The 116,008-nt window shown below is 39.9% G+C and overlaps 6 protein-coding genes across 8 annotated transcripts; 2 read left to right on the top strand and 4 right to left on the bottom strand.

Annotated features, from left to right (window-relative positions):
* The first annotated feature begins 1,673 nt into the window (after positions 1 to 1,673).
* On the top strand, positions 1,674 to 8,892 carry LOC108664415 (putative pre-mRNA-splicing factor ATP-dependent RNA helicase PRP1). The gene is made up of 12 exons (XM_018150990.2): positions 1,674 to 1,837; positions 2,334 to 2,553; positions 2,840 to 2,983; positions 3,397 to 3,654; positions 3,971 to 4,282; positions 4,521 to 4,670; positions 5,060 to 5,231; positions 5,684 to 5,812; positions 6,595 to 6,717; positions 7,618 to 7,808; positions 8,027 to 8,189; positions 8,344 to 8,892. The coding sequence occupies exons 1-12, from the start codon at positions 1,674 to 1,676 to the stop codon at positions 8,469 to 8,471; spliced, it is 2,154 nt and encodes a 717-aa protein (XP_018006479.2). The 3' UTR covers positions 8,472 to 8,892.
* Positions 8,872 to 18,520, bottom strand: LOC108664419 (actin-related protein 2/3 complex subunit 1A). 2 transcript variants are annotated; one of them, XM_018150996.2, is made up of 11 exons: positions 18,343 to 18,520; positions 17,261 to 17,369; positions 15,158 to 15,315; positions 14,607 to 14,715; positions 14,202 to 14,374; positions 13,756 to 13,873; positions 13,295 to 13,473; positions 12,777 to 12,880; positions 10,323 to 10,503; positions 9,775 to 9,849; positions 8,872 to 9,033 (listed from the first exon to the last, which is right to left on the bottom strand). In XM_018150996.2, the coding sequence occupies exons 2-11, from the start codon at positions 17,325 to 17,327 to the stop codon at positions 8,995 to 8,997; spliced, it is 1,203 nt and encodes a 400-aa protein (XP_018006485.1). In that variant the 5' UTR covers positions 17,328 to 17,369; positions 18,343 to 18,520; the 3' UTR covers positions 8,872 to 8,994. The 2 variants fall into 2 exon arrangements, with proteins under 2 accessions (XP_018006485.1, XP_018006486.1); XM_018150997.2 differs by lacking the exon at positions 9,775 to 9,849 and having other exon boundaries at positions 18,343 to 18,517.
* Positions 18,521 to 24,125: 5,605 nt separating this feature from the next.
* On the bottom strand, positions 24,126 to 26,341 carry LOC108664416 (carbohydrate sulfotransferase 3). Its single transcript, XM_018150991.2, has 3 exons — positions 26,172 to 26,341; positions 25,433 to 25,612; positions 24,126 to 25,104 (listed from the first exon to the last, which is right to left on the bottom strand). The coding sequence occupies exons 2-3, from the start codon at positions 25,596 to 25,598 to the stop codon at positions 24,137 to 24,139; spliced, it is 1,134 nt and encodes a 377-aa protein (XP_018006480.1). The 5' UTR covers positions 25,599 to 25,612; positions 26,172 to 26,341; the 3' UTR covers positions 24,126 to 24,136.
* Positions 26,342 to 26,746: 405 nt separating this feature from the next.
* Positions 26,747 to 33,738, bottom strand: LOC108664420. 2 transcript variants are annotated; one of them, XM_018150999.2, is made up of 4 exons: positions 33,668 to 33,738; positions 31,583 to 32,056; positions 30,070 to 30,172; positions 26,747 to 29,533 (listed from the first exon to the last, which is right to left on the bottom strand). In XM_018150999.2, the coding sequence occupies exons 2-4, from the start codon at positions 31,869 to 31,871 to the stop codon at positions 28,687 to 28,689; spliced, it is 1,239 nt and encodes a 412-aa protein (XP_018006488.1). In that variant the 5' UTR covers positions 31,872 to 32,056; positions 33,668 to 33,738; the 3' UTR covers positions 26,747 to 28,686. The 2 variants fall into 2 exon arrangements, with proteins under 2 accessions (XP_018006488.1, XP_018006487.1); XM_018150998.2 differs by having other exon boundaries at positions 26,747 to 29,536.
* A 1,859-nt stretch (positions 33,739 to 35,597) lies between these two features.
* Positions 35,598 to 78,832, top strand: LOC108664417 (tight junction protein ZO-2). Its single transcript, XM_047882432.1, has 24 exons — positions 35,598 to 35,789; positions 38,368 to 38,480; positions 38,836 to 38,964; positions 39,243 to 40,053; positions 40,656 to 40,752; positions 50,185 to 50,357; positions 51,499 to 51,683; positions 52,615 to 52,737; positions 53,408 to 53,527; positions 54,017 to 54,149; positions 54,884 to 55,081; positions 55,733 to 55,883; positions 56,409 to 56,560; positions 57,203 to 57,311; positions 57,475 to 57,657; positions 58,393 to 58,564; positions 58,953 to 59,160; positions 60,023 to 60,194; positions 63,732 to 64,103; positions 65,424 to 66,338; positions 66,946 to 67,154; positions 68,209 to 68,440; positions 69,018 to 69,232; positions 74,462 to 78,832. The coding sequence occupies exons 2-24, from the start codon at positions 38,390 to 38,392 to the stop codon at positions 74,463 to 74,465; spliced, it is 5,154 nt and encodes a 1,717-aa protein (XP_047738388.1). The 5' UTR covers positions 35,598 to 35,789; positions 38,368 to 38,389; the 3' UTR covers positions 74,466 to 78,832.
* A 17,443-nt stretch (positions 78,833 to 96,275) lies between these two features.
* On the bottom strand, positions 96,276 to 98,956 carry LOC108664418. The gene is made up of 2 exons (XM_018150995.2): positions 98,681 to 98,956; positions 96,276 to 97,840 (listed from the first exon to the last, which is right to left on the bottom strand). The coding sequence occupies exon 2, from the start codon at positions 97,698 to 97,700 to the stop codon at positions 96,960 to 96,962; it is 741 nt and encodes a 246-aa protein (XP_018006484.2). The 5' UTR covers positions 97,701 to 97,840; positions 98,681 to 98,956; the 3' UTR covers positions 96,276 to 96,959.
* Between the last annotated feature and the right edge of the window lie 17,052 nt (positions 98,957 to 116,008).

Raw genomic sequence — 116,008 nt, forward strand, 5'->3', positions numbered from 1 at the left:
GCGGACGATACAAGAGTGTTGATGAAGATCACAGATGGCCTAGACTGCGAGAGGTTACAGTATGAGTTGTGGGCAATACTAACTGGAGAGGAAGAGAGAGAGTTATATCATACCATGTACACTTTGAAGATGATAACCGGACTGGCTCCCAACTTTGAGAGTGAGACCTCCAAAAAAGTGACATATTACGAAGAGAAGTCCCAAACTCATCATAAGGTCATAAGTAAGGTACTGCACTCACTATGTGAGTGTTGCTGTGGGTGGTACTGCATTCACAATGTTAAAAGTACTTCACCCATTTCCCTAAGCAAAACTTCTGTTTGAAATTCCTCTCCGAGTCACAAGTCCTTTACAAAACTTACTGATCAATGGGCGGTAGAGTGCTACTGCCGCGAACAGATTGTTAACATGAAGAAAATAGAAATATAATATAAGGAAAAATATCTTAATTCCGACATTGACTGTCGAAAAGAAAACGTATGTTCCTAAGTCGCTGCTACCGAGCGAAATTTAGCTGAGGAATTCTTCACAAATAAATCTGCCAGAAATTATATGATTTAATTTTAAAACATCGATTTATTAACAAAAAGAATTTACAATGAATTTCTCTATTCCAATTTATCCTGTTACTGTCGTCTGTACCAAACGAGATTATGAGACGATAAGTAAATGAGTTGCAGAAATATGAGAATATGAATATTCTAGCTATATAGAGAATAAGAGACGATCATAAATTACGCCAGCAAACGGAGTAGTAGACGATATGTTCTCGTATTCAAGGCAACGAGAAATCACACAACTAAAATACAAGCAAACAAATCGAAGTAGGAAATGACGAATATGGGTTTTGAGGACAGGGAGGAGGGCTGAGACCATTAAAATTTATGTTCATATTTTATATTTAAATAGATATTGACTGGTTCTTTGATTGATCATTTGAACATATATTAAGGAATCCTTTTTTTGTATTTTCTGTTTTACTTTTGCCAAAAATAAATATGGTGTATATGAATGAACAAATAATTATTTAGATGCTTCGGAATAATTTAGAAAGCTGAAGCCTCCTTAACTAGGCCTAATGATGCCACTGGGTGCCAATAAATGTCAGTTCAGCATCACCTCAAGAAATTACTATGAATCCTTGTATTTACGGGACATAATTCGCCCGTTTGCACCCGTTTTACCGTTTTACTTGCAAAGGAGATGAGGTAAAAAAAATATAAAAAAATCGTCGCGACTGCTCAATAAGCATGTTAAACCACGTGTTAAATTTTGTAATTATTAATTACGAATTGAAGGAATAAAACGTGGCTAAAGGGAGAGCATGTGTAGGGCAGGCTCAGGGCCGGGCTGACACACGCTGTAACCCACGCTAACGCTCAAGCGCTTTTGTCCGACCGCTCCCGTATCGCCATATAACTCTCGAATGAAGGTGAATTTTAAGANCTGTTAAACTATGTTCACCATGCCTTCTGTTAAACTATGTTCACCATGCCTCCTGTTAAACTATGTTCACCATGCCTCCTGTTGAACTATGTTCACCATGCCTTCTGTTAAACTATGTTCACCATGCCTTCTGTTAAACTATGTTCACCATGCCTCCTGTTAAACTATGTTCACCATGCCTTCTGTTGAACTATGTTCACCATGCCTCCTGTTAAACTATGTTCACCATGCCTTCTGTTAAACTATGTTCACCAAGCCTCCTTTTTTTCAGTCGGCAGCATGAAGATGATAAGCACAGCAGCTCATCGTCTTCATCATCCAAAAGTGCTGCCCTTCCATTCAATCCATTCACCAACCTCCCCTACACTCCAAAATATTATGAACTTTACAGGTAATTCTAAATTTAAAGTTTTGATTGTCTCACATCAAGAACGAATAGAGATGTATTCTAAGATTTATTGCTCAAGTGCAGTTGATCTTATTTACATAATTGTATGACATGGCTTCCAGACTCAACATAAAATTAAATTTTAAAAGTTAACTCTCCTAATATTCTTTTACAGGAATAATCTATTGAAATGATATAGATATGCTTATTTACTTTTTGATATTCAACCATATTTTTGTACAATTATGCAAAGGCTCGTGCTCTAGAATCTTATAAATATAAGACAAAATTCATTTATATTTTTCTATTTTGTCTTATTTTTATTTGTGAATTTTTTTAATTCTATCAAGAAACTACTGAAATCTTAGTTTACTTTTGTAGAATATTGTTTGTATTTGATTTTTTAAGTTCCATTCACTTTGATTTTACTTCTCTACTTTTAATTTCTTTGTATTGTATGCGCTTGATGAAATTGGCATCTGTGTAATTTTTTTTGCAGAAAGCGTATTGGTCTGCCAGTGTGGGAGTATCGTCCAAAGTTTTTTGAGTTGATGGAGAACCACCAGGCTATTGTTCTTGTTGGAGAGACTGGCTCTGGAAAGACGACTCAAATGCCTCAGTGGTGTGTTGAGTTTGCCCGCAAGAAAGGCAAGAAAGGAGTTGCCTGCACCCAACCTCGACGTGTGGCAGCAATGTCTGTTGCTCAAAGAGTAGCTGAGGTTCGTTCTTCATTGTTAATAACCATTTTTTAATCATTGGTGAGGGTGGAAACAAATTCTAGACAAGTAAACTTTGCAAATCTTGGCACTCACAAATGTTTGCTATATCTTTTGCCAGATGTTATCAGTGGCAAGAATATTAATATTGTCTGCCTGACACAAATTAATGTTGTGTTTCAACTTGCTTGAACCTCTCTTGCTTGATGTATGTATCTGAAAAGAATTGCGAGGAAATGCTGTTTGGTATTTTTGTACTCCAGCCCTGTTGAATTTTTATCATGTGCAGGAAATGGATGTATCTCTGGGACAAGAAGTTGGCTACTCAATTCGTTTTGAGGACTGCTCATCTCAACGCACGCTCCTCAAGTACATGACTGATGGTATGTTGCTCAGGGAGGCCATGAGTGACCCCATGCTCGAAAATTATCAGGTAAGTTAATAGCCGCAAGACGTTGTAATTCTGTGTGTTTAAATATTTTGATTTTTTAATGAATTCCTCAGTATACTTTAAAACATATTAACCTCATGCCAAGCTGGATTTCTAAAGAAGTTCGTTTATAAGCTCTGTTCTCTACTATTTATCAAGGCCTAATATGTTCTCTCAATGCTGATGAAGTAATCAATAGTGCTCGTTTATTTGATAAGTATCTAAATTATTGTTTGACAAATTTAAGATGTATTCAATTTGAATTGCTAATCTATTTTTCCTGACATTGATTTTTTCATCATCTAACTTCTATTGATGAGGTTATTTAGGAATAAATGTATATGTTCATGTTAGACACAGCTACTCTGCAATATTTGTTTTAGTTTGTCCTGCTTAATATGCTATATTTGTACCAGGTTATTCTGCTTGACGAAGCTCACGAACGCACGCTGGCGACAGACATCCTCATGGGCGTTCTCAAGGAGGTGCTCAAGCAGAGAGCTGATCTGAAGCTTGTCGTCATGTCTGCTACCCTCGATGCTGGCAAGTTCCAGACTTACTTTGACGGCGCTCCCCTCCTGAATGTGCCAGGCCGCACTCACCCTGTTGAGATCTTCTTCACCCCAGAGCCTGAGAGAGACTACCTTGAGGCAGCCATCCGGACTGTTATGCAAGTGAGAAAATTGTTTCTTTCACCTCTCCTTTGTGACAATCTGGACAATCTTGTGACACCTGAAATTCAAAGGGTGTGAGCGCCAGAATTTTGCAAGCACCTATTGCTAAATTTCATCCTACAGTTGAATAAATTGGATAAATGTACTGATATCATCGATGTATATATACTCTTTAGTGCATAACTTCTTTAATTGTAATCTGTTTGGATGTCACATGTTTTTATCTTATGCCAATCCCTTTTTAATTATTTGTGAATGATTATTTGTCAAATCTGATTATTCTTAAATCCCTTCATAAGCAACCTTTACGTTTCAGATTCACATGTGTGAGAAAGTGCCAGGCGATGTTTTGCTCTTTCTGACGGGCCAGGAAGAAATTGAGGAAGCATGTAAGCGCATCAAGCGTGAGGTGGAAGCCCTTGGTACTGAAGTGGGTGACCTCATGTGCATTCCTCTGTACTCTACGCTGCCTCCTAACCTGCAGCAGAGGATCTTTGAGCCTGCACCACCCAACAAACCCAATGGAGCGTTTGGCCGTAAAGTCGTTGTGTCAACCAACATCGCCGAGACTTCCCTCACAATTGATGGCGTTGTTTTTGTCATTGATCCTGGTTTTGCCAAGCAAAAGGTTACTCAAAGTTTCTAATACATATTTAATGTCTTTGTGTAAATTTATTTCTTCTAAGTTAGAAACAAATAAGAGGTTCTCTTGATGCAAATAAACACATTAAAACGTCAAATGATTCTTCTTCAAACGTCTAAAGTTACACTTCTATGTCTGATGATATCAATGAATGAAGGTAATTTTGGAAATTTCAATATTAATTTTGTCTAAATAGTGTATAATTTTCATGAACGTTTTGCAGGTGTACAATCCTCGCATTCGTGTGGAGTCGCTGCTCGTGTCGCCCATCAGCAAGGCGTCTGCTCAGCAGAGAGCTGGCCGTGCAGGGCGCACGCGTCCTGGCAAATGCTTCAGGCTCTATACTGGCAAAGCTTTCAAGAATGAAATGCAGGTTCGTTTCTAATGGCAGAGAAAACTTAAAAATTTCAGCAATTCATTTGATAACATTGAAATGATCGTGCATTTTCTCATTAATAATCTGATGTCTATTATGTGGTTAATAAAATTGTGGTGTTTTCAGATGCTTTGAACTTAGCATAAGGTTTGAGTTAAGTAGACTTTTGCCTATAAATTTCTATTCGCTTCTAAATTTATAATTTTCGCTTGGTATTCTAATCTTATGCATCAGCCAAATGTTAATTTTTGTAGTAAATTTTTATTCGGGTTGATTAGGGACTGAATTGTTTGACATAGGGATTTCAGGTAACTAATTGAATGATTATTTTCCCTGTAATCATGAATCAAATTATTATGTCCGATTATTTTACTCGTAAATTTCAGGACAACACATATCCTGAGATCCTGCGTTCAAACCTCGGCTCCGTGGTGCTGCAGCTCAAGAAGCTCGGCATCGATGATCTCGTGCATTTTGATTTCATGGATCCGCCCGCGCCCGAGACGCTGATGCGCGCGCTGGAGCTCCTCAACTACCTCGCTGCTCTCGACGACGAAGGTCTCTTTTTATCTATAGTTTTTTGTGCTGGAGTGACCTTGCTAGCCGTTTGCCATACAATGAAGGGCTCAGTAAGAGTATGTTGTTTCTTCTATTTTTGGAAGCTTCAAATTGTGCTAATCAATTGCTCTTTCATTGTTTGAAACACAGCTATGACGTAGTTAACTCGGTTCCTTGTGCTCGTCTTTCTGATGCTGCTTGTATTGTTGATCGAAATTGTAAATACAGCGTTGTCTGAAGTTTAGAAAATTATTTAGTACCTATGTGCAAAGCGTCTTGTTTAACAATTTTGATATGATCACTCTTAGCGACACGAGTTGCAGGATGAGTATGGTGGCTTGGCGTTAATCAATGTGTTATAGGATATGGATAGCATGGGATTTATTTTAATATGAAACCATTTATATTTACAATTGCCATATTGATACATTGATATCAAATTTTTTTCTCAGGAACTCTTACGGAGCTGGGCGCGGTTATGGCCGAGTTTCCACTCGACCCTCAGCTGGCTAAGATGGTGATTGCCTCCTGCGAGTTTAACTGCTCCAACGAAATCCTCTCAATTACGGCCATGTTATCAGGTGAGAACCTTCTTTGCCACTCCAACTTACTGCTGCTGCTGCATCTCTATACCTCGAGGCTATTCTGAACGGGACAGAGACAGTAGCTGAAGTTACACATTCAGAGATGAAGCAAATGCGTATTTTCGCTTTTGACGCCGTTTCTCAGGAAAACTAACTAAAGAATAAAATTGTGTTCTCCTATTGAGATACGTACGAAGTTATTGTATTGTTCGTGAAAAAAAAATTTACCAATTGTTATGGAATTTGTATCTTAAATACTAGCTTATTAAGAATTTGTGTTGCTGGTTCATTTTTTTCCTCGCTTTGTATTAATTTTGATTCCAGAGTTTATAATAATTTAAAATTAACTTTTTTCCATGTGGGAGGTTCATCCCGAGCTTATTGCGCTCTAATAGCATTCGAGACGATTAGGTTTACTACACAAGTTCAATTGCCTGCAATGAAAATGAGAGATTTTTTTAGAAACCTTAAGTCGTTAATAAACACAGTATCTAGTATGTTCAAACGGGCGACACCATAGCCTATTGACCGACCAGTTGAGTTTAGTAAGGTGTAGGGATTTGATGTTACCGCTTGCATAGGTTAACACTTGTAAGTGTTTTAGGTTGTTATCGGTGATGTGTTTGGGGGCGACCAGCAGCCGCCTTGAAGATGCCCGCTAAATGTTGTGTGCCGTACGCCCTCGCCCGCCCCCTCCGCTGTGTCGTCCTCCCCCCTCGTGGGGGAGGCGCCAGCCTGGGGGTCGAGTGGGAGGCGTTGGTGTCTTTGTTCTGCTTCAGTTCAACAATGCTTCGTTAGACCAAATGAAGCTAAGAAGGCCGCCGATGACGCCAAAATGAGGTTCGCGCACATCGATGGCGATCACCTGACGCTTCTCAACGTCTACCACGCCTTCAAACAAAGTAAGACTTGAGAGTCCTCGTCTTGTTTGTTGTCTTGCGTATCTTTTCTTAACTAACCTTCACGCTTCACCTCTAGTTAATTGAATTCCAAATAACTTTGATTGTCTTCCCATTGATTTAGCAAAGTGAAATTTTATTATTATCTGAAAGATTTTGTTAGAATTATTTTCAAGTTCATCAGTATTGAACGAACTACTTTTTCCTGAGGAACCGTGTAAGTAGATCAGCTTGACCTCCGCAGATCAATTCAATTTATCGAATATTTTTGCTACACTAAACTCGGCATCGCCCTTCATTGTTTCTTAATGAAATCTTCTGTTGCTCATCCCTTGTTTAGTGACCAATAATTTCTGTTTTCTGAGCGTCTGCAGTCTCATTTTTACGAGACAGGTAATCTTAAAAGCCGATTACCAATAAAAATTTGACAATTCGCATTGTAGAAATCCGGGAGGAAACTGAGACGTCACGGACTAAATTGGTGCTTTATCCGGGACGAAAGTGAGACTTCACGGACTAAATAGGTGCTTTATCCGGGACGAAACTGAGACGAGACGTCACGGATTAAATAGGTGCTCACTTAATCCGGGACGAAACTGAGACTAGACGTCACGGACTAAATAGGTGCTTTATCCGGGACGAAACTTAGACGAGACGTCACGGACTAAATAGGTGCTTACTTAATCCGCGACTTGACGTCACGGACTACGGACTAAATAGGTGCTTACTTAATCCGCGACTTGACGTCACGGACTAGAAGAGATATGTCATCATTTAGAAAGTACCAAACGTTGAATCACGGCCCGATGGTGTATCATTTCAGCCCTGGGCTGTCTGCGCTCGATATCGGAACTAATATCTCTGAATTGCTTGAATCTTATTTATTGCAATGTAAATATACAGATATGGAAGACGTGCAGTGGTGCTATGACAACTTCATCAACTACCGCTCGCTCAAGTCTGCTGACAACGTTCGCCAGCAGCTCTCGCGTATCATGGAGAGGTTCAGCCTCAAGCGCACCTCCACCGATTTTAACTCGCGCGACTACTACATCAACATCCGCAAGGCGCTCGTCTCCGGCTTCTTCATGCAGGTAGCTCACTGGCTCAATCTTGTAGCTTCTCGTCTATTATAATTGGGTAATTCCGTCAAGTTCTGTAGCTTGGAATTGATTTCTTGCAGTCTTTGGAGTGGAATACCTTATTGTTAACGGTAAATTTTATGCATATAAATTATTGGTAGCAGCAGATTTTAAGACAAGAAAATTTCATCAAAAATTTATTCAAATGGTTTTTTAATTTTTCTGGAAAGGTCGCACATCTTGAGCGGACGGGGCAGTATCTGACGATCAAAGATAATCAAATGGTGCAGCTGCATCCTTCTACTTGTCTTGACCACAAGCCTGAGTGGGTGCTGTACAACGAATTTGTGCTCACCACCAAGAACTACATCCGCACCGTCACCGATATCAAACGTAAGCAATATTTGACAAAACTATTTCCTTTCATAAAGATGCTTCTAATATAGGTGAAAAACGGTTTGCAGGCATCGCACAAAACCTTTATTGGTCCGTTTTGTCAGATGCATTCGACGCGTGTTAGAAACCTTACGACTTTTTCTGTTTGCAGCCGAGTGGCTGATTAAGGTGGCCCCTGCGTACTACGACATGGGCAACTTCCCGCAGTGCGAGGCGCGGCGTCAACTCGAAGCCATCATCACTAAGCTGGAGTCGAAGCAATTCAGGGAAGGCTTTTAAGAACGAACAAGCTCGAGGGAACGTGGGAAACAAGATACTTTCCTCGCCCCTCCAGGTTGCATAAATTCCACAAAATTTGAGTCATTACAGTTGAAACTTGACAGGCACTTGCTTAACACCCAACGCGATTTACAAAAATCATAATTTATGTAAATCATTCTTTACTTATAGACGGCGTGTTATTTGTCACTAAAAACAACTAAAATTTATCTATATTTATGTTATTGAAAACATTAAGTTTGCAAGACAATCCAACTCGACATGCTTGTTTAAACTAAGTAAAATTTTGTGAGTTCGCGGATATAACACGATTATTTGCATGTCGCTAACGGTGGCTAACATTTGCTAAGTAGCAGATTTTACTATGTTCATAATGTAGGCTTAAGATAACGAAATGCGGTGTTTGCCGAATGATTACATTTTGGGAATCAATTTTATTTCACTCAATATTACAAAGAATAAGTTTTCATGGCAAATGTTACGTTGTTCCAAAGTGTTAGTGCATCGAAAGTTGCTGATAAGTTTAGGCGAGTTTCAGCTCAGCGATGCTCTCCTCCAGACTCTGAAAATATATGAAGGAAAATGATATGGATTTGCATTGCAGATTTGTGCTGCTTATTAATATTATGCAACTGAAAACTTGGTTTCATATTCCACCAATCTGCACATTTCTTCAAATAAGTATTTCATCACACTTAGGGAAAGTTTGTTAATTCGTTACAAAATAATTTAGATCATGGAAAGAACGAATTTTTAAATTTGACGAGTGCAAACGATTCATCATGGTTGTTAAAAAAAACGGGTACATGGTTATGTCTTAGGACAGAAAGTGTTACATACGCCTTTAGGAGAAAGTTAGTCGGTTATTAGAAATGAAGCAAGTCGGTGCTATCATAATAACAATGAGCTTAGCAGACGAACAAGCGGCGACCCAAATGAAATTCCAAGAAAAAAAAAAGACATATGCACGACGAAAAGTTTTACCGAGATTTCGCGACGACCTCTGCTGTATCCAGAGCTTTTTATATACCTAGTTCATTTTCGGGATGGCCTTTTGATCGTTTTGCATTTCAGGTTGTTCGATTTTCCATAATAAAAGCGAAAACCTACTTAACTTTAATTTGAAAGGAGATAACAATACAAATTCAACGAACCTGCTTTGAACATAAGTTCAGAGTTCGTTTCGCTAGGTGCCGCCTGCTTGCTGATGTTAAAAAAAAATTAAAGACAACACCAAGCCGAATAATAACTGAAATCCACACATGGAAACGAGCACAAGTTCACACATCCTTTATTCAGAAACCTGAGTACGGGGTTCAGCCATCCAAGCCGTTATAGGATGACACAGCAGTTCGTCCGCTATCGTGTCGGGGAGATCCTGGATAGTAAATTAAGTGTTTCTGAGTTAACTCGCGAGTAGCGATCAACTTGGAAATGCAATAGCTCTTTCTTGGGCGCCTAGCGGAATTGAAGATTTCTTCCGGTATAACAATTTTGTCTGACTTATGTCGTTTACTTGCAGTATAATATGTGACAGGAACAGTCACCTTGACAAGATGGATGGCACGAGTGTATCGTGTCGAGTGGGGGCAGCGGATATTACTGAATTATCTGGCTCTACAAACAAGTCACCGAAAATAAAAATCACTCATTGCTAACACGCGGCTAGCGTAAAGAAGCTGGTAAGCTAGAAGCAGCGTCAGAATCTTGGCAGACGAAGTGGAAACCAATAGAAAGGAAGATACTCATACAAGAGGTCATATCGTGATTCCGAAGTAATAGCAATGTGTGCAATCGTCGTGAAGTGTGCAGGACTAACTTCAAAATATAAAAAAAATATTTAATTCGTACCTTGAAGTTCCAGAGGATGAGGTAGGAGTCGGAGCCGCAAGTGGAGACAGAAGTGGCGCCAGCTTTATCTCCCTTGAGTATCTGGATGCCGGTGATGGTGTTCTGATGCAGCGTGGCGAGTGTCGTGTCGCTGCTGTCCGTGCGAGCTGTGCGGTCTAGCGACTTGAACTTGCGCATGGCGCTGCACGAAGCAGGAAGTTACTCACCACCGCTCAACTAAGTAGAACATGGCAAACGACAACTCAAGTCTACGGAGATATTCTGCTTTAATACTATTCTAATCAGATTTCAGGTACTAGTTGGTGTCACTGAGCATTAAACTAACGGCTGAACAGATTTTTTAACTTGTCAAAACTACGGCTCAACTCTAGAATGTGTAATTTAACTGGTGAGGGCAACAATCCCTGCTAACAGAATACACTCTAACCTATACAGTGAAGTGTATAAACAATAACGTTGCAATTGAGGCGAAAAACCACACTCCTCTTGGAGGGCTCTCAATGCATAAATAAAAATAAATGGACTGGCGGTGTCGTCTGCTTCTAAAAACCTCCGTCTCAACTACTTCAAGTCAGCTTCGCGCTAGCTTCATAACGTGTGAAATAAAAACTCAAAGCTTTCTACTATCTATTGGACTGTTTAAACTCCGATGTACTAGCATTTTAACCGCCGATAATTATGTAGAATTATTTCAACATGGAATTAGGTACCAGGCAAAACCTCACAATAAGGGACGATTTACATGCAAACGAGATGGAACGTATGAACAAAACGAGTTCAAATAAGTCTCTAAAATTTTTAATTTAAACATTCTCATTGTAATCACAACACCGACTAACGATGAGGTGGCGGTGAGTTTGAAATTAAAATCACCAAAATGGTAAGAGTTGCGGTTTTGATTCTAGCTAGTTGTGAAAATTCTGCTATGTCTAGAATAGTCGTATTCTCGAATTCACTTATAAAATTAGAATTAGGCCACATTTAGCCTAATCTATTCCGATAATCAAAAGTAATGTTTTTATTCAAGAGGAGGTTCGAGCAATTTGTTTCTACGGTGCATTCTGTAACGTGACAAAAAAAATCCCCCAGTGTTCATTTAAGTTATTATCATGCATAGATTTTCCAAGCGTTAACTGAATGCAACTAATTTTTAACTTCAGGTAAAATACCGATTTAAGAAGAAAAATTAATTCATTGTTTATAAATTGTTCAATAATGAGCTTTCCTTGTTACGAAAATACAAAATCGAACTACAGGCGTCAACATTAAAAGTTGGTGGTCTAAGCCTACAGTCTATAGCTTAAAAAAACTGCATAGAAAAATAAACTGATGATGGAAATACCCTAAAACTGCAGCTCAATATCCTATTAACAAATTTTTTAAAAAAGGAATTTGAAACGCGCGCATACAGGACCACGGAACTTGGAGGGCATGACATTTCGCCAAAAACGAGCATCTTTTTCCCGATATAAATAGACGCATGTTTTCCTAATCCAAGGCTCATCTAGGGAGACAACAAGTACATACAAGATATTCTGGAGAGGATAAAGTTGATTCAAAGGTATACAGGGAAACACATTACACTACAAAAAGTATTTAAGCATGATTCATTTTGAAGGTTAAAGACGATGAATAACAGACCGGCATACCTGTCAGGCGTGTCGTCGGAACTATGGGGCAAAATAAAGAAGGGAACTCGGGGTTAATAATAACAGGGGTAATAATAACTCTGAATAATTAATTTCAGAGGGAGAATTGGAAAATGTGGGTTCTGAGGGCACGGAACCACAATAATGGAAATCAGAGAGACGAATAACAGCGTAGTAAACTACCTACATTACGAACAGGTGGGAAGTTAACTTTGTACAACGCAGCAGATGCGAGTTTCGGAAAATTTCACACATAGTAACATAAATGAGAAAATGCGCTAAAAAGTGGCATCAGGAAGGCTTGACCATAATAACTTAAGGAGAGGATTAAATTTTACAGCTCATCTTGAAGAATCTGATGGTACTTTCAATCGGATGATGGCATTTTCTTTTTAAAAATTGAAAACTTTATGCCTAAGATTTATCCCAGGCAACTTCCAGTAATATCCTACTTAAAAAAAGTATATTTTCCTTAACAGGTTTTGTCGGCAAATCTCAAGTGGCGATTAAAGAAGATACTAAACAAACTCATCATTGTGTACATGGAGTTACTCAAGCAGTGGAATTGATAGCTGAGCATTATCAGGATGGGAGTATTTTCATTTGCTGGGACGAATTTTGTATATATTTTCAGTTTATGAAGAAATATAACCAGAAGTGATACTCTTATAGTTCAGACCAATACATATACTTTCAGTGCCACTATTGGAGATAATTGCCGAGTTATTTGTGCGTCAGGGTTTTTTTTTGTAAATTAGCATTGAGAGAAATATGCTAGTAAAGTTGACCCATTGCTTGCACTCACCTGAGGCTGGAAGCTTCTTTCTTCTGAGCAACGTCAAGCTTCGAGACAAACGTGAGCTTGCCTGAGTCCTCCACAGCGTACACCATAGGGCAACAGCCATGACCCTGAGTAACGCACGCTCTTAGTTTTGCGGCTTAAAATAATCAGGGGAATAATCTATCCTGCATGCAAACGATCTTAATTCTCTTAATGAATACCTGAATATGCTACAATAATTTACAATCACTTGAAAGTTACGCTACCATACACATTGATATTTTAATAGTTTAGTCTTCAAAATAAATCATTACAATTGAAATTTGCAACTCAGTTCGTTGGCAGGCAAATCGGCTTTGGACTGCGACAGTCAGAAATATACATCTCAATTTTAAATTGATTGTCGCGCCTTTTCACAGAGTTGTAATGGCTCATGGTAACATTAGACTGGCAAAGACTAAACTTCTTACATTTCAAGACTGAAAAAGGTTTATATCAATGACTTCAGCCTTAAAAAATACTTAATTGGAAAAATTCTTTACAGCAGCAAGCAAAGTGTTCTTGCTGATCCAAGTGACTGCAGTGAAAGGCAGATGCGGCGTCTTGAGCTGAGTCTTGGCCATCTCGCGACTCGCGTCAGCCACGCTCACGCTTGAGTCGTGCCCCACCCAGCACACGCGGTTGCCATCACAGCTGAAGCTCACGCCGTGCACCCAACCACCTGAGATAAAGCAGGTTTCCAGGAATATATTCATTGAAATTCCGACTAGTTTTAGCTACATTTAGAGAAATTGCATCAAATCATCTACACTAGATCTGTTATCCGAGCAACTGCGGGTGATGGCTTTCATGAGTGCCGTAAGCGACATGACGTCATTGTGAGTGTTTTAGAGTCCAATACACAGTGCAGACAAGGAAAACGAATAACTCGTGTCACTGATGATACTTCAACTGCCAAACAAAATCAAGATAAATAATCATGATATCCCATCTTTGTTTCAACCTCCGCCAGTCGAGTTGGAGAACTCGGTCATGAGCTGACCAAGCGGCATCTTGGCTCCCCAAGACGTGGCCGAGGGCTTCGGTTCAATATCCTTGATCCAGGCAGAGAAAATTCGCACCTAAAAAATAAAAGGTAACTTAAGAACTTCAAAACCTTAAATTAAAGTTGACATGCCGAATTTCAGATCTCTAGAACAATTAGAAGTGGGCTAATTTTCGTTGTCAATGTTAACAACAAACAAACAAACAAACAAATAAACAAACAAACAAACAAACAAACGCGAAGCTAAGCTAAGAAAAACGTGTTAAAAATCACATGCATTGGACTTGGAACTTCTACTTTAACCCAAACTATCCCAGGTGAATCCTGAAACTGCTGAGTAAATAGTTTGGATTGGATTTTTTAGTGAATCCGAACATCATTGATGAAAACAACTTTCAACTTGCTTTAAAATCAGAAGAGCCAGCAGCAAGAAGGATGTTGTTTGGGTGCCAGTCGAGCGTGGTGATGGTGGAGCGGATGGGTTTCTTGATGTGCTTACTCACCCACCAGTTGTTCTCTTGCTCAAAATAACAAACCGATATCAGGCGAGCTCCTGAGCCAACAGCAAACTTGTTCTCTGCAATCAATAATAAATATCTGTAATGCATAAGAAACGAATTCCAAAAACGAAATAAGTAACACTGTTTTAAGTTATAACTGTGCATAATTGTTTACTCTAATGAAAACAAAGAAATACAAAATAGATATCTGAAGATCCTAACTCTCATGTAAGCCATCTCCTTATCAATCCTAATTTATGAGGTTCCAAGGATGCGCAATAGAAGTAATCTGTAAATAAATGAAACAACCTTGTGGCGACCAGCGCACGCAGGTAGCAGCTCGGTTGATCCTCAGCAGCACCAGAGTGGGGCTCCACTTGCCACTCTCATCTTGACACCACACATACGCATTGCGATCCTGGAATTGGTTAAAATTGTTCTCACATAATTATAATAAAATTGATCAATTTATGTATATATAAATATTAAAATTGCAGGTATATATATATTTATTCATTTTAAAATTGTTCCGACCAGTCTACAAAATCTATACAACAACGAAATTATAATTTTACAGGATAAATAACACAAAAGGATACCATACTTTAAATTTCCAAATGCACTTAAGCCTAGGAAAGTACTGCAGAGTGGATGAAGTAGTAATAATAGCAGTTATAAGAGAAATAATATTTGAACATTAAAGTGAGAAAGCATTTCATGAGCTAATTCCCAGGCTTTCAACTTGTTATAAAACTTAGAGTATTTCCAATTAATACAAAGTGATTGAAAATATGGTAAATACTATGCAGTAAAGAAGACGATTCGTTTGCATCTTTATTGCAAAGTTCTTCAAGACTCACAGCTGAGCAGGTGACAATCCTGTTGGTGTTTGGTGCCCAATCAACTCCAGTCACGCGGAGGTCATGGCCGCTCAAAGTGTGCTCCAGCACCCAGTCTCCGGTGCCTGGTTGCCTTGAGTAGATGTTCACTTCGTTATCATTGAGGCTCAGGGCAAGTTCTGTAAAAATAATGAGTTTGAGGTAAAGGTAAGGCACAAGAGCAAGCTTTCGTTCAGCATTTCATATTTCAAAATTTGGCTCCTAAAAATACTTATAAAAATTGAGAAATAACTCTTCCAGTGTCTATGACAGAATTGTTTAACCAAGGCAATCAAGTGCAATTAAAAAAAATTGCATCACAGGAAATATTCTGGGATTTTCCCTGCCAAAACATGGATAAAATGCATATTAATTTAGGTTACATGGACTTCAACCACTTGGCAAAATTAGTGATGTATTCCAAAAGTATTTAGCTATCCACACTCAAAATATTGTAGAGTTGAAAGTGACACACAATGTTGACAAGAATGAATCTCAAGAGCAATACATACAAAGCATAAATGAACAATTAATTTCAATTTAAATTGCACTCAAGCTATTATTATATACAGACCTACAAAATCACTTGCATTATATGGTGATTCAATGCAACATAGAAATGGTATAATATAATGATTAAATCAAGTAATTTAAGGTAGTACAGTAGACATAATTAAGGCCATGAAAACTGGACATTAAAGGTATGATTGACTTTAAAAAGGTTAATTTTATGCAGATTTTTGCAGATGAATTTTCTTTGGTTAAGGTGTAAAATTAAAGCACTGAATCCCAAATATGATGAATTCTCATTGAGGCACGCGTATTAATTCTGGAGGATGATGGAGCAGTGACTTATCTTTGATGTTTCAGTGCAGCTATCTTATCTTTGGTGTTTTAATGCAGCTATTATATATATCTCAATGTTGAAACATTTGTGAAATAAGGAGCATGCATTTTGTGACTAGCTAGAAGACACAAAATTAAACCATGGGATAGTAAAGAAAGTATAGAACTGAGACAGGAAAACCCATTTTTCACTGAAATTTTACAGCTCCTAAGCCATATTTTGAATAGATGTAAAACTGCACCACTTCAAACTCACATTGAGGTTAAGTATGAAATTTAGCAGCCATAGAACACATTGGTATGTAGGTACTTATTTCACACTGCATGCTTTAGTCTATTTTTTCAACTGTTCTTAAAACAGCAGACCAACATTGTCCTGACTTCAAGGTTTTTGTTATGGCTGATTGCATGCATTTTTTAGCATCCTGAAAACTTTAAAGTAACTAACCCCTCCAAAAAATGATAATAATAGCAAAATAAATAAATATTCCCTTGCTTCAAAATATATAGAATTGAATTAAAAAATCCAGTTGTTGCTATATAAACCATAACATTGTGATGGTTAAAACGAACCTGAAAATGATCCTTTTACCTTAAAGTCAAATCATAACAACTGTTCAAACCATTTAAAGCACTATTCAGAAGCATTTTACAATATTTTTTCATCCCACCAGGATTGAAAAATTCCTACTTATTACAGAAATATAGCAGCTCCAATGTGACATATTAATAATGAATTTTAAATCTTGCGCCTTAGTCAACAACTTTTGTTAACAATTAGATAGGAGATAATTTGTCAGGAAAAAATCTTGCGGCTCCATAAATGGCAGGAAGGCCATATTTGTGGCTCACTGAGTAGATTTATTCCACACCTGCATCCCATAATGATAAAAACAAAATTAATGCACCTTTTAAAACAACTCTGCGTGTGCATGATGTTGACACTGCTAAGGCTAAGATCAACTTTAATGTTTATGGAAGAGAATAATTTAAACAAATATAATATTGTTTGAGCATTAACATTTAGAATTATTTAAAAATAAGAAATTAAGTTTAGAATTAACTTGTCCCATGGAATATTTTTCTGTGTGGAGTGTGAAATTTAATGAAAATGAAATCTATGGTTAAAATTGAATTATTTGTTAATCTTGTGCACCTGATTTTATGATGTTCAATTAGTTAATATATTATGTCCTGGCAATGTAAGTCAATCTACAAGTTTTACTTCATCAAACTCACTTGTGCGCTCCTTGTTCCAAGCATGGCATGTTATTGGCTCAACACCAAACTGAAACACCTCAGTCATCTTGTAGCTAGAAGTAGCTAAGGCTGCGGCTGGAGAGGAAATCTGTCAAAAATATTGAGTCATTTTAGTTCATTCAAGCAGATTGCACTACCATTAGGATTACATCATTACAGTGCAGTCAAGTAAGCCTACGGGTTTACAGGATTGCAGACATTATTTGCAGTAAGCTGAATAACTAAAAATCAATCAAAGGACTAAAAAATCATTACTATCAAATTAAATGTTATTGAAGTTTCAAGTTGACTATACAAAAAATAGAGAAATAAAAGAGAAAAAATTTTTCTTTCTAGCCTACAAATTGTGTAGTTGACTTCTAGAGAGGCAGAAAAATGCAAAACTTAAATTTACAATAAGGAGTCAGACTGTCAGACGTCTCACGTCAGTATCATTTGGATTTTGGATTATAAAGCAAAGGGTGGATAGCCTTGTAGCCTGTAGGTAATGATACTAACGTCTTAAGTTTGCCAATTGCCATTGGCTACCAGTAGCCTGGTAAGTTGAATTAGTTGAATTACCTAGTCTGGCCAGTGGCCAACTCGATCTTAATAGTAGGCTTAATTCAGCATCAAAAGGAAATTACAGGGCACATCACAATCAATCAGAATTCAGAATTAGGTAGTTGTTACTGCAGTAGCAAATCAAAAAATATTATTCTTTCATAGTAACATACAATTTATGATGAATTTAGCTTATGATTTTTAGCATTAAATTATGAAAGCTTAGCCTAAATTAAAAAAATTCAAGTTCCAAACTTCCAATATGTTGCCGTTTTGATACAAGTCTTGGCAAGCAATATTTATTTAGCAGAATTTAAACCATGTTACGACTCTACCTTCAGATTGAAGTTTGAACCTTGACTCATATTTTTTGGCGAGTGCCTTACTCTTAAGTTATCATTTTTGGGCGTGCCTCAGAGGCTCAGCCCGTCATTCCTGTCGTTGTCGCATGACTTAAATGTAAGGAACTTAGGTATCAGAGAGAAACATTAATACGAAATTTTACATTTAATACTTACTGAATCACGAGATTATCAGGTGCAGTTAGTGGACTCTGGTCAGTCAACACCAACTAATTCAATCCAAGGTTTCAGGGCATACAAATCTCACAACGACAGCGTGCAGTAACTGCCTCACTCCAAGAGTTCTTATCGTAGACTGATACGATCCGGCGGATACGCAATACTTGGTATTGCGTACAGTATTTGGTATTGGTCAGCTGATAACTTTTTGTAGCAACAGACAGCCCCTGTTGGGCAAAACTCAAAACAGATCGTAGCTCAATTTTATCAGACGTCAATTAGAAACTGATCTGTGGTAACAAATCAAACAAAAACGACACTTTTTCGAACTTGACCACAAACACGATACCGAACTCCAGCTCATAAGTCCCTCAATTTCGAACTGATCTGCATAAATTCAGAACATAGCAAATTATTAACAATAGGCCCATGTATATTTTTACTTCATTCCGTTTTCATTAAAAATTTTGCGCAACTGAACAAATCACAAGTCCCTCAATTCTGATTTCATTTGCAGGTAATTCAGAAAGTAACTCATTATTCATTTATTAGCAATGTGCCGCTGGAGAAATTATTTCATATTTTAACGTCAATTCATTTCGATTAAAACAAATAAACGCAATTGATCGGCTGTTAATTACTTATAAGTAAAGAAATTAAAATAAAATATAAATTTCATGCAAATTCGTTCAGAACTGAGAGTTCAGTGGCGCCAAAATAGCGTTTTTAATTAAATAATTAAATGCCTATTGAATTTCAGGCAGATTCGTTCAGAATTGAAAGACTTATAAACTGTTTGGTTTCGCATAAGGTGTGGTTTTTTTTCCTTTTAATCCAAAAAGAAGAGACATAAAAAAATTCAGAATCCATATCGCGGCGTCTTGCTAACATGTACTGAATTTCAAGAAATTTAAAAGCAAAGAAAATTCCACAGAAATTTATAGTATCTCTATAGAAAACGTTTCGGAGTCCAGCTTCATCGTCACTTCGAAGATTTGTATATTTTGCTTAATTGATTTCGGTTCCTTGAATTTCAATCGTGATAACTTCTCATTTTATGGGCATTTTAGAATCTTCGGACGACCATGGAGCGGACTCCGAAACGTTTTCTATAAAGATACTATGAATCTGTGGAATTTTCTTTCCTTCTAAATTTTTTGTTAATATGCGATTCAAGCAAACGAGTGACTCTAGTACTGAATTTCATGAAGATCCTTTTAAAATTGTGGAAATTATGAGTGGTTCAGTTGCGCCTGAGTTGCGTTTAGTCCGTTGGCGATTTCGCGGGAATGCGCAGATACGTATAGATTAAGTATAATTTAGGTTTTTTCGTTGTAATCGAAAACTCTATCAATTTGATACAGATATTATCCTAATGAAGAATAGGCATTTAAATTTGCATGAAGTGGCGCGACAGTAGCCAATACCTACGTACATTAATTTTGTACTTTATGTGGCATTGTCTTTCCAGTACAAACCTAATTCACTCCTTGCATAAATTCAATTAAATGATTACTATATTTAATTCGATTTCGCTAAAAGTTACCCCATTACTGGTGTAGGGCCAAAATTTCTGTTAAATTCTTATTTGTTGCGTCAGGGTCAAGCTAATTATTGCCGGTAAAATTGCAATTGACGGTAATACCTATTAAATATTCACACACTTGTTTTTAGTGTTCTCAATAGCCGAGGTGGGCAAGATTTTTGTGATTCTGCCGTCTAGATCCACTTAACGATGAATGAAGTACTCTGTATTGCATCAATTTATGAATTTAGTGTTTAGGATATTCGAGCTACACCAAACCCTACATGGACAAAGCTGGCCTTACCTGGGGTCAGAAAATAGAAAATTAAAAACTCGGATCGACCCACGTCGGCCATGCCCGGGCCTACGTAGGCAATACCAGCCAGCAGGACTACGGAGGCAATACCTATACGTAGACACGTCGTGCATGACCAAAAAAGCACGACAGGTTTGATTTTTTTCGAGCAGTACTTCATGTATCATCAATGCCAAACCATCACGCAGAAATACAAGCACAAGATCTTTGCAGCCATTTTCTTCGGGCAGCATCTAACTTCTTGCGACTCTGTATCCTCTCTTCTCGCCGGCATGGCTCTGGGCAGAGATTAACGAAACTTCGCTAAGTTCACGTAACTTTTCGTACTTACGTTCAAAAAGTTACGTATGGCGTAAGTCAGTCAAAATTTGGCATTAACAAAACTGCCTTACGCATGACTCATCTGAAAAGGTATTATCGAAACCATCCAACTAACTGACCAGTCAGAGGCTTTGGATTTGCTGTTCCTAGCTCCTGTCGACTCAGTGCGCAGAGCGCGTAAATGGAAGGAGGTTGTATCGTGTCAGCGGCATCAGCATAGACTGACTAGGGTGCATATGGAGAAATAAGTGTGACGTTATCCAAATAGCAATGCACTTGTTGTGGTCATTCATCAAAATTTCTTGCAATCAGGGCAAAAAAATTGCACTATTCCCATTCAAAACTAGAAGACTTTTTAGAGAGACCTAGAATTTAGAAAATTTTATGAGTTGGAGTTGTGACTGTCAGAGAAAAAAAGAAATATGTGTACGGAGCTAAAAAAATGGTTGGCTTGTCAACCTCCACATAATTTTGAATCAAAAAGGCATGAAGATATTTTGAATCAAAAGGCATAAAACTCTTGANCAAAACGATCCGTTTGTAAACAAAAAAGTTTTGTTGGAGGGTAGCCGGTCCCCTTAAGTAAAATCTAAAGGCTTTATCTATAAATGTAGCGGTAGCGCTGTAGCGGCAAAACCTTGTATCGCTACTTAAATATGTAGCGGGCGCTACCGCTACCGCTACATTGCCTTAAATGTAGAGCCGCTACCGCTACCGCTATATATACTGAAAATGTAGCGGCCGCTAGTAGCGGCCGCTACATGTAGCGCGCTACTGCCCACCTCTGCGTGTGTGATAAACTAACTTTGCTACGGCTGAAAGTTTAGGAACTCCAATTTAATTTATGCACAAAGAGCCGACTACAGATTCGATACTTAATGATCACTCCTCATATTCGGGTGCCAACGGACTTCGATTTACAATCAAAGCATAGGCTGTCGCTCCCCGATCTCCTATAAAACATGAAATTTCATCCGAGTTTCCTTATTTACATGCCCCACATCCTACATGAGAATTAAACTGCAATAACCACTACTACCGCACTGTTGTGTAGCTTGTATTTTCAATACATACAAGTAGAACGGAAAACTGAAAGAAATTTATTTGCCGCCATGCGCTCTTGCCATCAATTACGCCTCCAAAATTTCCCCTTTGCCAAATCAGGGTAAAAATGACTATTCTAACGTGTATCAGGTTCTAGAAAGAATTAACGCGGCGTTTCTACAATCGAAGGTGCTTCGTAGGTAATTTCGGAGAGGATCAACGAAAATGCTCATCAACTCCCCTCCCCCCCCCCCGTAAATATATGGGTCATTGTCGTTGGTCAGGGAGCTTTATCCTAAACGATATATCTTTTGTTTCTGTCAAATTCATCGTCTTCACTAGTGTTACTTCTTTACACGAGAAATGCACATAAAATGCAAGTTAGTCTCATCTCCTGAAGCCTTGGACTGGTCGAAACAGGTGGAAAAATTACAGGAATTAAGCTGTTATGTCGGAAGTTACGCGCGTGAACATAATGAACACGAAATAAGAACGAAAGCTAATGGAGCACGTCTTCTAAAATGTGCTTCTTCTTCGTGGCTAGTCATTAAGCATACAAGATACTTGATATGCTACAGAAGCCACTTTCAGAAATGGCTGAAAATTTATAATTCAAATCTCATAAAACGCAGGTGTTGAGATCAGCGGTCAAGCGTTAAATTAATTTAAGTATTGAAGGAATTATGAGCGTCCCAGTTGCTTAAAAATACGTTTATTGGTTTTAATTAAAAAATAATTCATGTAAAATTCTGTAATAATTCCTGCGGCAGCGTATCGATAATTAATACTCACATTCCAGAATTCATGCTCATCCGTTAAGTATTGAAGGAATTATGAGCGGCCCAGTTGCGCGAGTCCGCAGGCGAGTCCGTAAAATTGTCGATTGAGTGTTTTCTTTGTTCGTGCTTCAGAGATTATGGATAAGGAGTTAAAAGTTTTGTTCTCTATATACCTCCCAAATGTAAATCTTCATATATTACTGGTGAATAATTGTAAAATTAGTTAATTTTTCATGTATAAACGATACACTCTCTGTTCTGATGCAATCGTCCTTAGTTTATCAATATAGTTGTGCACTGTGCGCATCTGCGTATGTCGGTATGACATCTCGCAACTTTTATACTAGGCTGGCGGAGCACAAAGGAAGGAGTTATTGAACAAAAAACCTGCTCGCGCATCCTCTCATTCAGCAGGACGAGTTCGTGTCGAGAAGTGAAATGTCCCGGTTTCCGATAGTGATTTTAGAGTTTTAGCCTCCACAAAGGGTTTTCTCTGACTTGCAAATTGTATATTTGTATAATTTTTATTTAGGTCACATCTAAGCGCCATCTTAAGTTGGATCACCGAGTGTAAATTTGATACATATTGTATATATACATCCAAGCACCTTGTATATTTTTAAACAAAAACCTAGTCTAAATATGCCGATAACAGTTCATCTCCCTTCGAAACTTTAAATTTAAATAGATAGGTTTGTCTGCTAATTTTTTACCGCATTCTTATTTCTTTTCATTTGATTAATTTATGTTTTAATAGCTTCAATGTGAATTTTAGTTTGCTAATTGTTTGTACTTGTATTTTAGGTTATATGTAGAATTAACTATATGGAGCTGGGTTCCGAAGCGTTTTATCGCATAAGAAATGGTAAATTTTCTGGCCGGTTCTTTGCTTTTAAATTCTTTATAAACCCATCCTAAACTTTATTAACATATTCGAAACTTTACGAACATTTCCGAAACTTTTTAGACTTGTCCGAATGTTTATAAACTTATTAGAATTTTTATAAACTTATAAACTTTACAAACTTGTCCGAAGCTTTTCAAACTTGTCCAAAGCTTTATAAACTTATCCGAAACTTTATAAACTTATCCCAAACTCTATGAATTTATCCGAAACTTTATAAACTTGTCTGAAACTTTATAAACTTATCCTAAACTTTATAAACCAATCCGAAAGTTTATAAACTTATCCGAAACTTTACGAACTTATTCAAAATTTTGCAAACATATCCGATAGTTTATAAAATTATCCGAAACTTCATAAACTTGTCCGAAACTTTATTGATAAAGAATTTTCTAAACTTAACATAGTTATCCGAAACTTTATGAAATTATCCGAAACTTTATACATTTATCCAAAAGTTTATAAACTTGTCCTAAACAGGTTATCTCATGCATTGCAGACTTCGATAGGTGAAATGTGGGCTGGGGAATTGATCGGCTGATTTAGGTAATTATACTTATATTATTTGTTAGGTTTTCATTTTTCACGGGTTTTTAAATTGATTAAATTATTAATTATTATATATTAGTGTTTTCACACCATTTTTTATACTTTTTTCTGAAAAACCTACCTTTGCACCTTCCCAGAAACCCGCAAACCAAGTAAAGATCTACCAATGATTTTCTCCTAATAATATATTGGAAACCTGACATCCGCCAATTTTAGCTTTCACCCATTTTCCGGTCTCAAATTCGAATCATACTTCGTACTTGAATGCAAAATTTTGTGGCCAAAGAACTAAGCTGCCAATGCCAATTTTGTAGCCGGGAAAGTAAAACACAGAACAGTTCAGACTGCGACGTTTAGACTTTATGTAGTTCCAAAGGAATGTTTCTATTCCTTGCATTTTCGATTGAGTTAAAAATTGTGTGATTCATGAGGCGTACGGCCTGTCGGCACTGCAAGTCGTGTTCAACATCTCCCAAAGTTTTAATACTAATTGTATTTCTCCAAGCCTCGGCTGCAGCTCCTGAGTTCTTTAACGTAGTCATCGGACCATTGCTGTCAAATTTTGTATGACTTTCTAAATACGACAGCGTGGGAGCTTCTAACGTAGCATTTCCATATACAAAATTGAACAATTTTTTAGTGCCTTCAGTCGGATCATTAGAAAAATTTTCGTAAGCTATTTGAATCATTTGCTGCGGATGTTTTTCTGATAGGATTCTGAAGTCTAGCAAATCATTGTTCAAATTTTCGCAGTATTTGGAACTGTTATGATTCCAGTTGGTAAATTTATTTATAGAATTCATAAATCCTCGCGGGTCTCTGTACAGATGAACGACTTTGATATGAGGTAATGAATTAAGTAATGGAACGATATGATGAATACGAGACCTGATCACCTTAATCAGCCTTACATCAGCTTGTAGACACTCATTGATCATATCAATTTTAGAAAAGCAAGACTTTATCTCACTATTGCTACTTTTATCACCGCAACTTTTGCTTGTCTGACTGAAAAATTGAAAAAAGACAGATTTGGAGCGCAACCATTGCTGGAACGCGTTATCTAAATCACAAGAAAATATGTTACCCAAGTAATTTGAGACGCAAGAATTGTCCAGCATACAAGGTAATTCCTGAATTTTGTGTAGGGGCTCAAAGAAATACACGGCAGTCGGTTTGTACGTAGCAAGCAGTTCTCCGATGAAGGAAGAGCCGCTCCTCGGCGTAGAGCTCAGCAGCAGCACCAGCTTCGGCCCTGAGGCTGAGGGTGTCCCGGGCTGCTGCTGTGCCGCGGACTTGGGCATGGAAGCGGCTTCGTGCTCTGCCCAGTGCCAAGATAATTAGAAGCAAATTACTTTAACGATATCTGTATCTCTACAAAATTAGAACCCGACCCGAAAATAGATTATTTTTAATTACGGTTGCATATTAGTATGTAGTTTTAGGTTCACTTGTAAGGATATTCTTGCTCCGAGTTTTATGAAGAGTGAGATGCAAAGGTTACTTAATTTTGAATCAGACAGTTACTCCGATAAGTGCGCTGATGTCACTTCGTTGGCGCACTACCTACTTCTTACACGTAAATAAATTAAATTTGTTTGACATTATCATAGTGGAAGGCTTATAACTACGCCGTTCTGGTGTCTGACCATGCATGACAGTCTCTGCTTCATGCAGGTTGCTGATGGAAAGCTTGGCTGGTTTAGGTTTCGGGATGAAGGCGTAAGGTCCATATGGAGTCCAAACAATTGCTGCCATGACGAGCATTCCAGCAACTCCGAGGCTCAACATGACTTTGGCTCTTAAAATGCCCATCGCGACCACGAAGTCTGCAGGAAATATCGATAACTTAATTAATACGCAAAGCTGTGTTATAAATTAGTTTTCCCTTTCAACTAGAGTCATTTGTCGCCGCTCGATCGGAAACATTGCTGCCTAGAATATGAAGTCACTCTTATTTTTGCATCCCATAAATATCAAACACGGCGTTAATTGCATTATCTTCGTACGTGCGTGATATGAAGCGCACATCATTACAAGCTATGCCAGCGGTGCATGGGTGCAGGTAGCGAGCATGTCTCTCTCAGACACAACCATCTCTCAACTTATTTTTGAATCATTTTAAATATCATTGTAATATCATACTGATACTGAAATACTGATGATGTGTGAAGTTGAAAACTGGAAAAAACAACAATTCTTCACAAGTTTGGTACATTTTTTCTTTATGGATTTGATAAACCTAGCTCATCATTGAATAGTCCCTCAAGGTTACTGATTGATCGTGCAATTCAATAGATATATCATTCATGGTGCTGCCCGGTACCGATATGAATGGATCATTTCACTGGGAAGGGCAATTGTCGGCTCAAACCACTTTAGACTCACCTTATTTTAATGAATTCTTTCTTGATTGTACGCCCATCACCGTTTATCCTCACAAGGCGGAATATAAAGCAAATTACTGAGCTTTAATGAAACTACAGCACTTCTTAGTAGGCGACGGAGAAGAAACCACCTACTCGTTAGCTAGTGACCGGCGCTGTGTCCAGGTCGTGAGCTTGTGAACCTCGTCTCTGCCGTGGGAGGTAAACTCAGTATCCCGTGGTGCGCTCAGGCGTCAGCATTGCAGCATCCTGATTAGATAGCGTGGACTGCAGCGCATGTTAGTGAGTGACTAATCTCGTTCACGGAGCTCCGTGATTGCCACATTAGTTTGCATATCGATACATTTTAATGAAGGTCGTCTTTATTGAGACGACGAAGCGATACATAAGATTTCAATAACTTTTTCCAATGACAATAGAAAATGATGGGAGATCTTGCACGTGGATTATTTAAATGACTTTGATTATGAATGAAATTTCATTCATATTCGGTGTAACTCTCATAATTCAAATGAAAAGCGATTTCAAAACTCCTCACATTCTACCGGCGTCCCGAAGGTAAAAGAAACGCATTCACAATAAGATCATATCTCACTAATCTTTGGTTCATGTAACACAGTTTAATGACACGTGAGAAAAAAGAACAAACAGAGCTATTGGAACAATCGAGTGCATAATGCACTAGCCTGCAGAAATATAGCATATTGGCCATGATAAAATACGAGTACACACAAATAGAAAAGAGTAGACATAAAAAATGACAACTTATGAGTCGTTCGTTTCATGCCGCACTTCATCTGCATAGTAGGTTAATTTATTCCCATTGTGGTAGTGTGATAAAGACCACGTCAGAGGCAGGATTTACAGCCCAAATTTTCCATGTTACTGAAGATAAAATTCCATTTTCCTGCATTGGCGTCCGCACAATCTTAGATAAAACAACAATATTCCGGATCAAAGTTCAGCTTTTAAAGCGGCTATCTTTCAGCTGCTGTTGCAACTATTACGACATTCGCACATAATTCACTTGATGGCCCAATAAAAATTTTGGACTAAACCTTCGCTCGACGCCTATATAGTTTATTGTCGGTCGCAGTGGCAGAGGCTGCAGTAGGTATTCATTCCCATGACTATTAGACGAACTGCAACTGAATGTATATGCTGAGTCAGTCAAATCTGCCATGTGATTCAGTATTGCGTTTTTAGTGGTTAGTTATACATGCAAAATTACGCGGCAAGCACAAAGCTGATACACATTAGAAGACGTATTTGGGTACATAGAACAATGGGAGAACTTAGAGCTTGTTAGTAAGTTGATAAAATCGATCCTGGAGAATGAATACCTCTTAAAACAATTGATCTTTTATGTTCACACTTCGTGTGCTTGAGATTTTGTTCGTTTTCGGCGCAGAGATGGGGACGCTTCAACACATTATATCATTTAATATAGAGACACAAGATAATTATGATGCTAACTACACAAATATTTACTCAGATGACATGGTATGACATGGCAGATAAATGGTAAGTTCGTGCAGTGTTTCATCGCGTATGATCTCATTTTGGGTTCTGATGCAGAGGAATTATAAGTGAAGAAATGAAGGGAACTTTAAAATGAACTTTGCACACTTTATGCTTGAAGTGAAAATGGACGCGAGATCCTACGACGGAATAGTTTTTATGACAGACGGAACCATTTCTGCGAGCGGATACGAAAATGTTGCTAAAATCAACATCTATACACTCACTGTACACACAGTCTTAACGTACATCATTACGATTAACTTATGTATACGAATAATTTACGGGAACTTCTACACTAATAACTTAATATTTGCTGACTAGAAGATAGAAATGAACTGAGAGTTTCCTATCTGCTCAGAAGCACGTGTTCGCGAGGGCGCGCTCTTTCAAAGTTTTTAGTCATTACCCTCCAGAAAAATGACGAGTGGAAAACGTTGATTATGAGTTGATTACGTTGAAACAACGTGTAATCAACGTCATTTCAATATAAGATGCCTACTGGATAGCAAGTTGCATCCGCGCTTATGCACTCACAAATTTAGGCGTACAAACGCTGTTGTTTGTTCATGTATCAGGTTTAGAGGTCGTTTTTTTTAATACCGGCCAAACATTAAAATGTAAAATCACTAATTATCTTCAAACTAAACAAAAACCATAATTTTCTTAAAGTAATATTGCACATAACACACAGAAAAAACTAATAATGACCTTAGTTAATCACCTATATGGGATGAAGAATGCCATTCTGTCCTGTATTAAAGCTAGAAACAGCAAATGCCGTAGAGATGTTGGAGGTCGATGAGTCATTGAAATTTTGCTCCTAGCACACGTTTTGAATGCAGCGAATTGATTTAATCTGATTTTTTTCATTTTTTATCCCTTATTATAGTGAAAAACGTCAAGTTTCACTCGGTGATCCAACTTGAGATGGCCTCTTGTATGTGACCTAAATAAATTAATCCTGAGAAGACGCCGCTGCTCGCTGTGTGAGTTTATATGACGGGGGAAGTGATGGGGGATGCGTAGACGTGGTCGGTGGGTGATACCGTGGCCAGAGTAGTCATGGGTGCTCCTGACCTGTCCAGTGCGACCTGTGAGCACCGCACGCGGTCCTCGTGGTTGCGCAAGAGGCTGTGCTCGCCGTTTGCGAACGCCGTGAGCGCGTACCGCCCTGGTCGGCTGTTGAGCGGAGGCAGGCGCACCAGCGGCACGTTTGTTGGGGCGCTGATGATCAGCGGATGCTGGCCGTTGCCTGCACGGCTGTTGCGACCCAGGGACATGTGGCGCTTGTTGCTGGCCGGAGAGCTGCGAGGGGACACCATTTCGTAGTGGTGTCCGGGCTGAGACAGGCTCGAGGGCGGCCGGGACAGAGTGGTACGTCGGCTCAGCAGCAACGCCGCTCTCGACACGCCGCACTTACGACGCAGCATTTCGTCGTCGCCCTCGTCGCCGGGCACGAAGCCAACGTTCTCAAAAATGCCAGGCTTCATACAGCCGTTCACGATGGACTTGTTTCCTTCAGTTGAAGTGTACGTTGGAGCCAGGGTCGAGTAGTTGGCGGGCGCGTAGTGCTTGTAGTCATACTTGTCTTCCATAGCCTGGATTATTTCCATGTGAGCCTGCTTCTGATTCATAGGTTGGCAGTGGTCGACTGTGTAGAACTTGTCGTTGAGGGGCTTCAGCCCCGCCCAAAGGGCTTTGCTTGAATAATGGGGATCTGACGGAGGCAGAGGAGGGGCCCTAGCAGGAGGGTTGGGGTAGAGGACGGCCTCACAGCGGTCCAGCCCTAACGCCTTCTCCTTCTTCGCCAGCACCACGTCACTCAAGGGCTTCAGTTTACTGCTGGAAATACAGAAAAAATTCAAATATTATACGCACACATATCATAGGAAAAACTTTCTGGAATCAAGATGCATTACTTACAAAGCAGAAAAAGTGGGTTTGAAACCAAGATTTTAGTTTTGAAAATAATGTTTGTTAAAAAATGCAATTTCAAATTCCTTCCAAATTTCGAAGTGGGAGTTGAATAAATTTCTACATTTACTGTGAGCTTGGACGTGTTTATAATATTATTACTTCAGTTTAATAATTATTCACATATTCTTAGATATGAGGCGAAACGCCAGGGAGCGCGTATCTATCCCGCGCAACGCTGCGTTAAGATACAAATTTGTAACAAAGGTGGTTTTTTGCCAGCCATACGAATCATACTTTCCCAGCTGGAATTACCAACAAATTACTTAAGACTGTTGGCTAAACGGTTCCAAGTTTTGTGAGTTGGAACGTGTGTGCACATGTAGTAAAAAAAGTCACATGTGAACGTGTGCACATGCGGCATTCTAATTAATGCATTCAGCTAAGTTAATGTTACTCACTCTCTGTATTTGAGGTACGCGATGATGAGTACAATGGCCAAAAGCGCAGCAGCGACGCAGCTCGAAATGATGATGAAGAACCAAGTGTCGTCGATCACTGGGCCTGTAAATACACGAAGAGATTATGGTAAAATAATCCTAAATTCATGGAAGACGATTTTAATTTATATGTTTATGGTCTGCATGTGAGAGCAGAACGAAGGATAACTATTCTCAAACGTGACACTGAGCGCAGTTGGTTACATTTACAGCATCTAATTAGGCGCTGGGGGGAATTATTTCTTTCTTACCATTCGGCTTCTTATGTGCACGTAGAGAAATTAAAGTAGTTAATCAACCAAAGACAAATTCATTCTTCAATGGTTCTTCCGTGAAGAAAAATCATGGGTCAGCCGGATTTCCAAAAAATAGCGCCCCAGATCATTACAGATCACCCGCCATGTTTTACGGTTAGAAGGAGGCAGTCAGGATAAATTTTGGCTGACTCCAAACGTAAACTCGGCCAGAGGTCAGAAATAAGGAAAACGATGATATGTCACAGATACCACACTTTTTCCACTGCTCTAGGGACCAATTCTGGAGTTTTTTATACCACTCTAAACGCTTTGAAGCATTTGTATTTGAAATCAGAGGTTTTCTAATTGCAGCACTTCCAAAAAATCTAGATCTGTGCAGCTCTCGGTGGACAGTCTTTATGGAAACTGGGTTTTGTAGGTGTCCATTGAGGTCTGTAGTAATTTTAATAGCCGCTATTTTTCGTTTGCCCCCACAATTCGATTTAGGTGCCGACTGTCTCTCAGACATCGACTTTCGGCAGACCTGTGCTTTGCAGAGGACGTTTTTCCTTCTCTTTCAAAAGCAGTCATAACTTCTGAAACATTAGGGTACGCACACAGTGAAAGCAGGTTGCCAGCGTGCTGGTTACCTGCTCAGGCTGGAGCCTGAAACCATAGAATACAGAAGCCTATTTGCACAGGTTTTCACTGTGAACACATACATTATTATCTTATGTTCATTCTTGTGGTAGGTTAGAGCAGGTTGTCCGCGCGGGCAAACCTGCTTTCACTGTGTGCGTACCCTTACGTCTAGAAACGTCAAGCATTCCGGAAGTTTCTATCACAGTCGCATCTGCCATACGGGCAACAACAATTTGGCCTCTTTGCAAGTCAGAGAGGTTTGCCATTTATAGGTTAGGTTATGACACAAAAAATTACTAAACATATCTGTACAAGGAGAAAGCATAAATTAGCTGCAACAATAAACAATAAAACACAAAAATAAGTCACGTTTTCTTTCTTTATAACATGTTCAAAAATTACGATATTAAAATGTCAGGTGTTACTCTTCTTTTGTCCAACCCCTGCAGATGTTTTTAGATTTAAATGACCCTCTTCGTCAACCTCTTTATCAAAAAGTGTGTACAATTATATTATAATTGATTTATCATGGATGTTTTATAGACTGAATTGTGAGCTACATTCTTAATTATTTACTTTAAGATAAGGTTGATTACCTTTTTGTGCGCGCTCTACAACGCCCACGCTGCTGCCGCGCGCCCAGGTGCAGAGGTGACATGGAGCGTCCTCATGGGCAGCAGCTCCTGCTTGAGGATCAGCTTCTGCAGCGAGCCTCACCACGAGCTTCTCAATGGAAGGCGGCACGGGAGGAGGAGGAAGGCTCAGGATCATGTCAGGTGGGGGGCCAAGCTCCCTGAGAATATCGCACTCCATCCTACCTCCGCTGCACGACAAGTTCGTGAGCGCGGCGGTCTCCCACAACATCAGGTCAGGGAAGAGAGACATGACTGCAACGACTTCTCTAGCTGCCACTATCTAACTCCTGCAGGGGCAGTGTACGTTTCACTGTTGCATGGGTCGCTGCTTACACACGCAACACCGAGGCAAATATCCGTGTCATTCTGCAGCAGAAGTCGTCGTTGGCGATCAGCAGGAGCCTGGTCTCAATTCAGCAGAAAATTGACACAAGCCTGAAAAGTTGAAAATTTGATTAGCTGATATTGTTGTATAAATTCGAATAAAATTCTCAGAGTGCTACGGTTATCTACGTAATGCCGTGTAGCACGGTTTTAGTTTCGTACACCTTCAACCGATCATCCATTTTCCGACTGGCAGTCATATTACGACCGTGAATTAAGCAATGATGTATGCTATCAGCAGTACCAACATCAGGCTAGTGATTAAACTGATGGATTTATTTGGTCGCAGCGATGTTTGGGTGCGCGGCTGACTGGGCACTCGACGCTATCGTGCGACTACGTACAATGATAAAACGTTGCAGTGAATACGCCTGCGGCAGCGCAAAAGCCACACGAGTTACTTCCCTATAACGACATTGATGTTTATAGTTATGTGTTTTGATAATCATCGGCAATTTTAATCTCAATCATAATTTGATTTTGCACATTGATGCAATCCGAAGCATGATATCGCTGAGTAAAATTCCGACTAAATAAGCCCCGTTCTGTATGTATGTACAGATCGAATTAGCTTCGATACCACGGCTAAGCTTATGCAATTGAGGAACTGAATGCCAATGAATCAGCAGTATTTCTGTTTTAGAGAGCGTACTAACTACCAGTATTGAGCGAAAATCTTTCAATGTGAGCAATTTCTCATCCCAATTGTAACGCCGATCGAGGTGACGTGCGTCTGGAAGGGTCGGGCGTTGCGCGATATCCAACATGGCGGTGCCGCCCCCTCCCTCCCACGAGCTAATCAATACTAGACCCTGGCGCGCAGCGAATGCCTCACCTAACATTTGCACACACCAGGTAAATAATCAATGTAAGTAAAATAGAATTTTAGCTATGACGACTGATATTTATGATAATAAATTTTAAGTATGTGGACCAGCTATGTATTGAATTAACATTGTGAATTTATGCTTCACCAAATCTGGTCTTGGCGCGTATGATACAAAAAAGTACAGTTCGTAGTTATAATTTATTAATGTGAAGTTTGACCGCATAAAAAAATCTGTAATGTATATTTCTCTTCAAAATATAATAAAAATACAGACCATATATCTTCAAAATCAATCGATGGAAGCAAATCGGTTAGGTCAGAAAATTGATTTGCAGAAGCAGGATAGCACTCCAAAATCATTCAATTACCTTTTCTTAACAGGCATCAATTTAGCTGAATCTGATTAGAATACAAAAGTAGGTTTGAAACGTCAAGTGTTCGTTCACTTTGTTCGTTAGTAAGCTGCATAGGTTATTGTACTGGATGATTTCTCTGAGAATTGAGGGTGACGCCACGGCCACAACGACTCGTACCTACGGCTACGGTACTCAAATTACATCTGTGATACAGAATCTGACAAAGAATTGCATTATTCTAATATCAGCACTGAGTGTTCAAGAGTTTTGAGATAAGAGAGAAGACACAATCATTCACTAATTTCTCACTCTAAAACATTTTAGAGGCCGTCTCAACTAAATTCAATCCCAAACTAATCCAATTTTAGGTACATAGGTATTGATCTATTGATGTCTGATAAGCTTTTCTATTTAGTAACTGCATAATTTTAAAAAAATAACACGAAGAGAATTTTATATCTTAAAAATGAAACTTACTTTATGCAGAAAATCCTGTCAAACATAAATTGATCAGCTATAGTGTCAGTCTAACCTCTTCCCAACAACGGTCATCGGTAACTGGCATCTTCGTACCTCCTCAACTCCTCAGTGCTACCGCGTTCCAGCGAACTGCCAAGCCTTCCAGGCAACGACAACAGAAATGAATCAATCACCTGAAGATTCTAACAGAACTTGCAATCAAGTTAAATACTAGAAATATGAGATATGTCGTAAAATTTTCGTCTAAGCTCTCAGATTAAAGGGAGCAAAGATTTTAAGTAGAATGAACTTTCTGTATCATCGTAATGCCGTCTGACAAATGTACAGTATGTTAGATCAAGTACTGCATGATAGGTAATGCTTCATGATCAGGCAGCACAAAAATGTCAAGACCTGCTCATTAAATTAACCAAATAAACATTGAAAGAATCATGAGACATAAAAGATACAAACCCCGAGGACGAAGATGAAAATCTGTAGGAAATTCCAGCAATCGGTGCGCGAATGAACGCTACGTAGCTACTATTTGTGCGCTAAGAAAAAACAATGAAGAAAGTAATGGCCATCCGAGGCACGATTTCCGTTTTATCGTTTTTTTTTGTGTGTATCGACATGTATTGCAGAGCAATTGCTGAAATATTAAATTAATTTCATCAAAAGGTCTTAATGAAGGCATATAGCCTTCTCAGCAGTTTCTTCATCGCTTCCGATTATACTTTGTTGCGTCCGTTCTCAAAAAAATTTGAAGCCATCACATCAGTGTCCATGTCTAGGATTTTTCATGCATTCAATTTTAACCATCGGTGAGCCATTGCCCGCTTAACTCCAAATTGAAAATACCTTTCAACACCTATCAAAATAAGTTACGATGGGTTTGTGTTTAAAAGCTTTTGTTCGTGAACCTTTTTTTGGCCATTATATTGTGCTTGAGTCGTTCGTTATTCCTTGTTTTTTTTTATCTCCTCGGCAAAATCTTCATTTCTTCTTTCTTTTCCCATCATATTTGGAGCATTTTTCTCCTTTTATATTTTGACTGTCATTATCATATGAATATGATGAATTGAATTCGTAAAGGTGTCGTTGTTATTCGAGTGTACCTACACAGCCAGATTAATTTTTTTTGTCTGCTTTGTTCTCACGTATTGTGTCAAACGTCAAGTTTTAGCGTCTGAGCAGCCTAATAAACTACGTGAAAACGAAGCGGACGGAAAAAATTCTGTCAACGCTTGCAGGCGCGTAGTCCATAAATAGCTTTATTGTTGATTGGGTCAAGATCGGTTTCGATTTGGCAAACTAATGCGCGGAAACCTGCTTTGGAAATTCGTTCCAAAAAGGTCGATTCTGTTAAGCCTTCCAGTAACATATCCAGAACTTAATTTTTATTAATCTATTCAAGATTCTCAGGTTAAAGAGAGCAGGTAAATTTTTGTGAAAAATTTTCTGTATGATCGTTATGTCGTTTGATATATGATACGGAGATGGCATACAGCTACACGTTTATAATGCCAAATAATATGTAAGCCTGTAAAAATAATTCAGTATTCACAGTAAGCCTTTAAAAATTAACAGATATAAAATGTCATTGCTTGAGATACAACGCGTAGAGCTAGAAACCTACGTCATCATGGGTGAATGATCATTCTTCACTTAGAAATGTTGATTTTTTTGTGAGACAGCGAAAAACACAGCATATGTTATGTATACAAATCGTGATGAATTTAATAATTAATGAATGAGTAAACAGTTAATCATACTGTTAGTATTAGCTCTAAATTTATGTTATTGTCCTCAAATACCTTATTCTCAATTTATACATTCAATGCACGCCGTTCTTCATAATTATTATTATTCTTCATAATTATCGGAAATGCTTTCTTCGTTTCAGCAGCTGAGTTTAACAGCGGACAGGATCTGCATCGATAACAAATACACTCCTCGGGGCTCGGTCCTCAGTCCTCTGCTCGTAGTTGAGATTTTGACAGTTCAATGAGTGAATGAGCTAATGAAATTGTTAATTTACTCTATAAAATGAGTTAGGATTTAAGGGAGAGTAAATTTATGTAACGAATAAGAATATATCTTGCTAGCCGAGTATGAAGTAACATCGGTATGCTTAACTTAACTGGTGAGTAATGAACGTCCATTTCGCATTTTCGCTAAATACCTTGATAGATGATGCTGTGAGTCTGTGACTGCCTGACTCGGACAGTCTGACTGTCAGTCTGCCACTGTCATACTTCACAGAGCCTGCTGGCTGCATGCTGCAGGCATTGGCAATTTTGGCATCCTCCGCCTACATCAGATGATCAGACTGGCAATCTTGGCATTGCTGCCTTGCTGGCGGGTGAGGATGGCTACTCCTCTGTTTTGCCATATTAGGCCTATTAGAGAACTTACTACCTAGCTATAGGTAATTGAGAGTTGAGAAACTTGTTTAAACTACAAAAAACAAGCAATTTGAATACATATTTTGCACCATTTTTTGCTGGTAGGTATTCCACCTAGCCTATTTTTTAATGTTGAGCAGTAGTTTCCTGAAATTGCAGGTACAAACAATCATTACATTGTGATTACAAGGGTGATTTCTAAAAATTATTGGTAAAAGTAGGTAATTTTTTTAGTTTTCAGTACTATAGATTTTCCAAATTGAGAAAACTCACAAAGCTGCTGAAAAAGGTGAAATTTGCCAGATAATGCCTAAAATCCCCAGATTTCTGGGGGACTCCTGACCAAGCGTGGAAAACATCTACCTTTAGGGCCGCAACAAGAGCTTTCCCGCAAATTTAGAGAATCGCAAGATTTCTGCCAGATGAATTACCTCCTATCTAATTAACAAAAGTGGACAATCGTTCTGCAAGATTCCACATGTATTAAAAATTTGTCATGGTGGAGCGACAATGATTTCAGAAACAAGTGGGAAAATTGCAAACCTGCTCCTGTCACAGTATCTCTTAGGTTACTAGGCACCATTCCACTTAATTTAAAGTGCAAAATGAAAGCTGATATGTATTAATAATTAATTCTGGCAAACTTGTCAGTATTGCAAATTCAGAAATTGTGATTTGCAATATTTTTATCATAATTTCTATGTTTAAATTAGGCAAGAGCCAAAGCTGGTTTGGAAGAAGCATAGAATACAATTATATAATAATATTATTATGTTTATATCTCTTTCAAGCAGCACCCAAAGCTTTATTGCCATTTTTAAACTGCTAGAATCCAGCTAGATTCCTGGTGATTTCCTGCTAGATGAATTACCTCCTATCTAATTGTTGACAATAGTGCGTAATTTGGCTGCGAGATTCCCAGGGTGCAGAAAGTGAGTAAATATTCAAGATCTTTAACAACCAATTTGGAATATCAGATTGAAAGTTCTTAAATTGAAGCTAAAAAAAATTGTTAAACCGGTGATTTTCAAATATTCAAATTTTTCTTATTTTTTTTTTCAAATATTAGGAAACGGTCATAAAAATGAATGAAATTAGCCACATTTACCCCAATTTGCCATTTTGATATGGCCATGCACCAACAGCATAATTTGCATCTGCTGAAGATATTGCTGATACATTTACCTTGGGAATATTGATTTTTAAAAACTCACAAATCTTCTAATGGTTGCCCAGTGATAAGCTCAGAGTATGCACATTACAATTTATACTGGTGCCATCTATAAAAATTTCTACAGGCAATGTCACCTGTATGATTGCTACAGGTGATAAAACAAGCATGAGATGCACATAGTGGCAGCATAGCATGTGGCAATAGCATTGAATGCAATGATATTTGATAGCTTAATACTGCAGGCAAAGCCGCAACAAATCCTGAATTCCAGTAATGATGTTTTAAGTATAAAACAATATTTTGGCAACAAATTTGCCTGTTAGTCTAAATGAACTCACCATTCAAAAATTTATCAACTCATGGCTCCAAAAATTTTATTATGGTTTGGTAAGTAGGTGTTTTTCACACTTGAGTGTAGATACATTTGAACATTTTTTTTAGAGAATAACTATAATGTTTACACAACTTATATGGAAATAAATCTAAAAATATAATATAAATATTTTGGAATATGAAAAAACTAAAATACCTATAACTTTTCATCTTTTATCAAAGTTGATTCAGAAAGTTGTCCAAGATTTTGTCATTCTAGATCTAGTGGCTCATCAAAAAGGAAAAATTGCTAAAAAAATTATTTTTTAAACAGTTGAGATCACTCCAAGTGAACTGTAGTTAGGTTTTATTCTCTATTAATTGGACTGTAGCAGCATGGCACTTTCTTGTTGATTTTGGCATTACCACTTTTGGCTTAATTTATTAAATAATTGGCGCCTTCTCAATTGGTGAAAGGGCATCATCTTAGTATGGTATTTGGTTTATTGTCATTGCATTTGTGACATCATTCAGTTTTAATTGCTGAACAATTTGCTATATATGATGGATTATTAGTATGCTTTTATATCTGATTAAATTTTACAAGAAGGGATTACCTTGCACAGAGTAAATGTCAAAAAATTGGAGCAATTAACTTAATGTCCCTGTAGGATAACTTAATGTCACTTTCAGATGATTTAGTTGAAAATTATGGCAAATCCTCAGGTTATGTGTTATGTTGAAATCATTATTTCATAAATAACCATCTTCCCTATTTTTCTGGCTATTTTAATCTTATTTATTTGTTATTATTCTTGGCTATAGGTGCTGTATTGATAAAGCAGTATGAGTGAAGACATTGGGATGAGTTCTTGCAGCACATCCCCTGATGATGGCAAAGCTGCAGGAGGACTTCCAGCTACAGAAGCATCATCAGGTCATTATATATTATATTTATCTTTATATATATTATATAAACATAAAGATTGATATATTTATTGTATATATTTATCGTATATATTTATCTTTCCTTACTTAGCTTTGTCTTAGAATTTCCTTACTATTTATAACAGTTTTAACTTGGAAATAAACTTGCTCTTCTATTTCTTCAATGATCTTTTTGATAACACATTGCATGTTTTCAATTAATTGGTGTTGCATTCAATTATTTAGGAGTGTTCAAGTGATAGGATCATACTTTAAGTTTAAACAGAATGCTTCTTGTGTCTCTGAATTTGTTGTATTGGGCAAGTAAATCACATGGCATTTGTATCGTAAGTTATGTGCTGCAGGCGGAGGTAGAACGAGTGCTGCCCCACATGACAGCGAACCTTCTCCTCGGGAGGCCACACCTGCCAGCTTCAGCTCAGGCAGCCGTGAGTTCAGCTTGAAGGATGGGGCCACAGGTGTCACCTCTTCAGGTAGCTGGCTAAATAGTGGCCTTCAATCCTGAACATTATTCCTAGCATTCATTTACATTCTATTTAGTCTATGTAATGAACTTCTACTCATTCAAACTAAAGGAAAAGTGACCTATAAATTCTGATTATAATCATTTGTTTCCATTTCAAATGCAGTAATTTTTTTTCATTTCATGCTGCCCAGCCTACATATTTTACAGACATTTAATTCTGCTAATAATCTTAGATGCTCCTGAATTTTTGTTTTCTTTTGTTGCATATATGTTTTGTGGGCTCAGGCACTCCTGGAACGGCTCCCCCGAGTGGCCGGCACTCCTCCCTGAGTCACGGCACGCGGAGCAGCTCGTACGCCGCCCTGGCCCACACACCTCCTCTGGAGGCCGAGCTCACCAGCCACACGCCGCGGCCAGACACTCCCTTGAGCGCCACAGTCCCGGCATCCTATCTCTCCCACACACCTCCACATGACCGACCACAGCCCTACGCCATGTCGGCTCTACACGCTGCTCTCCCCATGGGAACTGTTGTGCCGCCATTCCCGACTGGTCCCACATTCGGTGGATCATCTACGTCGCTCACTATGATGAACAATCCTCTTGCAAACCCTGGAGTTTCTTATTCACGCTACTCGGGCGGGGGAGCAGTGATGTCTATGGAGTCCGTTGGTTACGATGCAAGCAATGAACCGAGTTTATATTCAGCAGGGGACAACTATGGATATTCTAGGATTGATTCAAAATTGACAGACGACGACTTCGCTTACATGGATGCAGATGATGCAGGCAGTAGGAAAGGACGGTCGTCGAGTTTGAACTATTCAGGTCTGTACGGACACGCGAGGGTGCCCCTGGCATCTTCAGTAATGTACAGCTGCGAGTCACTCGACAATGCCAACGAGTGTTTGGATAACCAGCCTGATCGAGCGATATATGAAGACGAGTCCATATTTGATCAGCCACCTCCTCCCGCCCCTTCTTCGAAGCCTATAGACAAGTCTGTAGGCGCAAATGAACTCTCCTATTACAAAAATTACTACGACGCCACGTCATTTAATCAAATGATTGCTTCCTCAGCCAAAGCATCGAACAGGTTAGTTGATTCTTGTTTCTAATCTTTTGTTTTATATTAGGAATGTTGTTCGTTTATATGTGGGCATCTGAAGTGTGCATGGTTACTGGGTGTAATCGTCATCATGAAACACATTTAACTCCCCGCTGCCCCAATACGTTATTCATGAGTTTGCTCTTGACACCAACGATGTCTTCGCAGTTGCAATGCAGATTGACAAGGGTAAAGTCCTGGGCAATGACAGGCATTTTAGTGCGTTTTGTTTTGTCGCTCATGACGCTTGAAAAATCCCATTGTTTCTCATTCCTTTACGATTACGAATGAAGAAGCTCGATTTGTTCCGACTTGTGTGACGTCATTCAGCGTGTGGTGTGTTTAATTTGAGGCCTTCGAAGTATCAAATATGTCGTTTCAATAAATGTTGTCGTTTCAAATAAATGAAAAATTCATCTTTTCCGAAATTTCTTGAAATCACGACCGAATATTCTAACTTTAATCGTTGATGGAGTTTTTAGCAATTTTTCGCACATTCGTTTTTCCTCGTTGGATTTTTGTGGTTGCTTCATTTCTTGGTTGATTCTAAGAATAAATGTTTTAATACTGTCTAACTGTATTCATTGCAGGGAAATCTCGCTGAATAGGCTGGTGAACGCCTACAGTGACGGCTTCACGCCCGTAGGTCTCACGGAGATGCTGGAGGATCCCGTCGAGGAGGAGGAGGTCAGGATTCAATCAATTAATAATGATTTATTTGTATCGTTAAGTTCTTATTTCAGGTTATCGGCGAGTGTAGATGTTCTGTGTTATAGGATCCTGTTAGGTATTTTTATACCTAATTCAGGTATTTGTATTAAAGATCAATGAGACCGCGCTAAGAAAATGCTTAAACGTCAACTTTTGAAAAAGACCAAGAAATCTCCCTTTTATAGTTCCAGTCAAGCGTACAAATTATCACTACACTTGCAGTTTGTCGTGCTAAGCATCAGTGCACATGTTCAACATACATCCACTACACTGGTAGTTTGCGGTGCATCAGTTTAGGCATTTTCATGGCTTCAAGCTACAAAGTTGTATATTGAAAAAATCGACCTCGCCATTGGATCTCGACTTTACCACCGAGTCTACGGCCATTAAACAATTTTAGCGCAGATTATACTTCTCAATGTTCATCATGTCGCTAATAATTTGTACAGTATTTAGAATTTAGTGTCGCAATACAACAAGTTGCGATGCTTGGCTGCGTACAGTTTCTGCTCTTATTACAAGTGATTAGCTCCGATGTCTTGCGCAATATAAGGGTAATGTGTCGTCTCGAAATTACAACAACAGTTTCCATGTTGTTTATTAAAGCTGATTTTTTTTTCTAAAATTGGTACTTGAAATGTATAATGCTCTGCAATGTTTCATTGATGTTCGAAACAAAACTAGATCGACATACGCTAGTTAATGACCGCGTTCTTCACTGTTCTCTCAGTAAATTATAACATTAAATTAAAAATGTGAGAATTATTCTAAAGGAGTCCTTCATTCGCCGCCATGGAATGTACGGGTTAGCCATATTGTTGTCCTTCATTCGCCGCCATGGAATGTATGGGTTAGCCATATTTTTGTCCCTCATTCGCCGCCATGGAATGTATGGTATAGCCGCACAGTCCGGTAGGTGCGAGGAGACAGAGCCGCTAATCACGCGGTGTCCGCCCCCGTGCCCGGCATCACGTTACCGGCGCCCCTGCGCTCTGGCGGGCATCTGCTGTGCCGCTCGTCTGTGTGCCGCGCGCGCTCGCTCCATGCGCACTCACGCTACCATGTACTAAAACCTTGTAGCATTAAACTTAAGTGTAGACAAGGAGCAGCAGTGTCATATAAGTCGTGATACGAAAAGCGTCCTCTAACGTCAATTTTGAATTAACATTTTGTCATTTTCTGAAGAAGAAAATAGTAATTTTGATCGCAAGCGAGTGCATCCATTATGTATTAAACAATTTGCACAGCGTAAACCGTTCCTAGAATGATTCTTTTGCGCGAACCGAACGTGAAAGTTTGACGGTTATTATACAGAAGCAAAAACGGTCAAGGAGTGAAGTAGCATAACTAAGAGAGTGCGAGTTGGACAATAAGGGATCGTAAAATTGGCTGGCACTATGGGCGAGCGGCCTTCATCTCGCCACAGCCGCCGCCGCTCCAGCCATCATCGACTCAGCCGCAGATATGGCCGCTCCTCATCGAGGCAGCGTGTGAGTCTTGCACATTTATTAAGCTTGATTTTTTCCAGTAAAACTTTTGATTACTGTAGAAGTTTTTGAGTGAGTATGATCGTAGTGCCATTTATGCTATGAATTGATTCCCTACACGACGCAAAATATTAAGACATCTCTAGAATAACTTTCGTTAAAGGAACCAAAAATTCCATTTTGATTGTCCATGCGGTCTAAATAATATTTATTAGTAGTGATTACAGTGACTGTTACTGTTTGCTTGTGGATTATTTTCACTGCTAGCTATTGTTGTTTAGTTTAAATAATTTGGTCGTATGTATATTCTCTATGATAGTTTCGAAGAGTATAACGCATATATTTTGCTTTAGTCGGAGCAACCATTTGGATCGAGCAGAAATATACAGTAACCGGATAACGCCTGTACAAAATGATCGTATTCACTGTACTAATTTCAAGCCATCATCTGATAATACAAACTCAGTTTATCGGTTCCTAGCAAAATTCCATTCCAAAAATATTGTTTGTGTGCGCCTCTACAGCTTCACTTCTCGCTCCTCTGCCGCTCATTAGTGATCATTTACTTGCCTTCACTGTGTGAACTGCATAAAGTTTGACCCGACCTACTCTGACCTGAGCTGCGTGGAAGCAGTGAATGGAATGTCGCAATGCACATCGCGGCCTGGACAGTTAAGGTGCAGTCCACCGCTGTTGATTTTTTAACTGCCTTTCTAGTTAGCCGACACCTGGTGATCGTCTTGAGGTGCATTTGTATCATCGGCAGTTGCCCCAATACTACACAAGTCCGTTGTGTTCTATCGAATTTATTCTTCGAGGCCTTAGGTGCTCACGATCTTTCAAGGGATCACCAATGTTAAAATGCTTCATCTTGATTATGGTTATTATTTTGATGAACAACATTTTTGCACGGAACGCTGTGAGGTTTTCAATACGTTGATGCTCATGAGTTAAAACCTATTCGTACGACTCGCCTTCTTATACGATGGTATACCCTGTTTCATCTCGTCTTATGTTGCTTAACTGCATATTATTATCACTGTCTTCATTTGCTTCAATCCTTCATTTTTTGTATTTGTATTACAAATAAATTTACTATTCATATTGCTATTGATATTCATCATTAAACGCGCGTCACCTTTACGATGATGGAAGTCCTCATCACGGGCCAGCGGCAAACCTCAATGTTTACAGACTCTACGAATGCAGCTGACAAGCTCGATATTTTTTAGGAGTATGTGGTGAGGCGGTACGAATTGGAGGTTCTTTTTTATTGTGATGTGAGAAGTGGGAGGGAAGGGGAGGCAGGTATAAGCTGCCCCTGGCTACCTGTTAACTGGTGTAGAGTCGTGCGTGGATCTCGTCCTTCCCTCCCCACCATTGGTACCGCCTTATTCAATGTATCTTCGGAAAATCTTGAAATTCTCAAGATTTGTGCTATAAATTATTTTTTTGGTACGTGCATTCTCTCCTAAATATTCGATAATCTGACTGTTCGTAGAAAATTAATGGCATTTGCGTGCCATGCTTGAGAGATAATTTCTACCGCTATTGAAATGCTGGTAAAAAAATGTTTAAGTAATGACAGAAGGGTTTGCTGGAGGGTCATATAACCAGGTTCTTGTTCTGTTGCCATTGCGTTGAGACTAACTTCGATTAAACTGAATATATATTTTTTTTAACGTTGAGACTAATCGATTAAACTGAACTGAAAAATATGTTGTTTTAGTTATAAGAAATACATATAAATTCATTTAATAATTTAATTTAAAAAATAATGTAGTAATATAATAATACATTTATTTAAAGTAATCAAGTAGAATATCTTGATTACTTCTCATTTCATTATCAGGCCACGTTTATATGTTCTCAAATAGACTGGTATTTAGCAAGGTTAGTTGAGATAGTGTGCATATTAGTGAAGCGCTATAGACTAGCCAAACCTTGCCTCGCTGCTCGCTGTAACATGGCTTGTGTCGCCTCGTTCCTCGCACTCCACGCCTTCATTTTCGTGACAGTCGAAGCTTGTCTCCGTATTGCCACGCAATTCTTCCGTGATGTTACAGCTCATATGGTACGCGCATTGAGAATTGTTTACATATTGTTGATTTTGCCATGTCTAGGAAAGTCAAAATGATATATTTAAATAGTTATGCGGCCATTTGTTAAATCTGTTTATGTATTTTTTCCTAGATACTTGGTTAAAACTACCCGACTGGTTACTTTCGGTTCTCTTTAGGCGAATAACTCCTCCAAGTGGATTGCTGATTTCAAACCCAACATACGAAGCCCCCCTGGCTGTTTGATTGCTGGTGCGTTCCAAGTTTCCAGGACTGGAGACTGGATAAAGATCTAGATCCTGTTTACGTGCTCACGTTTTAGCCTTGTAGGAAATTAAATTAATTGCATCCAATTTGAAGCAATATTATAAAAATATATTTTTGAAAGCATTCAATTGTATCGTGTTGATTAATATAGAAGGTATTATCGCCTGAGATGTAAATTTTGTTTAAAAAACGTTTATTTTGTAAGTTCAAGCTTCTTCCTACATGAGTGATTTTGCGTGGTGAACGATATATGTGCTCAATTTATTATTTGTTTGAATTATTTTATCAAAGAGAACCGGCATGCTAAGTGTTAAATTGATACTCTGAGATGCAACATAATTGGTAGAAGCAAAGTGAAGTGATGCTGGGATCGGCGACTGCGCAACTAAGTCAGATTATCAGGATTAACTGCCATGGAGACTTCCAAGTGAGGTAGTGGATGGAAGGTTATGGTGAAGGAAGGTGATACAAGTGATGGTGTTCATTGAGTGCGGTTGAGAGCCTTCGTCCAGCAGAGCCTTGCCTGGCAGGCTGAGAGTCTGAGACGACAGGTTAGTGGGTCTGGAAACATTGTCAAGTGAGGGTGTCGCGCCTCCCGCTCCTCACACGAGCCCTTTATATGTATCATTGCCGAGCGTGTGCTTCGCTATATGTTGTGTCCCGTGTGTCTGTCACTTACCATTTATAGGATCTCTTGGTTTATCGGTGTCTATGGATCGCCATACCGTCCAAATATTCTCGAAGTGTGTTAGCTCTTGTGCAACATTTGAATTCTGTTTGTCTGGTCGTACACTCGGCTAAAATTCCAAGGACGTTCTTCTCCGATCTGTTGGGTCGGTCCATCGCCGGGCTCGCATCGTAGGCTCGAGCGTGTCACTAAATTCTAACATCATTCATGCTGCTTGGTGATGATTCTTTGCGACTGGGCTATAGTCGTACAAATGATTGCTTTGTAAAGCGAACAGAAGACACATTTTTCTATTTATCCAACGTTTCGTCTTAGCCATATTAAACTCGAAAATTTTCACGGAAACTGTGACTGTCATTCCATTGCGTGGTCGGACATGCCGCAAACTGCTTACTGCTTTGCTTTTTCCTTCGTGTTTTGATTTGAGGTGACGTCGCGCGTCATTGCGGTGTCCTGTGCTGGACGTGATCTCGTTGTCTGTAGGCATTATTACGGCTTAATGGCTTATTATCTGATCACGCCTAATGGCTTACGGTGCAAGCATTGAACTAGTCGTTTGACTATTTAATAGAAAGTGCTAATATTTTGAATATTTCTGCAATTTCGTGTGAAATATTTCAGGCAGGAGAAGTTAGCGGTGTACATGCATTCCTTGGACGTGATGCACATCCGTCGCGAGAGGAAGCGACACTCATTACAGGTGTTGGACACTTCAGGGCGCTGCCTCTACTCGTGAGCGCCTCTATCTTCCCTCATTTGCTTTCTTGCTGCCGCTTAACAATGCAAACATCCCTCTATGTTTGGCGCACACTTCTTAATTTACCTTTCTCGTCACAAGTCATCTTTTATTGGAATTTTAAAATTTTCTCACCTGGGAGAGATGTTCTTAACTTCAAAGAACAAACGTGAAATATATTCACTGCAATTATTTCAGTATGTTTCGTGTTCCCCATCGAACAGCATACGTTGGTAAGGCTAGCGTTCACTTGACGTCATAGCAACAAGTCCCCCAAAGTTCGGTAAAGAAAATGACGCCCGCATGTTGTCACATAAGCAATGCTCACATCACGGCCTGTCTCATCGCATTCAACTCGCCTCGCCACTTGATTCTCGGAGACCCAGTATGTTATATTATACGGTAATGTTAATATAATATATACGGTATAATATAATATGTTATACGGTATATGTTATACGCAGCTGAACATCCTTCATCACTCACGTTCTCGCTTAGTGCTCTGCATTTTCATACTACAAACATTTCACGTGTATCTGAAAATAGTTATTTTCCGTCATGTCCTCAACTATATGGCACTCCACAGATGCCGACGGAGGGAATTGAGTGGCGTGCGAATTGAGTGCGACATGATAGACCGCTCTGCGAGTATTTGTTATGCGGGTGCCATTTTATTTACCGAGCTTTGGGGTCTAATTGCTGTGACGTCACGTAGATCTTAACCTTATAAACGTGTGATGTTCCTAATTCAAGTAGAATGTGTAGACAATAACAATAGGGATTGCGGTTACGCTATGGGAACGCAATTAGGATGCATTTGTCGAAACTAGGAATACATTCACTAAAATATTTGTTGATCACTAATTACAAAAATTGTATATGTTTATTTGGATTTCGTTTGTAATTCTATCAGATCCGCAGTACAAATCTCGAGGCCGCTTATTTCTTTAGAAAGATTAACCAAAAGATTCTGTAAAGTATTTGGTCCACAGCGACGAGAATGCTTCTAAATTCATATTTCAAGTCTTCGATGCATCATTTACCCCGCATTAACTAGAATGGATTGCTTACGTTTGAGCATGCAGCTTTCCGTATTCTACTCCTAAATTGAAAAAATTAAACCATATTTATTTACTCTGAAATTGAAAAGTTTGAAGATCTTTTATGGCAGCATTTTCGCACAAGATTGAGTTGTGATATTTTTTGCGCATTTTTTCATTTATGGAAAAATAATGGCTTATTATCTGATCACGCCTAATGGCTTACGGTGCAAGCATTGAACTAGTCGTTTGACTATTTAATAGAAAGTGCTAATATTTTGAATATTTCTGCAATTTCGTGTGAAATATTTCAGGCAGGAGAAGTTAGCGGTGTACATGCATTCCTTGGACGTGATGCACATCCGTCGCGAGAGGAAGCGACACTCATTACAGGTGTTGGACACTTCAGGGCGCTGCCTCTACTCGTGAGCGCCTCTATCTTCCCTCATTTGCTTTCTTGCTGCCGCTTAACAATGCAAACATCCCTCTATGTTTGGCGCACACTTCTTAATTTACCTTTCTCGTCACAAGTCATCTTTTATTGGAATTTTAAAATTTTCTCACCTGGGAGAGATGTTCTTAACTTCAAAGAACAAACGTGAAATATATTCACTGCAATTATTTCAGTATGTTTCGTGTTCCCCATCGAACAGCATACGTTGGTAAGGCTAGCGTTCACTTGACGTCATAGCAACAAGTCCCCCAAAGTTCGGTAAAGAAAATGACGCCCGCATGTTGTCACATAAGCAATGCTCACATCACGGCCTGTCTCATCGCATTCAACTCGCCTCGCCACTTGATTCTCGGAGACCCAGTATGTTATATTATACGGTAATGTTAATATAATATATACGGTATAATATAATATGTTATACGGTATATGTTATACGCAGCTGAACATCCTTCATCACTCACGTTCTCGCTTAGTGCTCTGCATTTTCATACTACAAACATTTCACGTGTATCTGAAAATAGTTATTTTCCGTCATGTCCTCAACTATATGGCACTCCACAGATGCCGACGGAGGGAATTGAGTGGCGTGCGAATTGAGTGCGACATGATAGACCGCTCTGCGAGTATTTGTTATGCGGGTGCCATTTTATTTACCGAGCTTTGGGGTCTAATTGCTGTGACGTCACGTAGATCTTAACCTTATAAACGTGTGATGTTCCTAATTCAAGTAGAATGTGTAGACAATAACAATAGGGATTGCGGTTACGCTATGGGAACGCAATTAGGATGCATTTGTCGAAACTAGGAATACATTCACTAAAATATTTGTTGATCACTAATTACAAAAATTGTATATGTTTATTTGGATTTCGTTTGTAATTCTATCAGATCCGCAGTACAAATCTCGAGGCCGCTTATTTCTTTAGAAAGATTAACCAAAAGATTCTGTAAAGTATTTGGTCCACAGCGACGAGAATGCTTCTAAATTCATATTTCAAGTCTTCGATGCATCATTTACCCCGCATTAACTAGAATGGATTGCTTACGTTTGAGCATGCAGCTTTCCGTATTCTACACCTAAATTGAAAAAAATAAACCATATTTATTTACTCTGAAATTGAAAAGTTTGAAGATCTTTTATGGCAGCATTTTCGCACAAGATTGAGTTGTGACATTTTTTGCGCATTTTCTCATTTATGGAAAAAAATGCACTATTGTGCTCGCCATGTCCGTCCGTCTGTCTGTCCGTTCGTGACTTCGCGTTTTCGTCGACGAGAAAATGCCCTCTCTGTCACTCACTGCAGTGAGTACTGAGTTATATTTTTCAGTACAGCCCTTGTCAGACATTCTGTGTGATAATCCAGTCGCACGAACAATGTCTATAGAAGCAATTAGATCTAAGTTAATTGTCAAGGAACCCCACTGCTATCAACGTTTCTGCTCACCTTGTTCGCTAATTGAGACCAAATTTTGAGATTCAATGTGTATTGCTCTGAGTGATGACTTATTTTACGCTCGCTCAGATCATCTGAATAATCACATATATCCTTGTGTAATATGCTCAGTTAATGTATATAGTTTGTATTCTATGCTCGGAGATTCGTTGATTTTTCGCCTCTGAATTGCTGAAGCTCTTATGAGCAAACATGAAAATGGACAGCAACGCTGAGGCTGGAGGTGACGCTCAGGTAAGATATCTTACGTTGCTGGGTCATGATTTTGATGATCAACAGAGGTTAAGGGACTTATACGAGTATAGTGCACTGATTATGATTCATTCAAAGCATTCGTGAAATTTTCGGCTATTCGTTAGAGATAATTCAAATTCTATTCCAACCAGTACATGTCAGAATAGCACGGAGACAACCTTCCATGAGCGTGGTTCGACTTACTTTGACTTTTAATTTTTGTTAGTAACCATATACGATCTTTCAGTCTAGTATTTGTTATAGTTTATAAATTTTTTACCCTCTTTGCTCATATCGGCTGTATCCGCGTAATCGCTCCAATTAATTCCTCAACTACTTGTGCTCACCTTTAAATTTTAAGAATTTCAGACGAACATGTATACATGCCTTGCCTTGACATTAAACAATACGCGTCCCCCTCGAGCTTCACTATTGCCCCCTAGTCTAAATAATGAACATTTAACCAGCTGCCTTGAAGCCCCCCACGAGGAAGCATACTTGTGAACTATTCTCTGTCAATCTTTGATTATCAGATAAATTCCACGAAATGTGGAAATCATTATACAATACGCGTCCCCCTCGAGCTTCACTATTGCCCCCCAGTCTAAATCATGAACATTTAACCAGCTGCCTTGAAGTTCTCCACGAGGAAGCATACTTGTGAACTATTTCTCTGTCAATCATTTAATATCAGATAAATTCTAGGAAATGTCATGTGATTATCCACATTGCAGAACATTTAACCAGCTGCCTTGAAGCCCTCCACGAGTAAGCATACTTGTGAACTACTTCTCTGTCAATCATTGATTATCACATAAATTCTACGAAATGGCTTGTGATTATCTCGTGTATCCTGGTTTGCAGAACATTTAACCAGCTATCTTGAAGCCACCCACGAGGAAGAGTACTTGCGAACTCTGTCAATCACTGATTATCAAATAAATTCCACGAAATGGCTTGTGATTATGTAGTGTATCCTGGTTTGCAGGGAGGAGAGCGTGTCGTGTGGGAGTTTCGCACGGTGACCCTGACTCGAGTGCCGCGGTTTGGGTTTGGTATCGCGGTGTCGGGTGGTCGCGATAACCCACACTTCCGTAACGGCGATCCTTCCATCGCCATCTCGGACGTACTCAAAGCTGGACCTGCTGAGGGCAAACTCGAGTAAGAGCAGCAACAGGGAAAAGATTGTGAGGGTAATCGTATGAGTGGAAGGGGATTTATTTCGAGTAGACAATCGCCGTGACTGGGTTTGGTGTGTTGAATTGTCTGCAATCAATGCATACTACGCATCACAATGTGCCTTGTCTGTCAATGAATGCTTCATTGATATCAATGGAATGCATCATGACCGGAACAGGCGTGTGGTTATCTTATACAGGATGCATTCATGCAAACTTGGATCTAAAAGTATAAAGTTACATTCCTACTTCTTTGTTGCGCGCGATTGTCGGTTCAATTACCGTAATTAAAAAATGTTGACGTCTTTTTTGAAGCGGGATGATAAAATAGGAAACTTGCATATTCATTTTTGTAGTCCAAAATAGTGGAATAATTTGTTGAATCTTTATTGTTATTTAAAACGCTTTCAGTACCTATATAAGTTGATATTACTAACTAATAACATGATAACATTGAGCCACAAAGTTCGACGTCTATGTAAATTATAGAAATTTTCGAATTGAGCGAATCTCACAGCATCTGAAGAAGTGCAGTCTTTTTCTGATTGAAGGTGCCCGAGTCAATCAGGCGTCTAATTCTATTCATTATAATTATACTCTAAGATTAGGTCACCCGTAATTGAAACGTAATATTCACTAGACGTGGTAAAGATAGATGGAAAGGTACTAGACCTGAGTCAGCATGGACATCATCACGTGACAGATCACGCGGTCTAGACCTCAGTAGTGGCCGGAAGTCATAACTCTATAAAAGGGCTGGGATACGTAGTGAGGCTCCCAATAACAGACAAGTACGCCGCCCTGTAACTCGCGTTAGAGCTACTCCGACCTAACGGTCGACGTCTTAGCCTTATACCATTATTATAACTCTCATGTATGACCACCCCGTATCAAGATAACTTCTCTAGGCAGATAGATGGTGTCTTACTTATCCTTGACTTAGTCACGAACTTATGTCAACGAATCCCTGTCCTCAGGTTCAGGTAGAAAAGTATACAAAATCTAGAGGCGCCTAAACGTGCCTCCGGTCAAAGGAACCCAATTAACGCTCGCGTTCACGTACTATTTTATCCATAATGAAGGTATATTATAGAGCGCGATGTTGAGACGTTACCTGTGTGCAGAGTGAACGACCGTCTGATCTCTGCGAACGGCGTGAACCTGGAGGGCGTGGAGTACGCGCGCGCTGTGCAGGTGCTGCGCGACTCTGGGGCGAGCGTACAGCTGCTGGTACGGCGGCGCGTGGTGCTGCCTCATGCGTCTCCCCTCACACACTCCATTACCCTCACTCGTACCAAGAAAAAAGAGGGCAAGTGTCACCAGCACATCCGAGCTGAGGCAGGATAAGTACTGCTGCTCCAGCTTAGCTCGTTATAAGCAAACCTCGCATATGAGAGCCTTATTAAATGCAGTTAGAGGTCGAGGCTAACTAGAAATAGAAATATGTTATTGCCATGTGCTGCTAAACTCGCCTCAACGTGAGGATTGTAACCACTTGCTCAACTCACCAGAGTCGAGGGAAGGCGTCAAATTAAAAGGTGCACTGTAATACCGTTGACAGTGATTGAGTGTAGTTGAGTATCAGGACTGATACATTTAAACCATTCCGATGACTGCTAGAGTGCTAGGCAAGTATCACGACTACTCTATGATGCTCGAGTATTGAGTATTTATCCTATTTTGCTCTAGCATTGATACTTATCAACCATTGCAGTCGCCGAGAAGGTGAAGTATATCAATATGACCGAATGATGCCAAGTATTGAGTATTTACTCTATTTGATAGATAAATTTGATTTGATTTACCCTATTTGATAGGTATTTGATTTACCCTAGGGTAAATTGATAGGTACTTATCAACTGTTGCAGTCACCGATGGTGAAGTATATCACTATCACCCGATGATGCCCAAGTATTGAGTATTTACCCCTATTGTGCTCTAGCTTTGATACTTGTCAAGCGTTGCAGTCACCGTGATGGTGAAGTACATCACTATGACCGAATGATGCCAAGTATTGAGTATTTACTCTATTTGATAGATAAATTTGATTTGATTTACCCTATTTGATAGGTATTTGATTTACCCTAGGGTAAATTGATAGGTACTTATCAACTGTTGCAGTCACCGATGGTGAAGTATATCACTATGAGCCGATGATGCTCGAGTATTGAGTATTAACCGATGCTGCCTGAGCATTGCTACACGTGGCGTAGTATGTGACTAACACAAGACACTCGCAGACCTGGGCGTGGTGCTGGGCTGCCGTCTCTACGTCAAGGAGATCGTCCGAGGCAGCCTTGCAGCCAAGAACGGACAGCTGCGGGAGGGCGACGAGCTCGTCAAGATCAACAACTCCAACACTGGTAAGAATAACATTGCGTCGTAACAACATTGAATAACATTGTACTGGTAAGAATAACATTGCGTGGTAACAACATTGCATAAAATTGTACTCGTAAGAATAACATTGCGTGGTAACAACATTGAATAAAATTGTACTCGTAAGAATAACGTTGCGTGGTAACAACATTGAATAAAATTGTACTCGTAAGAATAACATTGCGTGGTAACAGCATTGAATAAAATTGTACTCGTAAGAATAACGTTGCATGGTAACAACATTGAATAAAATTGTACTCGTAAGAATAACATTGCGTGGTGCAAGCTAATGGCATGACTTGCATCTATATGTACTACACCGGCTAAACTTAACTCAGAGTTGTTGTACTCTTTTTGTTCTTGAAAGCTTTTAGGATCTTTTGAAGATCATGTGTTTTGTCGAGGCAAATATCCTGCCTCTCCCTACCTTCAATATTAACACATCACATCAATATCTACATGGTTAGGCGTACGCAATCCGGTATAAAGGAGCTGCGCTTCTTTAATTATACCACATCATTATAGCGCTTCACTCGCTACATTATAGTGTTTCTCTCGCTACATTATAGCACTTCTACCGTTTCCTAATGTTCATACAGTTATGTTAAGTTATGTAATAATGACGTTAAGTGTAATAAGATTGTGACGTGGCAGACAACCTGAGCCTGAAGGAGGCGCGGAAGCTGCTGGACAGCCACAAGGAGGAGCTGCAGCTGGTCGTGCGGCGACAGGCGACGCCTGCTGCTGGGGGCGCTCCAGCCGCTGCAGCTAAAGGTACCCATCATCTTGTTGCCACTTCATTTCCTTATTAGATCATCTCATTACCACTTAACTCAGAGTAGTTGTACACTTTATGATCTTGAGTGCTGTTAGGATATTGTGAAGATCATGTGTTGGGTCGAGGCAAATATCCTGCCTCTCCTTACGCTCAATATCAACACATCACATCAATATTTACATGGTTAAGCGGACGCAATCTGGAATAAAGGAGCTGCGCTTCTTTGTTTCTACCATATCGTTGTAGCGCTTCTCTCGCTACATTATAGCGCTTCTCTCGCTACATTATGATGTTTCTACCACTTCATTATAGCGCATCTCTTGCTACATTACGATGTTTCTACCACTTCATTATAGCGCTTCTCTCGTTACATTATAGCGCATCTCTCGCTACATTGTAGTGTTTCTACCGTTTCCTAATGTTCATACAGTTATGTCAAGTTATGCAATAATGATGTTAAGTGTAATAGCATTGTGACGTGGCAGACAACCTGAGCCTGAAGGAGGCGCGGAAGCTGCTGGACAGCCACAAGGAGGAGCTGCAGCTGGTCGTGCGGCGACAGGCGACGCCTGCTGCTGGGGGCGCTCCAGCCGCTGCAGCTAAAGGTACCATCATCTTGTTACTACATCATTTCCTTATTAGATCATCTCATTACCACATTAACTCATTACCACATCATCTCATTACCCCATCACCTCATTACAACAGCATCTCGTTACCCCGTCATCTCGTTACCCCATCTTCTCGTTACCCCATCATCTCATTACCCCATCATCTCATTACCACATCATCTCATTACCCCATATAATTATTCCATCATCTCATTACCCCATCATCTCGTTACCCCATCATGTCATTTCCCCATCATCTCATTATCACAACATCTCATTACACCATCATCTCATTACCGGTACTTCATAATCTCATTACCACATAATCTCATTATTATATCATTTTATTTATGCGATATTAATGAAATGCTTTAGTTGCATGCTCCAAAATGCTCATTATAAAGAGAGATATCACTATAGGTTGATGCTATTTTTTATTTATTTCCTGTGTCAGGACATATTAAACTTTGCCAAATTGTTACTCAGTTATTGTTATGTTCAACAATAACTTTTATAGCCNCTTCTTAGTGCAACACGCTTCTTGGTGCAACATGCTTCTTGGTGCAACACACACTCCTCGTGCAACGCGCCTCTTAGTGCAACATAGCTAAACTAAACACCGGGCGCAGAGGCTGACTCGTCTTAACCTGCAGAAGTTCCAGCTTAATGTTAAGGATATTTCCGCGCTACTTAACAGAACATATTATTTCAAAGTGACTTACCATGCATGTGGGGCTCTAGGTACGCTGGTGGAGGGCCGTCGGATTTTCAGTATGGCAGCGTCGGTGAGGGCGGGGGTGTTGCGTCCCCCACCGACAACGGTGCTGCTTCTCTGCCCCCTCGCCCTCCTCTTCCCCGACCTGAAGATTACTATACCCAGCGTCCCCCTAACTCCCCTAACACGCAACACGGCTCCCCCACCAAGCCCCAGGGGTCTGTGTGAGTTCAGCAGCGCTCGTGCTATGCCAAGAGTGTATTTTATGCTCATTTTATGCTTTTATAATCTGTTTACCGGTTCTTTGTTTAAATTTATATTCACCTCCACTTTTAATTGTTATTCTCTTCATTTAAAGGCCTTTCTTTCTGATTTTGGGCGTGAATGAACGAAACGTACTCTCGTTTTTTTCGCCTTCGCTCGTTACATTAACACTTTAATGACGCCCAGCAAAGTCTTTACAGATATGCGACTTTCAGTAGCAACCTTCCCTTCAGCTAACCTGTGTGTGTTCTTCCGATCTGTTTTGGTGATACTCTTCTGCTCTTCTGTCTTGGGGATATCTAGTTAGTGTCTTGTTATTTTATTGGAATCGTTTTTCATATTTTTTTCAATATTCATTCACACATTCCTAAAAATTGATGCATGCTCTTTCATAAGTATTCTATTAACCAAATTATTGACATATCCGGTGCTGCTATTTCATCATCCGGTTTTCAATGTTGTCATATTAAAAATGATTAGATTTAATTAGTTGAAATTCTTCACCAATCTCAGTGCTTGCTTGCTATTTACATCAGTCTCTCACTAATGTTCATCTCAGTGCATATTCGCTGTTTACATCAGTCTCTGACTAATAAACTTGCATTGTCCAGTCCAGAGCCTCGGTACGTGAGCTTCCGCAAGGAAGGCAGCGTGGGCATCAGACTGACGGGCGGCAATGAAGTGGGCATCTTCGTGACCGCCGTGCAGCCAGGGTCCCAAGCCCAACTACAGGGCATCGTTCCGGGCGATAAAGTACTGAAGGTGAAGACCTGACATCGCATGTCGTTGCTTCTGGCAGTATCATCTTATGGTATAATGGTAGTGGACGGTCCGTGACAACAGGGCGGTAGTGGACAGTCCGTGACTACAGGAGGGTAGTGAACGGTCCGTGACAACAGGGCAGTAATGGACGGTCCGTGACTACAGGAGGGTAGTGAACGGTCCGTGACAACAGGGCTGTAGTGGACGGTCCGTGACTACAGGAGGGTAGTGAACGGTCCGTGACAACAGGGCGGTAATGGACGGTCCGTGACAACAGGGCGGTAGTGGACAGTCCGTGACAACAGGGCGGTAGTGGACGGTCCGTGACAACAGGGCGGTAGTGGACGGTCCGTGACAACAGGGCGGTAGTGGACGGTCCGTGACAACAGGGCGGTAGTCAACGGAAATTAAGTGTATATTTTTTGCCTCAAGATAATGTAAACCTTCTCTCTCTGTGATATAATTTTTTCTGCTATATAAGCCTTGAGTTTGAGTTCCCTTATAGCAATTTGTACTGAACTCCAGGTGAACGACATGGACCTGACGAACATGACGAGGGAGGACGCCGTGCTCTACCTCATGAGTCAGCAGGACCAGATCGAGCTGCTCGTACAGACGCGCCTCTTCGACTACCAGCAAATACTGGCATCTCAGAAGGGCGACTTGTTCTACATAAAGTGAGTCAAGTAGGGCAGGTATGAGTTCTACATAAAGTAAGTCACGTAGGGCAGGTCTCAAATTACGACTTGTTCTACATAAACTCATAAAGTTAGTCAAGTAGGGCAGGTATGAAGCAGGTCTCAAATTACGACTTGTTCTATATAAAGTTAGTCAAGTAGAGCAGGTATGAAGCAGGTCTCAAATTACGACTTGTTCTATATAAAGTAAGTCAAGTAGGGCAGGTATGAAGCAGGTCTCAAATTACGACTTGTTCTACATAAAGTAAGTCGAGTAGAGCAGGTATGAAGCTAGGCTCAAATTACGACTTGTTCTACATGAAGTAAGTCAAGTAGAGCAGGTATGAAGCAGGTCTAAAATTACGACTTGTTCTACATAAAGTAAGTCAAGTAGAGCAGGTATGAAGCAGGTCTCAAATTACGACTTGTTCTACTTAAAGTGAGTCAAGTAGAGCAGACATGAAGCGATACTCAAATTACGTCTGTGTCATGCATATAAATCGTGATCCGAGTTCAATTGATCTTTAAACTTGTTTGTCGAAGAGCCCATTTGTTGAAACAAATGAAGTAATGAGATGTATTCGCTCATCCCGTGCACCAGAAATTTGTCTGGATCATAATTCCAAAAAAATATTGTCCCAGAACCCACTTCCATTATGACCCCGAGGGAACTGGCGAACTGAGTTTCCGATCTGGGGACATTTTCCGCGTCGTGGACACCTTGCACTGCGGCGTGGTGGGCGCTTGGCAGGTTGGTTAGCAGGCTGTCAACCTAGAACAATAATGAACTTCATCAAATACACAATGAACAATATTTATTCAAAATATCAGAAATGTATTCTGGCATAATCTAATTATTTTTTATGTTAGGGAATTGTGAAGACAAATGTGAGTGATAGCGTTGATGTTTTTAGGTGGAGCGAATAGGCCGCAACAACCAAGAGACGCAGCGAGGCACCATCCCGAACAGGGCGCGGGCCGAGGAGCTCGCCACGGCGCAGTTCAACGCAGCCAAGAAGGAACAGACGCAGTCAGAGTCTCGCAGCGGCTTCTTCAAGCGCAGACGCAACTCGCGACGCTCCAAGAGCTTAGGAAAAGTCAGATATACTAATTGTTATGATAATAGGGATAGTTAATAGTAGTATTGACAGAAGTAGTAACGGCAGTTACAGTAACAGTAGCGGTAGTAGTAATAGCAACAAAAATAGTGGCGTCGGCGTTGATAAAGCCAAATGTAGCCTATCGCCGATTCCACACATGACTGCTGGGAGCTTTGAACCTAACCTCGCTACTCAAGCCAAGTTGTTGTTAACCAGTCGTCCTACCTGCCAAGAACTGATCCTGCTGTTGTGTGATCACAAGATATGATCGTCCACGTTGTGTTTAGTATTGAGGTTGCTTGAGTGTGTCAAGGTTTAAGCTTAGCTACTGGGATTATAGGTTTTATGTAATAAGATTTGATTTCGTCATATTTACTCCTATGGCTAGAATAGAATGCAAGGAGAGATATCTGATCAGACCACGCAGACGGGTATTCAATAATTACAATATCACACAAAATGGGCAGCCCAGAAATAAGAGTCTACTTATTCCTTATGGTTAGTCTTCATTCGCTAATTTTTTATTCTTTCTTCACCAATCATAAAGACTATTTTTGTCTTTCTCTCTCTCTCTCTCCTCAGCCTGCACTCTCTTCAAATACTTTTCGCTCTCCATCATTATGTATTTCACACTCCATGTAAATTTACACTATCCATGTCCTGATTTATGAAGCCATGGTTATGCCACACACGTGTCTTATATCATGCCTCATAAGCTGACGGTGCACGCAGGACCACTGGGAGGACGTCATGTTCGGCGAGTCCGTGTCCAAGTTCCCTGCATACGAGCGCGTGTCGCTGCAGCACCCTGGCTTCGTGCGCCCCGTTGTGCTCTTCGGACCGCTCGCCGACGTCGCCAGGACCAAACTTCTCGCCGATAACCCCGACAAATTCTCAAGTCCTCGTCAGTATTTCTCCTATCCCTGAGAACTTACTTTGTTCTTACTGTCCTGGCATGCACTTCCTTGTAAGCTGTTATTTTCCTGAACTGTCAATTGAGGTCAATTAAGACCTGAGATTGACGCGAATTATTGATGACATTTCTAGCTGTTTTCATGCTTGAATTTTACACCATGAACGAGAAATCATTAGTGACCAATTAGTGTTTATTACCCATCGCGATCGTAACCATTGGCTTTCATGCTAAAAATTCATGTTTCTAAAATTTACAGCATTTACGCAACCACCTTCCTGCGATAGCTAGCCCAGACAAGCACATTTTTCTCAAATAAACAAAAGATCTAATTATGTCTAAACATTTCAGTTGAATGTCTTGTAAATTGTGTGTTCAGAGCTGGACAGCAACGGCGAGAAGCAGCAGGCAAGCATCATCAGACTGAGCGCCATCAGGGAGATCGTGGAGCGCAACAAGCACGCGGTGCTGGACATCACCCCCAGCGCCGTGGACCGCCTCAACTACGCGCAGTTCTACCCTATCGTCGTCTACCTTAGGGTCGAGTCCAAGCAAGCCGTCAAGGAGATGCGCGCGGGCTACCCTAAGTAAGCGATCAAGCCACTGAAGGGAATAGCATGGTAGGTAAATGGGCTCATTATAACTACAGCATTTCTCTGCATACCTGAGACATGTAATGCCTGACCACCAGCTGATGTTTAATGGGGAGATTAGCGTCATTTCCTTACAACTCACTCTTGTTTCATGACTCGTATGTATACTACACATGGTCAAGAGAGTTTCTATTTATTTGAATACTTTCTTTTTTAGTGTTACTTTTGGTGCTTTGAATGTGTAAACCATCGCCATACCCTTTATAAATATTTTATTTGTAGTTTCGAAAACCGATGAGGTCAGGAAGCCGCTGCGATCTCTCTAATGTTAACACAGAATATAATGAATTTTATCAGTTCATGTTTCTTTTTATTTTATACATGACGGTAACTTGATTCTTCAATTCGAAGAATGTGATAATTTGTTTAGTTAGAGAGTTTATTAATCTAGAGTTCCAAAGCTGAGGATGGAAGTTCGTCAGTGGATTTCTTGCCCCTGCAAATAAACCTATATTTCAATGCAAAATAATAGAAACAACTAAATAAAACAGACACGTAAACACCATTTGCAATACATTTCAGACAGCTCTTCTATTACAAAAATAGAGAAGTTGTTAGGAGCTCACCTAGTAGCAGCTGGCTTCGTAATAATCGACGAATGTCTGTAACTTGGAAAATGCCCCTTCTCTTCCTCAGTCGATGTTACCAGAACATCTGCTACACAATTCTTAAAACTAAAGATAATTCCACAGAATATGAAACCGTACACAGTAAAATTGAACTCTAAAATTGAACTGCTTTGTTGATCACGCGCTGAAATTCTAGTGTTGAGAATAAGAGTTGCCGTGACTTGCAGAGGGCGGCAGAGCAGCAAGAAGTTGTTCGAGCAGAGCTTGAAGGTGGAGCGTCTGTGGGGCCACGTGTTCACGTCGACCCTCACCCTGACGCAGCCCGACACTTGGCCCCGTAAACTGGCCCAGGCCATTGCCCAGCATCAGGCCCAGCCTGTGTGGATGGCCCAGAGCAAGGTGCGTCAAGACTAGTCCAAAGTTTATCAGTATTTGAACGGTATGTGGAAAGCTATCATTTGAAATTATTGTAGCCTTTCGTAGCATTGGTAGCAGCTCTTGAATTAGAACGATTACTCATTAGTAGCATGTCAACTTGCGAGCTTGTTAAAGCTCAGGATCATTAAGTCATACCAACTTCCGCAAATGTTTTAGAGTTGATTATCTTGAGCGTGTATCGCTGTCCAAATGTACGGCTAGCTTTCATCATACATTAAAGATCAGGTTTACTTGTTTATAATTTTCCCAAAGGTGTAGAATTTTAGTGTGTTCTTTGATTGCCTATCAATAATTATATTTTTGTACATTGAATTGTAAATTGCTTCAATTGTGTCGTGTTCAACTCGTCGATTTCGTTTGCCTGGCGTTGCTCTTTCTTGTGTCGCATCCTGTGTCCGCATGTACGATTTCCGTGTTTAAATGCGCCGGAAGTGTTTCATAAGACTTCTGTACGCGGCGAAATTAATGTGTCTTGTAGTCAACCTGTATAACCAATACATTGATCGATGTCTTACTGAACGATCATCGGATTGTCGGAAAGTTGGAACATCTTGTGCGCACGCTTATTCTCCTGCCTTGTTCTCTACCTCCGTTCTGTAACGCATTTGAGTGCATGTTTGTTTGCGTTCAGCTGTTGGTGGACTTCATTTGATTGTGTAGCCGTTACCTGTGTGCCGCGATTCATTTCTTTTAGCTGGAGAGTCCGTCCCATTCGACGGTTTCTCTCCGGGACTGTTGGCTCCCACCCAGCCGCTCTCTTCAGCTCTCCAGTCGTCCAAGGAGGAGACTCGAAACTTTCTTCAGCCTTCTCCTCTTCTGCATTCCGACTACCCAGCGTCTGCTGAACGAAGAGACGACCTGCCATCACGCTCTCCATCACTCCCTCCTACTCCTCTTCCTTCATCGTCTCCACTGTTCGACGATTCTGATTTTACCAAACCTCCACAACCGCCGCCCTTACCGCCATCGTCTACACCTCCTCCCCCCACTCCTCCCCTAGTGTACGTGTCTCCTGCATCCCCTCAGCCTCATTTTTATTCGGAGTCCCAAGAAGAGTTCCCTGCTCCTCTTGCCCCGGAACCGCCGCCCAAGCCCCGGCGTTTCATTAGCAGAGGCTTTAACCTGACGGCGGCGAGGCTGGGGCCGAGCAGCCCAGAGGAACCTCCTCAGCTGCTGCCGACGGTCATGCCGGCGCTGGCCAATAAAGTTTCCAGGTTGTTCTCTTCTCGAGCGAGCTTCCTGCCTTACAAAACTGGGCTGAAGAAGCACGAGCACCCCGGCGATATGCCCTTTGAAGAGCTTCATCCTCAGGACTCTCAAGAGATGCTCAGTCCGCAAGAATATCATGTATCATCTCGAGAATTGTTCAATGAAGATTATCAGAAAGGTGGAACAAGTTTGGTAAATTCTGGACACGATGGCGGTGAACGAAGATACTTGAGAGATGTTTCGGAGGACACAATGCGGTATGAGCTGGACGCAGCTCAGCAGAACCACTCGAGGATGGAAGGATTAAACTACTTCTGTGACTCTGACGAGTCGCGTTACGTGCCTAAAGAGCGTTACATTGACGCGATGGTGAGCCAAACGCACGACTTGCGGGATGCCAACGCCAACATTGATGACAAGCGAGCCATGATGTGGCACAAGCTCAGGGAGGAGCGAGCAGGCGCGTCTGCCTGGCGCTCCTCGGCGGCGCGAGTGAAGGAGCTCAAGTATCATGACGGCCCCCGCAACGCGCTGCCTACGCTGCATGAAGGAACTACTTACTTGTAACGCGCTTCTCTCTAGCAACTAATTCGTCACTTTGTCTTCTCATGTATTTCTTTCTTGAATTAATCATTATGTATTGAGGCACCTTGTGGTCTCCTCTCTGAGAATGTTTGGACAGCGCTGCTGGCTATCTTTTCCACAGGCAATCACTGTAAGTCATCCAACTGCTCCGAAATACGTTTTTATGTCTTGCTATTGTTGCTCTAGAATGCAATCATGTTTTCTATGATGGTCCAACTTTTATTAGATCGTTCCTTGCTGCTTATTCGCACTGCCAACATTGTTTGAGGTTCGCATTCGCACACGTCACGCGTGTCGGTTGTCGGTTCTTTATGTCGTTGCTATTTTCCAATCGTTCATCGTTGTACTTCTTTATCGATATGTTACAACTCATTGCTGCTTTTGTGCTACTCCAGTGCTACAGAAGTGCTAATCTAGCAAACTGCATGTGGGTTTTTATGTTTAGTTCGATACATATTCGACCACGTTAGTGGCGTACTCGAGTTGTTCCTTAACGACTCTATTAGGCACTGGTCTTGCATATCTCGGCAAATCCTCTCAATCGTACCTTGATGTTGCAGGCAAGTTATTCTAAATGAACATTTTTCTTTCTATGCGGCGCTCTTCCTGGACACCTTGGACCTGCACCAACTCCCCGCATCTCCGGACCGCGTCTTATCTCCACGACTGCGCATCCTGTTCTCTCTCCTATCTTTACATCTATCTTCACCTCGCACCCTTAAGTCATTTTCGAATGCATTCTCTGATTTTGTTTCTTTTCTTTTTGGAATGCATTTTATAATGCATTCTTTTTCGTTTCGATGGCTGTACCAACCATTGCTGATTCATACCAACCATTGACGAATTTTATCAACCACCGATGATTCATACCAACCACTTGTGCTTATTCCATGTAACTTGGGAAATTTTTCTCTTGTGCTTCCTATTCTTTTGATAAATTCTGTCTTTTTGTGACAACAACTTTTTTCCTTGTTGCAATGTTCCATTTTGTTTGCCAACTTCCATCGGAATCGTTCACAATAAACTTAACTTGGAAAACTTGGATGAATCTTTCTTTTAACTAATTTATATGTTCGTCATATTTTCTTCTTTCAATTCTGTTACAATTTTTATTACCTTCTGGAATTTAACCTTCAAATATTTATTTTTTCCTATTTTTAATTGAAATTATTTTGCATGACAATTATTTTCTTCCTATGCAAATTGAATGCATTTCATGCGTGCTTGTCTTGATCGTTGTATTGCCTGCATGCTTCTGCATACCTGCAACGCGCGTTGCTGCCTCATCTTAACTTTATTATGAACTTTATTGGTTTCACTCGTGTAATATTCCTGCTCATGCACTGCTCCTGTTGTGCGGCTGTTGACATTTGCTGATCCTGTTTGTCTTATGTGTCTGTACTTGCCTGATGTTTACCGTGTCTTACACTTTCCTGATATTTATGCTACTATTTGTTACTTTGCTTGCTGCCTGCCCCCTTCATTTGCTCCCGTTGTCCGTAACACAATTGCGATTGTTCTGTCTTCTTCTTGACTATATCTTTTTGTTCTTGTCTCGACTGCCTCTGTCTTGCATGCTCTCGTCTTGTCCCTGCATCGCCTGCTCCTGTCTCGTCCCTGTCTCGTCTACTCGCCCCCGTCTCGCCCACCCGCCCTCGCCCCCGTCTCGTCCCCGTCTCGCCCCCGTCTCGTTGCCACCAGCAGCCCTCGGAGGCGCTCTCGGACGACTTCCTCTTCCCGATGACGTCCCGCCTCTCGTACGCGTCTTCCCCAGAGTCTGACTTGGAGGGCGGCTCTGACCCCCACACACCCGTCCATGCCTCCCACCTCTCGTCCTCCCCGTCCTCACCCATGACCCAGTCTCCGTCAACGTCGGGCGCCCCCACCCCCAGCCATGGGTCAAACCTCATGACCCAAAGGTCCCGTCTTGTCAAGAGTTCGTCTGACCCCAGCATTGCTGCACCAGAAGAACTATCATCGAGTCATCACTCAGGACCCAATAGCGGCCCTTACTCCTACGGGGCACCTAACATGGGCGCCGCACCCCCTCCCTACACAGCAAGTCCTAACAGGATGGTGAGTAATCCTGTAAGTTAACAAGGTTGTCTCCTTTTTAGCGCATTTCATCATTTATGTCAAAAAGGCGCTATTGTGCTCGTCATGTCCGTCCGCCCGTCCGTCTGTCTGTCTGTCTGTCTGTCTGTCTGTCTGTCTGTCTGTCTGTCCGTCCGTCCGTCCGTCCGTGACTTCACGTTTTCGTCGACGAGAAAATACGCTCTCTGTCACTTACTGCAGTGAGTACTGAGTTATATTTTTTTCTCGTTGCTAAGGACACGTTATTTCGCTGGGCATTCGTCATTCGTTGGCCACGGTAACTCTGATCCAGGTTTTTCTGTATTCACTGACCGTTAAATTGGTTCAGGAGAACGGTTTCTCAGAGTCCGACTGCCATACATTCAACAGGTCTACATTTTTGGTAAGTATACCCATGAGACATTGCGACCCTGGTCACCATTGTTGTTGACTCAGCTGCTTGTTTTGGTTGAGTGGACCAACCCTATTCCTTAACGTGACGTTTCTTTAACCAACGAAACAATAATTTATTTAATTTCAATATTCCAATGAGTTACTTCACCTTCTCAATTAAATTCCATTTTCGTTTCATTGCTGTCGGTGAGTGTTGCTTCCTTGAGATGCTCCGTATTTTGTGGTGCACTTAAGATCTTTTGAGCCTCCCTTCTTTGTTTCAGCTCGCTGTAGTGACCTATCATTTGCACAGTTACAATTTCATTGTCATTCGTTGCCTTTTAGAAATATTCCTTTTATAATCTTCAACGAAACTTTTTATCGCAAGATAATATTTCATTTGTTAGTATTTTCTTTTGAATATTAAATTTTGTTCTTGAATTTTATTATTTTATAATTTGAAGGATCGCGAATGTTTTAAGGTGATGATTCTATAAGTATCTTGTTGATATTAGTTAGCTTCTCTTGTGTTCTTCACTGGGATGCTGGCAGCCATTGCAAGGCACGCCATTTTTTATTACCTATTCCTTGAATATATTATTCTACCTATTATGATAATAGGTCGTACCCATTATGTTCAAATGAGGTACTTGCAATCTAATGAACGTCAGAATTTTTATTTTGTGTAGAAAACCCCTTGAAAATGTATTTATTTATTGCTTGTCTTTAGAATTGCTTGTTTTTAAATGCCTGCAATACGTTTCGATTATTTTTTACATTCATTGTGTTTGAATTAATTTGGCTATTAATCTTTTATTTGATCGTTGCCCATAGTGTGTGTTTATGGTTTAGTTATTGATTGTACTTTTGTTGATTGATATTTAGTTATTGATTGGTTTTTGTTACTGCACTCACGCACTCATCACGCAGCCTGCACCTGGCGACAGCAGCTTAGGCCTCCCCAGCAAGACAGCCCCAAGTGGTGGGGACAGCCAGTACGGGTTTGGGGGCACAGCTGTCGACGATGCCCCACATCCCCCACATCCCCCTCCTGTACCGCGAGACCCTGATCCCCTTACCGGGTCTAGTCCTCCCCCCTCCACATCCCCCTACGGACAGCCCCCCTACTCCTCATCTCCCCCCAGCTCATTAACGTATGGCTATGGTCCCCAGCAGACGGGGAAGCCAGTCCCTAATGGGTTACCCAACAAAAGCTCCTCCCCGTACAGCGGGGTTCATCACCCACATTTTAGTCACCACAGCCGCCTGCCTCCACCACCTCCTGCTAACGGTGCCAGCAATAATGGTGGCATCAACCATGCTGCTCCTGCCGCTACTTCCACGCCCTCCACCAATAATAATCCTCGCTTTGCTCACAACCAACATCCACCACAACCACCTCCCCCACACCCACCAGCAGCCACCAGCCCCACATCCATGCCTGGCTACTCCCCACCCAAGACGCACCCAGTTAATGACAGTATACCTGCCAACCCCGGCCACCGTATCCCCAATAACAACAATAATCACGTACCAAATAACGGCAGCTACGTGCCTAATAACCACGTCTCCAGTATAAGTAATTACAGTAGTGGTAATCACGTGGGTAGTAACAGTAACCCCCACGGTAACAGTAACCCCCAGGGTAGTCAGGCCCCCCCCAGCATCCACAGTCCAGGCTACGACCAGTCGGACGCGTCGCCCCCCAAGATCGACAGGTCCAATAAGCCGGGCAAGCCCCGCCTGCCGCCTCCGTCCGGCAACGATTTCCGTAATTTTAATAGCGAATATGAGACTAATTATACGAACAGCTCGCGCAATAACCGTGAGGAGCAGCACAGGAAGGTTAGTATTGGTTACCAGGATTGTTTCTAATAACAGCTTTGCGGATTCAATATATTTTTCGAATGCCATGGAGAGAGTTTTTTATTGCATTGTCTTTTTCTTACGATCATAAAACTAAAATTTTTATGGTACTCTAGTGCTAGACTAGTTACGTGTTGGTATTTTATGGTGGCTTAGTCCTACATTTATGTGTACAACCTCTGGACCTTTGTGACATTTGACGTTTTTTTTTGTTTGGAAATTAGCAGTTGAAGTACTTTTTTGTTAGATTCATATTTTTACTTTCTCCTAGAAATGATAACAATGAAATGAAACTTTGTTTAGTTTCTTCCTAATGATTGATCTTGATTATTTATTTCTAATAGTGGGATATTTTAAATTCAAGATTGATTTTTCATGTTCATCACGAGCCATTGAAAAAGTTGCAATGTGATATCCACGCGAATCATTTGGTAACGCTTAATTTCTCTAGACTTGCCAAGTCTCGAGAGCTCCAAATTGTAGACTAAACCTATCTTCAATACGAAAAATATCTCTAACGTCTCCTTCTATATTGCATTAGTGAGAAATATTGCCGTATATGAAGCTGACCCATGCCACTGCACAGATGGGGTACGGTCCAGCTCGTGGCCCCAACATCGGCCCCAATGCCCACGACGACCTCAAGAGCAGGTACCACTACTCCCCCGGCACCCAGCAGTTCCCCGCGTCACATCCCACCCAGCATCACTCACGCCCCAGGCCTGGGGAACACCATACGCACCATCCCCGCTCCTCATCACAGCCCCCAGCGTACCATGGAGAAGATCCATACAGGTCTCTGCTCAGTAACTTAGATTATCTGAACTGTAATAATCTGAATTAAGATTATCTGAACTATGTGTAGAAATTATTGAATGTCACTTTACTAACGATATATTTTTAAAAGTTCTACGAACATGAAAACTACTAGATTTTTGGCACTGCATTTCAGCTTACAAGTTTACTATAAATGTAGAAATAATTCCAGATTAAAGAAAATGTTACTTAACTTATAAGTAAATCACAGTGATTACCGTCTGCGGAGAGAGATGAACCATTAAATGTAACATTTGCCCAATGTTAAGAAAATGTGATCATGTCGTGAGTTTTCGATGTAGTGCATGGCATCACTGTATGGGTAGCAGTAATGGCTCGACTCACATGATAACACCGCAGCACAATAAATATTTTCCTAACTTTGGGCCAATCTCACTCCAGATGACGGTACTCTATGATATTGTAGTTACCAAGTCACTTACTTTCATATAAATCACCTTGAAGCGAGTACTCTTGACTCTAAAGTTATTATGTGAAGACTTACTGATATTATTGCCATCGCACTGTCTCATGTCACGCGGAGATGAACCCTTCACTTAATGTTTAAATTATAAGCAACAACCCACTGATATAATAATGATGAAATCTAATATAATAATGATGAAAGGAAAAGTTTTATGATAAGAATAATTATTTGATAGTAAGGGATTTTATGTGACAGGTTAATCGTTACGAAAACTAGGCATTAAAACCCAAAAGCTAAAACAGTAAAGGTAAGAAAAGAGGCAAAGTGTTATGGATGGAACCCCAAACTGCAGCTCCACTAATGAAGTTAGTTTCAATAACGGGATAGGCAAAGAGCTTACCCAGGACTTCATCTCACATTTTTTACATCATTTTTCGTTATTTTTTACATCATGGACCATTTTCTGTGTAACATAATTATTTACCATTTCTTTTGTTTTAATTCATCAATACCTCTTTGTGAAATAACAATCATTTTGTTCTGCCGAAATTGCAAGTTATGATGCCCCAAGTTATGCTGTTTTGTATCACCGAATTTATTGTGCAGTCTGAAGCCTGCGCCGCCACCGAAGAGCAGCATGGCCAAGCCAGTGCCTCCCCCCAAGCCCCGCCATCAGCCCCGTGGGGACGTGCCACAGCCGTGGGGGGCGAGGGAAGGCCAGACGATGCTAGGTGCCAGCAACGGGCGCCTCAGTGACGACTACAGTGCAATAGACAGCGGCCACGGCAGCAGTCTTGAGAGGAAGGCCGACACCTTCACTAAATCTCCCTACCAAAAGGTGAGCTCGCTGTGCAGGCTTTGTTGCATTACATATTATGCGCATACATCCGTGGGGCGAGATTGTGCTGCTCTGTACCCTCAGACGTACTTGGTACTCACACATGATGTGTACTATGTAATCTCATGCAACTCATACACTGTAACCTCACCCAATCCGAACGCTGTACACTCACCCAATTTGAAACCAGTGACCCCCTCCTACTTGAAACCAATAACTCTGTATCCTCGCCCCCATTGTAAATATTGTACTCTAGCCGAATATTTTATATGCTTACCTTCGTAGCACCTGCGAAAACCAGGTAACCTCTACTCATAACTGTCTATGACAGAAAACTTGAGGCACAGCATCTTGGCACGTTTTTTTCACAATAGTCGCTCTTACCTTTTTTCTAATCTTTATTCCGCTGAACACTTTTCTTTTGGATTAAATACCTATTGAAATATGCTCCGTTATTGATGCTCATTTCAAGCAATCATTATACACTAAACTTGAAGTCTTGATGCCTTGTGGATTGTATAGCGGCAAGGCCTTGATAAAGTCAGTTCCTTCGTTTGAGTGTACGTTTATGTGGCAGCAGACGCAGGGCTCGCAAGGCTTCTACCTGAACGTGCCCATGCCGGGCTCCAGAGGGGAAGGCCCGAAGTCCACTCCTGGTATGGAACTCCCCAACCACGACCATCGCGGCAGCGCCTTTGAGCTTTACAAGAAACCTACCGACCCTCGAGCTCGGTCACAACAGCCTCAGCAGCAGCCGCACTACTTCCCTGGTCCTGACGGTCATCCTAACAGGTTTGTGTCTCACCTTATGGCAGTTTGTGCCTCAGCCCATGGCAGTTGGTGCCTCAGCCCATGGCAGTTTGTGCCTCAGCCCATGGCAGTTTGTGCCTCAGCCCATGGCAGTTTGTGTTTCAGCCCATGGCAGTTTGTGTTTCAGCCCATGGCAGTTCGTGCCTCAGCCCATGGCAGTTTGTACCTCAGCCCACGGCAGTTTTGTGGAAGGGGAAGGAGTGGTCGTTACGAAGCATAGTTTTTGCCGCAACAGGAAGCGTGTCCTGCGTGGATTGCTGGTGCGGGCTCAGGCCCCAGTAATCCTGGTCCCTCAGGCGTTTGTGTTATGCTGACCTCGCTAATCCTTACGAACGCATGTCTCATCATTCTATCTAATGATTATTTACTGATATTACGTTTAGTTTTCAGGGGATAAATATGTGCCAATCAAGGTTTATGCGAACATGTGCTGGAAGTTACTTATGTTCAGCTCCTGGTACATTAATGCCAATGATTCACTATATAATGAAGCATTGGTTCAGTCTCGATTGCTAAACACGCTGGCAGTTGTGCAATGTGCATACTGTTTGCAGCAAATGCTTCTACTGAATTTGTTAATGATGCATTTGGGGTCATTTTTCAGTTGAAGGAGATCAAACAAACCAAATCTCTGAGCCAAATCTGAGGTGGTAAAACCAAATCTGAGGTGGTAAAATTATTCGGGCAACCATTATAATACTTGAACGAAAATTTATACTGATTCATCGAACTCTTTTGTGTGTAAAAAGCCTGAGTAAATGCATGTCTGTTGTCATACTAGCCTCATCGAGCACTCGGCCGCGCTTTGGTGGATCAGTCACGCCAGTTTGTGCGATATTGAATATCTTTTGCGTTTTCATTATGCCTCAGATTTCCTGTATGTTAGACTGTTATCACAGTTATTTGAATTGTTATTACTGTGCTAAAATGACTGGTTTTAGCACAGTAATGACATCCTGCACAACTGCAATGCTGCAGTTTGCTCGTTGCTCCTCTTCGAAGCTGCTTTTGTTATCAAGTCTCAGTTCACTTGCTGGGCTAGTTCTTCTTTGATGTTGATCATTTCTATTGTTTTATATGTCCGTAAGTAGAAAAACTCGAGAACTGTAAAGAAGTCTAAAGTGTTAGCTCTTGATCGAACGATGAGGGCATTGTGATATATTTTGTGTTTTCTCATTGGGTCATGACAATTTTTTTAAAACTTTATCTTTCTTCACTACGAAACTGCGCTGAAGGTTAGAAGGAATTCTCGATCGAAATATCCTTCGATTTTAGCATGGCGTTCTGAGCCAGGAATATCTATAGAATAAGTTTTGTGTGCCTTTTCTATGGAAAAATTCCGATGACTAAATTTAGACTAAAGAGATGAGTAAATTAGTTACTGAGGAGATGTGTTATTAGTTACTGAGGAAACCCTTTATATTGAGACTACCACGGACTAACTCAAACTAACACTCTTTGCTATTGCATGGGATTTGGCAATCCTGCGGATCATCATGTTTCAGCTCTGTTAGTATAACTTTTTCAAAATGGTGACGGGAAATCTAATGCTTTTTCACCACTCGCACGTTCTGAAAGATTTAGTAAGCCAACTTTATTACTTACAGAGGGGACGGATATAATTAATAGAGCGTGCGGTTTAATAATATGATGGTGTCGGCGTAAAGAGGTTGGGCAATAAGAGGTTGGGGGTATTAAGAGGTTGGGGTGTTAAGAGGTTGGGGGTATTAAGAGGTTGGGGTATTAAGAGGTTGGGGTATTAAGAGGTTGGGGGTATTAAGAGGTTGGGGTATTAAGAGGTTGGGGGTATTAAGAGGTTGGGGTATTAAGAGGTTGGGGTATTAAGAGGTTAGGTGACGGGAAATCTAATGCTTTTTCACCACTCGCACGTTCTGAAAGATTTAGTAAGCCAACTTTATTTAGCGCTTTTCTTACTTACAGAAGGGACGGATATAATTAACGAAGCGGGCGGTTTAATAATATGACGGTATCGGCTTTTAAGAGGTTGGGGTATTAAGAGGTTACCGCTTCAGATACGAGGCATGCGGAGAGGGCGATGAGGCGACAGTGCGCGGTTACTTCGGTGACCAGGGCGGCGTGCTATCATGTGATACAACAGGCGTGTCCCTGCTCATTCCTAAGGGAGCTATCAAATCTAATTCTGTACAAGAAGTTTACTTCAAAGTCTGTCAAGACGATTCTCTTTCTCTCTCTTCTGATCGTTATGAAGGTCAGTGAGCCTGTGTTCTGTGCAGCCATTGTTACGGTCGTCTCTGTACTCCCGTTTAACCACTAACCGCACCACATTCTGGTGCGATAGCTAGACAGTTTGCTCTTGGTAGGTTTAAGGTAGCGAGTTTATAGAAGCTTTATGCGTGTGATGATAATTATCCTCCTAGTGAACTTATCCTCCCTCGAGCGCGGCGTCCTCTCGTTATCATCCTAGCCATGTTTGCTTGGCGCCATACTGCGTGTCCTGTAGAACTACTTTTTATTTCTTTTGTTGTGAAGTTCGTATTCCTTTGTGTGGTGTTCCCGTGTTTCATTATGACCAGTTCTGCTTGCTTCTTCATAGTTCGTGTTTATTCTTTTCGACTGTATTTTCTTATCATTTCAATTGTCTTATTGTCAAATTTTTTTCTTGTGTTAAGTCCTTTTTTCCCTGTGAATGATGTCTGCTGTCAGATATCATATCAGCACAGATTCGAATGACGATATCAAAGATATTTTATGCGCTGACAGCTGCGAGTTTCTTGATTAATAATTAATTCGATTTTTCCCATCCTTATCTACGAATGGATTTAGAGTCGTTCAATACCTTTCGTAACTTGCCCGGATTATCACATTCTCCGTTTTTAGACAAAGAGTTGTAGCCACGACTTTTAACTCTTGCCACGACAAGAGTTGTAGCCACGACTTCATTTCAAAAAGATGCGTTACCTTTCATTGAACGAAATATTCGTGGTCATTGACACGCAAGTCATTTGCCGTCGAAGATTCCTTCTGTGTTGTGGCTGTCTTGAGTAAATTTCAGAATTTAGATTTGAATGTTCTTATGATTCTTTTAGATTTGAATGTTCTTATCATGTTCATATGTGTTTTTGTATCCATTAAGGATTGGTTTTTTCATCATCTAGCTCTCCTGCTCGTCAAAAACGAATGGCGATAAGTTTAAGTCTTTTTTGATGTCGATATGTTTAAGATGACAAAAATACTTGCATTTGAGATAAAGAAATTGAATTCATGCAAAGTAAAGACATGGAACTAATTTGTTTAAGAGTTCAAATTTGTTGACTTCAGTATTGGAGACCATTTATTCCCTCATTACCTACTTCATATTTTGTTGGGGGAAGAAATGAGGGTTTTGTGTGTGGTTTCCTCGTGTCGTCCCTAAGTGGCGCAATGCCATCGAGAAGCTCCATGCAAGAAGAGGACTCGTTGAAGCCGAGCTTTTCTTTACGCAAGGCCGAGAATGAGCCAAAGGGCAGCCATGTATGTCAGATCAGAATGTATGTTTTTGAATTGTTGTGCCGCAAACTTGCAACAACCTGTAAGTATCACCGCACATGCAGAACTATTATGACCAAGAGCATTCCTTCACTCAATTGGTCGTCAGCTAATGTCATGCATATTTTTTAGCAAGTACCATTTTTTGAATGAAGAACAGCTAGAAAATATTTCTCGAAAAGTATTCATTTACTTTGGAATGTACAATTTACTTATCATTTTCAATAATTTATATAATTAGGACATTCATTGTAGCGTGGGACAATATTTCTAACGCCATCGCCTTTTACTTCAACATCGGCAGAGGCGCCTCGCCAAGCGCTTGAGCTCATGAAATTGGTGCAAGATCGATCGAGTGCAAAGATCAAATTGTAGTTGCTTGTGTTGTCCCGGGTTGTCGCGAACTCTTCCTTTAGAGGAGAAGGTCCCTCGCTTCGTTCCATATCATGAATGTTAGCGCGGCCGTCTTTATGAGCATTAATCTAAATCCGCATCGTTACATCAGACATATTATAACGCTATAACCATAACTGCTTTGGCGGTGTACGCAAGCTGCATTGAAATCTCACACTGAGACAACACATTACTGGGCGCTTGTTGCAGTCGGCGGGACTTTCATCAGTATACTTCATTTTAAAGTCATGCAAACAGATTAAGACAGGATCGGATGGCTCGGTTTTTTCGCCTGTGGTACCCCTACTGATGGACCTACACAACGCGGCGCTAGACGTTAAATGCAGCGCCGCGGCGGCACAATTCAGATCTGATAATTACTTCAGGAACGTGCCTCGCTTTTCCTGGAAAGGACTCCGTTATACTTCTGGCATGCTTTGAAATACTTGCCTTTAATCATTGTCAGTTGCTGAATGTGTGCGTGAAAATTGTTCTGATTCATGTTGAACTGTTTGATGTTGATCTCTAGCTATAGTTTCTATGCTCTCATCGCATTAATTTTTACTGCATGAATGACTTTCCTTCTCACTCCTGCACTCTATCCCTCAGGCTTTCCTTCAATTGGCTGCATCATAATTTTTAATAATGTTCCGAGAAGCTCTGCCAAATGTTTTCGTTGAGCAGATCCAAATCAGACCTACGTTTTAATTACGTTTTGAAAATACGAGTGCATTGCGTTGGCAAAATGTGTTTGATTGACAGAGTTCTTTGCTTCGTAATGAAGCTCTAAGTTTTTCCTAAAAATTTCTCATGCTAAATTCCAAATATTTTCTCATAACTTTTCACGTTAAGTTTTTTTATGTTATTGAATTAACTTGCAGCCTTCTGTGTTCACAAGGTTCTCATGAACAGAACGCATACAATCCAAGTACTTCTGGCTTAATTTATTTCTTCTGAGAACTAGAAATTCAGTAGGTTCCGAGTTCAAATAGACATGTAAACTTGGGTTGAAAAGTACAGTTTGTCAAGGAAGGATCTGGCGTTGCAAAACTTGTCTTCTATTGTCTCCACACGTTCGAGTGCCCTGACTCTCCGAAGTAATCTTTGGCGTAGCGAGGTGAAGCACCAGAAGGCTAACGTTGATGTAATTAAAATTGAGGGTTTATACGTTTTATATTCGGTATTTTTCATTTTTTATTGCGTCTCCCTTTTTCCTCTGATTTTTGTTTTACATTTTGACAGTTGATGTAACTATTGTAATGTATTGATGTAAAACAACTATTGAGGTTTTAACGGCGTTACTTTTGACAGGTGAGAAGCCCCCCGGTCCTCGCGTGCTGTGCGGCCCCCGAGGCCTCAAGTTTGAAAGGCCAGTCTTTCTGCGTCTGCCCGCCGCTGGTGGCGGCGCACCTGCAAGCCAAGCAACGACCACCACAACCACTCCAACCACTGTGTCCACTGCCACCGGCAACCGAACTAAACTATCTGCGATGGACAAAAGAATTGCTGGTTTCCTCTTCCGATCTCCTCCTCTGCGCTTTAGTTTCCGGTCCTCTAAAACTATGGCTCACCGAACCTCAACGCGTTCGTTGCTGAGCTACTCGAGTTCCTCACTTGCTTCCTCGCCGTCTAAGTTGTTTCCTACTAACTTCCTTCCCACGAACCCGTTTGCTGACACTTACCTTTCGTCGTACAGAGATGAGCTTCTTACTTCCTCGCTCGCACCTAACCCTGCCTGGGCAGAGGCACTCCAGTCCCAAGAAGATTTGTACTCGAGAGGAACAGCAGACGACGATATGGACGTCGACGGTGTTGATAGTCCTGGCGCGGATGGCCAGACTGAAGAGTTTGTTTCGGTTGCAGTCGATCATTTCTAGGACATTTGTGAGCCACCGTCTGGTCAGATTAAACGATAATTTACATTTATTTGAGTTACCTGTTAGGTCTAGGAGTGAGTGGTATATTATGTTTCTCCTTCACGGAGATATTGAGCTGCCTGTGAACTGAAGTTGAAATAATCCGCGTTCTTGCCATATTGCTTGCAGGGTTTAAGCCAAATGATGAGATTTATTTAGAATTTTTACGGTTCGGTGTCTGTTTTGTGTTGACGAGTGTGGTTGCTTCAGCCAAGAGATGCCGTATTTTCGTTGTGTTTACTTCCTATTTGTTGGACACATTTGGTAAGGTAACGTTCATGCCTCGCATGTTGATATGATTACAGAAAAATAACGGAGATAAATTATAAAAAGATTTTGATAGTTTATTATCTCGCAACTATTGCGTGTTGCTACCTAGTTGGCGCAACAAGAACTTCTAACATTGGGCATCTTATTTACAGATAAAAAGAATTTCGTTAGCCGCTGGGTTGTCTCCATATTGGGGCCGATTTTCTTGCATTTCGCTAATTTTGCAAATCGTGAAGTAAGATTAAAGATGACCACATAGAATTTGACTCCTGTGAATTGGCAAATGTATCTACATGCTTATTCCTGATCTTTCTGAGCTCACTATTGTTCAATTTCATCTTTATTGTCGTTTCTTTCGGATTATCATTGGATCCTCAACAAAGGCCGGAATTTTTATACGACGAGCATTTTAAAGCACATTCTAAGATAAAAATGCCGTTTCTTCTCTTGCCTATAATGCCTTCTTTCACAATTCCGTAGCACGCAATTACGCGCTTAGTTAGCGTTAATTTCTCTTTGTAATACTAAAACTCATATCCTGCTATCCAAGTAAAGAATTTATGCGGGACATAATATTCATGCATCATAATCCATGAATCTCTATGAATCATGTACGGCACAATAGTGGCCCAACTTTATACATTGTCATGTGCCACTTTATTTCTATTGATCTCCCGCGTAACTCTCGCTAGCGTCTCTGATTATAGCGTTCATAGCAATTGAACGAACTTCCCTATAAACTGTTAGTACGAACTCTCCCAAGTCATTCACAGAACTCGTTTAGAACCTCTAACTTGTAGCGTCTTGATAGAAGACAACTTGGGATTGCGTAACTCCCAGCGGGTCATGTTAATATCTGTATGAATCTTCGTGATAACCGCCATCGAACGTTAGTGAAATAACTTAGCGTTGGGCTCCACTAGAGGAATCCTGATCACTTCCATCGACAGTATTGATCGAAGAAGCATCGAACGTACGTCTTTGTTATGCATCTCATCGAAGTTAATGGCCTTCATTAGCTTCCCAGTTGTATTGCATGCTAACACAAGTATTTAATCCTATTACCAGTTTTATTCAACTAAAATATCGTTAAAAAGTAGGATTTTAGGTCAGGTGTCTAAATTATTGTGATGATTTTATCCATGGCACTGTTCCATGAACAATGGAATATTACGTGAATAATTCTACGTCTTCTGAATGTTGCGTTTGGGTTAAAAACAGTTTACCTTTCTCTTAGTAGCTAGGCAGATTTTGCGTTAAGCATGTTCTGAACAACTCATTTCAAAATGTAAAGACACGAAAATTCAATTTAAAAGTATATTTCGGCGATTATAGATTGGCAGCTACACGGGGTGGCTCCTGAGTATTAGTAATTCAGGCCTAGCGACTGTCGGCTGTAAAGTTGCAGGCTTTTGCTTTACGTTATTCAATGCTCTGTTTTAATGAGCGTGTTATCTCTGCAGGCAATATAAACATTATATGCACCGTCACGTTCTCTTATGTTAAGGTAATACAAACTGAATTTCTAGGACCGTTAATTACTGGCTATAGCGTTTGTCAGCGTCTCCATCGCGACTGAACTACGACACGAGATTGCTTCCTACATGCGGGACGCGCCGCTGATTCTCACGTTAGCTTGATTGCCCTTCACGACACTCACTTTTTTTGATTTAACAATGACGAACGTTTAAAGAACACTCGTTACACCAGCTAAGATTAATTTATTATTTACTTAATTCCAAAATTAACCCTAGATGCGCCCGTTTTGCTAAGCCTTCTTGGTTGACGTGTAGAATAATGTACCGATTATTCGTAAAACGTAATCACCCACAATAAAATAATAGTGTAGGTGTTGATTGTTCTGCATGTTTTAGATGTTGCTGAGGAGCCTGCATTTATTGTTGGTTAGCATTCTCGTTGCACTTACATTTTACGTGTCCGACGCCTGCCGTGCGCCATGCATCACTCTTAATCATCGCTATCCGCATCGCTAAGGACCCATGCGTTCGAATTTGTTTTGTCGACTGTTGCAAATAAAAAGTTTGTGCCAATCCCCCTCAGGTAAGCGCGTAATCCCGTGTCAAATTCAATGTTCAGTGTTACTTTTTCACGTAAAACGCTCATTCCTTGCAGCAGTTGTTGAGTCGTCTGGCATGAAGATGTAAGGTTTCTGTCACTTCATTGGGGCTGCGGAGAGAAAGCCTCCTTGGTCTTTGCAATTTCTGTATTGACGTGCACTTGCACCGCAGCTATCGAAGAGTTTGAAGTTAAACATTGCTCGCTTGATCCCATTAAGACTGTTGTTTACTTGTTATCGAGCTTTATTTCGAAATTTCATCTTTGTATTTACTTAATGTTGAAAATTGTATTTACTTAATGTCTAAATCGTTGTTTCCCGATTTAAAGTTATAAACACCATTCCTCTAGGAGAGAATCAATTCTAGTTTGAACACCGAGGCAGCACTTGGTGTCGCACTCCTTGCATTGATATCATATCGTCAATTCGTATTCGTCCCAGTATTAAAATGATAATTTGGTTGCTGTGAAGTGTAGTATCCACTCAATTCCAGTTGTCTCTAAATCTAATTATTCTGGCGTTGCAGCGAGTTTTAGCGTAGCGTCTGTAACGCCCAGAATCAAATTCGTCTCATTATAAGGTGGTAGTTTATAAGCTTGACCACTCCTTTCAAACCGATAGCGTATTGCTGGCTGGAACAGTAGAACGGATACCAGGTTTAATGGCCTGCGTGTTGCAGCTCCGTACGGTTCCTGTGGAGGCTTTGCGTGAGGTGTCGTGTGAACCATGGAGTTCCAAGACAATAACTTAGTCCTATTATTAGACCTGCAAGATTATCTCGTCTATGGCGTAAGCTCTTTGTTATTGCATTCATTATAGTCTTTGCTCATGACTAGCGATAAATGAATTCTGTTTTCAATTGCGGTTACTCTAAGCAGGCGAAATTCGTTTCCTACTGTTAGTTGTTGTTACTCGCCCGTCTTCGAAAAGCTGTATGTACTCACAAGCTGGATGTCGTATTCCTTACTATAATTCATTATTCTGAATTTATTTTTTCAACGTCACAGATATCCTGTTATTAGATACCATTGTATGAATTTATTTATTTATTCTTATGTTAACGTTTATTTACATCCTATGCTTTTGTGCCGAATTTGAAGAAATTTAAGTCCTGATCTGGCATGCGGAAATGAGTATAGAAACATTAAATATAATTGGAAACTTAGCGCGGCAGCTTCTTAATTAAATCTGGCGATTGTTGCCCTGGCCTCGTGAGCAGCATGGAAGACACGTCAGCCTTCGCCCCTACATGGTCTGCAACAACCAAGTGTTGTGTCCTCTTCAATTTTGGTGTATAAAATATGTCACTTTGGTGTGTCTGTGGCAGCTCTCACTTGTTCGTGGTGGCGCCTCTTGTGAAGTTTGTAATTCCATTGTGATGTACATGTAAGATAACTAAAATATACGTTCGTCGATTAATGTCGCTTGTAGATTATCCTGAAAATTTTATTGCAGACTTGCCTCACGTCAATAAGAGGCTTGAAAAAACTACAAATAAAGTATGTTATAAATTTTTGTCAGGAATATGTAATCTCAAGATGAACTGTTCACATGAAACTGCTTCGTAAGTCTCTCACTCTTACTATTCGTTTTTTAATGGTTCGAAGTAATTAGTCACAGATTCTTTGGACTGCGACCAAGACGCTCTGTCACGCAGTGCTCTCCTGGAAGACGATCACACCTTGGCGCTTGTTTGATCACGCTAAATTTCCCGCTATTTAGAGATGCTCCCCGAAAAGCCTCGTTTCTTCTCAGCTTCAATGACTCGGCGAAATCAACGGCGGTGTTGCCATTCACAAGAAATTTCATGAGGTTGAATTACGCCTTACAACGCCTATGAAAATACGCAGTTTATGCATCTCACAGTTAGCGCAATATTAGTTCATTACTTTTAGTTCAAATTATTATTTGATTATTTTAGTTCAGAAATCTTCATTTAGAGTAGAATTTTAGGCTCTGAAGAAATAAGCCTATGGCCTGTTGCCGATTCTTGTACATTTCGGGACTTGATCACTATAGGGATCCGGCTTTTTTAACCTGATCTTTCCATAACTGACGATTGATTGAGATAGCTGCTGGACTTATTGCCTGGTCCGCATTATTTCATATTTGGGTTTCTCCAGGACCAGACCGTATGAATTCTCCTGCAGCAGCCTTAAAAGACACCCAGCGAGCATTTATTCACATATTTTGGTGCATTTGAAAATCATGAAAAAATGTAAAAAAAAATAAATGCATAAAACTATTTGTCCAGCGACCAAGAAAGTAGGCAAAAAATGAAGTTTACATGACGGTGATAAGTTGAAGAAGTGTGAAATTACAATGTTTTGCTTGATTAGGTGTAGGGATTTTTATCGACGATAATAAATTTTGACGAGGTTCTGGCTTACAAGGAGCACTTTATATCTTGTTGTCTTAACTTTAGTTGTTATCACAGAGCAGAATATTTCAATTAATAATTAATACTAATTAAGGTAAGACAGGTCACGCAACCTGGTATGTCCACCAAGTTTGCAAAGAGCCATAAACTGGTGCATGATTGCCATATTTGAGCAGTTAAACTGCACGACATTTCCTTCAGAATTACGTCAATCGCAAAGGAGATCTGGCAGCAGCAGGATAAGGACGCAGTCTAGCAGGCTGCCGCGGTCTCTGGTAGTTGCTCGGATTTGGTTGGCTTTGGCCGTGACGAATTGATCCGGTGAGCGTGATGCTCTTCTCTGCAGACAGACGCTTCTGTGAGCTGGCTAACAATGAATGCCTTCACGTAAGTATTCTAAAGAGCTTATCGTGCGATGAATAGCATCAGCTTCTTGATCTGGGTGTGAAATAGATTATTCCCAGCGCATTAGACGAGGAGAAATTCTTCCAGTCTTGCGATGCTAAATGTCTTAGTGCGGAGTTTGGGCAGTTTTACGCTTCTGTTTCCTTAAAATCTTGACGTTTAATGGCCATTTAATAAAAAATTAAATGGCAATTGAATATTTTTCTTCTTTGCACTGTGAACTGTTCAACATTACATGAATAATTTGAATGTTTTTACTTAGAATATTGGATTTTATGTGTTGAAATCAGTGCACGTTATCTCTCTGGAATAGCTTAAGCGGACTTTTTGGCAGAAACGCAGCCCACGCCAAGTCTCGATCAATCTCTTTGATGTGACTGGTACGGTACCGACGCCCACGGCTGTTTACCGTGCAACATTGGTAATTGAATTAGCGTGTGTGGTCTGTAATGTGTCTCTATTTCATGGAAAGAAAATGTAGGCTCTGTAGCAAATATGTGCCATATCGATGTACTTTAATTCCAACACAACACATTAACTTACAAATAAGGACTAATTTTCAATAAGCCGATTGAAAATACATTTGTTCTCGAAAAATTTAAAATGTACAATTAAAATTATTCATAAACTTTCTAAACTTTCGGCTTTACCTTTCATAAGCAGAAACCTAGAAGCTTCCATCTCTGAAATAAATTATTTTTAGCGCATTTTCTCATTTATGAAAGAAATGCACTATTGTGCTCGCCATGTCCGTCTGTCTGTCTGTCTGTCCGTCCGTCTGTCCATGACTTCAAGTTTTTGTCGACGAGAAAATGCGCTCTCTGTAACTCACTGCAGTGAGTACTGAGTTATATTTTTTATAGCTTTCACGGTCAACACATCGCGAGATATGATCCACATAAAAATAGCGAGTTTTTTTTACAAATGTCCGAGTGTGCAGAATATTTTTATGACCAATTCTGGAAAGTAATTCTGAACTCACGTGAGTCGTGCATCCTATAGGATCTTTGACGTCAAAGAGAGACGTCATTTGTCCGCGTACTTTAAAAGTAGGTACATTTAAATATTGCGTATATCATTAATGTCGTGATTTTTATGCTTGAGAGAAATTAGGATTGCCGGATACTATCATGCTTTTACTTCAGAAACACCATGACACTATCATTTATTTCAATTCGAAGGTTCAATACCACTTTTAATTACTGGTGAACTGAAGGAAGATTAAATCTCTCGTGGAGACCTGAAGTCTCCTGTAGCCTGACCATCATATACCATCGGGATGCTAACCGACCATTGTTTCCAATCAATACGACCGTTCCAGAACCTCTGCATCAATCATGGCGCTGCGTTTGTGTCGCTGCAATTGAAGTCTGTCATGACTGGCCTCTTCAAGCCGGACAGAGGAAGCGAGCGGCCAAGAGTGAGCGTGTTAACATAGCGTGGACCGGCGTGCATTAGCGGGCCTTGTTTTGGCAGGCTATTCCAAACACAGGCGACCGCCAGAGCGCGCCTCTCAGTCTCTCGCCATAATCCATCATCGCCGCCAAGACTGGACTCCGACAGCACCAAGAAAGCCAACTTACCTGCTGCCTCTGCTGAGCAATGGGCTCTGTCAACCGCAAACTCCAGGCACTTCGGCCTCATGCAACCTAAGCCCTGGGCTTCGGTCATCGCGAAATCCAGCTACCCCTGCTTGAGCAATGGTAATATGGACACAAACAACAGACTTTTTTCAGATACGGTAGCTCCTGTCAAATGTGTTTTTCTAAATCCGCCGTGGCGTAGGCAAAATTTGAACAACTGCTTGCAGAGTTTTGTTTCGAAACTTGAAAATTATATCTAGAGCAGAGTTTTTATATTTTTGTTTAAATAAATTGTAAAAATGGTACCCTTATTAGTACTATTGATAGCTTTGAAACTGAGTTTTTGTTATATTTGTCAACAGAAGATGACAGAGAATAAATTAATGGAAATTTTTAATGTACTGTAACTGGTCGAATTGAAGCGTGAGGCAGATTAAATGTTTCCAAAGACTTCTTTCAACACTTTTTTCAGGAGTAGAACAATATAGTAATTAAATTAATTTAGGTGTGCCATGAACAATTTTCCACGCTAGTTTTATCAAAGATGGAAAGTTGATCATGAATTTACGCAGAATGAAACTACCTCTTACACTCAATTGTATATCATCATGAATTTGCTATCGGCTAACAGGATCTTACCTGATCCACCGTCGATGTGTGTTGCAGCATACGGCACCATAGAAAGTTCTTTGTTCCTTCTCAATTATATACCAGGACCGATGTAACGATCGCCGCACCTCTTCCCTAAAGCCAATAAATCAGAGTGCAAGCAGCGAATACATTATCCGCATTCAAGCCGCCTGCCGCATCGATGAACTCTCACGGAAATTTAGCTCTCTTTGAGCTCAGCAAGTTTGATGGATGACAGCCACTGCAACGGAAAACTTGACCGTCCCCCGGGATCTCTGGATGTAACACCCGCTGATTGATTCCGTGCATTGCTTGAGTTATGAAATCGAGAAGTCGTGCTGCCTCCCGTAGCGATTTGATGTGAATCCCACCGACTGTTGTGATTGATGCTATTCTTTGGATCATTAAGAATAGAATGTCAGTATTCATCGGTACTTATCATTAATCACCAATAGAAAACTGATTATGGATCTAAAATTCCTGGCATAGATTAGAGGGTCAATAGATTATTCGTAGTTGAGACTCATTAAAATAGGGACAAGAGATATATTGCATTCTTCTGATACCGTCCTATTCAACAATGGAGTATGTATTAGAAGTTCTTATCACTGGTAAAAAAGGCGCTTTACTATTAGAAAGATAATAGAGTAAAACATGACGCTTTAGTAGGGAGCTGCTAGCGACTGTATGGGAACTAGACCTATATGGGCACTTTTTAAGAACATCGTTATGCGCGCAGTAAATTTGTAATTAAACTATTTGGTGCTTATTTTCATTTTTAACTCTTAGAATAGCAAAATTTGTTTCGTGCATTTTGCTTCTTTGATTCATTTTCTAAGTCAATGTGGAACTGCCAGTTTTTTTTACTTTTCGAAACGTGTTAACCAAGGCTTCAACAAAGGTTTTTATTTGTTCAATAATGAAAAAACTAAAATTGAAATAACAATCAGACAATCTGCATCATGTAGATTTGTGTCACTTCAATCAACCGGGCCAAAATCTTCATTTATTTGCATCATACAAAGCAAAGAATCACCCCACTTTTTCATGCCCAACAAATAATGTTAATTTTCAGACCCAATTTAAGGGAAGTAATTGAGCGCATGCACATGCGTGCCGCAGGAAAATCGTGGTCGCAGAGGCAATCTTAGCTGACGTTGACAAATTACAGAAAGTTGGGCATCGGCGACCGAGCATCCAAACATCGACATTTTCTATGTTGACTGCGAAATCGTCCTGCCGATGCGCCCACAGGATGCGAGGCTATTGCATTGAGCAAAATGATTTCCATCCGGCACGATTGATGTGCGCTGCTACTTCCAAGCTTGACGTAATTAATCTTGCCAAGGAAGAAATTCCAGCTGAAGTTAAGTGTGCTCGCAAGTGTATGCGTACCAGATAGCAGTGATCATCATGGCATTGGGCTCAGCAACGCTATGTTAATTGTGTATCTGACAGCTTAGAACCTGTCCTTGCTAGATTATAAAATGTTCAAGAAGATGCGCTGAACGGCGATAGAAGTTCGCGGTATAGCTTAATGTATTTATTAGAGCTTGTTACGTGAGGTTTATGAATCTAATTTGGTTGTTATCTACGCAATGTGTGATTTTATCACGGAAGGGAGATTTTTCAACTTTAAAACTGGAGGCGAAAGAGGAGCTTTCTCATGAACTTCTGAACATCAATGGAGTTAACACCGTCGCGCAACTCGTTGTCCCTGAGGCAGGAGGAAAAGACCATTTTCTTAAGCAGGGAATTGAGATACGAAATGAAACTTTCTTCCTGAGTTATGCGATTAACGTGTCACTCTCGTCAAATATACGAGCAAACTTTCATAATAGAGCTCATTTGGCATGATTAATTGAGGTGGACTATTAGCCTCGCCTAATGAGGAAAAAGGAACTTCTCGTGAGAAACGATCGCTGAGTGAAAAGCAAAAATGTCGGCTAGGGCCTTTCGAAGTTTTAATGAAGATTTTGAGAAATGAGGGTTTAACTTCATGCACGCGCTTGAATGGATTATTTTGTGCATGTCCTCATCCAGCGCCGGTATTAGGCTCGGGCTTGATCATTCCTCTGACGGAACTATGCTATCAGTGGACTAGAACTCTCTTCACGGGCGTCATACTAAACTGTTTTACTGTATCAGTGAATTATAAAATCTTATTGGGCACACAAGTGTTAATGGTTTATTGCTTGATTAGGCTCTGTATTAATGTTTCAACCACTTGTTCCTTTTTAGCGCATTTTCTCATCTATGGAAGAAAGGCGCTATTGTGCTCGCCATGTCCGTCCGTCTGTCCGTCTGTCCGTCCATGACTTCACGTTTTCGTCGACGAGAAAATGCGCTCTCTATCACTCACTGCAGTGAGTACTGAGTTATATTTTTTATGACTAGGTTATCAGTTATTTATTATTTATTGTTTACAAGGACAAGGTCATTGTTTGACAAGGTTATCAGTTTGTTGGACCTGCGAATCAGCACCTGGCGCAAGTGAAGTACTCTTCATCCTCCGGCATGCGGCAAATTCGATGCTAGTTTAGCAAGAGAATTTTTTTAGTGCAATCTGATAGCATAGAAGGAGCTCCAAAGAGCGTCTAATTACGGGCGTCCTGGTATTTTGTTGGAGTCTAAACCAGTTTAAATGATAGCAAAATATTCTAATGGCTCTATTTAATGATCACCCTCGATAAAAACGCGAGGCATATCGTTGCTTTGGTGTAAGCGATCTCCATAACAAGATAGCGTCGGGGAGGACGACTATACCCATGAAAATATGGTAGGACTTGGCGATCGTGAGCCATATTTCCGATAGCAGACGTTCACACAGCTTCTCTAACAATTTAAACGTGATTATACGCTGCTGTGATCGGAGCTTGGTAAATGTGTTATTTTGAGACCCAGTCACACAGCCGATGATACCGAGAAAAGAACTGATTGTTCATAGATTTAGAGAGCAGTTTTCAAATTAAATTCGTTCATGATTAATTTTCCAAGCAAATAGGATTATCACAAAACGCTGAAAATGGACATTATTAGAGTATCGTTTGTAACCGAATTGTATTTCAGTAACAATAAAAGAATCAGTACGTCATTCAAGCACCTGATCACAGCCTAGATCGATTGCGACCCTTGCAACGAAGCACAATTACAAAAGTCGTAACGTACAATTTTTGGCTTAAATGAACGTACTAGAGAGAAAATGTTCAACAAGCTGAAGACAATTGCAAGAAGGATAATTAGAGCAATCTTAGCACAATCTGTACAGATGGCGAGCTCATACTCAGCTATAACAGCTAGTTGTGAACTACCTATATCGCCATACTGATATATATGCGTTACATCAATATGCAGAAATTTATTCTTATATGCATTAACATTAAAATAACACAGACATTAGTACACAATGTGTTGCTCTGCGCAAATGTTTTCTTAAGTAACTCTATCGTAATTAAATAGTGTTAGTAGTGTGTCCAAAGTTACGCTTTATTGAGAGTCAAGAAAGCGAGCGCGGCATGACACAAGCGTTTTCGCTGTGCACTTCAGTGGCAATTATTCTTTGTTGGTACAACATTTTAGTGCTATTTTATTGCCTGCATTGTTCATTCTTAGTCGTACAGCGTCATGTCGGAAAGAGGGACGTGAAAATTTAGTACGCATCAAATTACATATACTGAAATTTATTACTTTCGGTTAGAAATTTTATTTTAAAATTTTTTAAAAATTTCGGTTAGAAATTTTATTATGTTAAAAAAAATCAATTTAGAATACCACTGCTAATAATGATAAGAAAAGCTGTAATAATACATGCAGCCCTCTCAATCTCATTCTATCGTCGGCTGATAATTGATGAAGTTCAACGTTTCTGAAGACCAAGTCGCTCAAACTTCGCCCTTCCATGCGACTTGCCCGCAAGTCTGCCCGTGCGTGGACTGGACGTCGATGTTTCCGACCCGCCGCATTCAATCATCCGCAGAGATAAGGCCGGCCGCTCGGACAAAGCCCAGCCGACTCCGTGAAATTCTGCCATTGTGCCTCGCGCCGTTCATAAAATGAGTTCGTAGAGACAATATCTTCTAATGATACAAGAATGGCAAGCAAGCTTCACCTGACACAATTCTAGACTAAGCGAGAAAGTTCAAAGAGAAGCTTGAATGTTTCTGTCGGGTATGCATGGTACAAAGTCCTGACTGTAAAGCTGATCTTACCAGAAGCTACTCGTCCTCACCAGTTCTGCTGCTTGTGCATGTCTATAAAAAAATAAAATTGAATTAATCCATTCCAACAAAAACACTCTTTAAGTTTGAAATCGTAGGTATTTTTAAAAGTAAACTCTGAATTAATGTCAAATTATTTGCAAGTACTTTCAAAATAAACTCAAGTCCTTTCATGCGTAAGCTCCGCGGCTATAGATTATTTTATTTTCCTGCTAGAGTCTTCAACTTTGCATTAGTAAAGAGAAAGAAGAGAAGAAAGAGAAGGCAAGAGCTGCGCGCGGCAGACGCTCTGGGGCTGTCTCTTATACACATCTAGATGTGTATAAGAGACAGATGTAGTAGAGACTTCGTTAGAGCTGGCATACTGTCGTCCACAGACTCAGAACGTTTAAACTCTCTTGAGAATACCTGCTGTATTACAAGTGCCTATTTGAAGTTTTAGGTTGGCCGCAGATAATGCGGCCAAACCTTTTCCGAGGTGGAATCAACTTGTCGTTAGGCTGAGATTTCACTCAATTTTCACCGAGGACCGAAGAATAATATCATGGAAAGTTAAAAAATCTAGATAATGTTGAAAGAAATTAGTTAACTCGGAAAAATAAAGTCAGAGTTAACATAATACAAGCAGTCTCCTGATTCGATTTTATGGGACTTTACAGCTACAGACAAAAATGTTCGCTCAGCTGTAGCAATTTTTGGTACTAAAACCCATTTGATGAAAATACTGTTGTCTTGTTGTGGTGATAATCACGATAGAGAATGATAGGAAGAGTCAGGATCTACGAGAGTCAGGATGTGGACGGATCTTGCAGTAAGTGAATGCAGGAATGTTGCGGACTACTTTTGGTATTTAGTGAAGAAGAAGATTATTGCTCCACAGGTTACTTAAGAAATGATCTGAACAGGAACCTTACAAGGCAAGTTACTTAAGAAATTATCTAAATCGAAACCCCAAAAATCGTATCTAGGAGACTACTACATAACAGTTGAAAAATACAGTGCGATACTTATACATTTGATATTTAATACAACAAAATGCGTTACAAGATGTATTATAAGACGCGCTACAAGACGCTTTGCAAGACGTGTTACAAGACGCGTTTTTCAAGTTACGTTACAAATCGCGTTACAAGTTGCGTAAAAAGTTGCGTGACAGGTTGCGTTGAAAGATCTTATTTTGTAGAGAGAAATGCATGACTGAGTTTTGTTATCTGGCTTATTGACGCTAGCTTCACGATAGGATGATGACGCTAAGTAATGTAATGTTCCATAAAGTTGAGGCATCCTAAATTATTTTGATGACGCAGTAGATTATGGAAATATTTTTAGACGTTTGGATTGACAATGTGAACGGAATATAGAAAAAAGTTTGTCAAGTATTGTCCTGCGACTTATAGGACGTCGCAATCTTAAGGCACTTCACGGGATACATTTTTGTATCAAATGTCTCTGATTGAACAGGAATATGTGTATGAATGAAGTTCATTTTCTTAGTTTAATTCATTCTTTAGTTATAGGCGGATAGCTACACCGTAAATTCTCATGATGTTGCTTCATTTTATTATAAAAAGGTTGAAAGCAGTCTCTGGATACATGCTTACTGTAATTAATAACCGTAAAAATGCTTTTATATCAACTCAAATTATCGTACATAGAAAGTTACTTTGTTTGAATTATTTTTGTTCTCATAATGAGGCTGGAGGCAATTATTTGTAGATGGCATTTCTCTTTTCATTTTTTAGGCAGAAATTGCAATTTTTGTGCCCGGGGTATTTCAGTTAATGGTGGCGAAATTCAGTATGTTCCATTCGATTTTGAGCATTCCTCTCTTAATATTTTGTTTCGATTGAAAAGAATTCATCGTTAGTATATTACGTCGAATTCATAGTTAGTACGTCGACGTACTTAGTTAGTACGTCGACAAAAGAATTCATAGTTAGTACGTCGACAAAATTACCGAAATCTTATTTGACACTTATTGAGATATTAGGTTATTAGTCTTAGTGGTGCAATATTCATTGCTTATGCATATGGTGCATTGTTAAAATATTCATGATAAACGAATATTATCGGTGTAAGAATGTCCAGTTTGATTTCTTGTGGCAGGATTTTGTTGTAGCAACGAATGTGTGAATCCTGTGTGTATATGAGGACGAATTCAACGACGAATTGAGGCAACCAATGTCCTGTATTTACGCATCGTATAATAGTTTATCATTTAGCGACAAATTTTATTGTGAGTGCAAAATACGTACACATTGTATCTCTAAAACATTGATAAAATATATTAAATATTTATTGACAAAAATTTGGCAGGTGGCGCGTGCACCTGCTGGTCATAGCACAGCAGGTTGAAATCAAATACGATACATTTGCCCAATTAAAAGAATGAGCTTCGTACATAAACAAAAAACGCAGTTTTGGAATGCGACATAAATGAGCAGCAACACTCTAAACGGTTAAATATGTGAAATTCACTAGTATTATTTTATAGAAAATTTCACACGAAGAGGGAAATTATGTCGCTGATCATATGACATTATTCCTTTTCAATGTCACAACTTGACCGATTCAAAAGTGATTTGTTGCGATATTTTTGTTGCATCGCAATACTTAATAAAAAATAGTTCATTATATTTACTTATTCCCATGAACTTCAACTGCAAAATTGATGTTCCGACGATGCACTCGTGGCAAAAATTAACTATTGAACAATAATGGAAATAGTAAGCCTTAAAATTATAACCTTTCTATCTGAACTCTATTGTACATAGTGGCACGGAGTGACTTCAGCAGGCCTTTATTTTATTATGTACCGTCGCGGTGCGAACAACAAAAAAACTGTAATAGAGTTATTATCGATGGCGGTCGCTTTGTTTTCCATGGCTGGATAATTTAGGTGCATTATTTTACCCGATTGCCCGAGTCTATCATTACAAGGGCTACACGAGAAGACTGGGGCCCAATACACCGGCCATCGCAGCCTCAATTGAGCTGGACTGAAGGCGGTGTGTGGAGCACGAGCAGTTCAAACAAGGTGCTGACAACAACTCTTCGGCAGCTCTGCGCCGCACCGCGCAAAAACTGACCGCAACCTCTAAAAAAGTTTCCCTTGAGCGTCATACAACAGCGGCCTGTTGAGAGAAAAACATTTCATGAAATACAAAAAAGTTTACTTGAAGATTTTTATGTGAGATCGATCTGAATTTCTTGTCAGGATATTTTGTTAAATAGACAAATGTGATTAACATTTGCAAAGGATTAAATTGATTTCGCCTCATTCATTTTTGATCAGGAAATTGGATGGAACTGTTTGAGAGATGAGGAGAAAAATGCAACACAAAACCAGCAAAATGTTTGTAATTTAATTTTGAGGAGCGATCTGATCTGTTATTGAAGTAGTCAAGAAAGTTTTAATGCTAAATACACTTCGTTTATATCATGGTTTTTTATCTTTGATTGTTTTTATGACTATAAGTACTTTTTCGCCTTGCAAGCTTGCAGTCTAATACGTCAGTTAACGGAGTCATCACCAACAGGCTTATTTTCTGCGTAGGAAACAACTAATAGTTTATGACCTGGGATATTTTCTCGCCAATTTCTTTATTTAGCAAGATGTATCATGATTGCACTGCGTTGCAGAAAAAATCACAAGAGTTCGACTTCATTTGCTTAGGAATGCGTAAGACAAAGCACGAATGTCCGGCCATTGCACGGTTAAACAGCCACATGACTTTCCAGTGGGACCTTTACTGTCGAACGAAGCAAAACAAAGATCATCCTTTGAGGAGTGCGCACCCTCTCGTCGCCTTTTGTTTCTCACGTAACACCTCGGCAACAAGTCATCCTAATTCCAAGAAAGTTCGCGGCAAAAACACGTGTGAAGTCGGTGAGAAATTCCGAAGCGAAGGACTACCGAGTCGAGTGTAACAAGGCGGTGCCTCTGATGATTGCTCGACTGCTCCGGTTGCCAAACCAAGGTTTGTCAGTGGAAAAAATACATGCTTACGCTAAAATTTCGAATGGGATCTTGACATGATTTTACTTGCATCATTTTATATTGATTCGATTGTTCTGACTTTGGCATAAAAATTTTTTTTCTGCCGGTCTTGCCCAGGACGACGCTCTAAATACGGAGTGCATGGTGACAATTAAGATTATGTATCTTAATTCTAATGCCGCTATGAAATCTCAAATACTCGTCAAAAAGAGATAATAATAAAATTATAACCATTGAAGTTCTATGTGCGTGAAGATTAGTAATTCCCGTACCGAAATGTGAAAAATACTCTTATTGCACCTCCCCTTTACCCTTATTATACCTCCGACCCTTATTGCATTCTGACTTGATCACTAATGTCGCCCGCCTTACTTGGAGCCGTAGCTCTACTATCAATGTAAACTTTACACAGAGCATGAAAAGCTACACTTGATGCTATCTTTTGATATTACATTAGTAATTTACGTCGTAGATGTCGGGGCATAAGCGTTGCTGGAAGTGTTGCAATGTAAGGATGATGGAGCGGACCCACGAACGAGTGATGCGCCCAGCATCGCATCGTCGGACCCTGACAGATGCCGGTGATCCATCACGAGCAACAGGAGAAGACGCGGCCGAAGCGGCGGCGCTTTTGCAACAGAGCTTGGCCCGCTAGCGGCAAGCCTTTCTACAGAGACTGATGGCTCTCAGGCCACAATTGAGTTAACACGCGCATGAAGTTGTTACACCACTTCAACCCTACAGATTTATGACACAAGCCCTGGCAAGAGCCCTAGTTTCTGCCTGCGGGCAAATAAGTCGCTTCGCTAGCTGAGGTTCGATCCCCCTAAATAAGGACTCCGTTCGAGCCACTTTGCACAATGCAACTTGAGCGATAATGACTGATTTCATGGAAATTTAACTTGTCACACAGGCTCAAAACTTTAGAATATATTAATGCAAAAGATATTTAGAAATAGCAAAACTTTACACGATGCATTTCGACTAGTCTGTAATTTCTGCTTTTCGACGCAATATAGAGCAGCAAACACTCGTCATAATTAGAATACTTATTGCGAAGTGTAATACGAAATTGGTGGAAATAAATTTTGTGTAATTGTAGCTAGAATTCTCGGTGGTACAAAAGCCTGTCGAACTAACACAGACCGTACCAACTTAAAAGTTACTAAAAATGCGCGAAATACAATGTATCACTCTCACTTATATTACTATTTTTACAACACTTCTCATTAACTTCACTTCTTGTTGTTTGTTTGTTTGTTTGTCTGTCTGCTACAAATCGTTTAATCGATATTTAACACACTTATACCCCTCCAATCGATCTGAAAATTTACACACTTGCATAAAGTCGGAGCAAATGCATGAATCAATTGACGGAATATATAATTTTGAAAATTAAAATTTTTTTAATTAAAAAAAATTGAAAAAATAATTTTGTCTTCTACAAATCTATTATTCGATATTCAGCCAACTTCTACCTGTCCAATCGATCTGAAATTTTGCACACTTGGGTGAAGTCGGACACAATGCATGAATCAATTGACACAATAAAATAATTAATAAAAATTAAAAATTATTTTTTTAATCTATGGAAATAAAATTAAAAATTCATTGTAGATGTGTAACATCAGGGACACTGAATTTTTCAAAAAAATTGTCCTTACAAATTAATTTTTAAACGCATATTATTTAAAAATAGAGTTCTTAACTGCACTCAACAATATTAATTGATTATCACAGATATTTTTTTTGTACTCTAACTTCATATGAATGCGTTATCAATATGGAAATTGTCATTGATACAAATTAAAAATGTTGAGTTATATTATCTGATTTTGACACAATATATTTTCTGGGCCCTAAATCTATAATTACTGTCCGTAATTAAGACCCTGTAAGCATATACTGCATAGGAGTGAGTTCGCGTGGACCGCATAAGGGCTCTTGGCCACCAAAAACTGGCCGCGAATCTGATTTCAGCTTTTCGATCCATCGTCTCGGAATGGAGCAGAGCTCAACTAAATACAGTTTGTAATCTAGCAAGGGCTTAGGGATTGAAAACCCGGACCCTGTCATCACATGGGCTTCATCAATCAATTTTTGATAGCGAACGCAAAATGAAAAAGTTCCTCTCAACACTGAGGAGTCATTAGCAAGCATTAGAGAAGTGATGCCGCTGTTGCGGTATAAAAGAACGCGTCTCATTAAATCCCCGCCCACATTGTCAGCGTACAGGCTCAAATTACAGAAGTATATCCACACAGACTGTATATTAAAATGATGAAAAAGATCAATTTATGCTTTTTGATATTAAGACGTTCTTCCAATAGACGTTGAATTCTTTTTTGAGTACTAAAGCCCTGGAAATAATGGTAAATACTTTGAAAATATTCTGCTCTGTTGACATTTAGATGGGAGAAACCCTATAGGATCGAAGGAACATGATCATGCAATATAACTTAGCTCTAACGCGGTATGGAAATGATTTTCCTATCGAACTTATTTTGAAGTTTCAAGGATAAGCCCTATGTATGCAGTAAAAATTGATCTGTATGACCCTCTCGTCAAAAATGATTTGCGCATTTAATTGAATCACGCATTGCAATTTCGAAAGATTAGTTCATCACATTAGCAATTAGAATAGAGAACATTTGCGGAAAAATCCGAATTAAAACGTACATTACTATAATTCAATCAAATTTTTCTACACTTTACCATGATAAAAAGTTGTGAGGTTTAAATATCGTGAACAAAGTATCAATTTAAGTTTTAAAATGATATATGTGCTTCGCTGCTCGCAGACACTAACAGGTTGCGGGTATCAGTGTCAGCTCAGTGAGACTCACAATACTGCAGCCTAGGGACCAACCGGTCTTCTACATATATTCAAGTTTATTTCAGTCCAATCCTATAACACACAGGCTATACGTGTTCTCTCCGGATCCTGAATCAGTAATCGGATCTGAGTTGGTGGGGGCAACTTCACTCTTCATCTTTTCATTCGAAACTCTTGGCTACTGCGACGGCTGATCTGGATTATCCCTTCGGACAAAGTCAGCCTCGTGTCTCCGACTCCAATTGACGTGAATGCCTGAATAAGCGATGGAAACTTGAGCGTCTGCTACTGCGTGGCCCGTCTTTTATAAGGCTTTCGTGCAGCTTCTATACTCCAGGGTCTGCTCCTGCGTGATCTGCCTTTTATAAGGCTTTCGTGCAGCTTCTGTATACTCCAGGGTCTGCTCCTGCGTGGTCTGCCTTTTATAAGGCTTTCGTGCAGCTTCTATACTCCAGGGTCTGCTACTGCGTGGTCCGTCTTTTATAAGGCTTTCGTGCAGCTTCTATACTCCAGGGTCTGCTCCTGCGTGGTTCGCCTTTTATAAGGCTTTCGTGTGGTGTTCTTACTTCAGCGTCGCGGTAACCACACATTACGTATATAGAAAAATGGTTCGATTTATAATTGTTAAATAATTATTGTTTCCAAGTCAATGCCTTCCAAACTAAGTATACGAAATTCAGCATATGATTTGATGTTGCGTGTTTTTACAGTTTAACAATAATCTTTTCAACACAACCTGCCGTACACGAAAAAATTAAATCAAGAATTAAAAGTGAATAAAGTTACTCTTCCTACATAATGTCTAAAGACATACTAAGGGTCACATATATAAGAAAAAATTTCCCAAATTAATAAGTCCTTTTTTATTTGTTTTATAAGATATTGGACGAAATTATGCGCATGTTTAAGAGATTTTAATTTATTTTTTGACACAAAATTTTCTACTATTGATATACTCCAGGGTCTGCTCCTGCGCGGTCCGTCTTTTATAAGGCTTTCGTGCAGCTTCTATACCCCAGGGTCGCGGTAACCGCACATTTCGTACATGGAAAAGTGGTTCGATTTATAATTTTTATATAATTATTCTTGTTTTATTGTTATTAAATAATTTATTATTATTAACAAATACCAATAACCTTTTCAACACAACCTGCCGTACACGATAATATGAAATTAAGAAATAAAAGATGGTGCTCGTTCTAAATAATTTCTAAAGGCATATGGACACATTAATAAGAGTAAGCTCCCCATATTAATAATGTCATTTTTTGTTTGTTTTATGAGATATTTCAAGAAATTATGCGCATGTTTAAGCGATAATAATGTATTTTCTGAAACAAAATTTTCTACTATTCCGGGCTGAAGAATATTTTTCCATTCTCAGATTTTAATTTTGAAACAAATTTTTAAAATGTTTACGGATTTTCTCAGCGGGTTAATTGGTTGGTTTTTCGTGGCTCATCGGTCTGGCGGTGGACGCGCCGAGCCTCCACGGGCCGGAGAGCCGATAGGAAAGCAAGACATAAAAGTTTCACTGTAAACGCGCTAGCAAAACAGATCATTCTTCAAGTTACGCGCCAACCTCTGCTATATCTTAATACTTGTTATCTCTTCTCGGGATCTGATAGGACAGAAAGCATGCAATTACGTTACGGCGCAGGCTCATCGGTGATCGCTATCGCGTATTGCACTTCACAAACCTACAATATGAACCCGACCGTCGAGCCATGGGCACCCAAGTTGTGATCACCGACTGGTTCGGTGGTTACCCTCTCGCAACGGAGGTTCTTAAGGAAAATTCAACATAATATTTCCCAAAAGTTATAGTTAAGCCTTACTTTACATGTAAAAATCTGATTTGCCTGACGTGAAGAAGCCAAGTTATCAACAGGGCTGATGGGGTGTAAATCTTCTCATCTGTTTCACATTCTGCTCGACCGAGCAATCAACGATGGCCGACAGACAATTTTTAACTGTAACACTGTACAATACAGAATTATACGGAGTTTTGTTCGATCTTGAGGACATTGCTGTAAATAATTTCAAAGAACTGCCTTCGAGTGCTCAATACCTCCTGCAAAGTTATAGTCTTCACGGGCTATCTTAGTTTCTTGACTTCATAGAATAATTTCAATTCCTAGGCATTATTATTACGAATTTATGCTTCGTAAAATTCTTTTCTCAAAGTCAGGAATTTTTTTCCATTTACTGAATTTTTCTGTCCTATTATTTTTCCGTGACCGAAGAGGAGTGCCAGCATTCGTGGGTTTGGAGGACCAGAATACAGAGACAAGTATCACAAATTTATTCAAGACAATTTGCCCTGCGCGTACAGCCAGTGGCGTGACTAGCATAAAACAACAAAACAAGGCAATTTTATAATTAATATTGACAATCACTAGTATGTTGTTACATTAATAATAAATAAATGGGCAGGTGGAATAGTTGAAATTGGCATTTCCATGATGTACGTACATAATAACTGTTAAATTCGTTCACGAAAAGAACTCATTAGGCAGACGTCAAAATTCCTAGCATGAAAATCGGCAAAGCTTCTTAGGAATTTAATGTTGGACATCACCAGCTAAACTGCATTGAGTTAATTAATAAATCCCATTACAGATTTTATTCACAAACAAGAAAACTATTATACTAGAACATTGAACGTACTTGCAGTTACGATGATCAAGCATTGCACGAACAGTGCTAAATAATATTTAAATGAAGAGAAAATTAAATTTTCATCGCAGCAGCGTAATAACAGATTTAATTGAAAAATGAATTTTCGTAATCAAGCAAAATAATGACAATATTTTATGATTGACTGCCTCAGGCGCTGTGCATTGTGTTTCATTTCATTGATTTGATACTTGCAAAGCGATGATTGATTCACAAAGAGACTGATTAATAAATAATTGAATTGAATTATTTTCGACGTATTTTGATACTGAATTTTCATCGAGTAAAGTGAAAATATTGAAAAAATTAAGCTAGAAGCTTGATAAATGTTGATAAAACTGCTCACTGCTCAGAGGAGAGTTGGTCCTTAACTGTGGGAGGGAGATAAAATTTACCCAGTAACTATTTACATTAAGGCTCAACCTTAACTTAATTAACGAAGTCACGTACAGAAAATATTCACTTCCTTAACGAAAATGAATGTTCGGAATGCAGGAAACAATATCACAACTCGCATGGCGCCGCGAGAGTGCAACTAAATGCCTCACGACAATTGCTTGAACAGAATTTGATTTCTGAGACTCTGAGACAGGATCAGATAAATATTTGATTGATCAGGGGTGAGACAGACGACAAATAAAATGAAGAAAATCCAAATATCGTTAGGAAAACAAACTTTGCGTGCCTTGATTCCTCAGCAATCTAACATGCTTCAGATGTCGGCCAGTGACAGAAATTGATAACTCGAAACGCTTATTTGTTTTGTTTGAATTCTGTGAGGAAGGAATCGATTGCTAAGACAATAAATCCACTGGATTATGAGCTTTTGCAATCAAGCGAACACTCAGGAGGCCTGCAAGGAGGCCGCACCGACGGAATAGGACAAGTCGCCATGTGCTGCAGAGCATACGACGACCGTGGACACGCCAGTGCAGGCGAGATATTGAAATTGTTTCTTGGTGAGGGTAACGTATTAATAGGAGTGCACGAGGGGCACGAAATACAAGGGTAAGCTATCACTTGTCGCTCAAGGCTGTAGCTTCGAGGGAGAGCGCGCACAGACAAAGGATAGGCGTCTGCTTGGTGTGGAATATCAGCCAGATGGCCCACCGATATTGGATTAGAATGAGATCCGGCGGCGATGCGAACGTTCTGACGAAGTGCTGCAGCCTCTTGTATCTCCTCTGAAGGGTCTCTACCAATACTTCGTTTCTTTTTCCTCTTCTTTTTATTGACTCTTGCGTCGGATGAAACGTCAGAGTAATAGGCAGAAGAAGGTGTAGAGCTGCTCTCCGCAGGCTCCGAGTTGCCTTCATACAAGGCGTAAGCGCTGTTCCCATAACCGTAGTCAGACAGAACAAGCTGCTCATGCATTGGTCTGCCGGGATCAGGAATCTCTGAGTAAGTGTTCAGCCCGTGGCCTCCAAGCTCGGCGTACACGTCGCTCTGAGAATCAGGGTTCATGTAGGGTTCTTCGGTGTAGGAATTCTCGGAGCTGTAGGCGGACACGGTGCGCAAGGTTTGGTCCTGCGTCACGTGGCGCCGCCACAGCTTCATGGCCCAGCCCGTAGTGCGCGTCGTCGAGTCCGCTGCAGGAACCGGGCCTCCTTCTGGGGGCTTGGCCTCTGCAGGAGCCCGGGGCCCTCGATTGTTTGTCTGAGTCCACGAATTGCGCGGCAGCGCCAGGCAGGATCCTCCTGGTGAGGTTGGAAATAAATCAAAGGTAAGGTAATTTTAGTGGACAGTGTGTTCATAAGAGGTGAGGTAATTTTAGTGGACAGTGTGTTCATTTAGCGAATCATTCATCTGTTCTTGCTGGTCGAACTCGGGCGAGAAAGAAATTAGAAAATACAGTGACAGGAAAACGTTAAATAATGAGTGAAATGTGCAAGAATTAGATTTAATTCATATGGCACTCATTACCGAGAATCTCTATGATTGGAGCTGCACGAAAGCATATATAGAGCAATAACATGGATTGACCTGCGATATAAAAAAAAAACCTGCAGATTTGATATAATAATACTATTGGAAGGCTTAATATGCATGGTCAAGTGGGACATCAGACAAAAAAGTTATGGGGTTCTATGAAAAGTTTTCTTTGTAATGAATGACCAAAATTATCATTACTTATTATTCACAGTCTGACTCGCCCTCCTCACACGCCATCAAAGTCTACGTATAGGATTTATCTCGCCCTCCTCACACGCCATCAAAGTCTATAACTTATAGGATTTATCTCGCCCTCATCACACGCCATCAAAGTCTATAACGTATAGCATTTATCTCGCCCTCCTCACACGCCATCAAAGTCTATAAGGTATAGGATTTATCTCCCCCTCCTCACACGCCATCAAAGTCTATAACGTATAGGATTTATCTCCCCCTCCTCACACGCCATCAAAGTCAACGTATAAGACTTACCTCGCTCTCCTCACACGCCATCAAAGTCTACGTATAGGACTTATCTGACACTCCTCATACGCAAGTTAGTTTGGTCGCCGCATTCTTAAAAAAATGCAAATAAGTTGGCTTACCTTGGCCGCTGGGGAGAATTTTGGCCCTGCAAGGTAAAAATTGAGAGCATTAAAAACAAGCCCGTGCATTAAGGTATTACATTTTTAGGTCTTAAATATGCCCGCCCGCAATTCTTTCAAAGTTCAGGATTATCTATGTAATTCAAAATATGTAGCTTCTATGATGTTATAATGTAACACCAATGATGTCATAACGTAGCCTTGATGTAGCATTGATGATCAAGAGTTTAAAAGCAAATAGAACGCAAAGTAAATTGACCATATCTCAATTAAAAACGCTTCAGAAACGGGATCATCATATGTAGCATTGATGATCTGATAACTAATTATGTTTATTCGTCAATTGCAGACAAAATTTTAGCAGCGATTTTGAAGTTACATTAGCAAACTTTAAAGTTGTGCTAAGGCGGAGCGCCTGCAAGATTGAGAAGTCATCAGACGGCGATAGGCTGCCACCAATGGTCCGCCATATAGTTGGCCATAGCTGGCCACCGAGTGGTGGCATTGATAGATCGGTGGCCATAGCTGGCCACCGATGCACTGCCGTATGGTTGACCTTAGCTGGCCATCGAGTGACCGGCCATAGCTGGGCACCGATCTGTGCCTATGGTTGGCCATAGCTGGTTACCGAGTGACCGATCATAGCTGGCCGCCGATTTACCGCCGTATGGTCGGCCATAGCTAGTCAACGAGTTATCGGCCATAGCTGGCCACCGAATGACCGACCATAGCTGGCCACCGCTGCGCCGCCGTATGGTTGGCCATAGCTGACCACCGTATGTTTTTAAGTAAGTGGCGGCGCGGCCCAACAGAGCTGCATGTCAATCAACGTCAGCGGCGCAGCGAGCGTGTCAGACGCATGACTTGCGGTCAACGAATTACCCCTCAGATATTCCTTCAGTTGCAGTGCGTGTCCAAAGCGAAGATCAGACTCCCAAACTGACAGAGGAATATCCGTAGACTTTGTTCAATGAAAAGCCTGGCTAAACCTAGTAAGGGATCAATTCATTCACTCCCTGGATCAAGATTATTTTGACTTATTAAATTAAGAAGCGTACACCAACTGTTACTTGCTTTACTGTTCGTCACTCAATCTTCATTATTTGTTAGCACAAATGCTGAATATAAGCTATGAGTCTGAAACGCATCGACGTGTTTATCATCCAAAGATGGTTGACATGACCAATGTTCATTATAGAACGTTCAATGTACGGATGATAGATTTTATCATAGTTAGCTAAATATCAATGGCGGCCTTGTTTTGAGGAAGAATTTTCAAAATTTAATGACTCCGGTTTCTAATTCTTTTTGTTGATGAAAGAATAGTCAAATTTTTTTACATGCGGACGTTTTAGGACAATGGGTTGACAACGGAAAACCCAATTCAAGGAAAAATAAATTTAAATGCTTAAACAATAATTATCAATAGATATTGACCAAGACTATTTTTTACGCAGAAATTTGCACGAATCTCCTACTAAAGTCTGGAATTACACTTATTGGCTGCCGCTTGCAGAACATTCATGAATTCTGAGTTGACACTCGTCCTACTAAAGCTTCGGTAAAATTTATCGGTTTTGTAATTTTGCAACACGACCAGCAGCTTATCAATATCATAGCTTAAGCTAAGAGCCATATCGGCCCAAGCTGATAATTACAAAATTTACAGTGCTCAAGAACTACTTTTTTCATAGCATGCGAAACCAAAATTCATTAACATGAATAGTCATTTAAAATACGACTCGATGTGAGAGGAACGCACTTCCAAAACTGAGTTGCAGTCGTAAAATGGTCAGTTAATTTTCTCAGAGATATGATGGAAGAAACCTGGCTATCATCTTCACTAAAGTGAACACATTGTGAGCCGTCATTTGGATTCTGTTCTCGATAAGCGTAGTAAATAAGAGCTTATGAGAACTATTGCAGGAACCGCAACCTGAGCTTTCTGTATATAATTTCAAGTTAAGTGAGGTCTGCTTATAGTGCCCACCCGACGACTTTGAACGTCTCTCTCGAGTATGCAGGTTTTATTCATCGTTATCTTATGAATATACAGTTACAAAGCTATTCAGCAGCTTTTATTCATCGTTATGTCATGAATAAAGAGTTTCTAAGATATATTCAGCACCTTTTATTCATCGCTGTGTCATGAATTAGAGTTTCTAAGCTATTCAGCTGCTTTTATTCATCGTTATCTCATGAATATATAGTTACTAAGCTATTCCGCAGCTTTTATTCATCGCTATGTCATGAATTAAGAGTTTCTAAGCTATTCAGCTTAGAAACTCTTAATTCATCATACATCAGTATGCCAAGAAAAAAGTGTTACTTAAGCTATTCAGCACCTTTATTCATTACTATGAATGATGAGACGCTAAGCTATTCAGCAGCTTTTAAACATAGCTATGTCATGAATTCATGAATGAGGAGTTCTTTAGCAATCAGACAGATTTCATACATTACTGCGTCATAAATGAAGAGTTTCCAGGCAATTCAGCAGCTTTTATTCATCACTATATCATAAATGAGAAGTTTTTTAGTTATTCGATCTAATAATTAGTATTAGTATTAAATTAGTAGATTTAATACAATAGTATCTCGTCGAAAAAGTAATGTTCCACAGCATTTGAGACGCTCCGTTGTTCCCAGCGCCGACATGGGCGGACGTTAGATCGACGGACGGAGATGAACATAATTAATCCGAATCCGCATCGTTCCCTACCGATGGGTCGTGTCCCAAGCAAACTATAACACATGATAAAATAATTGACAACAGCAGTGGAAGAGCAACAAGACTAAAGCAGGTAAAAAACAAAATTTGTCAGCGTCTTTATCTAAACTTTAATAAGACTGACATGTGACGGCTACTGCGCTTGTTCCGTTACAATTTCAAGGCTACTTTGCATTTTTTTATGATGATATTGATGTCAAAACTACACTGATTATATACGTAACGATTATACACTGATTATACGTAGTACACTGATATAGTTACGTAAGCGAAAGCTGAACTTTCTTTTGCAGTTACCATTTGATTGTATACTTCATATTAGATATTCTGAAATGGATAACAATAGAGCATCATGCAATTGATTTTCATTTGAGTCTTACTTATCCGCGACATCTTTCACCCAATTATCGATATGACGCAAATAATATTACTCATAACATAACATAACATAACATAACATAACATAGTGATGTCGGCGCTGAAGAGGAGGCCTGACGTGGCCTGTGGCCGATTCTTTTACTTTTCGTGACTTGTTCACAGAAGATCTAAAATCGTGTCATTTGACACTCATGCTAACCACATTCAATATTTTGTCAGTAAAAAGTGAAAATCGGCTGTCATACATCAACATCAGCAATACGGAACACTTATGCAACATTGAGACGACGTAGTCTACCAGAAAGACGAGTGACGCACGGTGCGCTCATAGCGTTAGAAAATATCTACAGAATGGAGGTTGATTCAGATATGTCTTTAATCCCGATCAATAGAGAATAAATAGTACTACTTCCTTATGTCGCACAAAATTAGGTAAGTCGTATAGTATAATGACTATCGATTGATCGATGTACAACCTTTTCCTCTATCCTAACTAATGCTATACAAAATGTACTTTTTTTGTTACTGTAGAGAAATTGTAAATAAATAGCTGAATAAGTATGACAAAATTCAGATTGATATTTTATTTACGAGCGGAGTTATAATGACTATACGTAGTGATAGATTCTCATAGGGATCCAGCCAAGCCTGCCTGAGGGCTCGCGGTTCTCTATCACGACAACATTATATAGATATTAGTCAATATACGTCTTATCAAAGCAATATTACATATTACATTATATATTATTATATTACACTATTAGTTTGAAATTCCACTTTGAAATGCTTCCCATACTCGACCATGAAAACTGTCAGCCTTTGCAACCACAATGCTTATTAGAGCTTTCTTACGAGCTCATTTGTAAATCCCGAATTGACATCACTTGGGAGATATCTTTATTTCAACAATATCTTTGTACGCGTAAACTTTTTAGATTTGATGCAGGCTGTTACTTCAGCAAAACATCAAAAGTATCCTAAGCTCACGTATTATCAAGTGTTGTACAAACCCACATCTCCAGCCTGCAGCCCCTACAGTTAATCCCAGGCGAATAAGAGGCGGCCAATCATCGGCCAGCTGAGATACATCGTCAATGTGCCTGTAATTTGCAGTGTACGTGCGTGCCGAACACCACACGACCGGCATTAGCTGGAGCCGGAGACTGGTCTCGTAAGATGTCAAATTTATTGTAGCGCGCACCAGTATTTCTGTGGTCCCTACTGACACTGATGCCATCATTAAGATATTGACTCATAACCATGTGAGATGTGTCGAGGCTGGTCCCTCTAAACTTATTATTTTATTGTGGCGGCACTTCAAAGTATTTTCTCTCCCCTATAGAATAGGGAGGTAGGGAGGGCTAAGTCAAGAACGTCCGACTGCTGAACGTGGAGTGTGTGTGTTCTTGAATAAGAAAGTTGTCTATATTTTAAATCGATGTATGTGTAGGAACCTTATGACTTAGACACAATTTATGAAAAATAACTATTTAAAAACTCATTCAACGAAATTTTTTAAAATTCATACGATGCTAAAGATACTTCCCAGCGAAGTGAAACTCAGAATATAGGGCCAATCATTGACAAGAAAAAAGGCACATCTAAATTAGATCTGAATTATTTTTGCCGCTATTTTCCAAACGTCATTACATTATGGCTAACAATTTTTTTCAGATTTTCATAACATTTTATTCGACGGTAATCCCAAATGCCTACTCTGCACATCCTTGGTAACGATTATCGTTGGGCAATCACTTTTCCAAAATTTCTCATGTCATGGTAATCGTCTTACTTACTATGAACAGATTGTTTTATTGAATGATCACAATAATGAAAAACTATTAAATTCACTAGACTATCAGTTAATACTGGCAGATTTTTTTTTGGTTGCATTCCTATTTATTTTGAAAACAATGAAGGTTTCAGATGACGTACGTCCGATGTCGACATTTTTATGCATTGCAATCACCTCTCAAATTTGCAATTTTACTTCAAAGATTTCGTTTTCGTTAGATGTTGCTGTTTAAAATCCTGTTCCAGTTATTCTTTAGATTGTAAACAAAATTGAAAACGAAACGATAGGATGAAGCGAAAAACTGTTTACTTTCACTCAGTAGCATTATTATCTTAATTCCATGAACAAACCTTGCTTGAGTTGTTCTTTATAAGATTTTTGAGCTTGCGTACGTGTTACGATACGTGAACAAACCAATCACAATTGCTCATTTACGATGGATTATAAACCAACATTGATCAATAACATACAATTCTCGTCAGCCATTAAACCCTCTCTTAGATGATTTGCAAACTTTATTGGAATTGAAACTAATTCCCTAAACTTAAAAAAACAGGCTCGCAGTTGGTCGGATTTGTGGTGTGTGGAGCTGCTGAAAATTTAACGGTAAAATGCATATTAGGAGTGAAACTTGCATGAGACTGAGGATAAAAATCAGTTCGTACCTCTCGATTCGAACACTCTAGACAATAAATATCCTACCCTCTACTCAGCCATCATACTCTTTACTCAAACATAAAACTATTCACTCAATACATCATACTCTTTACTCAAACATAATAATCCTTAATTAAACATTATACTATTTACTCAAGCATCGTACTCTTTACTCAAACATCATAATCTTTAATTTCTCAAACATTATAATTTTTACTCAAACATCATACCCTTTAATCAAACATCATACCCTCTACTCAAACATCATACCCTCTACTCAAACATCATACCCTCTATTCAAACATCATACCTCTACTCAAACATCATACCCTCTTGCAAACGTCGTACCCTCTACTCAAATATCATGTCCTCTATTCAAACATCATACCTTCTACTCAAACATCATACCCTCTACGCAAACATCATACCCTCTACTCAAACATCATACTCTCTACTCAAACATCATACCCTATATTCAAACATCATACCCTCTACTCAAACATCATACTCTCTTTTTAATCATCGCACCCTCTACTAAAATATTTCACAATCTGAACACAGGCAAGCAAATTTCGCCCAGTTCTCTTAAGCAGCCTAAAATTCTAACAGGAATAAAATTGGCCTATGGAGCAATTTTACCGCCAGCCGCCGATCTCAGTTAAACATCTCCACAGTAGAAACACTTCTATTTCTGCAGTTTTTGCATGTTCTCTAAAAACAAGGCGTCATTATGACCTCGTTATATAACTGCTTGAAAACTCAAATTATCATTATTAAGAACAACTGAAGTTCGTGTGAAGAGATAAGACGATAAAAAATTCTTGCAGCACCTTCAGATATAACCGAGTTTTGAGTTCTATAATCGAGTTTATTCTATAATTAAATGTTTGAGTTGAATATCTTTGAAACATGCAAGGGTTAAGTGAAAAAGAGTACACTATTAGAACATTAGGTTTGTCTGCGAGTCGATGCGAGTGATAGATCGAAAATATCTGACGAACAATCCGTACCTTACCATTCCTTATACGTCAATCTCCATTCTCCACCAATATGGCTTAGAAATGAGTTTTTAATTCCACACGTAAAGTGTATTCTTTTGGGACCACCCAGCCTTTCGTGCAATATATGTGTGAGAATTTGTTTTATCCGTAAGCGACACAAAGTTTTGCCAATTGAGAATTGAGTTTCGTAGAAAGCTTTCAATGACCACTCACATCAACTCTCGTGAGTATGTTATCTTATTTGTTCAGAGGTTTGTTCCTTAATTGCTACGAAGAAAAGACTCGAGTTCACCTGACTCGAGCAATGGTTTTTATATACGAGTGCTCGAGCTGAGTTCCCCTACTCTAATCCAAGGATCGCTCTGCTTCACTTATTCCCCACATTTTAACTTGGCTATTATTTCTTAATCAGAATATACAAATGTGGCCCAGTAGTTACAGTTCAGTATACCAGGATTGGGGCAGAGAGGTGCGGGATCGATCCCGCGACAGTTATGTCAAAATCGGCAAGGAAGCCGGGCGGCTAAGAATTGGCGACAGGCCAGCATAATCAACGCTGACACCGCTATATTAGTATTGAACTTCGAATACTACTTTCTTAATAAATAACGACTGGGCATGTAATAGAAGTTAGCAATTTTATGGTTACCTATTTCTAATAAATATTAGACTGAGACATATACAACAATATGTATTTCCTAAATGTAGATAAACGCTTCATTTTGTAGATGCTGAATTTATCAAAATATGAAAAATGCTTCATTTTTCTTGATACTGAGCGAACGATAACGCCCTGCCACAGACATAAAGAAAAGAAAAGTCCAAAAGAAAAAAAGATCAACATCATGAGCGTTCTACAGAATTGGCGACAGCGTTTCGAATAATCGAACCAACATCACAACAAAAGAGCCTTTTGATCAAGGATCGTCTTTCATACATCTATTCGTGAGCTAAAATCTTAGATAGAATGGTAAGATCATTGATGAATTGGGTTGACGTTCATATATGAAGATAAGAAAAAAGAAGATAAGTGAAGTCAAAAGCGCAAAACGAGTGCACTCAACGGAAGTGCAGAACCCACCAAGCTGCAGCGAGAAAGTCGTGTCGGTGAGAAGCGTCGGGGCCTGGTCGCTGGAGAAAGGTTGTAATGTCTTCATCAGCTCCGAGCTGAGGGGTCATTGGCTGACCCATCCGACAGTTACTTGCCCCTCTCCTGCCCCTCCCTTTATGGTAACTCCTGCCCCTCCTTCTATGCCTGGCTGCTTCTGATGCTCTTCGTTCTATGCTGCACCCCAGTCTGCTTTTGCCTCTTATTCTACGCTACGTTAGTCTGCTTTTACCTCTAATTCTACGCTACATTAGTCTATTTGTGCCTCTCATTGTACGCTACATTAGTCTATTTTTACCTCTCATTCTACGCTACATTAGTCTTCTTTTGCCTCTCATTTCACGCTACATTAGTCTGCTTTTGCCTCTCATTCTACGCTACATTACAGTCTTCATTTGCCTCTCATTCTACGCTGTATTACAGTCTGTTTTTGCTTTTTATTCTTCGCTGCATGCCAGTCTGCTTTTGCCTCTCATTCTACGCTGCATCCCAGTCTTCTTTTCACTCTCTTTCATTGCTGCATCCCAGTCTGCTTTTGCCTCTACTAGAATCATGTTTCCTCATTCATCTCATTCGTGTCACTGCAATTCCCTCTATTTTTAGTTGGGATCTGGGTTTACCTTCTTCCTTGATTGATTTTTTGACTATTCTGAGAATTTTCTACTAATCTAATTTTACTTTTCACACAATTTACTTGCACATCTATACCAACTTTATACTTTTACCATTAACTGCTTCTTCCATTATATATATACTATGGTGACGCTCTCGTCTGCACTCTTGCTTTGCTGTTTTTCTTATTTTTTAGCTTGACTCCTCCTCCCTTCACATGCCTGATTATTTCATCGCCTGGTCTCAATTTGACTGCGCTTATCTTGCCACATATTCATAGAATTCCACCTTTTACCGCAGGCATAAACCCGTTTGTGGCGCAAAAGGTGGCCATTCATTTATATTTACAACGAGCTGCCCAAAAGGAGATCTTAGTTTGGTTCGGCTTGCGTGTGCTTATTTCTGTAAACTTTCGCCTCATATGATTTAATATTTTTCGAGCGTCTAGCCCTCCGATGCAGCTCAAATGCCAGCCTCGTCTCGATCGTCCACATTGTTTTTCCTCTGTTGTCCAACCAGCGTTCCTTTCCAGTTTCAATCTCACGATTTTCCAATAGTTAAGGCTTTATTGGATCCAGTGTCGATTAGATGTCATTCTTTGTAAAAAGTGGTTCAGAATGATTATGAGGCTATGGTGTACTATGATCCAAATATCTTTCTAGGTTTTCAACTAATTATCTGATTTTCAGTACAATAAACTGTAAATTATGAGAAATCTTGTGTCTATGCGAATTTCAGCAGTGCAGTTACACTACAGTTTACTTACCTATACGCTGCAGCAGGCATATTGCACCCAAATATGCCCCAAGTGAGTCGCGCATTTGTACAGGATACACGAAAGGAGTAATTAAAAATGCAATGGAAGTTCCACCTAACAGTCCTCTCGAGATGAGGAACAAGACTTTTCGAGAGACCTCCCTTTACTGGCCGCACGACGTTGCCTTATACGTGCGGACTTTGATACAGTTCCTGTTCTTTTTATTCATGAAGGAATATAACGAGTATAGGAACAGTGTTGCACTGGAGCTGCGAGAAAGTTACTCCGCTAGATTATTATTTCTCATTGGCAGAAAAAGGGCAGGTTTTCGGCGTGACTGCGACCGCATGCTTGAGCTCGCATCCATTATTTGGTGAGCAGAACACAGATCTGGACGAAAATAGATTTTAATTTGTACCCAGTCGGATTGCGGGAATTTCCCTCATGATTTTTTTAATTATTCTAAGTTTGTGGTTTAAGAAAGCAAATGCATAAAAGTTTCTGTAATCATAACGGATTTCCAAGGGCGCAACGAGTCGGTCGTAGCACCTGATGCTATAGAGGAGCTGAGATTGATTGTTAATGTTTGCTATAGAACAGGATATAGAAAAGTTATTCTCAGAGAGATCGACCTATTTGTTGGCAACTTCATTTGGAGGAACCAGTGTGTTTCCTTGTCTAAAGCTTGTTTTAAAATCATTTCGACCAGTTGAGGCCAAAAAATCTGCACCCAACAGTACTTTGGTCGTAATTGAACTTCAGCAGGAAAGGAGCTCAGTTCACTGCAGTTTGTTGATGATATCGCCCGCACCATTGCTCGATTTGATGTCTACAACTTTGTCCGGAAATGCTCCGTTGTTATGTGAAGTAAGAGTTCTATGAAGTTGTTACGTAGCCACTGCCTTCAATTTTCGAGCAATGAATTCTGATTTCTCTATCAAATAGTACGGTGTTGGTTGGACGGGGTCGAGATTGCCATGATTTAAACGACGATCAAACTTCTTTCTCCATTTTAGACGTCGTTGAATTGGAGAGGAAATAGTTCATTAGTGCTTGCACTCAACAAGAAGTCCATGTTTTCATGCAGGGACGTTGCTGTAGTTTGCTGGCGACACCGATGATTTGTAAGCTGCATGTATTGATAATCTGGTATTGAACGCACTTCTCGGAATTGGCACTTGCATGCGGGGGAAACGCCATCAATCATCAATGTGACGTACAAAATGCGGGAAAAAATCCCTTGAGCGGGAAATTAGGTTCAGGTTCAATTATTTAATTAAACGATTAGAAGGCAGTTGCATGATCAGAAGACATTTTCGAACGCTCAATGGCTCTATTTGCGGCCTGATAAGGTCGCTACAGATTAAAGCCTTGAAGCTATTACGTACAACGACTGCGCTTCTCATGAACGGATCCCGCGAGAAACTCCATTTCTTATTCAGCGTAATCACGGGTGATCAACCTCTGGCAAAGAACTATCCAGCTGGTCCGAAGATGCAAATGTAACCAACGGAGAAGTCCTCGCAAAAAAACATTAATAACTTTTGCTAAGCGTTCGATATTTATCGCTTTCCCGCCCAAGGCGCTTTGTTTCATTCAAAGAACAGCCCAACAATTGCATGGAGAAGTCCCAGTGTGTGGGTGTGGCGCGCTCAATATTGACGCAATAATGCAAAATAATCCAGCTTCAACATAAGTTTACCTATAAATAAATGCTTACTCACTAAAAATTTTGTCACATATCAGAATCACATAAGTTTAAGAGTCACGATAGTTTCGCAGGTAAATATGGGCATAGTGATGAATTAGTCTAAGTAAAAATCTAAGATGAACTTGTGGTTTTTGCACATTTTCAACTGTTTGAAACACATTTGGTTTAAATTATCGATGAAAAGGGCACAGTCTAAAAAAAGTGACGAAAGAAAAAACCTATGGAGATTATTTCCATAACAACAATATTATTATTCAATCCCTTTGAATGATAATATCAAGCTCTTTCAACAATATTATATCATTCTCTTTGGATATTTCGACAGTTAAAATTTAGTGACATTAAATAAGACCGACCTTCAATCTCCTCTGGCACGACCTCAGTTCTGTTGTCGCCGGCTGCCCATCCACACCAAGAGCAGCTGTCGCCGGCATCCAGGGCCTGGGACGTGTCTTGTCCTGCGCTGGCAAGGGACGCGGCAGGCACAAACGGCGGCAAGGGAGGCGGCGGGACATGGAATGAGGGTGGAGGAGGAAAAACACCACTCATGCAGATCGTGTCGTCAGTGCACTCCTCCAACTCATCGTAGGAAGTAAGTGAAGAGTAATGGTTCGCAAACTCGTGTGGTGACACGACGTTTAGTTGTGTTGGTCGCGAAGAATCCTTAGCGAAACCGACATGCTCAATATTGTATTGGCCTCCTAAGTCTTCGATCCACGGGTCGCCTTGCAGAATTCCTTCCGCTAGATCGTCGTCAGTACGTGCACGATAAAAAACAAACTCGCGCATTCGTTCGCGTTGGCTGCGGACTTGTGATGCTTGCGTAGAAGGAAGAATGGGCTGATCAGGAAGAGTTTCTTGCACAGCCTGGACTGAGGCGCACCACAGGACAACCATCAGTGGCAGCAACGGCGCACCCTGCCGGGAACAGGTATTGGACATTAGTATCAAGTTGACATGAATTACTGCGCAATTTACTTCATTTCCAGCAGTGCTTGTGGTAAAATACAAAGGAACCCTCACTGGCAGCAGCCATAATTGAGAGCAATTGAGTCCAACTACGAGTTCTTTGCAGTGAAAAATTCTGAATTTAAATTAGTGTTATATATACAGAATTTTACGAAGAACATGGGGTATGTCATTAGTTTGTCCATTTTAGACTTTTAGAAGGTAACGCACTCTCTAGTTAATGTTTCCATGAAGGTTTACTTCGTACTAAAACTTTGGGTTCGCACAAAACGAATTGATGGATACAGGGTTATTCGTATTTTCGAAGTATAGATTAAAAATGAATAGTTAATACACCAATGGAAAGAAAAAGATTAAAATTTTTATTTACTACATATTTATAAATGTTCAATATGTTCCCTTGTGCTGCACGGCAAACATCTATCCGGTAGCCAAGCTCGTCCCACACACGAGAAAGCATATCTTCTGTTATTGAGTGCACCGTAGCAGCAACTCTGGATCAACCAGAGTTGCTGGTAGAGGCGGGACGTAAACAGCTTCCTTGACGTAACCCCATAAGAAATAGTCACATGGGGGTGAGATCAGGAGATCTCGGTGGCAAGAAGTGTCAATTCAGATCTGCATTTCCTATGCTTCCTACCAAACGCTCAGGAAGTGACTGATTTAAAGATTTCTGCAACTACCGCCACCGCCGTCGCCAAATTCCGCGTTTGAATAAGTTAAACAAAAATTTAATTTTTTCTCTTTCCATTGGTGTTCAAATTATCCATTTTGTATTCTTACCTAAATAACTACGCATTTATTAAATTGGGTCCATCATTTAGAATAACCCAGTGTTATCGTGCTCAAAACTTATAAACTCGTAATTGGAATACGTATAATTAAATCTTAATTTAATTCTAAAATGAAAAGCTTGCATTAATGCTGCGTCTTAAAGAGCAGCTACTGCGAATTTTCCAGTTATTCTAACAGTAAAATTTTCAAAGATCAATCTTGACCGCTCTAGAATAATCTAGATTTGCCGTCTAGACCAATATAGACCGCAAATAAATGGAAAAGAATATAGCTGGTAACAACTTGCCACCGAGCTTATAATAAGGTAATCTGCTCTATATTCACCACGGATGGTAGCTAGTCGTAAATAAACTAAAAATCCAGCACGTCATGTCACAGATCGATTAAATTCATTTCACTCATTTTAAAATATTCATCGTTTCGTAGAAATGCGGACTGCGCACGTGAGGTATCATCTTAGCGTCGTCTTTCAAGAGATGCTGTGCAAGAAAACTTATGATTTTCCTAGCGTGCTGAGAGCGCAAGACTTTCAGTCTCATGACTTGCGCATCTGAAGCAGAAATATCCCAATCAAAGAAAGAAGTCTAGAAGAAAACCTGAGCAGAACGTGACGCTGTGTCATGATTTCTGCCAGCACTCGTGCATGCATTCAGACTTATGGAAAAGTGTGGGTTGGGGTTAAACGAATTCCATGCAACTGCGTGCGTTGCATCAACGCAACCAGTGCGTCGTGCTACAGCTTCCAAGATTGTTTAACGTCAAGTAAATTGAAAACGTCAAGTTGATTGAATGGAGCCAAATTGTTAAAAGTAATTGTAACAAAACTAAATGCTTTTGATGATAATTTCTTTTTAACATTGCAAAGAAAGCAAAAAATATATATTTTCGGGCTGAATTCGCTTACATTTTCTGTTGATTGCAGGGCTGAAGGAGTGAATGATTATTATAGTGATTAGAGGTCTGAAATGCACACAAGTTTCGTTAGAACTGCCGGTAACCTTACGGCTTACTATTCACATGACATGTCGCACGTCTCATCGAAAACTCCAGCTAAATTCTGTATGAAACTCAGTACGAGATTTTGCAGGCTATCCATGCTGTAGTCCTATAGGAACTGAGGTTGCATGCTGAGGATGTTGTCTTGCGAACAGTTTTAAGCGCTCGTCTCAGACTCCAGGGGGTAGACGTGGCACAGCCAGGCCTTGCGTTCAGCTTCAACACTTCTTTCTTGTCGGACGAAAACTGATGAATTATTTCCCAGAGACATAGAACTCTCACACATGCATCGACCACGGGGGGAAAGACGGCTGAAGCTTTGCATGAGCTGTTGGTTAGTGATTCTGTCAGAAATTTGAAAAATTCTAACAATATTTGGTGGTTAATTGACTGTTTGAACGTCTATGTCAGTCACTCCAAGTCATCTATGATAAAAATTATTAATATGAGACTAACAATGATATTAAAATTCAATTGAAGCATACAATGATGAACAACAAAATAGCTTTGGAGTGAATAATCAACAGTGAGATAAAATTTACAAAATAAATATTTTATTAAATTCCTCATTCCTTAATTGTGTTTCATAATTGTATTATCTTCTTCTACGGCCTTTTTTCATTGCATTTCCTGTTTAATCTTCTCAAGACAAATTGACTGTGAAAAATATTTCAAAGAAAAAATTTTCATTAGGATTTTCAGAAGACTGGACAATTTAGTTTTTTTTTATTATTTCAGAGGCCTTTTAGATTGTGCGGAGTTGGTACAGCCTCGGTGGGATCCTGGAGTGCAGTAAGTGGTGAGCCGTGCAGGAAACAGAGCAATAGACAGGAAATTTGGCACTTAGTGCGGTCAGGTGACTGATGTCAAAGCCAGAAAATTATGGGGGTGCCTTATTTAAGCTCGCTGACGTATAGAGTGTATAGTATAGGATCCATTGCTCCTCCACATCGGGTGAATGAGTAAATGGTGAGGCGCTTTTTTTCGAGCACAAATACCGGTGCACACACATGTTGGACATCGAGATGCTATTTGTGATTTGGTAAATTTTTCCACTATAGATTAAATCAATATGCATACATAGTTGCACTATACACCTAGGAACTCATGTATAGTTCCATAAATTAAGTTTGAGTTTATCCGAATAATAGTAATGCTTGGAATTCCCCCAAAAATAGTAAGTAATTCGTAGTCAAAAAGGTAAAATACATTGATAGTGTTTTGATGACAACCTGGGCAAAATTAACCCATTAAATGCTGCACATGCTCAACCCATTACATGCTGCGCATATTCATTGTTCAACCCATTACATGTCGCACATTATCAACCCATTATGTCCAAGCTCAGCCAAATTATTTTGTACCAAACTGACTGTCCGCTATTTATAGGATAGCGATTTGTTGTGTTAATTTAATTCGTAATTCCGAATAATTCTTTCATTCTGGAACTTTGAAAATTGGTTGGCCGATCAAGTGTAGTTCTCATCACAAATATTTTGTGGTGTTACATTGCGGTGAACTTGAAATGATACGATCTGCATCCTTGCAACTTTTAAAAAAATTCAAGAAAATTTATTGAAATTCAGAATACAATTCTTCAATGAAATTCCCGAGAATTTCAATTCACCACTCTAGAATTGTGTGAAGTTTTAATATTTTTTCACTGGCAACGGTCGTTTCTCCTGATATGTTTACGAGTATGTAGATGTGTGTGAGTTATCAAGCACGCTAGGATCATTTGAGCGAAAATTTAGGAGCTGAGATAACCAGTAAATATTTTTTTCCAGTATGCTTTTTTACGCTCTGGTTTTATGTGTTTAGAATTGTACGGGTATGCGAGGGAATGAAATAATGAATACAATTTTAAATGAACTGAATTACAATAATGATTCTGCGTGAGTAACTTGGTAGTATTATTGCCTAATAAATGTGGATGAAATTTATTGCTCGTATACTGGCTGCAAGTAAACTAATAAATGTTAGCGATAAATCTATGTAATTAACGACATCACGGAGGCCACGGGCGCTAGTCTGCGCCGCATCGTGGCTAGTTAGCACCCGCAGCGTTCGCGTGGCCAGCTGCAGTACCGACATCCTAGTGGACAATCTTGCAACAATTATAGCTGACCAATAAATGATCCACACTTTTCAGCCGTCGGAAATGCTAAAACCATAGAATAAGGGCTTTTCGGGGTTTTAACCCCAAACCCATTGTTTTAAAACCATAGAATCAGGGTTTTTCGGGGTTTTAAACACAAACCCATGATTTTAAAACCATAGAACAAGGCGTTTTCGGGGTTTTAAAACCTGCTGGGGTTTATGTTTCAATGCGAACAAATTCAGGTCGCTGTTCAGGTCGAATATCTTTATTGTTAATCATGATAGGATATTAGGCTGGCATTATAGTTGGCCAGCGATGGTCGGGATGGCATATCCACTGGTCCACACATAATTGGGCTGGAACACAGCGGCTGCTGCGGCTCACACGCTGGCGCTGCAGCGACATTTGTCACGCGTCGCACGCCGGAAACGCTTCTGTGAGGCTCACTTGTCCTTCACAGCCTCAGCTTGTCTCAGGTTCTCAGAATAATTCTATTAATTTATTTCTACATAGATAGAAATGAGGGAATTGGCAAAGCACAAACACTTCCTTAAAGCAGCCCCTAGACGCACAATATTATTATCCAATATTATTGATCGTCTGATGGCGACATTGACGGTTTGTGCAATATATTGCGCGATTTTTAAGATATTGAAAATGTTTTTAGCCAACTTGATAAACTTGTGTGGTCTAGAGGCAATATTGCGCAATATTCTCTCAGTGCGTCCCCAGCTGTCGTTTGAAGCGGTTATTTAAATCGCATGCATTTATCATGGCGGTTAAAAAAACTACTTCAGGATTATTGAACTTCATAGTGGTCTCCAACCTTTACGGGATTTAAATATAAAGATAATACTAATCGTTCGGAAAACGGGAAGTACTGCACAAAAATTCATCTTAGTTCATTTACTATTTAGTAACTTTTGTGAATAAACTTGCCCTTGTCAATAAACCAGTACTTGAACTATTCCTTTCTATTTGCCAGCCTTCTCTTTCTATTCAACAACTTTGAGCCAACACGATTGAGTTTCGTTGAGATTCAACAACAACACGATTGAGTTTCGCTCGACACGTTCACTTCATGAAAGTCTGGTAGGGAGTTTGTACGTAATATAGCTGTGCGTCTGGTGGTGCGAACCCGTCAATATTGCCCATATAGAAGCTCAATAATTTGACCCAACACAAAGATATTGCGAAATAATATTGCGCGTCTAGAGGCTGTTTTAAGGGTCTAGCGTAATTTTTATGCCCTTCATCGTAAAAATTCGAGCACCATTTTTGCATAGAACTTTTGGCCAGAAGTAAAATTAATAGAGTAAGACGATTTTAATTTGCAAAGGATTTTTCAATTTTTCCATAATATTTATGGTCCAGTTTTATTTGAGATCCAATATATTAAACACAATAAAATTTGCAACGTTATTAAATTTTTAGATTATCTAACGAAGTACAAAAGAGTCAATAATTATTTAGCATCATTATAACATTTTTCAACTCATCCGTTTTGCAAAAAACTCTTATTGTCTGACAATGAGACAGGGACATCTAATTTAAGTATCCGAGAATCAATCAATTTTCTTTTCAGATTTGCTTTGCTGGCTGCTGCAACGTCTAACCATCTCATACAGGCAGCAATGATATTTGCATCTTAAGAATCTATTCAGGCCTTGCTTAACTCACGTCGATAGGCTATATCCAGACCTTATATTAATTACAT

This window comes from Hyalella azteca, unplaced genomic scaffold (genome assembly GCF_000764305.2).
Source record: "Hyalella azteca isolate HAZT.00-mixed unplaced genomic scaffold, Hazt_2.0.2 contig1361, whole genome shotgun sequence".
NCBI classification, from domain to species: Eukaryota; Metazoa; Arthropoda; class Malacostraca; order Amphipoda; family Hyalellidae; genus Hyalella; species Hyalella azteca.

Excerpts from the sequence above, each read along its gene's own strand:
- LOC108664420 (XM_018150998.2), bottom strand. The coding sequence starts at position 31,871 with ATGTCTCTCTTCCCTGACCTGATGTTGTGGGAGACCGCCGCGCTCACG. Across the intron at positions 30,173-31,582 it reads TGTAGAGCGCGCACAAAAAG|GCCCAGTGATCGACGACACT; the intron begins GTAATCAACCTT and ends GTGTATTTACAG. Across the intron at positions 29,537-30,069 it reads GCGTACCTCAAATACAGAGA|CAGTAAACTGAAGCCCTTGA; the intron begins GTGAGTAACATT and ends CTGTATTTCCAG.
- LOC108664415 (XM_018150990.2), top strand. The coding sequence starts at position 1,674 with ATGCCTTCTGTTAAACTATGTTCACCAAGCCTCCTTTTTTTCAGTCGG. Across the intron at positions 2,984-3,396 it reads CCATGCTCGAAAATTATCAG|GTTATTCTGCTTGACGAAGC; the intron begins GTAAGTTAATAG and ends TATTTGTACCAG. Across the intron at positions 7,809-8,026 it reads TCTCCGGCTTCTTCATGCAG|GTCGCACATCTTGAGCGGAC; the intron begins GTAGCTCACTGG and ends TTTTCTGGAAAG.
- LOC108664419 (XM_018150996.2), bottom strand. The coding sequence starts at position 17,327 with ATGACTGAGGTGTTTCAGTTTGGTGTTGAGCCAATAACATGCCATGCT. Across the intron at positions 12,881-13,294 it reads AGAACACTTTGCTTGCTGCT|GGTCATGGCTGTTGCCCTAT; the intron begins GTAAAGAATTTT and ends TGCGTTACTCAG. Across the intron at positions 9,034-9,774 it reads TGGCTGAACCCCGTACTCAG|AGTCTGGAGGAGAGCATCGC; the intron begins GTTTCTGAATAA and ends ATATATTTTCAG.
- LOC108664418 (XM_018150995.2), bottom strand. The coding sequence starts at position 97,700 with ATGAAGCTGTGGCGGCGCCACGTGACGCAGGACCAAACCTTGCGCACC.
- LOC108664416 (XM_018150991.2), bottom strand. The coding sequence starts at position 25,598 with ATGGGCATTTTAAGAGCCAAAGTCATGTTGAGCCTCGGAGTTGCTGGA. Across the intron at positions 25,105-25,432 it reads AGCAGAGACTGTCATGCATG|AGCACGAAGCCGCTTCCATG; the intron begins GTCAGACACCAG and ends GGCACTGGGCAG.
- LOC108664417 (XM_047882432.1), top strand. The coding sequence starts at position 38,390 with ATGAGTGAAGACATTGGGATGAGTTCTTGCAGCACATCCCCTGATGAT. Across the intron at positions 40,753-50,184 it reads ATCCCGTCGAGGAGGAGGAG|GGAGGAGAGCGTGTCGTGTG; the intron begins GTCAGGATTCAA and ends CCTGGTTTGCAG. Across the intron at positions 54,150-54,883 it reads GCTAAAGGTACCATCATCTT|GTACGCTGGTGGAGGGCCGT; the intron begins GTTACTACATCA and ends GTGGGGCTCTAG.